The 134,186-nt window shown below is 57.1% G+C and overlaps 2 protein-coding genes across 2 annotated transcripts; one reads left to right on the plus strand and one right to left on the minus strand.

Annotated features, from left to right (window-relative positions):
* Window positions 1-33,636: 33,636 nt before the first annotated feature.
* On the minus strand, window positions 33,637-93,474 carry MCPH1 (microcephalin 1). The gene is made up of 14 exons (XM_056113908.1): window positions 93,368-93,474; window positions 92,580-92,671; window positions 89,218-89,336; window positions 85,723-85,810; window positions 85,283-85,397; window positions 84,706-84,843; window positions 84,516-84,632; window positions 83,413-83,928; window positions 81,440-81,546; window positions 80,097-80,134; window positions 79,417-79,579; window positions 71,409-71,486; window positions 36,642-36,879; window positions 33,637-33,743 (listed from the first exon to the last, which is right to left on the minus strand). The coding sequence occupies exons 1-14, from the start codon at window positions 93,405-93,407 to the stop codon at window positions 33,688-33,690; spliced, it is 1,905 nt and encodes a 634-aa protein (XP_055969883.1). The 5' UTR covers window positions 93,408-93,474; the 3' UTR covers window positions 33,637-33,687.
* On the plus strand, window positions 49,870-70,654 carry ANGPT2 (angiopoietin 2). The gene is made up of 9 exons (XM_056114035.1): window positions 49,870-50,253; window positions 63,532-63,687; window positions 65,356-65,477; window positions 65,996-66,228; window positions 66,537-66,664; window positions 66,747-66,848; window positions 67,133-67,299; window positions 69,257-69,387; window positions 69,889-70,654. Exons 1-9 carry the CDS (start codon window positions 49,966-49,968, stop codon window positions 70,047-70,049), a joined length of 1,488 nt encoding a protein of 495 aa, XP_055970010.1. The 5' UTR covers window positions 49,870-49,965; the 3' UTR covers window positions 70,050-70,654.
* Window positions 93,475-134,186: the final 40,712 nt, after the last annotated feature.

The raw sequence follows: 134,186 nt of genomic DNA on the forward strand, positions 1-134,186 counted from the left end.
AGGCGGGGACGGTTGGGCGCAACAGCCGCCCGCGCCGCCGCACTGCGCAGGCGCCCCGCCAGGACCGGAAGTGGGGGGCGGGACCCGCACGTGGGGGCGGGCGGGACCCGGCAGGTGGGGGCGGGGCCCGGGCGCTCGGGGGCGGGGCCCTGGCAGGTGGGGGCGGGGCCCGGGCAGGTTGGGGCGGGACGAGGGGGGGACAGTGGGGGCGGGACCCCGGGGCAGATGGGGCGGGAGGGACCCGGGCAGGTGGGTCGGTCCCCGGGACAGGTGGGGGCGGGACCCGGGGACAGGTAGGCAGGGGACAGGTGGGGGCGTGCCCGGGCGGCGCTCTGAGCTCCCCAGATGCTGGCAGAGAAGCCGAGGGGGAGGGGTCTTTCCAGCGGGGTTCCTGGACTGCAGACTTGACACAGGCTCCGCGGGAAGATCCTGCTTCCCACCCCCCGGAACTGTGCCGGACACTGTGAGCTCCGTTTCTTTGCAGCCTGGGTGCTGGCTTGGGGCGCACCTACTGGCGCTGGGATCACAGGCGGGGACCACGCGGGCGTCCAGCGCGCAGAGCCTGACCTCCAGCCCGCTGAGCCGCCTCGGCCGCGGGGGTGCCCTTTGGAGGGCACAGGTTTTGTGCGTGGTCACTGCTGCTCGGCCGCCTTGAATGGAGGCTGGACAGATTATGTGTGTAGAGATACGTTCCCCTGACGGCCATGCCAAGAACGGAGTGGGTGGACAGGCCTAACTGCGGCCTTAGCGAGTTCCCCACACGATGCCACTGATCACCTGGTCGCTGGGCTTTGCAGTGGGAGACACTGGACACTGGAGCCTCGCCTGGCCCCTGCCCAGCACGTGTAACCAGCAGACCTTAGTGGAACGGGACACTTAAAACTCAGTCACTGACATCAGCCCTGGCGCTATTGCCAATTTCGCCTGCATTCACCGTGGGCGAGAACGGCGTAGGGTTCACCTCTATGGAAAACAGAACGGAGGGTTCTTTGCAAAGGTAAAACAGCTTCCACTGACCCGGTGAGCCCATTTCTTGGACATCTACCTGCTAGAACACAGCAGTCATCCAAACAGATAAAGGCACAACCGTGTTCACCGAGGTGCTAGGCCCCCAGCCAGGGTATAAGACAACTGAAATGATGGAGGACAGGCGTGGGAAGGGGGCGGCGGGGGCTAGACTCCATATTCACAAGATGGAATCGACACTTGGCGGTAGCTTGGAGCTGGAGGGCACCACGTTAAACGAAATAAGTCATAGGGGAAGGACAAAATGGACAGTGTCCACTGCAGCCCAGAGAGGAGCAAACCGAAGTCACTGACAGAATGCACTGCCAAAGCCTCAGAGTAGCCACAGTAGGGGCCAGTGTCGGGGCTTGGAGGAGAGGCCGACTAGAGCCACCCAGGGGCATTGGTGGAGGGTCTTGGGAAGCTTGGTGGCACATGTGGAAACTGTATCAGACCCATGACCATCGTGACCATGTTACCTCATTCATGACAATAAACATATTTAAATGCCATTTTTGCAATGCAAGTATCCTAAATATAATGACCTTTTTATTATTTTTTATTGAGGGGGTCACATCTGGAGATGCATAGGGGTTAATCCTGGCTTTGCACTTAGGAATTACTCCTGGGAGTGCTTGAGGGATGATATGGGATCCGGGAATTGAACGTGAATCAGCCGAATCAGCCGCGTGAAGGCAAATGCCCTACCTGCTGTACTATTGCCCCAGCCCCCGTATAATGACCTTTTCAAAAATGGGAAGAAGAGGGCAAGAGTAATAGGACAGCAGGAAGGGCTTTTGCTTTGCAACACAGCTGACCCAGGTTCAATCCCTAGCATCCCATGTGGTCCCCCAAGCCCTGCCAGAAGCAATCCCTGAGTGAAAAGCCAGGAGTTAGCCCTGAGCACAGCTGGGTGTGGTCTGAAAGAAAAATGGGGGAAAAAAAAAGAGAATAAGTGAGTACTTAAGTTCCAATCATACTATGCAAAGAAAGCTCTGAAAATACACTTGAAATACTCCTTTCTTCCAGTCAGAGAAATATTCTCTGTTTGACGGAGTCTGCACCCCCAAACAACAAAGAATGTTCGAATGCAGCCATGTCCCATGTCTCCCTTAGCACCGGCACCTGGTGGGGCTGGGAGTTTTCTCCCTACAAGCTAGGAACACTTTTAAGTCCCTTATAATTTCAAATTTCAAATATTCAAAGGTAAAAGGTAAAGACCCTCCCGTTGTTCATCGATTTGCTCGAGCGGGCCCAGTAACGTCTCCATTGGAGATTTTGTTGTTACTGTGTTTGGCATATAGAATACATCACGGGTGGCTTGCCATGCTCTGCCGTGTGGGCAAGATACTCTCGGTAGCTTGCTGGGCTCTCCAAGAGGGGCGGAGGAATCGAACTCGGGTCGGCCATGTTGGCTGCATGCAAGGCAAACGCCCTACCGCTGTGCTACCGCTCCAGTGTGTCAGGATGGCCGAGTGGTCTAAAGCGCCAGACTCAAGTTCCAAATATTCAAATATTCAGAGCCCGGCAGGCTACCGAGAGTATCTCGCCTGCACGGCAGAGCCTGGCAAGCTCCCCGTGACGTATTCGATATGCCAGACACAGTAACAACAAAGTCTCATGATGGAGACGTTACTGGGCCCGCTCGAGCAAATCGAGCAAATCGAGCAAATATTCAAAATATTCAAATATTCAAAATATTCAAAAATTCAAATATAGTAAATGGTAACCAGTTAGATTACAGTTCGAAAAGTTATTTGTTAAAAAGGCATTTGGAATTGGAATTGGGGATTTTGTGACAGAGCTGGGAGGGGCCCCTGGGACTCTGGTGATGGGTGTTGGAATCACAGATGCATGAAAAGTAAAATGACAGTGCAGTCAACCATAGCACCTCAATAAAAATGGTTAAAAATCCCACCATGAGTTCAACCATCATTGAATCATCATTATTTATCACTTTGTAAATCACAGTGCCTCAAGAAAAATTGAGGGGGTTGTGGAGGCCTTAGGGACAAAACTTAAAAATAGGGGGGAAATATTCTTTGTTTCAGAGCCCAGACTCTCTGGAGCAGAGCCTTCCCCAAGATTTCCAAGGCTGAGGGGAGAGAAGGTTCTGGAAGGGAAGTTTAGAGGAGGTTCTGGAAGAGAAGTTTCACTCTCACAGACTCTGGACACTGAGCCTGAGGAACGGACAAGCAGCGTCCAGGTCCTGCTGCTGAAGGAAGCCACCTGCTGGCCCACCCGCCCCCATCGAGCAGAGGGGTAGCGTGACTGAGCATGAGATGAGCGTGCGAACCTGTGTGAGCGTGCGAACTGCCTGTGAGTTTGTGAGAACATGAGTGTGTGGAAGTGGGAGTGTGGGAACTTGTTAAAGTGGGAGTGAGGTGTGTGTGTGTGTGTGTGTATGTGTGTGTGTGTGTGTGTGTGTGAGATAGAGAGCATATGGTAAATGGGAGTGTGTTAAGGTATATATGTGAGAGTGTGCTTCCTCACCCAGTGAGCAGCGGGGTGGGGGAGTGTCTCTTTCAGGGGGGGGTCCCCTCTTGGCCTATAACAGGCCGGCAGGGGGGCTGAGAGATGCAAGAGGCAGCAGCCTTTTCCCTGCCGTGGTGTGTGACTTACATGAACCGTGGAGCAGTGCTCCTGTGGTTTGCCTGAGGCTGTCCTCTGAGGAGAGGCTGGGGGCACCCGTCTGCTGTACAGCATGACGACCTTTCCACAAGGGTAAGTGAGAAATGAGCTACTTAATTCCAGACCTTTACAAAGAGATTTCCAGGCTTTTCTTTTGTTTTCAAAATTAATATCCCACAACATATTCTGTATGATCACGGCAGGAGAGAGAGTACAGTAGGCAGGGCACTTGCCTTGCTTGCAGCCAACCTAAGTTCAATCCCTGGCACCTGGCTAGGAGCTATCCCTGAGCACAGAGCCAGAAGTGATCTATGAGTGCCAGGTGTGACCAAACCAAACCAAACCAAACAAAACAAAAGAACCCAAATATTCCATATGTTCCTGATTTGAAATTGATTTGCTTCATGGTACCACAGTCTTTCTGGTAAGTTCTGGTAAACTGTGTTTTCTTTAGATGTCTGCTAGAATGTTTTGCATGTGTCAATCAGGATAAGTTGCCATCAGCTCAGACTTCTGTCTCCACGATGATTCTCTTGTTTTCCTTGATCTGCAATTTACTGAGAGATAAGCTTCAACATCACTGGCTGTGGTTGGGGTTTGATTAGGTCTTGTAAGGGGCCACACCTAGTGGTGCTCGGGGGCTACTCTGGCCAACAGTTGTGCTTAGGGGTCACTCCATGAGGTTCCTGCATGCACAGCCACGCTCAGCCCCTGGACCACCTCCCTGGCCTCAGACTGATCTTTTTCTTTTGGATCTACATTTCAATTTTGCATACTATATTTAAAAACTTGAGCATTGCATTTAAACAAATTGTTCCTATTGAATTGGTTTCTCTAGCGACTTTGCCACATCTTTTAATCAATAGGGCCCCACAGCATTTTCCTTCTGTTCTTCTGCTTCTCCTTCACCTTTTGTTTCCATTACAGTGTCCTTTCATTTACATACTGTTTCCCATAAACCACACAGAGGGGGGTCTTTGAAAATGTCACCTGACAACTGTTTCATTTCCCATGGCAAGGTTCCCATGACGTATTTGATATGCCAAAAACAGTAACAACAAGTCTCACAATGGAGATGTTACTGGTGCCCGCTTGAGCAGATTGATGAACAATGGGAAGACAGTGATACAGTGCTACAGTTGATGTAGAAGCTATTGATATGAATCAACGGTTCAAGTAATTCCAGTGAAAAGAACCAAAACCAGCTCATCAGTCTAGAGGATGGATGTTTGAAATTTCATCTTTTTGATGTTCTTTATTTTTTCCGCATGCCTCAGATCCTTACTCCTGCCCAGGGCTTACTCCTGGCTCTGTGCTCAGGGGTCACTCCTGGTGGGGCTCAGGGGACCATGTGGGATGCCAGGAATTGTACCTGAGTCGGCCATGTGCAAGTCACACACCGTATATTATGTATATACTATCTCTAGGCCCTTAGGCATCACTTTCTAAATAGTGTCACGTTAGGGCTGAAGGGAGGACATGGATGATGGTATCCTTTGCTAATCTGGCCATCTATGCCTGCACTCAGGTGGCTGGTGACCCCAATCGCAAACTAGTTACTTTCTAGACTGACGCGTTATATGCTTTGAATTCACCAGCTACTCAAAATACTTAAATACCGAGGCATGATAAATCCTCCAATCACAAAGCCACATTTTCCTTTCTTTCTCCTATTGTCCTTATACATTATTTAACACCAGGTTAGTCAACTGACATTCAACTCAAACCTGTTGGACTTGGACTTGGCTCAAAACAAGAAGCTGATGGAAGAAGCACTCTTGGCCCCTGGTGAGAGGCTGAAGCCCTAAAAATGCACTAGAGGAGATTGATTTCTGTCACGTATCGTTAAATCACCAAATAAATTCAACCCAAAGCAAATATTTATCCCCACAGGGGAAAATAAAGCTCGGGTTTATAATGGACATCAGCAAAGTCCTTGGCTTAAATTATACATTAACAAAGGTCTCATGAGCTCCAGGTTATTTGGTTTAAAATCAATCACATAGACTGTCATTTTACTTATTTCTTTGTCTCCCTAACAGAGATTTAGAGTGGGACATTTTGTGCACATAGAGCATCTGCGCAAGCATAGAAGACTCCTTTTCTGAGTGCTATGGGCCGGAGGAATAACTAAATCGAGGGATGCGTTTTCTGGGAGATAATTCTCCCTCCCCACCCCACCCCCCGCCAATCCCACCAATTCCAGTTTTAAACTTTTACCTGGTAGACAAGAAAGGGTGGATTTAGTTATTCTCTCCCTCTCTCTCTCTCTCTCTCTCTCTCTTTCTGTCTCTCTCTCTCTGTCTCTCTCTCTCTTTCTCTCTCTTTTATTATTGAATCGCCATGAGATACAGTTACAAAGCTTTCATGTTTGAGTTTCAGTCATGCAATGACCGAACACCCATCCCTCCACCAGTGCACATTCTGCACCACCAATGTCCCCAGTATCTCCCCACCCCTTCCCAACCCCTCCCCTGCCTCTGTAGCAGACAATTTTTCCCATACTCTCTCTCTACTTTTGGGCATTATGGTTTGCAATATGGATACTGAGAGGCCTCTCAGGATTTAGTGATTCTTGGCAGTGCCGGAACAAAATCGGGGTCCCCCGTGCAAAAGGCACGTGCTTCGCCACAGAGCCCCGAGCTGTGTTTCCAGCTGTCAACAGTGCTGGATTTATTGGCCCCAGAGGTATTGTGGGGACACCAGACAGCAACCTGAGTCCCTCTCGCTCTTCTCTCCTGTGAACCTTGAGTGCTTTTCTTTAAAAACTCATTTTGTTGGAGGCTGGAGGTAGTACGATGGAGAAGGCGCTCACCTTGCATGTGGCAGACCCAGGTTTGATCCCCAGCACCACATAGGGGCCCACATGTCTCACCAGGACTATTCCCTGAGCACAGAGCTCGGAGTAAGCCCTGACCCGTGCCTGGGAATGTGGCTCAATGGAGAAACACAATGTCCTTCACGCATGATCTGGGTATGATCTCCGTCACCACAGAATAAATCAATACACTAAAACCGAGTTGACTGAAGTATCCTGGTACCCAGTGTGGTCAACACTGGCAGGCGTCCTCTGGAAGTCCAGACAGATACTTCACCATCCAGGTCACCCTTTCAGCCACTCACCCGTCCCATTCCCCCTCCTCTCTGGCTGGCCTGACTGTCAAAAATCTTCTATTCATGCATTTGTTTCTCTGTGTATCACACATAAGCAAAGTCATACAACATTAGTCTTTCTTGACCTGACACATTTCACTAAGAATAGCACAGCGGTAGGGCGTTTGCCTTGCGAGCCGCCAGCCCAGCTGAGCCAGGTTCAATTCTTCCGCCCCTCTCGGAGAGCCCGGCAAGCTACCGAGAGTATCTCGCCCACACGGCAAAGCCTGGCAAGCTCCCTGTGACGTATTCGATATGCCAAATACAGTTTCAACAAGACTCACAATGGAGACGTTACGGGGCCCGCTCGAGCAAATCGATGAACAACAGGAGGATAGTGCTACAGTGCTATACCCATCTTCACCGTCACAAAGGGCATGATTTCCCCTTTTTAATCTTTTTATTTTTAGATTTTATTTTCATAAGGTTGTTCACATTAATTAGTTACATTCAGTATTTCAACACCAATCCCACCACCATTATTTCAAAATTTCCCACTGCCATGCAAGCCTGCCTGCCACAGGCAGATGCTAGATAATTTATTTTCTATTGCTTATTATGAATATCATGAGAGGTTGCGTGGCCATGGAAGCAGCCACATACTCCTGGAATTCTAAAATTGTAAATAATGATTGGAGATTTCCCTTTTTTAAATACGATTGCTGGATAGTAATCCACTCTTCTGTATGTGAAGATAAGGCAGAGCTGGCGTGCAGCGTCTCCTTTATCTAACCCTCTCTCCATGAACACGTGTTTCCTGCCCCTGGCTGTTGTAAATAACATTGCAATGAACATCTGGGTGGCACACACACATGCACGCCTATGAATTCCGATTAATTTCTATTGACACCCATATCCGGGAGCAGGATGACTGGGTCACGTGGAATTCCCCTGAAGTTTTGGAGGCATCCTTGTCCAGCGTTCCAGACAGCCCTGGCCTGCGTCTCACCTGGACACTCACCCTCCACACCTCCTCGCTCACTCACTCACTCGCCTTTGTTGACAGCTGTCCCACGTGTGTGTCGCCAGCTTCCTGTTATTTTCCGAGTGGATGATGGTGCCTCTGTCCTGTCAGCCGCCTGTTTGTCTTCTTTAGAGAAGAGTCCAAGAGATTCTCCGCCCATTTTTCATTGATCTGGGGGTTTTCATTTGTTTGATTTGGGGGCCACACCGAGTGGTGCTCAGGACTGACTCTGTGCTTGGAGGGCCACCCGGGATGTAGGAATCTTACCCACGCGGCAAGGCAAGTGCCCTCTGCTATGCTCTCACTCAGCCTGGATTTAAACTCCTGATATGAAAATAGGAAACATGAGTTCCAGGACCTTTCAGCGGGACAGCCAGGGACCAGTGTGGTGGGCCTCCCCAGGTTCCTCTGGGCAACTAGAATCTTCCCCAGCATCACTCATCACCCTCCAGTCTCCTTTAGCCATCTGTGATCTAATAAAATGGACTTTGACCTCTGCTAGAAAGGGTGGCCAGAGGGCCCTGTCCGTTCTGGGTCGGTAAAATGGATATTGAAATGGTCGGTGTTGCACTCCACAAGGCCTCCCTTGGAAATCACTTCAGTTGTCCTGACCTCAAGAAGGGACCAAGGGGTTCCAACATCTGCTCTAGTCCCAGGATCACTGACATGAAGAGCGGGCATCCTGTCTCCTGCCCCTCCTACCCTGGGTCACACATGGGGAAGGGTATCCTGTCCCCTTCCCCTCCTAGCCCCGGGGTCACATATGGGGAAGGGTGTCCTGTCACCTGTCCTTCCTAACACCAGGGTCACTCACAAGGGCAGGTGTCCTGTCCCCTGCCCCTCCCAGCCCTGGGGTCACACACGGGGAAGGGCGTCCTGTGCCCTGCTCCTCCTAGCTGCGTGTTGCTCCTGCTCTCTTCCTGCCGAGAGGTGTGAGGTCCGGAGCTATTTCTTTCCTCCACTCATTCCATCGCTGTAAAGTAAACACAGCCGTGGAGCCAGATGCTCTGACGGGCCCCACGTCCATCCCTCTTCCCGGCACCACAGAATCCCCGCGAGAGTCCCCCATGTCCTCTGCCAAGGTGCCGCACCCCTGTGCTAATGGCCCAGCCAGGTCACCAGTCTTGACCCAGGGCCGTTCTATTACCTGGCTTTGGGGGTGTCTGTCTCTTTGGTGACATAACTGGGACCGTGCTGGTCCTCGAGGCCAGGGAGGATGGACAGCTCCATGCTCCTGGCCCTGACTCCGAGGCTGGCGAGCGTCTCTCCCCTGGATTTTCTGAGCGTCACGCACTCTCTTCCTGACTGACGCTGAAGGCCTGGATTTTGAAATGAAGTTCCCTCCCCTGCCCCCTAGGAAATCCAGGCAGGTTCCTGTTGTTTTCTGAGCAGTAATTCATGTCCGTGCTCCGTCTCTTTGCCCAGAGGTTGTTTGTTCAATGTCCTGGCCGCCGCTCACTCACTGGCCCTGCGCTCATCCCTTCTTGCTTGTTCTACGAGCCCAGGAGTTCTCTGAGTCTGACCAGGTTCCCCACTGAGCAGGCTCAGCCCCAGCAGCATCCCCCTGAGGAGAGACACAGCTTGGACAAGGGGGCCCTGCGTTTGGCGTCAGCTGGCTCCATGGTGCCCCTCCTGGCCCACGGCCCACAGCACCACAGCACCGGGAGCCTGAAGGGCAGGCAGGGAGGAGGGGAGCCTCACCACAGCAGCTGCTGCAGAGCGAGTCTCGCATGGTACTCAGCATCCCCAGAGCCATGGCTGCTGTGGGGCCAGTGACTGAAGAGAGGGCACTGGGAGCCGGACAGTGTGAGGGCGCCTGGAGGCCGGTGGGCTGCAGCCCTCTCCAGTCTGTCTGTACAAGCCAGAGGATGCAGAGGGGCTGGAGCAATAGCACAGCGGGTAGGGAGAGGATGCGGAGAGCTGATGGGGGAGGGGCCGGGGGAGGTGGCGAAAGGTCCGGTTGCGGAGCAGGTGGACAGCAGAAAACCAGCCGGGGGGAGCCTGTACTAGCCAGCAGGGTCGGGAGCGTGAAGCCAAGAGCACTCGATTTCCTGATTTCAAAAAGGCTCATCAAGGCAGCGGTGAGCCAAGCGCGTGGCACAGCGGCCAGGGACCGTCGGGAGAGGGGACAGAGCCAGGCAGTTGAGGCGGTAACTCTGCCAGTGGGGTGCAGGCTGTCCACGCGTGGGGCCGAGAATGCGGATGCTCCGGGGCCAAAGAAAGAAGCCAGAGTAGTCTTACGCTGGAGTGAAACAAGCTGCTTCAAAATGAGCAAAACCCATGGGGCAGAACGAAAGGACAGCGGGGAGGGCACTTGCTCTGCATGATGCAGGCCCGAGTTCAATCCCTGCTGCCCGCTTATTTCCCTGAGCCTGCCAGGAGTGATTCCTGAGTGCAGAGCCAGGAGTAAACCTTGAGCACTGCTGGGTGTGGCCCCCAAACAAAAATAAGTTGGGGGAGGGGTCAAAGTCCCACATCTAAGTATCTAAGCATGGAGACTATGAAACCCTTTCTTTTGACTTCTTGTAATAGATTTCTTTTAATTGACTCTCTGTGAGATAGACCCTCACAAAGCTGTTCGTGATTGGGTTTCAGTCATACAGTGTCCCAACACCCATCCCTCCACCAGTGTACATTTCCCAGCACCAGCGTTCCTAGTCTAGTCTCTCTCTCTCTCTCTCTCTCTCTCTCTCTCTCCTTCTCTCTCTGTCTCTCTCGTTTCTGTCTCTGTCTATGTCTCTATCTCTCTCTCTCCCCTCTTGGACATTATTTGCAATACAGATACTGAAAGGTTCACAGTCACAGTCCTTCCGTTGTTCATCGATTTGCTCGAGTGGGCCCAGTAACGTCTCCATTGGAGACTTTTTTTTTTTGTTACTGTGTTTGGCATATGAATACATCACAGGTAGCTTTCCAGGCTCTGCCGTGCAGGCGAGATACTCTCGGTAGCTTGCCGGGCTCTCCGAGAGGGGCGGAGGAATCGAACTCGGGTCGACCATATTGGCTGCGTGCAAGGCAAACGCCCTACCGCTGTGCTATCGCTCTAGCCCACTGAAAGGTTATCAGGAATAAACCTTTACCTACTTTTAACACTCCGTTCTTGTCCAGCGTGATCATTTCCACCTATTATGATCACACTGGTCCCTTCTCTATCTTACCTACAATTTGCCCCCCACACACTTGTGGTAGATTCCAGCCATTGACCAGTCCTCCTGGCCCCTGTTTTCCCTGGCCTTGCCTATTAGTCTTTTCCTATTTATTTTTTTAAAATATAGAGTCCTTTCAAGAAAACTGGGGAAATGCCACGGTATTGAATTTGGCACAGATTTCTCAGATATAACTCCAAAAGCACTGTCAACAAAAAGAATAAAACACAAATCAGAGCCTGTCTGTCTAAAATGCTTGTGTATATGGCCAAGGACCCTCTGGATAGCATGGACAGTTCACCCACGGGATAGGAGAAATATTTGGAAATCACATGTGATGAGAGAGTAATAGTCATGACATATAAAAAAAATGCCCATAACTCAACAAGGATCAGCCCAGGGAAAGAACAAAGGGCCTGGGACTTGATCATCAGTTCCCCAAAGCAGATATCAAATGGCCTCAAACAAGCCAGAAACGGCTGTTCAGCAGCGCTGCTCATGGGCTTAGTGGGACTTGAAAGCACACACACGCCTGATTCTTGGCAGACGGGGCTGAGGCAACTGCGGGGCGTGTCCAAGCAAAGACACGCAGGACGACAGAGCATGCAGTACACGTGCACACGTGACCACTGCACATCTGCCTCGGGCTCACGCAGGTACCTGTCTGTGGAAGGGCAAGGGGTTGGGAGAACTGGCCAACCACAGCGACAAATAAACCAAATTGAACTTGCATGGATCCACACTCTAAAATGAACTCAGGGAGCTGGAGTGATAGCACAGTGGGTAGGGCATTTGCTTTGCACGCAGCCAACCTGGGTTCGATCCCCAGCATCCCATATGGTCCCCCAAGCACCGCCGGGAGTAATTCCTGAGTGCAGAGCCAGGAGTAACCCCTGTGCATTGCTGGGTGTGACCCAAAAAAAGCAAAATAAATAAATATAATAAAATGAGCCTTTCAGAAAAGGCTCATCAGGGCAGCGGTGAGCAAAGCACATGGAGCCGAGGAACAAATGCCATGGCTCGGGGAGAAACACATGTGTGACATCCTGGGTGTGAGTGCTGGTGATTTGGGGGTGGGGGAAATCATAGACCTCAGACAAGAATCATAGCAACAGGACTCCGTTGGAGGTTGAGCTGGAGCGTAGGTTGATAGCCCGTGGCCGCTGCAGCTCAATCCCCACACCCGGTCCCTGGGCACCCCCCCCCCCCAGGGGCCAGCATGTCCAGCTCAGTCCCCAGACCCGGTTCCTGGGCACTTGCCCCCCAAGGGCCAGCGTGTCCTCTGGCTCTTACATTGGCCATTCAATCCCAATGACCAAGAATCTTTGCGGGGGGCGAAGGAGGGGGTGGCTTGGGCCCCTCAAAGCCTCTCGGGAGCTTCCCTCTTCCCAGTCCTAGGCATCAGCAAGCCTTGGACTGGCCAGGCCGTTCTAGCTAGGACACGCCTGGCACCGCCCACGGGGAGAGACTGGCCCTGATTCTGGAGCTGTCGTCTGGGATGTTCACCAGAGACGTGGTCCTCGGGGGATGCGGGATAAGCAGGACTTCGTCACAACAAGAAACTCCTGCTCTGTGAAAGACAGTGTCAGGAGAATTCGATAATTAGCCCCAGACGGGAGAAGAAACCTGCCAGAGATAAAACAGAGAAAGGGCTCTTAGTCAAACAGGCACACGCTCCTAAAACCCAGGGAGAATCCAGTTGAGAAATCCAGGCCCGGGGCTCTGCGACGCCTCGCCCCGGGGAATGGGGACCTCAGCTCATTCATCCTCCACGCTCAAGTCAAAGGCGGTGCTCAGTGTGGCGAGCATGGGCACCAGCCCCTCTGCCTAGTGCCAGCGCTGGTGAGGCTGAGTTCTGGAGTCTCAGCCCTGGTCCCCAAGCCCACTGCTGGTGGGGAAGTCAGAGCGCCCGGGAACACTGGTGTGTGGGTCTCTCAGAGTGGACGCTGCTCAGAGCCCGGAGCATAGGCTTTGTGTGTGTGTGTGTGTGTGTGTGTGTGTGTGTGTGTGTGTTGGAGGGGGGGCCGCTGCTACCGGCCCAGAGGGTTGTCAGGGAGGTCCAGAGACCAGAGAGAAGAGAGAGAAGTGAGTGTTCTTCTATTGTAGGGCCCCACAGTGCTCCTGGCCTGGATATGAAAGTATTAAAAAGCTACATCCAGGGGCTGGAGCGATATAGTACAACGATAGGGTGTTTGCCTTGTATGCGGCCAACCCAGGTTCGATTCCCAGCATCCCATATGGTCCCCTGAGCAACGCCAGGAGTAATTTTTCTGAGTGCAGAGCCAGGAGTAACTCCTGTGTATCACTGGGTCTGACCCAAAAAGCACACACACAAAAAAAGTTACATCCATTACCTCTCTCTCATGTTTCTCACACAGTTATATTCATTACCTCTCTCTCACACACACACAGTTACATCTGTTACCTCCCTCAAATATACTAAAAAAAAAAAAAGGAAGGTACATCCATGGAAACCCCCAACAACAACACCGCTGCAGCTGAATCCACAGAAGCTGCAGAAAATCTTTTCCAGTAGCAAAGAGACCCACCATGCGACATCAGCTACTCAGTAGCAAGAAGACACAAACCATCGAGCCACTGGCAGGAGACACACTACAAAGTGCAAAAAGCAAGGTGGGAGGGGCTTTATGCAGGGACAAGGACACAGCACAGGTGTAAAGGCTCTTGCTTTGTGATGCCTTGAAATGGGTTCATCGCTGGCACTCCTTACGCTTCCCCTAAGCACTGAGGCATGATCCCTGAGCACAGAGTCAGGGGTAAACCCTGAGCAGGTGTGCCCAAAAACAAAATAAAGAAAAAGGAAAGGAGGAAAGGAAAGAGAGAGAAAAAGAAAAAAGGAAAGAGAGAAATAAAGAGAAGGAAAGGAAGGAAAGGAGAGAAAGAGAAAGGAAGGAAGGAGGGAGGGGAACGGAAGGAAGGAGGGAGGGGAAAGAAAGGAGGAAAAGAAAGAGAGGAGGAAGGAAGGAAGGAGGAAAGGAGAGAGAAAGAAAGAAGGAAAGAAAGAGAAAGAAGTAAAGAAAGAGGAGAAAAGAAGGAAAGATAGTGAAGAAGGAAAGGAAGAGGAAGGAAGGAAAGAAGGAAAGAAATGGAAGAAGAAAAGGAGAGAAAGAGAAAGAAAGGAAAGGAAGAAGGAAAGAGAGAGGAAGGAAGGAATGAAGGAATGAAGGAATGAAGGAAGGAAGGAAGGAGGAGAGAGTAAGGAAGGAATGTAGAAGAAAAGAGGAAAGAAGGAAGGAAGGAGGAAAGAGAGTAAGGAAGGAATGTAGGAGAAAAGAGAGATGAAGGAAGGGAGGGAGGGAGGGAAGGAAGAAGGAAAGAAAGAGAAAGGAAGGGAAGAAGGAAAGAGGAATGAAGAAAGGAAGGAAGAGAAATGAAGAAAGGAAGGAAGGAGGACAGGAAGGAGGAAAGAAAGGGAGAAAGGAAGGAAGGAAGCAGGCAAGCAAAAGCTCTCCAGGCTGGGTGTCCATGCACAGGCTATTTGGGGAAGGCCAAAGCTGTGGGGCAGAGAAAGAAATGGGGGGTCCAGGGCTGGCGTGAGCTGGGAGCTGCACTTGGGGACTGCAGAGCCCAGGGGTGGGTCCTGTCTCTGGAGGAGCTGCTCAGATGGGCATTAATACCATGGGCAGGCATTAGTGTCATGGCCAGCAGCGGGGCCTGGGCTGGAGAGAGAGAGAGAGGAGGGACCAGGGAGATGCCTTTGCTCAACACTTCCTGTACATCTAAAACTGGTTTTTAAAAGATTGTCCTAAAACTTTATAACCACCAATAACAAACAGTCTTCAGTCTGCTCTCCCGCCCTTTCCCAGCCAGAATGTAGAGCGGGGACCTCAGCTTCACTCGTGGGGATGACCTTGCTCTGCGCCCATTCTTTCCGGATTTCCTGGCTGGATATCCCTCCTTCCCAGCCCAGCCGGCGGCCAGCAGAGGTTGCTAGAAGGCAGATGTGGGCGGGAGAGGAGCCGTGGCTGCCCCGGCCCACACAGGCCTGGGAAAGCATTCCCGGGCAGTTTGCAAAGAATTTAGAATTCTGCGAGGCGCCTGAGCCAGACCCTCCAGAAGGAAGATCGTCCGAGCAGAGCCTCTCGCTGGAAGTTCCCGTGGAAGGGGAAGTCGGAAGAAGGAATTCCTCCCATTCTTTGGTGCCTTGAGCCCCCCACTAGCTAAATTCTCAAGAAATCGGAAAGACACGTCACTAGAGTTCATTAAGAACCATCAGGGCACAAGCCTGCCTTAGGGAAATTTTGCTTTTTTTAAAAAAAAAAAAGGAGATTCCAGTAACAAGAGGCTGGATAGTAGGAGCTAACTTAAACACCTATTTAAATGTGTGCAACGATCTGCTCTCAGCTTCTTTCATTGAAGCTTATGAGGGATTGAGAGTTGCTAATAGGTTCACTGAACTCTCAATAAAATTCTGAATGTGATTTTTCTTTCCTCCCAGAGGTTATCCAAGAAAGGAAGTGGAGAACGTTCTTTTAGAAAGCATGAAGTGGGAAAATGTTAAACTATTTATAGCAGCACTTAGCCGTGGAAATCCCAGACTTCGCCATCTATTTATAGTTGTGCTTTGGGTTAAAAGGGTGAAACCAGAAATCTCGAAAATGCTGTAAGCTTTTTATCCAGCAGTTGAAACTAATAAGCTGTCTTTCTGTGGTTATGATAACCAGATACTTAGAAGAGCAATTCTGGAAATGACAATAAGTACATCTTGGGTAAGAAAAAAATGTCTGCTTGAATCTGAAAGAGCAATTTTCCCCCCCCACGGATTAAGTGGTTTTTATTTGGTTTCAAGTGTTCAAGTTATCTGCAAACTGCTTTCTGCCTGGCTTGTGGGCTGGAAGGATGACAGGGCGGGACGGCCGGGTCAGGAAAAACGGACCGGGGCTCAGCTCAGACTTTCCAGGCTGCCGGGTCCGTGTGAGCAGGGAAGCCTGGTGAAGTGGCCGCCTCTGATGGTGTCCTCGCAGGAAACAAGGGCCAAGGCCCCACCGTGAGCCACACACGGACCCTCTCTTGGATTCGGTGGGTGGTGCTGGGCTGGCTCAGTGCTGGGTTGGTGAGGCTGTGGTGTCTGCCTGGCCAGCGCTGTGAAGGCTCCTGGGGCTGCCCAGCGAGGTACCCTGGGCTGAGGCCACGTGGAGATGGAATTTGGGATCTCTAGTACTTAAGACTTTGCTCCGTGGCACTGTCTTCTGCCTCCCCTCCGGCTGGCAGCACATGCCCCAGCCTGGAACGTGTCCTGCGAGGACCCCAGGAACTGGGCTGTGTCATGCCGTGTCCCCGGGAAGGCTGTCCTGGTGGTCTGCTCGGTGTTCACGAGGGGCTGGACTCAACCACCCCCCACACAGGGAGGGTTCAGAGGCAGAAGGAGAGTGGCGGGGCTCTGGGGTGCTGGTGACATGGCCACAAGCAACTTCCAACAGAAGGGACTGTCACCCAGCAATGACAGACGTCGCACCCTTTGAATGTGTAGGATTCGGGCTGTTCTCCCGCAATGGGGCAAATCCTCAGGGAGCCCTGCAGGTGTGTGAGAGTCCTCAGACCTGCAGGTGAGTGAGGGTCCCCAGATCTGCAGGTGTGTGAGGGTCCAGAGACCAGCAGGTGTGTGAGGAACTCCCAAGCCCCGCGCTGTATCCAGGGGGCAGGCAGGCCAGGCCTGGGTGCGGGTGCGTCAGTTCAGGTTGGTGCCTGTCACCTACAGTTGCCTTCGTGCTTCCCAGGGTGTCACCGAGTGTCACTCGAGGGCACAGCCTTGACCTCCTGTCACCTGGCCTTCGTGCCTGGGAGCCGAAGCAGTGACAGGGCCCAGAGCTCCCCAGCCCGCGGCGGAGGCTGGCCAGCCTTTGTCCCTGGACCGCATGCTGCCTTACGCCACCACTGACGCTCGTCCTTTCCCTGGGTTCCTGTCCCCTCCCCCCTGGAAGGACTCCCTTCCTGTGGCCCGCGTGCAAGCCCAGGGCTCCCTGGGACCGCCTGTCCCCAGGGCTGTTTATCTGGTGTGAGCGGTTTGGACCAGACCCTCTCTGACAGTCCCAAGCACCCTCGTCCTGCGCAACCCTTCCAGAGACACATGTCCACCCTCTGGGGGCCCTTCACCCCGGGCAGTCAGCTCCAGAGATGCCAGACCCACAACCAGCTGATGTCCTCTATCTACATCAGAACCACGATGAGGGAAGAAAGCAGCTCCTGTCCCCACAACCACGGCTCAGCAGCACTAAAGCCCTGACCCCCTGGCCCTCCATCTGGGCGGGTTACTGACCACCCACAAACCCTTGTCACTCAGCTAGGAATACTGCTTCTTTGTTTGCCCCAGCAAGCTCCCTGGTGTGTGTGTGTGTGTGTGTGTGTGTGTGTGTGTGTGTGTGTGTGTGTGTTGGGCGGGCACAGGATGCTCCTTGGGGCAAGGGATGCCGCCTTGGTCAGCGTCAGAGGTGACTCTGAGCCTAGTGGCTGGGCTGTTGGGACACAGTCTGTGCTTCTCACACAGCCTTTTGGAGGTGTGTGTCTGCCGTCAGCTGTATCCGCCAGGCAGGACACAGCCGGTCCCCCAGAGGAGAGCCACGGCTTCCCCTGGGTTCCACAGAACATGTTTCCCCACTTCTCCCCGATAGCACTACCACCATCCTGTATCTGTCTAGAAATTGTGCAGGGTTCTTTTTTTTTTCTTTTTGGGTCACACCCGGCGATGCACAGGGGTTACTCCTGGCTCATGCACTCAGGAATTACTCCTGGCGGTGCTCGGAGGACCATATGGGATGTTGGGAATCGAACCCAGGTTGGCCGTGTGCAAGGCAAACGCCCTACCCGCTGTGCTATTGCTCCAGCCCCCAAATTGTGCAGTTTTTTTTCAAGCCAATTCTCCACCTTTCCCAGCCAGTTTCCTTCCTACCCTGCTCTACATTTTTTTGGGGGGGGGGGGGGCGGGGGTGTTGCTGAGGAGCACATGCATTGGTGCTCAAGGGCTACTCCTGGCTCAGTGCTTGTTGGTCACTCCTGGTGGGGAGCTATGCAGGGCAGGGTCACATCCAGGGTTCCAGCCAAAGAGCAGGGTCTCCTCGAGCCGCTCTCCACTTCAGACCTGCTTCTGTGATGAATTCATGTCCACCTCTGTGATGGAGCCGGCCACGGCGATTTGCTTCTTTCTAGCCAGCCTAGGAGACGCTCAGATTCAAGCACCGATCCTTGCCTGACACCTCCTGGTTGAGCAATCCTGAGTGCTGCGGATTTGGCCCCAACAGGGAGATCTGGGGACCTTGATTTCTCGAGCGAGATCTCTGTGACGAGCTCATCCCAGCATGCATGGCCCTGGGCATTGCCACGAAAACCCAGAGAGTGGAGAGAGTGCAGGGGGTTTGGCCCCAAACGCAGAGCACATGGCAGTGAACACACTAGTCACAAACAACTCCAGAGATTGTCATCAGAATTTGTTAATTTAAAAAAAAAATGCAGTGACTCTCTGCCAGGGTGTGATGCTGCAGCCCAGTTCATTGGCTTTCCCAGGGCAGGACACGGTAATCCTGGGGTGCTGGACTGAGTCCCTAGTGAGTGCATCATACAGGAAAACAGAGAAACTGGTTGAATGATTTTCAAAAAGGAGAATTAAATCTGAGGAGGGTTTCTGGTTAACCATGTTAACCAGGGAATTTGGGGAACGATGGCATTTCTGTCTTGGAACATCAGGGTTAGCTGGAGATTTATTAAACGCGAAAGCTGCCAGCACCCCGACACGCCTCTTAGCAGGCTCCAGCCTTCCAGCTGCGAACTTCAGCTCCAAACGAACGCCCTTTCCCTCGAGAGCCGCTGTGCTCAGGGCCGTCAGCTTAGACAGGGGCTGAACCCTCGCCTGATGCAAGGCCATGCTGCGTCTCCCCCTCTTTGTGAGAAGTCAGTTATGGCAATGCCCGGGGGCCATTCAGTTACACTGAATCCGTCTGACGCTTTTATCCAGAGGCTCCTTCCCAGGGTCGCCCAAAGATGCTTCAATGTGTTGTTAGGTGCCAGACTTAGAATCCATCAGCACTTGGTTTCACCCACAACTGAACGTCCCAAGTGGGCTGAGACCCTTCACATCCCCCGTCTCTGCTGACACTGTGATTTCTAGTTAGGCTAATTTCTTGGTACCTGCAGCAATGGGGGCGGGGGGGGGGGGCTCCCGAGGGTGGGGCACCCACTGCCTGTTTCCTGGGGGTGGGAGAAGGCTCTTATAGTTCCTTGGACTCGGTATGTTTGGGAACCAGATGCAGGGAATTTGGCTCTGCCTTCTGCCACTTGGAAGCGGGTGACCCCAGCAGCAGACAGTTCTGCTGGGATGTTCTAGAATGTTCCCCTCTTTCATGTCCGTGACCCGCCTCTGTAGAAATCCCTGACTTCTCAACCTCGGGGCGCTTCCTCTCCTCAGATCGTGGCTGAGGGTGTGTGAGGAATGTGAGTTCTGGCGTGGGAACAGCTGTGGGGGTCACGGGGGCTGATTGGTGTATGGGGGCAACTGGGGTGACGGCCGAGGGGTCCCGGTTAGAGGGACATGCACGGGCTGGGCATCAGGATGGGCCCTCCTCCCAGGGTGGGGGCACTGACCTAGGGGCCTCCCTGACCCCTGAAGCCCAGTGGATACAGAGCAAGGGGCAGGTGTGTGTGCAGGGCGCTGGTGTGCTGGTGTGGCTGTGTCCATGCTGTGAGCATGGAACATGCACACCCCAGCACCTTCCCTATGGCCCTGCAAGGAGCCTCGTGTGCTTCCTCTCACTGCCCGCCCATCTGTGGGCACCCATGAGAGCTGAAGTTCGGTCTGAGCAGCAGGAGGGCTGAGTGAGCCGAGGGTCTCAGAGCCAACTTCCTAGGTGCTTCCCCGAATGTAGCTATCCACCGCATGTTCTGTGGCTGCCCTCCCTGGCCACAGTTGATGCCCATGGACTCCAGCTGACCCCCACGGACTATGGTTGATTCCCATAAACAATGGTTAACCCCTATGGACCATGTTTGACCCTTATGGATCATGGTTAACCTCCGTGGACCATGGCTGACCTCCAAGAACTGTAGTTGACCTCTGTGGACCATGGTTGACCTTCAAGAACTGTAGTTGACCCCCATGGACCATGTTTGATTCCTATAGACCATGGTTGACTGCCATGGACCATGGTTGACCTCTATGGACCATGTTTGACCCCCCTGTGAACCACAGCTGACCCCTGTGGACCACAGTTGATCTCTGTGGACCATGACTGACTCACGTGGACCACAGGTGCCCACACCAATGACTTACGGGCTTGCACCCCACCTCCAGACCCTGCTTCTCTGGACTCATATCTCTAGCAACCCCGAGGGAACCTTCTGGGAGCCCCAGATGCCTGGCTGAGGCAGAGGTTGTCCAGCTACAGTCCTCCAGAGACGCCCCTTGCCCTCAGTCATCATTCACATCCCTGGGGGCCCCACACCCCGACCCTGTCTCCCCTGACTGTCCACTGCCCCGTTCTCCCTGCACAGCCACCAGAGTCCTGACCCAGGCAGCCCAACCCCCCGCCTTGCCATGGCCCCTCTCTTCTCATCCCTCTGTGCCCCTTTGCTGGGCACTCCCCACCACGCTGCTCGGGCTGACCCCCTCTTGCTTTATCGGTTTGTGGGGTCATCCCTGGCGGTGCTCAGGGCCAGGCCCTGTCTCTATGATCGGGGTCATAGCCATCTTCCCCTGCAGGTGTACATCCACCTCGTTGAGTTCTCTCCGGTCCCTGCCCTATTCTGGGTCCACTCAAATCTCAGGCTGTGTCATCCCAGTGGCAGCTGGAGCAAATCCTGGAGTTAATGGGTCGGGGAAATGGGGTCCAGTGGGCCTGGGGTTCCCCTTCCTGTTCTGGGGATGCAGGGTCCACAGAGGCCAGTGGGACTCCCAGGGCCTCTCCCACCCCATCAAGCCCAGGCCAGACTCTGGAGAAATGCCCTTCCCAGCGTGAACACTGATGACACGTCCCCGAGGACACCCTCTCCCTGGCCCAATGGTCCGAGGAGGACAAAGCCCAAAGGGCGGGACCGAGTCAATGGGAAAGAGGCTGCGAGTGCAGACAGGCAGGGGGGAAGGTGTCCCTGCCCTGTCCCGCTCTCGCAGCTTTCACCCCTGCCTGGGTTTGCTGGACCCCGTCAGCCTGTGAGGCGGTGCTGGTTTCTGCGCCTCCCACATGCAGCCTGGGGCAGGATGGCTGCTGGGGGCTGGGACGGGGGCGCATGAACTGAACTGCCTGAACAGGGGCCCCGTCGGGCAGTGGCCCCACACCCGGGCAGGTGGGGCTTGGGGCCAGGTGGAGGCAGCTGCTCTTTTGAGGAGCCTCCTGTGACCTCCACAGCCGCAGTCACCCCGGAGTTTGTTAACTGGCCACAGACTTGAAGGTTGACCTGAAGCCCTTCCAGAGAGGGGGTTGGGAGCTGGAGCAATAGCACAGTGGGTAGGGCATTTGCCTTGCATGTGGCCGACCTGGGTTCGATTCTCAGCATCCCATATGGTCCTCTGAGCACCTCCAGGAGTAATTCCTGAGTGCAGAGCCAGGAGTAACCCCTGTGCATCGCCAGGTGTAACCCCCCCTCCAAAAAAAAAACCAGAGAGGGGGGTGGTGAAAGCCCCGGTGAGGGCTGCAAGGGAGAGATGAGAAATCGGGGTCAGACACAGTGCGGACAGCGTGGATGGGGTCAGCATGCACGTGGACAGCATGGTCTGACCTGGCACTCCACAGGGTCCCCTGACACATGATCCCTAATAACAAGCACAAAGCCAGGAGTAAGCCCTGAGCACAGAGCCAGAGTCAGCCCCGAGCACAGAGCCAGGAGTCAGCCCTGAGCACTGATATGGGAGTCAGCCTCACACACAGAGCTGGGAGTGAGTCCTGAGCGCAGAGCCAGGAGTGAGTCCTGAGCACAGAGCAAGGAGTCAGCCCCGAGCACAGAGCCAGTTGTCAGCTCCGAGCACAGAGCCAGGAGTGAGCCCCGAGCACAGAGCCAGTTGTCAGCTCTGAGTACAGAGCCAGGAGTCAGCTCTGAGCACAGAGCCGGGAGTGAGCCCCGAGCACAGAGCCAAGAGTCAGCCTCGAGCACAGAGACGGGAGTGAGCCCTATACACAGAGCCAGGAGTGAGCCCCGAGCACAGAGCCGAGAGTGAGCCCTGAGCACAGGGCCAGGAGTCAGGCCCAAGCACAGAGATAGGAGTGAGCCCTGAGCACAGAGCCAGGAGTGAGTCCTGAGCACAGAGACAGGGGTCAGCCCTGAGCAGAGCTGGCATGAGCCCCCAGTACCACTGGAGTGCCCCTCACCCACAGGTAGAGGAGCAGCCCAACCCAGCCCCCACCCTCCTGGAGGGGACAGTCTGCACCCCCCACCCTCCTGGAGGGGACAGTCTGCATCCCCACCCTCCTGGAGGGGGACAGTGCCCCCTCCCCCTACTCCCCTGTGGAGGGGATAGCCTGGACCCCCCCGCTCTCCTCTGGGCGCGTCCAAGGGCAGCCCTTGCTCCTTGCAGCCCACCCTGCCCTTGCTCAGAGTCTGGGGGCAGCCCTGTCTGCTCACGGCAGTGCCCTTCCTGTGCCCCTGTACTGGTCACCACCTTGTTGAACCATCACTGTCGCCTCCACTCTCACGGCCCAGGTAGCTGGTGCCAAGAGAGGCTCCTTCCTGCCAGGCACAGGATGTGCTAGAGCAAAATGGGTTTATCTGAGTAACATTCATCGCCGTATCCCCAGGCAGACTGGAGAGATAGCACAGTGGGTAGAGCGTTTGCCTTGCACGCGGCCGACCCGGGTTTGATTCCCAGCATCCCATATGGTTCCCTGAGCACCACTCAGGCAGAGCCAGGAGGAACCCTTGAGAATTGCTGGGTGTGACCCAAAAAAGAAAAAACAAATTCAAGATTTAGTTCCTGGGCCTGAAAGATACTGCAGCAGGTTAGGCCCCTGTCTTGCGTCTGGCCCACCCAGGTTCGAGGCCCGGGACCCCATAAGGTCCCCTGAACACCATCAGGAGTGATTGCTGAGTGCAGAGTCAGGAGAAACCCCTGAGCATCACTGGGTGTGCCCCCCTCCCCCGCAAAATTAAAAAGAATTGAGCGTGCCGTAGTCTTTGAGGAGTCAGAAGTTCCATCACTTACTTTTCTTCGTGCCCATCGCTCTCTCCAGCAGGACCCAGGGCTCTCAGCTGCATGTGGGCCTTTTCCAGGAAGAGAGAGAACAGAGGCTGTGCATGACACGGTGTCCACTCCCCACACTGGGTGGACCCTCTGTCCATTCCTCGCCCCTCCCCTACCATCTGGGACCCACCGGCCTCCCCACCGGGAGGGCATCGACTTCCGTGGTTTCTTGCCAGTTGGTTTGCTAGTGACTGAAGTCCCACCCAAAGTGAAAACTTTGTTCCTTCTCACTTCCTGACTTACATTGCTGAGCGCCCCCAGAGGGCGGAGCCTGTGTTCCCAAGGGTGCAGTGGCATTCCTCTGTGTCTGCTCCCAGTGGGCACCCGTCAGTCCCATGGGCCTTGCCGCTGCGGACAGGGCACCAGAGTACTTTCGGATCTGTATTTCCGGGTCCTTTGGATCCGTGCCGAGCGGGCCCCGGGCGCACGTGGCTGAGCTGTCCTTCTCCCTAGTGGACCCAGAGGTGCTCGCATCCCTCCAGCGTCTGGCGGGCCCCACGACCCGTTCCCAGCCCGCACTGCAGTGCAGGATGGCATCTCCCCATCCTCCTGAGAAAGGCCAGGGTGTCGGGTGACCATGCTGCGCTGACCCTAATCCAGCTTCCAAACTTCTGGGCATTGGACTTTCTCGCAACTCCCCCGAGCACTGGTTGTGGTCATGCCGAGTCGCCAACCTGCCAAGCCTTCAGTTGCTTCCTGGGTCTCAGCCCTGCCAGGCCCCCTCCCTCCCTGCCGGGTCTGCGGGAGCCGGGCCCCCGGCCCGTGTCATCATGTCCCCAGTTCTGTTTAGGGAACAAATGCTGCGGCTTGCTGAGTCACTCTGCGTCCACCTCCCCCGCTGGGGACAAAGAGTCTTTGTCCAGCTCGGGCCACTTCCCACGAGGCGGTTTTGGATTGGGTTTCGGGGCCTGGCTCGGTGCTGCCTGATCGGGCCAAGCGTGGGCCTGGCAGGCATGTCCATCGTGCTGGTGGGGCCGTGGTGGACGCCCCTCTGGCCCTTGCCCTGTGGATAGCTGATGGGGGAGATGTACGGGCAGATGTGTGTCTGGTGGCTTGTGGGGTTGGCGTTCACGGCTCCTCTGCGCCATGAGGGATAGAAGTCGTCTGTGCGAGGCTGCGGGCACTCAGCAGGAAGCCGGTGGGCCAAGGCATGCTTGGGCTCGGGTGTCATGGTCAGGGCTCGGGCACCAGCAGCCCAGTCGGCGGGTGCTGGCTTGGACTGACTCCACGGCGGCCGGGTGGGGCCCTGGTCTTCTTGGCGGAGAGCTGGTGCGGGGCACGGGGCCCTGACAACTGGCCCGGCAACGAGAGGGATAGAGGAAGAAATGGATGTAAGGGGAGCGTCTCACCTGCTCCGTGATCCCAGGGGGCCCGGCGGGGCACAGCAAGGTGGGGGCTCGGCTCTGCACTGTGTGACTCTGGGGCAGCCTGTGTCAGGGGCACCTCCCAGCGGAACATTGCCCTGACTCCTGTGGCCATGGCTGGGCACCTGTGGCTGAGCTCCCATGGCGTGGCCCTGTGGCTGTGGCTCCTGTGGCTGGGCCCCTGTGGCCGAGTCCCCGTGGCCATGTTCCCGTGGCTGTGGTCGCTGTGTCTGTGTTCCCGTGACCGTGTCTGGAACACCCCGTGGCCATGTCTGGACGCCTGTGGTCATGTCTGGGCCCCTGTGGCCATGTCCCCGTGGCCATGCTGGGACCACTACTCTGGCCAACTGTGGTCCGTGGCGCCCCCTCACCCCCACCCCAGGGCTGCTTTTGTGCATAAACCCTTTCTACCTGAGAACTGTGAGAGGGGCTGGGGCCCCCTCAGCCCCTCGGCGTGGCGTGCATTGAGATCGTTTTCAACTGTGGGGCATTCAGCGTTCAGGGCAGCATAAGAAGTGGAGGCTGGATGCTGGCCTATGTGGATGCAGCTGGAGTGGGAACCACCCAAAGTCAATGTGACTGCTCGTATCTGACTTCCTGGACGGGTCCTTGTCCCGTCTTCCCCTGCCCTGTGCCCCTGCTGGGGCCCGGCCTGGCCTCCCCGCCCCCCTCCCCCGCTGTGAGTGCTCCCTGCAGTCGCCTGACCCTTGGGTCTCTGTCCCACTTGCTCGGCCGCAGTGGACATCTGGAAGTCTGACCCCTGCCTCCCCGAGGCAGGACCAAGCCCTTTCGCCGTGGGTCCGTGAATACAAGACGCCTTCCTGGGCCTGACAGCAGCGGGCAATGACCAGGCTGAGCAGCTGGCACTTGGCCTGAGGTCTGGAGGGGAGACAGAGGGTCAGCAGAAGGCCGACGCCCTTGGACTGTGTCTCCCTCCTGGTCACAGTTGGCCAGTCAGAAGCAGACAGGCATGAGGCGTCTGTCCTGATCATGTGAGGCGCTGGGCCAGATCCCCAGCACCATGTGTGCACACACCTGTAACAAGCGCATATGCACGTGTGTGCAGAGTCCTGGAGATTCCAAGGCTGTTGATCTGAAGCCAGGCTCTGAGGTCTGAGGGGGCGGAGGTGCAGGGACCATGCTGGGTGTGGCCAGCCCCAGGGAATGGGGTGCCCCCAGAGGCCACAGAGAGGGGAAGGGGAGTCCGTCCTTCCCAGAAGGGTCCTCCCAGGATGAGCCAGGAGGCCCCTGGGGGATTACGGGGGAGGAGGCTGCAGGGGAGGGGGGGATCACTGGAGGGAGGGTCAGGCTATGGCAGAGGGGAGGAGGGCACAGGAGGGGGCGCACTGTGGGGCTGGGGGCTGGGGTCTTGATTTTCAGAGAAAGTACATGACAAGCCGCACGGCTGCGCCCCTTCCCCAGGGCCTCCCCAGGTACCCGTGCCACTGGGGTCCAAGTGACTCCCTGGAAGGGAAAGAGGAAGGGACACGCCGGGGGCTGCAGTTTCCTCTTGTCAGGGATGGATGAAGCAGCTGCATGCACGGACAGAGCTGGACAGAGCCGAGCGAGAGGCGTCAGTCTGTCAGGCCAGTGGCTCCGCAAGTGTCTGCCCCCGCCCGCGGCAGGGACGGTGACTTGGCGTTTGACTTCACAGCACAAGCATTTCCTCTGCTCTATCGGCCTCCGAGACTCTAATCCGGAACAGCTGGGGGACGTTTCAGCAGCCTGATGTATGGTTCCTCCTAAATAATTTCCACATTGTCGGGCCTCTCGCTCTCTGTCCCCGTATCTCTCCCACGTAGATGTGATGGCCACGAGCATCTCTGGACTTGTCCTTTCCCTTCTCTCAGGTGCTAACACGAATGGCTGAGGTCGGGGACACGGATGTCATCGTGATTCATGTGAGACGTGGACGGACACCCCGGGGACCAGGGTGGGGGTTTCTGCTCACTCTGGGCTTTCTGTGGATTCCCACATAGTGGCCCCAGCCCACCAGTTTCCAAGGCTGTTGTTGGTTCCAGCGGCCTCCCCAGCTCCCACCTACCCTGACGGCAGGAAATGCTGGGACGAGCTTCTGCAGCTGCTTTGTTTCGTCTCCACTGGTATTTAGAACATCCCCCGTGGAGGTTTTTGTTTCTGGACCACACCCGGCAGTGCTCAGGGCTGACTCCTGGCTCTGTGCTCAGCAGTCACGCCTGACTGGCTTGGGGGACCACACGGAGTTCTGGAGAGCAAACGGGAGCCAGCCTTGTGCAAGCCAACTGCCTTCCCCGCCGCTCTCTCTCCAGCTCCTGGTGGTGGTTTTAATAACAAATGGATGTTGAATTGTCAAGTGCTCCCCCTCCATCCCTTCCTTTCTCTCTCTTGCAACTTTACTTTGCTACGCTTAAGAATATTTTCACTGAGGTGACGTGAGTCTGTAACTTTAAGTCTTGGGCTCACAAGATTTCCATTGAGTATCAGCACAGGCGCTACCCACCAGCTCACACTTCCCCTCTTGTGGCCCTCAACCAGTGCTCTGCACCACTGTGCTGTCTGCCGTCGCTCTGCTCCTCACCTGCTCACTTTCCCTCTGACATGAGTGGGTACATCTGGCCTCAGTCTTCACTGACTTAACCCGGCCTAGTGTGATAGCCAGGCCGTGGTCACCAACAGTAAGATTTCATGCTTTGTTTCATAAATAGCTGAGAAGTCTTTACACACACACACACACACACACACACACACACACACACACACACACACACATTCTCTTCATCAATCTGTTGAGGGACATTTAGACCAGATCCATATCTTGGAACTGATGTCAGGAATGGCCAAGTGCTCCAATGAACACAGGGTCACGCACCTGTATACATTCACACCGGTGCTTCTGTGTTTTTTGGTGAAGCACTTTGGGAGGTGATGGAGCTGGACCTTAGGGTGCTTCTTTCTTAGTTTTCGTGGGCTTCCTGGTGTCTGTTCTCTGAGACAGGGGCCACCTCTATTCCCTGGGTAGCACATGGCGCCCTCTCTGTCCTGCTCTCACTAGCATTTCTTTGCTCCATCCTCACCCGCTGCCTCCAGGGTTGGCCATCCCAAATGATTTCTCATTGTGGGGCGATTTCTCCTAGTGACTTCACTCAGCATTTCCCTATTTAGAGCCCTAACAACATCTGTCCATGTGCCTGCTGGCCATCTCTCTGCCTTCCTTTGGGAAAGATCTAGTTAGAGTCTCTGCCCACTAAAAAAATGAAACTTTTTTATTTTCCCCTTTTGGGTCACACCCGGTGATGCACAGGGGTTACTCCTGGCTCATGCACGCAGGAATCACTCCTGGACCATATGGGATGCTGGGAATCGAACCCAGGTCGGCTACATGAAGGCAAACACCCTACCTGCTGTGCTATCACTCCAGTCCCCGCAAACAGAACTTATTGTGTGTGAAGTTTTATGGCTTCTTCTTTAGATGTCCTCAAAGTTAACTCCTGGTTGAATCTATGATCTGCCAATCCCTCCTCCCACACAGTCTCTTCTCTTTTTAGTTTTGGTGTCGGCTCCTTTGGCTGAGCAGAACCCGTTCCTTTCCATGGAGTCCCACTTAATGCTTTTGTTTCCCTCCTCACGGAACCGAGTCTCCAGCGAGCCCCTCGGGCCAGGCCAGATCCTGTCTTGCACCTTCCTTTTTCGAAGAAGCTGGAGCGCATGAATTTGCAGCTCTTTATCGTTCTTGCACCACTGGAACTAACCCTGCTTTTCAGGGCATAGGATTATTATTTTATTATCATTTTAATCCTGTGAGTTGGGGATTGACAGCATGGCTAATTGGCCTTCCCATCATTCCCACCCAGAGCCTGTCCCCCTCCTGTCGAGAGGCTAGGGACAGTCTCCAGACGGAAGGTTCTTTCGTGAGTGCAGGATTGAATCTGGGCGGCTCCCTCTGTGGAGCCCCTAGCACCGGCCGTAATCGGGGATACTAGTCTGGGACATCTCCGGGGCTGCCGCAAATAAGCCTGCAAATATTCCCTCTCCCGCTGCTGGGAGAGTCAGAGGGGTTCCTAGTATTTCTTTGCGTTCTGGTAGCTTTCCAGCAGAAAGTCATCTAGCCTTAGACTTCGGTCTTAGATTATGAATTTAATCTGTTATATATCATGGGCCACACTCACCACTGCTCAGAGCTGACTCCCGGGCTCAATACTCATAGTAGGGAGTGGGGCCATGGTCCTGGGTGCTGAGGTGGGGAAGCTTGGGGGGGGTACACACAGTGCCGTGTTGACTCCGGGCCTTCTGCATGCAAAGCATGTGCTTGGCCTACTGAGCTCTGTGAGGCAGGGCTGCACCCGTGACTAGTGATCAGGGTGCTCAGATGGACTGTTGGGGGAGAGAGGTGTTGCCGTAACACAGCAGCAAGGGCACTTGCCTTGTATGGGTGTGACCCGAATTTGATCCTGGCACCCCATGAGGTCCCTTGAGGGCATCAGGAGTGATCCCTGAGGGCAGAGCTGGAGTGAGTCCAGAGCAAGGCCGGTGAGACTCCCAAATAAAACAGAACAAAAAGATGCCTTATTCTTCATTCAGTCTTGTAAGCTTCTATACTTGGGAGTTTAACTTTCAGTCTCAGTTGCTTCCAAAGCCCCAGACAGCCGTGGGTAACTGCTCTCAGCACTACAAGTCTCCACTGGGTCTGTGCCCTTTGAGTAGAGCCTGTCTGTCTGTCACGGCCAGGTGAGTTAAGAATTTGTCGACCGGAAGGCCTGGGAGGTCACGATGTACGGCTGTCGCCTGGCCTGTGAGAAGCCTTGGGTTCGATCCCTAGCACTTCTAAGAGAAAGCGGAACACAATTTGTTTGGTTTGATGCTGTTTATCTTTCAGGGCATTGTTGTTCAGTCTTGATTTGATTTATTTCGGCTCTGATGTTTGCGATTTCCTTCCTTCTATTACCTCCTGCCTTTGCCCTTTCCTGCTGGGTCACTGAGGTGTGGCGGGATGCTGGGAGACCTTCCTTGGCCCTCGTGCTGGTGCATTCCCCGTGCTCAACCCCACCCCCCCTCCCCGGTTCGGATGAACGGTCTCTTCCTGCCTGCGGAGGCTGCGATTCCATGTTGTCTCCAGACCTTCCTTGCTTCTCTTCTGATTTCTTCATTGGTCCCTTGGTCGTTCAATGGCATGTCTGTTTAATCTCTCCACCGTTATCAAGGTCCCATTTGGGGAACTCATGTCCAGTCTCATACTTGTGGTTGGGACAGGTGCTCTAAAGTGTGCTGATACACCTGTGGCCTGGTCTGGGAGCATCCAGGGATGGGGATGGGGTGGGGTGGGGTACGTTGCTCTTATGCGGTAACTTGTTCTGTATAAATGTTGTGTCTGGCCCATTCCAAGAACTGTCACAGGCAGATAGTTCCTTACTGATTTTTTTCTTTTTTTGGTCTATGCGATCGACCTATTACTGTGACAGAATATGATAGTCTCTGTTTTTTTATTGTGTCACTGCTGTATATTTCTCCCTCCATTTCTATTGGTGTTTATGTTACCTAGGTGTTTGCATGCAGGGTTCACAATTAGATAAAAAGTACGAATCACCTTGCAGACTGCTTCTATACCTTCTTTGTCTTTTGCTGGCTTGGGATTGAAATCTCTTTTCTCTAACTCTTCAACCTGTTTGTGCATTTCCTGTCTGCAGTGAGTGTCTCTGGGGGAGCAGACCCCTCCCAGCCCCTCTGTAGATGAGGAGTTAGGTCCATTTGCATTCAAAGCAATCGTGAGCAGACACGTACCCAGTGTCATGTGGTGCAACTTTTGTCTGCTGTCTCTCTGTGGCTTGCTGAGATTCTCTGTGATATTTTTATTCCTTCCCCACTACAATCTGCATATCTGCCATCGGTCTTTGCCTTGTCCCCAGGAGGCCTACACAGAACCACCTTTTCATGGGTTTATAACATACACTTGATAACATATACATGTGCTTGATAACATAAGCTTCAGTGCCTCTACAGGTGTACGTTTCCCCACTCCCAATATTTTGCGGTCACATTTTACACTTCCTTGTGTACCCAAATGATTATAATCATAGGTGATTTTTAATTATTCTGGCCTTTGAACTTCTACATTCTTTTTATGAACGATCAGTCTATTAGCTTTACTCCACACTTTGATTTTCCAAGAAGATCGGTATCTTCATGTTTCTCCTCTCACTGCTTGATCGCTGGTCAACAGAGGCCCTGGGAACGGCATCAGCTCTGGGCCTGGGACACCCCCTTGATGGAATCCAGCCCCTTTTCTTCTCATGTCAAAGTTCCCTAAGCATTTTTGTTGGTTTCCGTTTGGTTTGGGGGCCACACCTGGCGGTGCTCGGCCCACATGGGTCAGGGAGAGGGCCAGGACTCCGGCCTGCCAGACCCACTCCATCCCGCGGACTTGTTCCCCTGGGACATTTCTCCTATGGCTGGTGTGGTGATGAGAGAGTCCCTTAGTTTTGTCTGCAAAACCCCATCTTCCTCAATTTTGAGCATGAGCTTTGCTGGGGGATTCTGGGCTGGGCTGCACCCCGCAGGCACCTCACCTCACCCCCTCCCGAGTTACTTAGTTTCTGCTGCTGACTTCGCCTTTCTGAGGCCGGCAGCGAGTTGGCTCCTACATTGGGGGTAGGGGTTGGGGGTGGGGGTGTCACTGCTCTCTCCCCGTGAGAGACGCAGGCTTGAGGCGCCTCACTGGCGTTCCGAGGGGCTGGTGAGGACAGGACAGGTGTGCCCTGTGCATTTCTGCCCAAGCAGAGCAAGAACACAGTGCTACACCCAGCGCGGGGCCGTGGGCCCACACCTTTGATTTCTGACCCGGACAGGAACCATGAGGGGCTCTGACACAGGTGGGTGGCAGGGACACGCTCTAGGGGTCAGCCCCGGGGGAAGCCCCGTCCACGCTCTCTGGTTCTCCCAGGCGGGAATCAAGAATGTGCCCCATGGCTTCTCTCTGGTCCACAGACTCCGCCCACGGCCCCCGGGGAGAGCCTGGGTCCCAGTCTCTCCGGCTCTGAAACCTTCCAAAGATTGGGACTGGCAGGGCCCCGCTCACCCGTAGGGGGCCCATCTTGCCAGGGGCTTCACTGCGAGCCCCCACCCCCACGCTCCTTTGCAAATGCCCTTTAAAGGCTGCAAAGCTCACTCAGTGGCTTTCCCCACCAGCTCAATCAGGCACGCGATCATGCCAGGGCTGAAATACCCACTTCGTGCCAAACTCGTCCGCAGTTAGCTCTCTGGAGAGGCAGCCCCTCGGGGCACCCTGATTAGACGGAATTGGCCCAGGTGCTCGCAGCTCTGCGGTTGGCAGGCTTGAGGCCCCGGAGCACCAGGGGGGGCGGGAGGCAGTCGCTTTCAGAAAGTTGGCAAAGGAGTGTTTCAAGCTTGAATGTACGGCAGGGGAAGTCCCGGGTGGGGGCGCTCTTGTGAGAGGACAGCCCGCCCGGCTATGGGGTAAGGGTCAGTGTCCTCTGCTGGGATTTTCTCCTCCACAGCCACACTAGCCACGCCGAACTGTGTCTGGGAGCCCAGATCGGGCCCAGCAGACATGAAAGGAACCAGAGTATGCGTGGGCCGGGCTCTGTGAGGCGAGGCGGCCGTGGAGGAGAGACCCGGGTCAGGCCCTGGCAAAGGCATCGGCTCTGCTTACAGCTCTGACGTCCTTGCCATGCTGGGGTCCCAGAACCTCAGGCATGCAACAGGATACTCTGTCTCCCACCTCCGGGGCTGCCCCATGCCCCACTGAATTTTGTTTGTCCATTGGGCTGCACCCGGCGGTATTCAAGGCTTACTCCTGCCTCTGTGCTCAGGGTTCACGCTTGGTGACTCCCAGGGGACCGTCTGGGCTACCAGGGATAGAGCACGGGTCAGTGCCTGCCGGGCAAACACCTTAACCCCCGCATGGCCTCTCCGGCCCAGGGAATCGCCGTCCTACTTCCAGTGTTGATCTATTTATTCTGAGCATATTGTTCTCTCTTCCTCTCCTCAGCAGCTCTGTGTGGGTCTCAGAACACAAGCCTCTACTTGGCTTGCTGAGCGCATTCCCGCTGAGCTGACTCCGGGCGCGGCCGGGGGGCTGCCTTATCTGTCTCTGTGTTTCTGCAGCATCAGGGCTGGAGCCAGCGCACACACAGGCGAGGCAGACGCCGGGCCTCTCCGCAGCCCTGAGTCACATTCCGGCCCTGTTTGGCTTTGGGGACAAACCCGGCAGAGTTCAGGGGTCGCTCCTGGTGGCGCTAAGGGGGGGTGGTCCTTGGAGGGCTAGGCAGTGCCAGAGACTGATCTGGGTCGGCTGCATGCCAGGAAAGGCCCCTCCTACCCCCCACCTCACTCCTTGGTCCCCCGAAGTGCATTCCTGACTCCAGCTCCGCGTGACGCGTTTTGTTGGTTCCATTCAGTGGCCGTGGCTCTTGCTGAGCAAGGCCCCTGGTCTAAGGCTCGTCCTCGGTTCCTGCCTGGGGCACCAGAACTGGAGGCCGAGTGTGTCTCCCCCCCACTCCCCCGCTCACTGTCCCTTCTGCAGGTGCGGTGCAGGAGCCACTAGCCCCTCCCAAGGTCACCGAGGAAACCAGAATCAGGAGATGGGCAAGCGAGGGTTGTGGGGGGGGGTAGCCACCCAGGGCTGAGAGGACCCTGGGTCTGGACTGGCACAAGTCTGGGGTTGGTCCGCCTGGGGCGGCATTCCGAGAGGTCTGGGCTGGGCCCTCACAGGCCCCTGGGCTGGGGTCTACCGTTGTAGCCCTGGGGCTTGCTGGGACTTGCTCTGTCCTTGCCGAGTACACAGCCTGTCATCACGGAGTCAGGCAGGGCCCCCTGGAAGGCTGATTCTGGAATCCAGGGAGCCGTGACATGCACTGGGGGGCTTGGCGGGGGTGGGAGGAGGAAGAGAGCCTAGTGCAGGGGGCGGGAGGGGGTCCTCGGAGGGGCTGATGAGGTACTGACTGCAGGCTGGGCACGGTCCCCTTAGAAATGGGCTCTCCACCCCCACCCCCGTCCCATCCCATCCCATCCCATCTGGGAGGAGGTGCTGGGGGGGCCTCCACCAGCCCACACAAGGCCTCAGTCTCGTGCCAAGAAAGGCTGCGGTTCCACCACAGTCCTTGGGTCCTGCACAATTTAATTCCCACACTTGAAAAAAAACCCAGAGGGTGCCCAGTGCTGAGTCTCTGCGGCCTTGAAGCGATGTTCGTCATGAGCCAGAATGTTCCAGCAATTCGTAGAAAAGGTCCCAGCAGGTCTCGGCCTGTGGGGCCGCCGTCAGGGGGGGCACAGGTAGGACTCGGCCTTGCAGACCTTGTGCTGAGTGATGGAGTCTAGAGAGAAGACGAGCTGTCAGGTGTGGAGAGTGCCCGCTCCAGAGCACGGCTTTCTCCCGGCACCCCTGTGCCCTGCTGGCCGCCTCAGGGTCCCCTGAGTGGGATACGGACGCAGCTCTGCACCCCGGGCTGGGCCACCCCTCTGCACCTACCGAGCACTGTGAATGGCCAGCGAGCACTGTCCTGAACTCAGAAGTGTGTGTGACCCTGGGCACTTCACACTGTCCATTCACCTATCACCCACTCACCCCTACCTACTCAGCCAGTTGTCTGTCCGTCCATCTCTCCACTTATTAACTCATTGGCCTGTCCATCCACCCATTCATTCAGCTGCCCCTCTATCCCCTGCTTCCGATGTCCTTCCCTCACTTCCTTCTGTGTCCACCTAATGTCCATCAGCTCACCCATCCACCCATCTTCTGTCCACTCACCCCCCTGGGGCAGCCCTTCCCATGGCCTCCCACGGTCTGGGATGGTGCCCACATCTTCCCACTGTACATTGGCCTGGCCTGGGGCCCGAGCTGTGGTCGAGGAGGAAGTGGTGCCGGGTACCGGGACTGGGTGAGCAGATTTGGGCTCAGAACCACAGAGAGACCTGGACGGTGGCTGGCAGCCCCGGCCTGGTGTCAGCCTGTGAGTGCCCCAGCGGCCCCACATGGGCCCTGCAAGGGCAGCGCAGGCGGCTGGCCTAGCCTCAGAGAGACCCAGAGGGCACGTGCTGAGCCCCTGGGGCATCAGCAGAGGCAGGAGGTGTGTGTGACGCCCCTGCTTGCCTGCCAACCCGCAGTGTGTTGGGGGGCGTCACTGCACATAACCCAGCAGAGCTGGCCATGCAGGCTGTGCAGAGTTCAGGACTCGCCAGACCCTGATGGCGCCCATCAGCTAGTGCCCTCAGCCCAGAAGGGCTGCCTCAGCCTGGCCGGGGGTGGGGGCCTGCAGGAATGGCCACGGGGTGATTGGCCACCAGGAATGGCCATGCCATTTCCCGAGTGGCTGCCCAGCTGACACTTGCACCCAGAGCAGAGCCCGGGTCCTCCCGATCCGGCCCTTCCCGCTCCCCTTGTCTCTGCTTCGTTTGGGTCCACAGCCCCAGGCACACTAAGCGCCCGGCGAGGCAACTCCCCCCCCCAACCCTCAGCCACATTCGTGGGCCCTGGGGGCTCCTGGTCCTGAGGACGAGCCACAGGTGGCCCCTGAGGGTCTGCTTTGAGCCTCTCCTCCTGGTGGACAGGAGCAGGGGGCAGTGCGTGAGCATGTGGCTGTCCTGGGGAGTAGCGACTGGGCCACGTGTCACCCCCGGGTTCTTCCCCAGCTTCCCACCCCCCACGCCCTTTGGGGAGCTGTGACCAGGGACCTGCACAGGCCACTGTTGGGGTTTTCCTTCCCACACACCGCAGCATAAGGAGGCCGGACCGAAGCCAGCCCTGCCGGCCCCGGGAAACGCGGCCGAGACTGGCCTCAGTCCAGGGCCTCAAGTGCCTCATATGGTGGAGGGTGGGGACCCAGGAAACGAGGGGTGGTGGGAGTGTGGCCTGGCCAGGCGGGGGCTGCAGTGGACAGAGGGGACTGTGCCTGGCTCCCCGGCCCTTATGCCCGGTGCCCCATCCAGCTCACCCCACACCCCGGGCTTCCTTTCTCTGCTCTGGGGGCTCCCAAGGGGGGCTTGGAGGCCCAGGCCCTTGCAGCTCTTCTCGGCCAACTGGGCTCAGGGTTTCATGGAGAACCCACGGAAGCTGCTCGGGTCCAGCAGTGCTGGCAACCTCCCTCCCCCCCACCGCGGTGTTCGAGGCACAGGGGGTGAGGGGGTGTGTGGCGGGGAGAGAACTGGGGTCAGCGGCATGTGGGGGGGCGCCCTGACCACTGGGCCATCTCTCTGGCCCCCGGTTGAGGGCGGGGAGAGAAGACTGTCTCCAGGAGTCTCCACGCAGAGCCAGGTGAGGACGCTGCACCTCCCAAGCCCATGTGCGAGCCCTCGGGCCCCTCCCCGGAAACTAGCTTCTCCGTCCGCCTCAGCGCAGGGCTGCTCCTGCAGGATCTTGGCGGACGGCCCCGACAGGGCCCTGGGGAGAGGCGGGAACGTGATCCAGGCCCGTCCAGGAGGCTGGCTCCAGTTTCACACGCTCAGCCGTGCGGATCTGTGCCAGCCACACCTCGGTGGGTCCAGGGCCTCCTGGAGGCTGCCAGGCCCGGGGCCGGGGCAGGACAGAAACCCCCAGAGGAGGAGCGGTCTTGTCCCAGGTCGGATAGCAGCCTTGCCTTGGAGTGTGTGGCCTTGAAGGCTCACGGAGAGGAGAGAAAGGGCCGGGAGGGACTCTCCGTCTCCCCGTGAATGGAGGGAAGGGGCTGGGAGGGATCCCCGTCTCCCTGTCTGTCTCTGGGGTCGGCCGTGGCTCTCTCGAGGAAGGGGCTGTTTCTTGGGCTCCCCAATTCCCGTCTGGCCAGCTCTGCGAAGGCTGAGGCCCCATCGACCCAGCCCCCCCCCCCCCCGCCCTCCTCGGGCATTGTGACACCCACAACCAACCCCAACCAGTCCCCACTCTCCCCCTAGTGGCCCCACAGAGTCTGAGGCCAGCTGGAATGGGGCGCGGGGGGCAGGGGGGCGGTTCCCAGAAAATCTGGTTCCCTGTGGCTGTCTCACACGTACATCTAAAGCCATTTCTTCAGGCAGATTTCGAAGACAGAGCTGGACGCTTCCGGGGCCTGGGGCTTCATGAGAGGAAGTGACTGGGAGGGAGGACGGCTGGGAAGAAGCACCGGGCCTCGGGGAGGTCAGCATGGAACGAGGGGTGAGCATTGTCCCAGGGACTCGCCTGGACAGGAGCTGGGCTGAGACAGGGGGCGACTGTGTGCCTAAGCTGACAGCTGGGGTCTGTGTGGCCGCTGTGAAACACCTACCCAGGATCCACTTCTCGGTCAGGTGTCTGGCTGTCCCCGGCCGCCTGCCTCGGTAGGAGCCGATGATGATGCCGGCCTGGCGCGGGGTCTGCACCAGCCGCCCCCCACACAGCTGCACCAGCTCCTGCAGTTTGCACCTGGGTGGGGCACAGTTCGGGGCGATGAACATGGGCGGCTGGGCGGCAAACAGGCTTCCTTGGTACCGTCCTGCCGTGAGCTGGCGCTCCTGGCGACAGAGCTGGGGGCAGAGACAGAAGGGTGAGTGGGTGGTGCCAGTCCCCAAAAGAGAACACCCCTCCCCCCCCAGGCTTGCAGTGAACCTGCAACAGGAGGACACAGGACAGTGGGGAACACGAAGCATTTCCTAAAGCAGAAAGGGGTAAAGTGCCAGGAAAATCTGTCAGACAGGAGTTGATGGGGATAGCAACACTGAAACACTGACAGGAACACGGGGGAGAGTAACAATGGGGGAGTAACGCTGGGGAGAGTAACAATAGGGAGTAACAATGGGGGGAGTTACTGGGGGAATAACAATGGGGAGAGTAACAACGAGGAGAGTAATAATGGGGGAGTAACAACAGGAAATAACAGTGGGGAGACTAACACTGGGGGAGCAACTATGAGAAGTAACGAATAGGGAGCAACAATTGGGAGTAACAATGGGGAACAACCATGGGGAGAGTAACAGGGGCAATGTAAGAGAGGACAGCAGTTATGGAGACAGCAACCACGGCACAGCAGCGACAGGACAGCAACAATGGGGAGGGTGAACAAGGAGGGGAGTAACAATAGGAAAAGTAACAATGGAGGGTGTAACAATGGCAACAGTAACAAACCCAAGGGCAACAATGGCAGCAACAACTAAGCAGTGGCCACATTTCAGACCTTTGCGTCAGTCCGAACTCTAAACTGAAACGCAGACAAGAACTTCAGGGCAAGTCCTGGCTGGGGGAGTGCCCGCTGGGAAGGCAGAGTTGGTGAGGGGGCTGGCGAGGGCTCCAAAGAGTGGGGGGCTTCTGCCTGAGCCAGCCATGCCTCAACTGCCTGCAGGATCCCTGTATACAGCCCTATAGACCAAGGGGTCCCTGTACACACACTATAGACCATGGGGTCCCTGTACACACACTATAAACCATGGGGGTCCCTGTACACACACTATAAACCATGGGGTCCCTGTACAAAACAAACTATAGACCATTGTGTCCCTGTACACACACTATAGACCATGGGGTCCCTGTACACACACTATAGACCATGGGGTCCCTGTACAAAACAAACTATAGACCAAGGGGTCCCTGTACACACACTATAGACCATGGGGTCCCTGTACAAAACACACTATAGACCAAGGGGTCCCTGTACACACACTATAAACCATGGGGTCCCTGTACAAAACACACTATAGACCAAGGGGTCCCTGTACACACACTATAGACCATGGGGTCCCTGTACAAAACAAACTATAGACCATGGGGTCCCTGTACACACACTATAGACCATGGGGTCCCTGTACAAAACACACTATAGACCAAGTGGTCCCTGTACACACACTACAGACCATGGGGTCCCTGTACAAAACACACTATAGACCAAGGGGTCCCTGTACACACACTATAGACCATGGGGTCCCCTGCAGAGTAGGGGTCCATTGACTACACCGCGGTTGGCTCAATGGTACCACCAAGCTATATTGGGGTCCTGAGGGATGTGGGCCGGTCCCTGAGGTGCCCTCAGCTGTCCTACTCAGAGCCAGGGAACCCCGTTAGTGGCCTCTGAGTTCACAGGGTGCATCTCCTGGATGTGTGTGTGCTGTGGTCACGGGAAGGCCCCCTTGATGGGCGCCCGGTATGCCCTCTGCACCCCTGGCGGCCCCGAAGGGCACTGCTTTGCCTCTTGCCCCCAAGGCTGTTTGGCCTTCTCAGATCATTCTGTCGAAACGCTGAGAACCAACTGGCCCAGTCTGCATCTGCAGCCCCAGGGGCCCGGAGCCACTGACCCAGGACAGTGTGAGCCCTGAGGGGTCATGCTGGCCCCTGTGGACAGTGGCTTGGGTCAGCCTCGGGCCTGGTGCAGGACGGCGGGGGGACCCCGGCACCAATGTGGGTCTGTTTGCCTTGTGACCACCGACCTGCAGACCCCCCCCAACCCACACCCTGGGCTGGCCCCAGAATCCTTCCCTGCATTGACCCGGGGCCGGGTCCAGGTGGAGCTGGTGTCCAGCCTGCCAGCAGCCTAACTGCCCTCCTGCTGGGTGAGCACACCCCTGCCCTGACAAGGGATAAGCAAGCCCAGAGCCCACCTGCTAGCGGGTGTGACCCACAAACCACCACAGAGAAATTTTTCTTTAGAAAGGCCCAGAACACCAGCCCCCAGGGAGGTCACTGGCCCCCGGCCCCTGGGGCAGGCAGCTGTCCACTCCGGAAAACATGCGACTCTCGCTCTGACCACTTCCTACACGACCTGGGCCCCGTCTTCCAACCTGTTGGCCTGCAGCCGAGCAAACTCCTGCCTCCTAGTGTGGCCATGGACTGGCCATCTTGAACCCTGTAGGGACAGTACCACCCACCTCTACACTCTGCCAGGTCCATGGTTGGAAGAGGTGGCCATCCACCTCTCCACTCCCCCAGTCCCCATGGTTGATGGGTCCATGGTCAGACAAGGTGGCCGTCCACCTCCCCACTGTCGGGTCCATGGTTGGATGAGGTGTCCATCCACCTCCCCCATTCCCCCAGTGTCCCCGGCTGCCCGCTAGGGTCATGGCACGTCTCCGCGGGGTCTGCTGCAGGGTCACCTGGCCCGAGGCACGCGGCTATGGGCGTGGAAGCGGTTCTTTTCCAACGGCGTGAGGAGCCCGGGAGCGGGTGTTGGGAGGGGACAGACGGGGCGGAAGGAAGGAGCCCATTTAGATGTCAGCTTCGGAAAGGAATGACAAATGTCCCACACACCGGGGACAGGCTGGAATCTGGGAGTCCAGGAAAAAGGGAGCTGGGGGCAGGGGCAGCTCGCACTCTGCCCGCTGGACGCAGGGGACAGACTGGGATGAAAATCAAGGGCTTGGACATGCTCAGCTGGGGCCCCTCCGCCAGGGCGCGTCTCGGGGGGAAAACAGGGCACTTCGCTGGCGGGTTCTGGCGTGGGGTTCACGCCTGGCGGTGTGCAGGGGCCCCACACAGGCTGACTTGCCTCTGGAGCTCTCAGTCCTACAGCACGACTGGGGAGCTGTCCGTCCGGGGATGGACGGACCCCAGCTGGACCCCGGCCGGCCATGTGCAGGGCCAGTGCCCGCCTACTGTCCCATCTCTGCGGCCCCGTTGACTTCATCTGAAAACAACCGGAATCAAATCCAGAGCCACGAGATGAACATCCTCTGGAGTGGCCCGAGGTGAGGGCCGGAAGCGAGCCGAGGCGCGGAGGGTGGCGGGCAGGAGGTGAGTAAGAGGAAGGAGGCGGGTCTGCGCACAGATGCCGGCACTGTCAGGGGGCTGGAATGTGCCCACCGGGGGCAGGAAGGGGCGGCAGGGCAGCTCCGCACGCGGGCCCTCTGCCATCTGCCCTCTGGCCTGCCCAGCTGGGCCTTCCCCAGCTGCCCACATGCTCGCAGGGTGCACCTGTCTCCACCTGCCGGCCTGGACCCCTCACATGGCCGTGCCCACTCACAGGTGCTATTTTTCGGGTACCCAGTGAGGGCGTCTGCGGGGTGAGGGGGCCCCCTTCCTTGCAGGGCAGTGGTGCGGGGGCACCTGGCTCTCTGCTCCCCTCACCTGGGCCTGGTGCTGGCCTGGAGGGAGGCGAGTGTCAAGTACCCAGCAGAGGGCCACTCAGTGTGGTGTGGAGACGGGGCGGGGCCCACAGCTCCTCTAGCTCCCCGCACTCCCGGGCACTGACAGCCAGAGTTGGGCAACCTTGCTTGGGCCCGGAATGATGGGAGACTGTCAGGATTCCCCGGTGTGGAAGCTTCCGGAAGTCTCCAGCACCTTCACAGAACCCCCAGGGCCTCAGTGCCCATCTCTGGTCGCTGAGAGAGCATGTGAACAGCCCCATCACCGTGTGACAGCAAGGCAGGGGCATAGAAACCCCAGGACAAGGGGCCTGCCCGGGCTGTGTTGGGGCAGGGGAAGCAGGAGACCATGTATGTGTGCATGTGTGCATGCTTGTGTCTGTACGTGTGTGTGAGTGTACGAGCAACTGTCAAGTATGTGACTGTGTGAGTGTGAACGTGTCTGTACCTGTGTGCATGACAGTACGTGTATGAATGTGAGGACGTGTGTATGCATATATGACAGTATGTGTACAGGTGTGTCTGTATGCGTGTGAACATATGTGCATGTGTGTATGTGTGCGTGAACGATGGTGGACACAGGATTGGGGGGGGGGGAATCCACCTGCCCAAACTCACAATGGTCCGCCCCAAGGGGCCCTGTTCACTGGAGGCAGGCAGATGAGTTCATGAGAGACACGTGAACGGGCACTGGGGAGGCCCGCGCTGATGAGAACTGAGGGTCTCCCTGGGCTGTGGCGGGGGCCTCGCCCCTCCCTGGGCCCCGTCACTTCATCTCGGGGTGCGGGTGACCACTGGAGGCAGCCCTTGGTCACCGCAGAGCTCTGCAGATAGACCTGCAGGCTTTGGGGAGAGCGGCCCCGCACCACACGCTCCTGCCATGAGGTGGACACGCCACGAGCCCCTGTGTGAGGTAGACACGCCACAAACTCCCATGTGAGGTGGACACAAAACGAGCCTGCCATGAGGTGGACACACTATGAGCCCCCGTGTGAGGTGGGCATGCCATGAGCCCCCATATAGACATGCCACAAGCTCCCATGCGAGGTGGATACATCATGGGTCCCCAAGTGGACACGCCATGAACCCCCGTGTGAGGCAGACATGCCACGAGCCTGTGTGAGGTGGATACGCCACGAGCTCCAGCATCATGGGGTGATGGAGACGCCCTCGGGGGCACTGTGTTGACGTGGCCTCCGGCCTGACCCCTCAGGAGGAACACGTGTGCGCCTGCATGGGGCACCGGGGGCCCAGGCAGTGTCTGCACGTCCCGAGTGCCCAGCGCTCGGCCAAAAGGAGCGCCGGATCTCTAGGGGATTTCCTCCCCCCGCCCCACCTGCCCACCGATACTTTGAAAAAGCAAAACCCGAATGAAGATAAAAAGTCAGTCAAAGGGAAAACTACCACGCGGCCATTCCCAGCAACAAATGACTCAGAGAGCACCTGAGAATCCCGGCCGGGACGTGCGGGGCTTCCTGCCGCAATAAAATACCAAACAAGTTGTGTTTCCTTTACAAATAACCGATTACATCAAGGCCTATTCCTATAATCTCAGCTTTTTGTCTCCCTTCCAACATTTTCTTTGGCAAATGTAGAAACATTCTAATTAAAGTGGGGAGGAAAACAAGCACCATTCACCAGGGCCAGAGAAATGGGCCCAGCGCGGCCCGGCCCCGTCCCTGGCTGCACGGACGCCCCTGTTCCCGGCCGTGTCTTCCCCCCTACCCCCCCCCAGGAGGAAGGCTTCTTTGGGGGGGTCACGTAAGTGCTGTGCTCTGGCCCAGCTGCCCACATGGGCGGCCCCCGGTGCAGACGTGCTGAGGACTGTTCACAGGTGAGCCCGTGTGTGTGTGTATGGGCAGGGCCCCGTGTGTGGGCAGCCCCGGCTGTTCTTGCTATGACAGGCGCCCCTCCCTTTCGGAAAGAGCCCCCAGGCCATCTCGCCCACCTGTCCTGCTCCTCACTGACCACTCTAGCTGTGCTCCTCCGTCACCGTGGGCAGTAGGCCTCGACGCTGCCCAGAAACCCCCAGCAGGGCCCTCATGCCCCTGTGCTGCAGATGGCCACACAGGACACCGGCCTGGCCATGGATGCCACTGCACCTGCCCTGACTCACTTCCACTTCAGAGGGCCAAGGGAACAGGCAGCCGTGTGCCACCCCCAAACATTCTCCGGGCCTGAACTACTGCCCCCCACCTCCCCCACCGACATAGCCCTGGCTGGCAGAACACGGGGTCCGGCGGGCTGAGTGTGGTGAAACCCCTTCCCCCGTCCCTCACGACTTCCCGGGACAGACACGGCTGGTGGGATGTGTGTGTCACCATCATAGAGGCTGGAGTCTCTGGTGGCCGTGTGGGGGTCAGGCTCCCGGGAGCAGATCCTGTTTTCACGGCCACATCCTGGGGCAGTGGAGGACCAGGATGGAGAGGAAGTCACACTGGCCCCGGCCATCTGTGGGGACACTGGCCTACAGGGGGAGGGCAGACTGACATGCCTGGGCCCCGGAACTGTCCCTCTACTGCCCACGATCACTGTCCATCTGTCCAGCACTGAGAGTGGCCACTTGATGAGAGCCGAGGCCCAGTTCTGTGAGCTCACACTGACCATGGCGGTCATTCACCCGCATGCCACACTGAGCACCCTAATTGGCCCTGACACTGGCCCAGGGCAGACGGACAGTGGGATTCGGGCAACGATGAGGCTACTTGAAGCCCGTCTGAGTGCCTGAGCCGGGGGTCCCGACTGCCCCCAGGATCCGCCCAGAAGCCGGCTGCAGGTTCACACTGCCTGTTGCTCTGGGACCCTCAAACACCTTCCAAACTCTCCAACCACAAACCAGACGCCAGCCAGACCCTGTTCCCTTGACCTACCCCCAGAAAGCAGCCCCCACCGGGCCCAGTGACCACATGCTGTGCTAGCAGTGGGGACTGCTGCCCCAGTGCCCAGAACCTGCACCCAAAGCCCTCCTGGACCCACCAAGAGGTGTTGCAGGTTGGGGAGTCCTGCAGCCGGCCGTGGGAGCATCCCGCTGTGTGGCCAGAGACCCAGGGACCCCACGTGAGGAGATGCTGTGCTGGGTGGGGTGTCGGCGTGAGCTCAGCTCTGCAGCACCCTGCAGCTTCCCTGGGGGTGGGGTGCATCCCCTTACAGTGGGTGCAGTAAGGAGCACCCACCCTCCTTGCTGTGGGGAGCAGAACTCAGCCTGTCCCCAAGCACGTGTGACTGCAAACACCCAGTGCCCACATGGGAGGGAGGACATGGGCAGGAATGGGTCCCTGCAGTAAGCCCCAGGGGACAGAGCACCCCCACACCTCCCCTTGCAGTAGAGGACACGTACAGGTGGCCTCACACACCTCCCCCTGCAGTGACAAAGCACATCTGGGTGACCCTGCACACCTCCCCCTACAGTGACGGGACATTCACAGGTCACCCCGCACAACTCCCTCCGCAGTTATGGAACAGTCTCTGGTGACCCCACACACCTTCCCCTACAGTGACGGGACATTCACAGGTGACCCTGCACACCTCCCTCTGCAGAGACAAAACATGTACAAGGCAACCCCACACACCTCCTCCTGCAGTGACAAAGCACATTTGGGTGACTCCGCACACCTCCCCCTGCAGTGATGGGACATTCACAGGTGACCCCACACACCTCCCCCTGCAGTGACGGACATTCACAAGTGACGCCGCATACCTCTCCCTGCAGTGATGAGATATTCACAGATGACCCTGCACACCTCCCCCTGTGGTAACGGGGCGGTGACCCCACACACCTTCCCCTACAGTGACGGGACATTCACAGGTGACCCTGCACACCTCCCCCTGCAGAGACAAAACATGTACAAGGCAACCCCACACACCTCCCCCTGCAGTGACAAAGCACATTTGGGTGATCCCGCACACCTCCCCCTGCAGTGACGGACATTCACAGGTGACGCCGCATACCTCTCCCTGCAGTGATGAGATATTCACAGATGACCCTGCACACTTCCCCCTGTGGTAACGGGGCGGTGACCCCGCACACCTCCCCCTTCAGTGACAGGACATTCACAGGCAACCCCGCACACCTCCCCCTGCGATGACAGGGCTGTAGAGCTGGGGCCAAGGCCAAGGGCTGCTGTACCTGGTACCTGGAATCCTGGTGCTGGGAAACAGCGGGTGACTTATGGCGAGTGATGCCCGTCCCACCTACTCCCGATAAACCTGGGGAAGCCCCTTCCCCTAGTGGCATTGGTACAGGAAGAGGCAGTGTGGGCAGAGATGGGGGCGGTGGGTTGGGGCTGCTTCACGGGCAGACAGCAGACAGATGTTCCTCACTGGCTGTCTGGATCATCGTGCAGACCTGGTGGGTGCTGCACACATCATGGGCCCTGGGTCGAATTGGAACTGTGAGGCTGAGGTGAGCCGCCGAGCGGGATCTCAGAGGAGACAGAAGGGATGTCCAGCTGGGGGGTGGCCCGCGGACATGAGCACTTGAGGCTGCACCAGCGGGGATTCTTCTGCTAAAGCCATGAGTGAAGGACGGGAGGGCCAGGGCGGGGCGGGGCCAATGCCTTCGTGAGCTGGCCGAGTCCATCCCCGGCACCCTGCACAGTCCCCCAGGCACCGCCAGGAGTGACCCGACACAGAATGTGGGGTTCCTGCACACGGGGACCGGAGCAGCGAGGGTGCAGGGAACACAGGAGGGTGGAAGTCTGTGTGCAGCCCGGCTGGCACGGCTGTTCCGGGTGGTCCCACTTGTCCGAAAGCAAGACTTCACGATCTCCCCTAGGAGGTCACTGAACCACACACTAGAAGATTTTAGAAAAGCAAATATTTTTCTGTATTATTTTACTACAGTAGCATTGTGGGATTTTCAAAAAACACGGAATTGTGTGTGTGTGTGTGTGTGTGTGTGTGTGTGTGTGTGTGTGTGTGCGCGCGCCCCACAAGCGATGCTCAGGGCTTCCTCCTGGCTATGCGCTCAGGGCTCACTCTTGGGGGTTCTGGGGACCACATGGGGTCCCGGGTGGGCTAGGCGCCAGGCAAACGCACCTCCTCCAGCCCCCGCTGTAATACTGCTCCGACTCTGAAATCATTTTTCTTGGAAAAACAAACTAGGTAGCTCAACTAGTTACCTTTCATTTTCTTTCTGAACAGTGTTTCCCCTTTCCTTCTGACCTTTGGGTCAGATGCTTTTTGAATTCAGACCCTTTCCTTGAAACAATCATTTCTGGGAAGTACTGGATTATTACTCTCTGTGGGTTGGGCCACACCCACCCAGCAGTACTTAGGACTGACTCCCGGCTCTGTGCTCAGAGTTTACTCCCGGCTCTGTGCTCAGAGCTCACTCCTGGCTCTGCGCTCGGGGATGATTCCCGGCTCTGTGCTCAGGGCTCACTCCCAGCTCTGTGCCCAGAGATTACCCCTGGCTCTGTGCTCAGAGATTACTCCCGGCTCTGTGCTCGGGGTGGACTCCCGGCTCTGTGCTCAGAGATCACTGCTGCTGGTCTGCGGGGGAATAAACAGAGGATGGTCACATGAAAGGTAAGCGCATCTCAACCTTTGCCCCATCTCTCCGCCTAGCGCTATCTTAGTAGCGGGGTACCAGGCGCTGCTTGATGTTGGGGGGGGGAGGGTCAGAAGGAACGATGGGGCGGAGAGAAGGCTCTGCGGAACCGTGAGCAGGAGCCCCGGGTTCCATGCCTGGGCCGCACGGTTCCGAATCCCGTGGGCCGTGGCCCCGGAGCCGCAGGTCCGGGTGTCGAGGAGAGACTCCACCCTGAGTGGGTGACTTGGAGCGCCCTGCATGCGGTGCAAACCTCGCTTCCTTTTATGCCCAACTATTTATCAGCATTCGAAGATCATTCTTCAAAAATGATATATAATTCTTCAGAAACTCCTTTTTTTAGGCATGTGACTCCAACATCGAGCCCGATTTCCCACAGGAAGATTTTTTTCATACCAGCTTCGCGGGATGGGAACCCCCCAAGGGGGCCTGGTGGCTTCTCTCCCCTCTGACGGGTCATTTTAACTCCTGCTTGCCCCCGCCCTGAGCGCTAACCCATCTCTGTGCAGACAGCACACATGACACTCATGGCTGCTCCCACGAGGGCGCCCAAGAGGCAACAGAGCGTCTGAACTTAGGGACTCGGATCCCGCAAACACTTGCTGGGATGGTGGGAAGGGAAAGACACCTGTGCTAAGGGGAGGGTCTTGGAGGGGGGAACCGCTGCAAGTGAGGGGAGGGGAGCCTGGGGCAAGGGTGGAGTGGGCAGGGCCCGGCACAGGCGGCCTGGGAGCTGCTTCTGCCCGAGCGGACAGGGCCAGAGTGGTCGGCGGTGGCACAGTCAGCAGACACCCCGCCCATTGTTTCAGCCTTTCATCCGCCGCCTTTTAAAAGCTGTGACTTGGATCTTGACCTTTTGGGCATTTTTTTCCCCCGATGGGGAGATAAAATATTCTTTGCAAATATCAGAGGATGAAAATATTTAACAATCAAACAACACGTGAGATAACTTTGGGGAGCAGGGAAATTACTGTATATCAAGTAAAACATTTCTGAGAATTCTGGGAATTCATGATGAAATCCTAAAAAACAAACACATAATAATCATCGGGCTCCCCCGCCGCTAGTCTTCTGGGGACACAGGGACACAGGGTCTTCCCTCCAGGTGCCGGGCTTGTGCGGGGCAGGAGAGAGGCAGGAAGCTCTGGAATGTTTCATGTTTCTTGTTCGAAATGGCACCAGCACCGCGCCCTCCCCAACACAAGGGCAGTTCAGCCTGTCCGGGAGGTCCTGTGCGCATCCCGGCGGCTGGTCCAGCTGCAGAGGGCAGCTCTGCTACAGAACGGAAACACTGAACAGGGCGGGGAAGGGGCCGTGGGTCCCTCTGGGGTGGGTGTGGGGCACTGTCCTCCCGGGTCCTTTGGTCCTTCTCTGAAACCCCACATCTTTCTCTCCACCGACACCCTCTGTCTCCACGGCACTCAGGAAGGGCCAAGAGTGGGCCTGGCAGTGAGATTTGGTGCAGACCCTATGGGGGCTGGGCTCTAGCATGTGAGGTGGGGGAGGGGGCAGCCTCCTGCTTGCCAGAGACTGAAGGCGGCCTGCACCCCCAAGGTCTGTAGGGGCCCCCTGCACCAGGCACCCAGCTGGACACATGCACATGCAAACTAAGCCGTGCACACACAGATAAAGACACACATGAGCACACAGACACATGTGCACACAGGTGATGACACAGGTGTCCACACACACACATGTGCACATGACCAGAAAGTGCACACTGAAACCCAGGTATACTTACATAAAACACACATGCACATCCAGACATGCACCCATGTGCATCCACTTGCACAAACTCATATACACATCATAGATGCACACACATGTACTTATGTGCATATATGTAGATGCACACTCGTACATGACATGTCACACCCACATGTGCATGCACACACGTGCACACAAATGTGCACAGACACAAGCACACGTGCACACACATGCACACAGGATGAATGTGAGCATGGCGCAGCATGGACCAGCAGCCTGCACCCCAACTCCCTGGCCCCGGCTGGGTGCGCCACCTACCTGGGGCCTCTCATGGACCCACTCTGGCCTCTACACTTAGATCCATGGCTGCAGGGGACCTCAAGGCAGAAGCGGCTCCTCCTTCCGGCCTGTCTGATGAGGCTCCTCTGCTCTGGGGCAAACAGCTAATGGGGCTCCATGTGCTCCCAGGAAAGGGCACAAAGTCTCAGGCTGGCAGCGAAGAGCCTGTGCTGAGGGACGGGGCAGGGGTGAGAGAGAGAGGGACAGGGCAGGGGTGAGAGGGACAGGGCAGGGGTGAGTGAGACGGGACAGGGGTGAGAGAGAGGGACAGGGCAGGGGCGAGAGGGACAGAGCAGAGGTTAAGCAGTTGGCCCTGCACAGCCCCCGGCTGCTCCGCGGGGTCCCTGTCCTGCGGGTGCTCCCGTGTCCCCGAGCAGAGGCCCCCACAGGCTGATGCCCGTCCGGACCCTGCTGCCTTGGGGAGCGCGCTGGCCAGTGTCAGCATGACTGAGCACCGGGGGAGGGGAGGGTGGGCCAGTTCCCTCGCAGCAGGGCAGAGCTGTCAGGGGTCTCTGCCCGGTACAGTGCTGGGGGCGAGGTGTGTGTGTGTGGGGGGGGAGATGTTCCTCTGGGAGATGCCCTCCAGGGCCTAGCCTGGTGGTGGGGGCGGGCATGGCTGTGCCCCCACGGCAATGCTGACAAGGCCACATGTGGAAATGCAGTCCCTCTCCCTCAGGGCATACACGCCATGTGCATACCTGCTTGTGTACACGACAGCTGACAGCACACGCCACATGCATGCATGCGCCACATGCACACACACTACACGCATGCATACAGCACATAGATGCATACACTACATGCATGCACACGCACACACTGCACACACGCATGCAGCACACACATGCACACGCACTGGAGCTGAACTCCAAGCAGTGCTGCAGGGCTTCTCCCATTTAGGGAGCGGAGGAAGGGATGAGCCTGAGTTATAAAGTCTCGGGAGCCACAGCAAGCCCTGGGCCAGGCGAGCTGCGAGGGAGAGGGCGGCAGGCTGAGGGGACCTAGGCAGATGCGGCACTTCGCGGGGAGGGGGAGGGTTGGGGGGCACGCTGTGGCAGACCCTGAACACGGAGGGGGCTCTCTGAGGAGTCCCCACCAAAGCCCGCCGACTGAACACAGCTGGGGGTTCCCACGAGACTGTTTTAAGAGAGAAAACCTCCTCTCAGCACCCCACCCCACCCCACCCCACCCCACCCCCGCCCCATTCACTTTACTCGGGAAGTATTTTCCCCACAAAAAGGCAGAGTTTACAAGAGCAAAAAGTCTTCCTCTCCGCAATAACAAAAATAAACCCGAGTCCTGACATATTTGTAGTGTTTTTATTCCTAGAGGAAAAAACAGGAACTTTCATTGTGCTTGCGAGTTGCAGCTATTTATCGGCTGGTCGGTCGCATCGCCTGCCTGCCGAGCACTGGAATCCTCCAGACAAAGGCGACCAGCCGCGCCTCTCTCTCGAGGAACCATCCGTGGGGGAGCGGGGAGCTGCCGCGACAGACCTGGGGCCCCGGGGAACACCGAGGGGCTTTCCCCCCCCAGCTTGGCTTGCGGCTCCCGGCTCGGCTGGACGCGCACACAGGCAGGCGCCCAGATTTCCTGGCCAGTGACCCCCCGCAGGAAGATAACGGACCAGCCCCGAGGGCGGAGCCCCTGGCTGCACTTATCGACTTATCATATAAGGAGCGAGAGTGATTGATTCGGACCCTGCTGGCAGGCGGAGCAGCGGGGCCGGCACAGCCTCCCCGGCAGGCAGCAGACGGCAGCCTCCGGACCGTGGAGCCCATCGAGGAGGAGGAGGAGGAGGAGGAGGAGGAAGAGGAGGAGGAGGAGGAAGAGGAGGAGGGCAGAGGGGGAGTCTCATTGATGGACCTGAGGCGGCGGCCGCAGAGCCCGGGGCTTGAGGGCTCGGCTTAGGACGGACGGACGGGGCGTCCCCGGAGCCAGGAGGGAGAATGTGGCAGCTCCTGGCCCTGGCGCTGGGCTGTGAGCTGGCGGCAGCCGCAGCCTACAGCAGCCTCCGCCGGGGCGTGGAGAGCGCGGGCCGGCGGCAGCACCAGGTGCAGCACGGCGCCTGCAGCTACACCTTCCTCCTGCCCGAGGTGGACAACTGCCGCTCAGCGTCCAGCGCCTACGTGTCCAACGCCGTCCAGAGGGACGCGCCGCTTGACTACGACGACTCGGCGCAGCGGCTGCAAGTGCTGGAGAACATCATGGAGAACAACACGCAGTGGCTGATGAAGGTAGGGCCAGCCGGCGGGCGCGCAGCCGCCCGGGGTGGGGGGAGAGCCGGGAAGCTGCGGGCAGGGAGGGCAGTGGCCGGCAGACACGGGGCAGGACAGACCGCCCCCTCCCCCGCTCGGGCTCCACGGCATCCCAAGTTCCTGAATTTACTGCTGGGGCAGAGGGAGGACTCGAAACCACTCTCCTGTGCGTGCGCGGCTTTCTCAGAGCCGCGGGGGAGCGGCTGGCGGGGTCGGAGGGTCGGCGCTCTTCCGGGGTAGAGCCCAGAGCTCTGGGCTTGCTGCCCCTCCTGGCTGCGCTGCCCCCCGCACCGGGACAGCGGGAGTTGGGAGTTGCTCGGACGGGCCCTGTCAGTGTCCCTGCTTCTCCCGTGGTTTCACGTCCCGCTCCACCGCCGTGGGGATGCCCCGTCCCACGCCCCCCTCACTCGGCACTTTCCCCACATAAAGCTGAGCAGCCACCATAAGCCCTGCCCGGTCCGGACCCTCCGCCTGCTCAGTCTCAGAGTAGCCCACGCTTCTCAGGAACCCGCTAGCCTGGGAGGCAGCCGTGGAGGCAGTGGGTGCTATGGGGGGCAGCGGGTGCATCCCAGCTGAGACTGGGACCCTGGGACCGAGAGGGGAGAGCCGGCAGGCGAGCTTCTGACGGGGCTGGGGATGCAGCTTAGAAACGCTCCCCTGGCTCCCCCCGAACCCTGGTCTCTAGGCACTCATGTCCCAGCCCTGCAGCCCTGCTGGGACAGTGACAGCCAGACGCAGGTGGCGACAGGTCTGCATGGCACCCAAATCTTTGCTCCCTCGGGGCACCCACCTGCTCTCTTTACACTAAGGCCCGCGCCGAGTCACCCTGTCTACGCTGACAGGTGTGTGTGTACGTGTGTATGTGCACGTGTGCACGCATGTGTGTGTGTGTGTGTGTGTGTGTGTGTGTGTGTGTGTGTGTGTGTATGTGAGCGCGAACCACGCAAGGTCCTGAGGACACTTTCCAATCTGCCCGGCGGGTAAGTCGCCCTTTCAAACAGTCAGGACTCATGAAAGAATGTTTTGCCAAATGCAGAGGTTGCTAAATTGCCTTTGCTTGATGAAGCCGGCGGGAGACTCCATAAGCAGAGCTCATATTTCTTCCTTAGATAAACACCCCCCTTCTCCGGGGTTCTTGAAATGCTGTTTCAAGGAAAAGGGCAAGGAATTCTACATGAGGTGACCCTAGTTTTTTCCGCTCCAGGTTCAGCGAGTAAATATTTGAACAGTAGCACAATGGAATTTCCAAATTCCTTCTTGAGCTCAGTTAGCTAAACGGCCCCCCAGACCTCGACACGACTGTTGATCTCGCCGCCAGCACCTGCACCTGCTCCCCAGCGCACCTGAGCCCCCTGGAGGCGGCAGCCCACCTCAAGACCTCAAGCTGGGCGAGGAGGCGGGAGCTGAGGCAGGACTGATGCCCCCCCCCCCCAAGCTGGGGTCTCTGTGGCTGTTTTGTCACCTGGGCTAATAAACAGAGAGCTGGCCTGGCCCTGTCAGGGCACTGAGAAAGCACCACGCGGCTCCTCTGCCCCTCCCTTTCTGGAGAGCGGCGGCGGGGGTTTGAAAAGTTCCCTTGATTTCCTTGCCACTCTCTCCAATCAGCACCAAGAATGCTGGGGAGAACTGGGCAGTGTGTGCTGGGGTGTGTGGAAAGAGGCTGGGAGAAGGGGGAGAAGGGGAGAGGGAGAGAGAGAGACAGAAAAGAGAGGGAGAGGGGAGAGAGGGAGAGGAGAGGAGAGAGGAGGGAGAGAGAGAAGAGAGTGGGGAGAGAGGAGGGAGAGGGGAGAGAGGAAGAGAGGAGGAAGAGAGGGAGAGGAGAGATAGATGGGGAGAGAGGGAGAGAGGAGAGAGAGGAGGGAGAGAGAGAGAGAGGAGGGAGAGAGAATACCAGGGCAGGGGCAGAGAGCGGAGGAGAGGGAGGAGACCCTGAGCCGTTGGGGCAAACAGTCGAGGGAAGCAGCTGGCACACATGCCCGGGCCGGCCAGCATCGCCACCCACGCGGCCCGTGACCCCGAGTCTGCAGGCTGGGGTCCTCTGGCCAGCGGAAGCAGGGGAGGAAGCACGCGGCAGCTCTTTCACACAGGAATGCCGCGGCATAAACAACCGCGGCCCATTGTGCCCGCACTCGGTGTTTTGAAAACTGCAGCGAGCCCTATGAGGTGGATGTAAACATTTCCTCTGCCCCCGCCGCTGTTTCTCTCCAGGGCAGGCGGGGGCTGGGGCTGGCGGCCGGGGAGCTGACAGCCGCCCCGTTTCTGCACGTGGGCAGGCGGCAGGCGCAGGCCTTCCGGAGGGAGCCGGGGTTCGAGAGAGTCCGGGTGTGACTTGAGGGAGGCCAGCTCCATCCCGGTCACTACATGGCCCTAGAGCACCAGGGTGGCTGCAAAGCCTCACATTTCTGTCCAGGGGGACACAGGTGCTAGAGGACAAGAGGCCCGGGGCTGCCCACGTGTGTGCCCAGTGCCACGTGTGCCATCTCGGGCAGTCCTTACCCCGCAGGGCCTCGGCAGCCGCTCCTCAAGACCAGAGGCTCGGGCCCCACATCTTGGGCTGTGGGAGGACGATGCTCGGCCCTGGGCCCAGGTCTGTTTGGCCGTGGTGCCGTGTCCCATGTCCGCATCACGATGGCGCTGTCGTAGGCCCCCAGAACACCTCCTCTGGGCTCTTGCTTCTGTCTCCGGCCCTTGGTGCTGACGGGAGGGGAAGAGGACCCACGGGGATCTCGGCAGAGGCCATGTGGCCGTCAGCCCAGAAAGGCTGACCAGTGCTCGGGGGCCATCTAGGGTGCTGGGGACAGAGCCTGGGATGATTGTGCTCAAGGCTAGCACCTGCCCCACTGCTCCGTATTCGGGCCCTCAGGAGCCAGGTGGGCCGACAGTGGCAGTCCCAGGGGGAGCCCCAGATCTGGGTCACGTGAAGGACGCAGCAGGACTCTGAGCAGATAGGCGCTCAAGCACCCACGAATACTGCCCCCAGACAGTGCTCTCTAGCAGAGCCCTGGCCAGCGTCTGACCGGCCTGGTAATTCACTGACTTTCTTCAAAATGGAAAATAAGCTAAATGAAAGTGGGAGAAGGGAAAGTAAGCCGCACGAGCTGTGCGCACCCGCATCTTTCATGCTCCCCCTCACCCCGGCGGGCCAGGCAGGGAGATTTGTTCTGCCAGAAAATTCTAGAGTTTTCTCGAACTCTCCTGCCAGAGAATCACTGGCGTGGCAGTGGTTGCTCGGGCATGTGGCTCTGGTGCGGGCTCTTCCCTGGTCTGTTGACGTCAAGAGCCGACCCCTGGGCGCATGGTTCAGTCACTGAAGCACAAACATTCCCTCAGCAAACACTCGCCGCAGGCGGGCGTGTGCCCAGGTGTGTCAGAGGGGGTGGGGAAAAGCCCACTGCCCGTGTGTCCTGATTGCTACACACCTACACTCACGCAGACACTCAGGCTGCCCCCTAGCACACCCACAACATATACTCAGACACACTTGCGCACACTCACACTATTCAGACACTCGTCGTCACATTCACCCAACAAATTCACACACATACGCTCAATCATTCTCACATACTCACACCACACATACCACTTCTGCACTCATATCACACACACACACACACACGAACAGACTCAAATACAGAATCTCTCACGCACACACATACCACTCACACTCATACACCCAAATATACTCACTCGCACACAGACACACAAACACACACAGCATTCACATTCATACAGAAGTCCTATACACAAACACACCCCCTACATCCACATCTCTCAGACACACACACACTCATACACTCACACACACACACACTCTGGCCTTCCCAGAGTCTGAGGTCTGCCTCTGAATGCTGGCGGGAAGCAGGGCTGGAATCTGCACCCGGTGGCCACTGCCCCCCCTCCCCATCCCCGCCGTCTTGGCTCCGTCCAACTCCCGGGGGACCTATGGGCCCCGGAAGTGCGTGCACTGGCCCCTCATGTGCTGCGTCTCAGCTCTGCGTCCGGCAGCCCCAGGACCTCCTGAGCGAGTGTGCGAGAGGTTCAGTTGGCTGCTCCTCTGGTCTGCCGGGTGCCCGGCAGCGTTTCTCCACCAGGGGGTTTGTGGAATCGGGCTGACCTTGAGGCTGGGCTCTGCTGGGTAACCGTGACACTGGCCCTGGCTGAGACGGAAGTACCCCCGATAAGTAATTAGCCACTATCTTGTCTTTGGGATCTCGAGAAAATGATCTGGGACAGGCAGAGCTCAGAAGCCCGCGGGCCGACTGGTCTCGGTCGGAAGTCGTGGGGCCGAAAGGCATAGGACACGGTTCTGTTTTGCTGAATAACAAAACAATCAAATTCCAACCACAAGCTAATTATCTATGCTTAACATTTGGCATATGTGTACGAAGTTCCTTTTTATTTTTAACTACGGAGGAATGGATTCTTAAATTTCCTTACACACAAGAAAACAACTTACCCAACTCTAACTTAATAAAGTGTTAATGACAGGAATTCCTGAGCAGGACTCGGAGCTCGCTGCGCGGGGAGCGCCAGGCAGGCGGCCGGGCTGGGGAGAGTCTGTTTTCCGTGAAGGAAACACGGAAAGCCAGGCTTGTGTCCCCACAAACAACAACACGGTTTGTGACACAGAATCATGGATGCCTGTGTTCACACGTGGCTCTTTTCTTGGTGGGTCACTAACATGGGCCTCTCCCAGGATGATGTATGCGGCACTGAACTCACTGCTAAGGGGACGGCAGTCGGAGAGAGAATCCTGGGGCACACACCCTCACCCCAATGTCTCACTGCCGTTAAAGAACAAGAGGTTGGGGCTGGAGCAACAGCACCGTGGGGAGGACGCTGGCCTCACACGCGGCTGACCTGGGTGCGATCCCTGGCATCCCATATGGTGCCCCTGTGTGTGGAGCCTGGAGTCATCCCTGAGCACCACTGGTGTGACCCCAACCCCTCACCTCGAAGGAGAGGGTAGAGCGACCTGCTGGGCAGAGTTCTCCCCGTGGCCTGGCCGCCTCTGACCCTTCTGTGGGGCGGTTCCCAGCCCTGGGCAGGGCAGCTCTGCAGCCAAAAACCCCGGGGGCTCCTGGTTCTGCCTCCCCCGAGTGCTGAGAATTCTTGTGAAAGGGATCGCAGTGAGGGTGAGCTTCTCCTGGGCCAGGCGTCGGTGGGCACCTGGAGTCAGGGGCACGGGATGCAGGGGGCTGCCCAGACGCTGCTTGCTGAATGGTGGTGCCAGGGAGGGGTGCAGGTCCCCTGTGTCCTTACCTAGTGGGTGGCAGAGCCAAGCCCAGAGCCAAGGCGTCACACCAGGCAAGGGCTGGGACAGGTCAGTCTGGGCTGCATTCAGGGAGCACTGTCCCGTGGCACGGGAAGACAGCACACATACGCAAACACATATACACAGACACGTGCACACGCATGCACACATGCAGACACATATATACAAACACACGCACACACATGCAGACACATACACACATGCATACATGTATAGACACACACGCACACACATGCACACAGACACATATACACAGATGGGCACACGCATGCACACAGACATGCACACACATACAGGCATGCATGTACACACAGATATATACACAGACACATGCACACACGCATGCACACATGCACACGTTCACACACACGTGCATGCATGTGCATCATCTGCACTGAGAAACCTGTGGACTTTGTACCACGGGCTGTTAACACTGGAATCTGTGGCTGGTAGGCTTCAAGTTGTCCTGGATTGTTTCCAGGAGGTAGTGAGGCTCTGATGAAAGCCTTTGCCTGTGGGAGCAGCCCTGGTGCTGGCTCCAGACGGGCCCTGAGAGCACTGCTAGGGAGCACTCACTTGGGATAGTTCAGTGCAACCCAGGCACACAAGTGGGGGCAGGAACTTTGCACAGGGCCCAGAGCCCTCAGTGCAGGGGTAGGGGAGAAGGCGGGCGGCCAGTGCTAGGCTGACCTGGGTGCGATCCCTGGCATCCCATATGGTGCCCCTGTGTGTGGAGCCTGGAGTCATCCCTGAGCACCACTGGTGTGACCCCAACCCCTCACCTCGAAGGAGAGGGTAGAGCGACCTGCTGGGCAGAGTTCTCCCCGTGGCCTGGCCGCCTCTGGCCCTTCTGTGGGGCGGTTCCCAGCCTTGGGCAGGGCAGCTCTGCAGCCAAAAACCCCGGGGGCTCCTGGTTCTGCCTCCCCCGAGTGCTGAGAATTCTTGTGAAAGGGATCGCAGTGAGGGTGAGCTTCTCCTGGGCCAGGCGTCGGTGGGCACCTGGAGTCAGGGGCACGGGATGCAGGGGGCTGCCCAGACGCTGCTTGCTGAATGGTGGTGCCAGGGAGGGGTGCAGGTCCCCTGTGTCCTTACCTAGTGGGTGGCAGAGCCAAGCCCAGAGCCAAGGCGTCACACCAGGCAAGGGCTGGGACAGGTCAGTCTGGGTGGACTCTGAGTGCCGTGGGGTTCCCCAAGAGTCACTGGGTGCGCTGGGGGCTGTGAACACCGGGAGTGGCCCGCATGGTTCCCAGCACATGGCACACACAACAGGCCAGTGAAGGCCGCCCAGTTCCGCAGCTCCCTCGGCTCCTCTCCAGCCTCCATCAGCGCTGCCCCTGCTGGCACTTTCCCTCCTCAGATTGCGCCAACTGTGCTTGGCCTCAATCGCCTGCCTATCGGCCAGCACCACACATGTGCACACACACACACACACACGTGCACAAGCACACACACTCTCATGCACACATACAAGCATGCATGCAACACCCACATGCATGTGTGCAGATGCACACTCTCACACAAATGCATGCATATGCACACCCACCCACATGCATGCACACCCACATGCATAAGTACATGCACACATATGCACATACACATATATGGCATACACATGCATGCTCTGTATCGTGGCCCCCCTCCCCCTCCATGTGCTGGGCTGAGACTGCCTTGTGGGGAGTTGGGTGGCCCACGAGTAAGGTGAACACGGGCCTGTCCCAGTCTCGAGCTGACCGCTGTCACTCCAGACAACTGTCATGGACAGCAGGGACCGCCCGACCTGGACACCCCGTCCTGGCATGCGGCCTTCTGGTAAGGAGCACTGGGCTCACACAGGCCCTGGAGGCTGGCAGCATCTGGCCACAAGCACGGCTCACGCTGACCGGCCTCCTGGAGCAGCACCCTCCTGACTCACTCTGAAGCTGGGTCAAGCCTGTGGGGGGATGGGGCACTCAGGTCGCTGCCTGGGGGGGGTGCTCTGCAGAGACCCACACTTGGTGCCCACAGCGGGGCCACGCCCACTAAGAACCAGAGCAGCAGTGGGGGCCGCCGGAGTTGGGGCTGGGCCGTGGCAGCCACCACAGCGACTTCTGCTCTGAAAAGGGACATCCGAGGCTCACATTCAGAGGGCGATGGAGGCACACAAGTGACCACAGGGAAGCCACTCCTGCTGCCTGGCCGCCATGGGCCCCGCACGCATTCCACTCCCTCAGCCCCAAGTCCTGTGTGGCTGTCCTTCCCCTCCTGCGCCCGCATGCCAGGGCTGAGTAGAGGGTCCCGGGCGTTCTCAGAGAAGTGGCGGCAGCGGCCACAGCGCAGGCCTGCTGATAGGAATATTTGGTGGTAAAGCTGAGGCAAACGGACAGTGTGGGAGGCTCCACGGCACGGACAGTGAGATGCCCCGGCACGAACCTGTCTGTTTCTGGTCCCGGGTACGGTACCCAGATCCTGAGATGACCCACCCGCCCCATCAGTCGGGAGGGAGAAGCCCAAGCGTGCAGGTGCGGAAGTCGGCGATGAGTGACACGCTTCTCCTGACTCTGGCAGTGTAGGGAGAGGGGATCGGAATTTTCCACAGCAGGGCGGGAGGCCGAGGGCGAGGGGCGGCCCTGCAGGACGGGGCTCATCATGCGAGACTGACTCAGCCCCGGCCCGCCCACCACAGGCATGTGGCGTCCCACTGAACACCGACTTCGCGACCGCCCTGGCACTGCAAGTCATCGGGCGGGCGGGCGGGAATGGCAAGCGAAGTACAAATTAGGGGCAGCGGCAGCGGGCGCAGGGTGGGCCTGGCTGAAACCAGCGCACATTCCTTTCCCCCTTCTGGCCCACGGAGATGCTGGCCCACAGGCCATACCACCCCTGGGCACTGGCCTCAGCCTGGCCAAGGCTGCACGGGTGAGGAGCCCCAGCACCGGACAAGTGGCTTCTAAGCCACGTGGTTCTCTTTATGAACAGTGCAATGGCTGGGAAGATCCATTCTGTGTCCTACCTCAGACACCCTACCTCAGAGCACACTCAGTGACTGGAGGCCAAAGGTGCAGATCAGCCTCCTCGCAGGCCCACCGCCTGTTCCCACGTGGCTTCAAAGACGCCTAAACCCTGGCTGGGTGCGGTGGCTGGCAATGGAACCATAGGCTGGCCTGCCGTGGGCTGACTGAGGTTGAGGGGTGTCAGCCTCCCCATGATGGTGGCAGAAATCTCCCGGGAGTTGCTGTGGGTTTGCAGGAGGGCCCCAGGGTGCCCTGGGCACAGTTTGGAATGTGGCACTGTTTCGCTAGTCGCAGTCACGGGAAAGAGCCCAGCAGATCCTGATGTGCCCATTTTGGGTGAGGCGCCGGGGAGAGACAGCAGCGAGACCGCCTGCACCGGGCTGGCCCTTCCGTCCACTCTCTGGCCATTCTGCGCCCACCCTGGCAGGCACAGGGGCACCCACGGTCTTCCTCTGTGGAGCTCAGCACCCAGCAGCCCGTGACTCAGACGTTTATTTATTTATTATTTATTTTTAGACTAATGGGAACAGCCTGGATTCTTTCTTGGTCTTCCAAGAGCAAATGCCTTTGATGCCTGATCTGGAAAGAATGGCGTTTCGGAACGTGGAACGAGTGTTTTACCTGACTGAGCGCTCTTGGCACGGCTGGGACCCACACACATGCTCGGAAGCCACTTATCCAGAGCTTGGGTTTCACGTCTGAATTTTGGGGGCGGCTCCCGGCTGTGCGGGTCACTCCCAGCAGTGCCGGGCGACCAGCAGGGCCCCCGTCTGGTCTGACTGCATTTCCTCAGGCACTGGCCGAGCTGTGACAGGAGCATTAGCAGGGCTAAGTAAAGCTCCCAGTCAGTGCAGGGTCCTGAGTCTCAAACACTCGGCCATTCATTCATTCATCCATTCATTCTCCCTGGCCTTCCCTCTGACTCTTGTCCCCGGAAGCCGACCTCATAGGAGGCGAGTGGAGGCGAGTCATTGGCTGGGCAGGAGCTCAGGAAGTTTCCTCCTGGCCCCCAGCTAGCAACTCGCCCTCGGGCACCCCCAGGACAGGCCCTCCCTGCCCCGAGCCCTTTGCTGAGCTCCTGCTGCTGGACATGACGTCGGGACAGTACCAAACAGTGACACATCACGGCTGAAACATCGGTCTGTTGGGGGCTGGGAGGGGATGACTCAGCCAGCCCCGGTGTGACCCCGTGTGTGGGACGCCCAGGCTCTGTCTCCAACACCAGAGGGCCCCTCAGTGCCAGAAGCCGCTAAGGACCACCAGGTGTGGCCTCGGACCGAGGGACAGATATGCAGATGACCAGGACAGGCGGGTGACCAGGGGACATACGAATGACCAAGGGACAGACACACAGAGGGTCGAGGGACAGGCGGATGACCGAGGGACAGACACACCAGTAACCAGGGCCAGATGTGGATGCCCAGGGCCAGACACCTGGACATTAAGTGGCTGTAGGGTGTCCCCACCACCCATCAGGTCCATAAAACCCCCACGGGGCAACCTTTGCAAACCAAAGGGAATTTCCACTGTGAGGGGGAAAAATAGCAGCTCGTGGGAATGAACTCAGCAAACAGTGCTCTGAGAAGTTCTAGTCTGGTGGTGCTAACTTAGGGTCCTGATCAGCGGATAGTGTCCAGGCAGGGCCGGGCAGCCGTGCTGGTGTCCCCAGTCTCCTGCACACGGGTATCTGCTCCGCATGGAATGGATGCGGCCACGACCTCTTCTCCTGTGGCTGGATCTCATGGCTGTGGTCCCCTTGGCAGAGCCAGCACCCACAGCAATGGGACAGCGACATGGACTGTGCCCGGGGCCAGTACCAGCATCTCTGGAAGTGGGGGCAGTCCTTATCCCCGGTTCTGCTGGTCATAAAGGGCAAGCAGTGGCCAGTCCCATCCCAGGGTCCCCAGCTCCCCCGGTTCCCACACCCAAGCACAAGCTTCCTGCACTCCCTCCAAGGAACCAGAGGGACCGCAAAGCGTCTCTAAGACGCTTCCAGTGGGGTGTGGTGGACGAGCTGCAGGTGACGTGATGTGGTGTAGATGGCCAGGCACTGTGTCCAAGGTCCCTGGCCTGTTCCTGGCACCTGGGGCCCCCAGCTCCAATGCGGTGATGAGAAAGGAAACAAGCTCAGTGGTACTTAAAGTAAGTGGGCTTTGCTTGCTGTCCGTGCCCACGTGGGACACCACCGAAGCCCGTGTCATGGCACACAAAGCTGTGAGCTTCCGGGACAGCCAGTCAGGGCTCAGGCGCTCAGCTCTGGGTGCCTGAGGGTTGCTCTGTATGTACAGGTGTCTGTGCATGTCTACTTGTTCACGTATGCTGCTGCGTGTGCCTGCATGTGTGTGTAAGGGGTCACAGTCATGCTACCTCACCCCCCGCTGGAGATGCTGGTGAGGAAACTCATAAAACTTCCTCTTGGGGGTCCCGGTTCCCCAGTGGGTAAGAACAGATCACGGAGACAGGTCCATGGGGAGGGCACGGGGCGAGGCCTACAGAGACGGGTCCACAGGAGGGCACGGGGTGACAGCCCACAGACAGGTCCACAGGAGGGCATGGGGCGAGGGCTACAGACGGGTCCATGGGAGGGCACGGGGCGAGGGGCCACATCAGTCTTCATGGCTGTGGCAGCTTCTGTCCACCTGGGGGTGGGGGGACCAGGCACTGAGCCCCTCCAGGGAGCAAACAGAAGACAGCAAGGGGAGAAGGGGGGCTGCTGTCTCCACACGGGGGTGAGGGAGGTCTGCGGCTCAGAGAGGTTCCTGTCTGGGAGCCACCACCTCGGGGAGACCTTGGTACTCCGGGGTTCCACTGCAGACACTGACTGAGGGGTACGGCCAGGCCCTCCGTGTGTGGCTGGGAGCCTTGCATTCTGCCCTGTGAGGCGCCAGCACAGATGGCCCGACCCCCAAACTGGCCTTGAGATCAGTCCCAAGGCAGTCAGGCATCCATGTGTCCCCCGGGTCTCTGCAGACCAGGAAGGGGGTGCAGGGAGAACAGGGAGGTGAGCACGAGACCTACCCCGTTCCCAGCCGTGGTGGAACCTGCCACGAGGCTCAGAAAGGTGGGAAGTGGGAGCGGGGGGCAGAAGGGCTGGTTCTGGTCCCTCTCCTGGGGATGCCAGTGCACACACCCACACCCACACCCACACCGTGTGTACACGCCATGCACTACATCTGCACACACGTGCACATGCATACACACATGCAGATGCACATCTATAACATGCTTCCCTCAGACATGTCACACATGCATGTCTTCCTGTCACATCCACTGTGTCTGCACACACATACACACACACACACACACAAGAATCTGTAACATGAGTTCCTCACAGCTATGTGTCACACATGGATCCATTTCCTCCTGCCTCATCCACCGCGTCTGTACACACATGCACACACATACACACGGACACGCATCTGTAACATGTGTCCCTCACAGCAATGTGTCGCATGTGGGTCCATGTCCTCCTGCCCCATCCACGGCATCTGCACACACGTGCGCGCATACACACACACACGGACATGCACCTGCTGCACCCTCTCCCCTCACAGACATGTGCCCTGCATGCCCCTGCCCTGCCCGGCGGGAAAGTTGGGCCTGGGAGCATTTGCATTCTCTCTGCCCAGGCTTTGGAGACAGGGTGACGGGCCGAGAGAAGCTCAAGGTCCAGCTCTCTCGGCGTCTTTCAAATGTCCATGTCTGATTTTAACCTCGAAGGGACGATGAGAAGTTCTGTTGTGAGCAGTCTGACCGCCGCCCGAGGCCCAGTGCGGGTGGGGCCGACGGGGCCCCTGCAGGAGTGATGCGGAGCAAGGCTCCCCTCACACCCCGCTGTAAATCATTACTGCAGAGCACGGACTCAGCCCAACTCCAGCCGAGTGTTTCTTCACAGCCCCAACTTCCCAGAAGAAAATATTAGCTCTGTGGGTGTCAGAGGAGGGAAGCGGGGAGACTCGTGCAGCTTGACCTTTCACCGCGAAATTCCATTTCTCCCACGATGATGAGGGCGAGTGTGTGTGTATGTGTGTGTGTGTGTGTGTGTGTGTATGTGTGTGGAAAGTTACAAACTGCTGCCTACAAATTCTGATCTCGTTTATACTACAGATGTAAACAATTGGTTAACATTTAAAACGTTCAAAAACATGGGGGAGGATGGAAACATCAGGGCAGGCTACAGTGCTGGAATTGGGGCCCATGGGGATGACACCACAGGGAGCTGGGTCCATGGAGGTGACATCACAGGGGAGTAGGTCTCATGGGAATGATGTCACAGGGAGCTGGGTCCATGGGGGTGACATCACAGGGGAGTTGGTCTCATGGGGAAGACGTCACAGGGACCTGGGCCCATGGGGATGATGTCACAGGGGAGCTGGGTCCCCTGGGGATGATGTCACTTGGCTGGACCCAGGTGCCGCTATTTGAGGTGACATGATGATAGCTAGCATCTCGGTGATCCAAGGGAGCTACAGGCAGCCCTGGAAGTTGGACCCCTGGCCCTGCCCTGCTCAGCGCCCAGAGAAGCAGGGAATGAGGGCTCAGCGTGAACAGTGGCCAGGGGAGTCGGGGGAGGGGGCGGGGCACAGGCGTTCCTGCTCAGAAGCTGACCTGGACAGCTCTCCGGCTCGCTATGAGCAGAGAAGGGTCTGCTGGCAAGAAAGCGAGCTGAGAATCAGTGGCATTACAGACATCCAAAGGACAATGAGGTGAACACGAGAGGGTTCTGTGGGCGCCAGTTAGCAGAGCTGACGGGCAAAGGGGTATGACGGAGGAGGAGAGAGAAGGGAGACACAAAGGGAGAAGGCAGAGGCAACCGTAGCCATTGCACTGTGAGGGGTAAGTCACCAAAGACAGCACCGTTCCGGGGCTCAGGACAGGCAGAGGTCTGGCGCTGGCCTCGCCGGCCACTGCCTTGGGCCCCCCACGGTTCCCCGAACCCATCAGGAGTGACCATGAGTGCAGAGCTGGGACTGAGCCCCGCCTCCCCCACAGCTGGAGAGCTACATCCAGGCCAGCGTGAAGAAGGAGATGGTGGAGATGCAGCAGCACGCCGTGCACAACCAGACAGCCGCCATGCTGGAAATTGGCACCCACTTGCTCAACCAGACGGCCGCGCAGACGCGCAAGCTCACTGACGTCGAGGCGCAGGTGAGTGGCCCTGCACCTGTGTGCCCATGGGCACATGCAGTGCCCATGAAAGGAGGCAGCACCCATGCAGGCTTGCAAGCCCCGGGAATGCTCACGGCCACGCTCTGAGACAGAGACTGCTCAGGTCAGGATGGCCAACGGTGAGCTCCCCGTCTGCACGGCGACCGGCCCGAGCCACGGAACCACTCTTTCTGTCTGGCTCCTTCTGAGCACGGGGGTCAGAGACCCTGGGGTGGACAGATGCCCTGGCACTAGGGGATGCTGAGGGCACAGAGCCCCATTGAGGGGCGTGGGCGGGGGGACAGTGGAGCTGCTCTGAGCTGGCGAGGATGGGACAGGGATACTTCGCATAGTGGGGAACGTGGCCAACAGCTGTGAAAGGCACTTCCGAGCCTGGCCTGTAGCTCTAAGGCTGGGGGTAGTGTGGATGCGACTCCGAGCACGACTGTTCCTGACTGTGCCCCCATGATGACTGTGGGCGATTTCCAGCATAGTTGGAAGAGCCCGGGCCGGGGCGCCAGAGAGAAGGGAGGGCGAGTCACAAGGCCGGGGGCGGGGGGGTGGGGTGGGCACAGTGGCAGGGCCTGGCGTGGCCGTGCCCCACCTGCCCTGGCAAGGCTGACCGGAGGGAAGTGCAGTTTCCCCAGCAGATCACAGGGGCCGGAGCACCAGGGCCACGACAGAGGAAAAGATGAAAGGCCAAGCACACCCACCATTACCCACCCGAGTCTGTGGCCTGACAGGGTGCCCGGAGAGCCGGGGCAGTCCCTGCCGTTGGCCGTCAGAGAAGGGTCAGGAGGCAGTGTGGGCGCAGGGGCCATGGCTCCCCCCAGCCCGTGCCCGAGAGTTGCACCCCCTTGCAGCCCCTTTCCATGGTGTGCACTGGCTGGGGCAGGCTGCCCACCCACCCCAGGAGGGCCTGTGGGCCCGCTGCCCACACAGAGACAGCAAGTCTCAGGAGGGGGCCCGGGCCCCTTCCCGGGAACAATCCCCGTGGCCCTGACATCACCTCCGGAGCGGACAGAGGATGTGAGTAACGGTTCTTCCTGCACGGGGCCGGGGTGACCTCACACAAAGGGACAATGACCCCATAGCGCATGCCATGGGCCCCCGCCGAGCCCCCGGCCAGGCCCCCGCCAAGCCCCCACCTAGCCAGCCCCAAGCAGGTCGTGCTTCTGTAGCTTCCGCTGTGTCAGTTGTGAAGCTTCTCAAAATAGGAAAAAGGAAGATGGACGAGAAAAACAGGGGCCACGTGAGGACTGGGTGGGCTTAGGCAGCATCATCTGGGAGCTGATGGAAGAAACTTTGCTTGCCCAAGCAGCAAGAGCCTGTGTCTAACACCATCCTCAATCCTTCCGATCCCCAACCGACATCTGACAGGATCCTTCTGGACGCCCCATCCCTCTGTGGCATGGAAACATCCTTTCCCTGGTTGACCAGAGTCACTCCAGGCTCCTTAGACCCATTTCCCAACAGGCACAGACGGACGTCCCACACTCGGACAGGGCCCTGGGGACTGCAGCTTCTCTGGGGACTGGCAAGGGCCCATGCTTGGCAGAGGGAACGTGTTTCCTCTGTGTTTGCCCAGATCTCTGAGGGCGCAACTAGGAGGGCGTCCCGACCAATGCAAAAATGTGATGAACAGAGTTTCTGCTTTGTTGGCTTTAGGTATTAAATCAGACCACAAGACTCGAGCTCCAACTTCTAGAACATTCCCTGTCTACCAACAAACTGGAAAAACAGATTTTGGATCAGACCAGTGAAATCAACAAGCTGCAGGATAAGAACAGGTAACAGGGTACTTCAGAGATGGGAACGGGGACCCTGAAACAGCACACGGCTCCCCTCAGCATCTCCCCCCACTGTGTACACACGCAGCACTCCACGCACACACCTGTGTACACACGCAGCACACTGCACACACACGCCTGTGTACACAGGCAGCACACTGCAGACATCCATGTACACACGCAGCACTGCACACACACAGCACTGTATGCACACACCCGTGTACATACGCAGCACACTGCACATATACCCATGTACACACAGCACTCTACAAGCACACGCTTGTGTACATACACCACCACTCTGCATGCACATGCCTGTGTACACACACACACAGCATTCTGCACACACCTGCCTGAGTATACACACAGCACTCTGCACACACACAAACACATAGGTCTCTGGTGCTGCCTCAGCAGGCTGTGCCAGCCTCCAGCCCCGGGCAGCTCCCTGGCACCCCATGTCCCTGGGTCGAGGAGCTGGGGTCCTCCTGAGATCTGACCGTCCATCCCCACCGCAGCGTCCTGGAGCGGAAGGTGCTGGACATGGAGGGCCAGCACGTGCTGCAGCTGCGCTCCCTGCGGGAGGAGAAGGACCAGCTGCAGGTGCTGCTGTCCAAACAGAGCTCCGTCATTGAGGCGCTAGAGAAGCAGCTGGCCAGTGCCACGGTCAACAGCTCCGTGCTGCAGAAGCAGCAGCACCACCTCATGGACACAGTGCACGGGCTGCTGGCCATGCTGTCCACTGCTGCTCGTGAGTGTCTGCTGCCCGCAGGAGGTGCCTCCTCCTGGCCACAGCGCTGAGGGCTCAGGAGAGCCCAGGGGGTGGGAAGGAAGAATGGGGTGGGGAGGAGGGATGGGGTCTGGGGAGGAAGACAGGGTGAGGAGCAGGGATGGAGGGGAAGGGCCAGGGTGAGGAGTTGGGGTGAGGAAGAGGAACAGGGTGTAGGGAGGAGGACCAGGGTAGGAGGAGGGATGGGTTGGGGAGGAGGGCTGGGTGGAGAGGAGTCAGGGGGTGAGGAGGGCTGAGGCTGTGCCCTCACGCGCTCCCTTGGCCGGCAGCTAAGAACACCCTCGTGGCTAAGGAGCCCCCTGCCACGTTCAGCGACTGTGCCCAGGTGCTGAAGTCGGGGCTCACGGCCAGCGGCGTCTACACACTCACCTTCCCCAACTCCTCCCGGGAGCTCAAGGTGCCGGCGGGCAGGGAGGGCCGGGCACCACCGTGGGCAGTCTGGGAGGAGCCCCCGTGGCTGACTGCCAGCTGCCCCGCAGGCCTACTGCGACATGGACACGGGCGGAGGGGGCTGGACCGTCATCCAGAGGCGCCAAGACGGCAGCGTGGACTTCCAGAGGACATGGGCGGAGTACAAAGAGGTGGGTGCCCTGCGCACGGGCCCATGAGGTGCCATCTTGGTGCCCAGATGGGTCCCCGAGCCCCACCAGGAGGGACCCCTGAGCACAGAGCCAGAAATCGGCCCCGAGAACCAGCCCCCCAACAGGTCCTCAGAACAGGGGAGGGCAGGGTCCCCACCATGCAGACGACTCTCCTGGGAGCAGACCCTCCCCCCAAGCAGACCCTGCCGGGGGCCCCGTCCAGCAGGGCAGCATGGCATGTCTGAGAGGTCTCGGCCCTGCGCCCTCCCCCTTCGCCCCTGCAGGGCTTTGGTGACCTGGAGGGTGAGCACTGGCTGGGGAACGAGTTCGTGGCCCAGGTGACCTCTCAGCGGCGGTTCCTGCTCCGGATCCAGCTGCAGGACTGGGAGGGGAACGAGGCCTACTCGCTCTACGAGCACTTCTACCTGGCCCAGGAGGAGCTCAACTACCGGTAAGGCTACGGGCCCTTGGGCAGCAGTCGTGCCTCACACATTCCCGGGGCATCGGCACTTAGCTGCAGGCAGTGGCCACTGCAGGGCACCCAGGCCCAGCTGGTCTCTCCACCCGCGGATCGGGGCCCTCGGGTTCTTCATCCCTCCTGAGAGGCTGAGGGCCACCCTGGGAATCTGTCTCCTGGCTGTGAGGGTGGGACAGACCCCAGGGTGCTGGGCAGGCCTGAGGGGGCCCAGGGCACCGGGTGCTGGGGGACACACTGGGCACAGGCTTCAGTTCTCCCAGAAGCCAGCCTCCAACATCTAAAGGCCTGGGGCCTGGGCTGGACTCGACCCCCAGGCACCTCCTGGGTGGCCTTCCAAGGGCGAAGGGCCCAAGAGTCGGGACCGAAGTGTCCGCCAGGACCCTTATGTGAGCACCCTCATCCTGTCCATGCAGGGCCTGACCCCTTCACTCTATCCACTCTGGCCCTGACCCCCTCGTCCCGTCCGCCCCAGACCCTGTGCCCAGTGGACAGAGCAGAGAAGCGCTGGGGGCCCCCTGCTGCAGAGACGAGCAGAACGGCTTTTAGACATGGGCTGTTTGCCACTGTTTTCCCTCCAACCTAAATATTTTTCCACCTGGCAATAGTCCGGACTCTACAGCAGAGGAATTAGACGAAGGAGGAAAGAAACACAAAAATTAAGAATTAGAGTATTTGTACAAGGAGACTTTACAAATGGCCCATATGTACACTGACATATGAAAATAGTCTAAACCGAGATGGCTTCTAACAGAGATGGCCCCGGGTGAGAGCAGCTCTTGGACGAGCCGCTTAAAGACACGCTGCCTTGCAGCTCTCTTGGACTGACTTGGCAGCCGGGGATGACTTCTTCATCCAAAGTTCTGACCCTAATAAAACAGGGTGTCACTGCGATAAGGACTGTGATGTGATAAAGCACAGGCAACCCCAGGGCTTCAAGGCGCTGACTGCACAGCCACGCAGAGGGGGGTTTCCCAAGGGAACAGCCCCTTGAGGCTGGAAAACAGAAAAACCCACATTCTGAGAGCTGGATCGGGAGGCTTTTCTGGTGGTGGCCCACCCGGCAGTGCTTGGGCAGATTCCTGGCTCTGTGTTCAGGGATTGGTCCTGGTGTGGCTCAGGAGGAAGGGATGGGATGCTGGATCCAACCTCTGGGATAGCCGCGGTTCCAGCCAGCACCCTGCCCACTGCGTGGCCTCTGGCCCGACGGTTCTTTTCATTGAAATGAGAAACACTTTGTACGTCACACCCTTACTGGGCCTTTTTCAACCTCCTTGCTGCCTCTGGGTGGGACTAAGGTGACTCTTGGCAGAGGTCACTGGTGCCAAAGGACAGCCTCGGTGGCTTCGGGCTCCTGTAGGACAGCCTGAGGCTTCGGGGCCCTGTAGGACAGCCTGAGGCTTCGGGGCCCTGTAGGACAGCCTGAGGCTTCGGGGCCCTGTAGCACAGTGAGCGGTTTTGGGCCATCCCATGCTGTTGTCACCTAAGGAGCCTCAATCCCTACAGGCCACAGGGCTGAGGGTCCAGCGACCAGGTGGCCGGCAGATAGCCCTTGCCTGCTCCCTCAGGAGACCCAATGGGCATCAGCTCTGTGGGGCCTCGCCCTGGGGTGGCAGGTGCCCCAGGGAGGGGGGTGGCAGCAGCCTCATGCTGTAGCGCTTCTGCTCCGGATTCCAGGCTCCCCCTCCGCCATGGTCCCTGTGCTCTAGCCCCACCTCCTCCCCGCCATCTGTCCACAAGCAGCAGAGAATCAAGTTCAGGCCCCGCAGGCTGTGCTGCCGCACTGGGGGTCCCAGAAACACCCCCCTTGGGTGCCGACTGTTTCCTGCTCACAGCTGTCCCGAGCGGGCAGGGCACATGTGCCTGGGGGGTGCTCCGGGCTGGAGTTCCTGTCCAGTGAGCCCCTCCTTGTCTCCCTCTTGCACGTGCCCAGGATCCACCTGCAGGGCCTCTCGGGCACGGCCGGCAAGCTCAGCAGCATCAGCCAGCCGGGAAACGACTTCAGCACCAAGGACGCCGACAACGACAAGTGCATCTGCAGGTGCTCCCAGATGCTCACTGGAGGTGGGTCTGAGGACGCCAAGCAGTGGCCTACTCAGAGGGTGCCCGGAGAGGGGGTCCTGGGCACAGACGAACAACAGCAGGGCCCAGTGCGCCTGGCTGAGTCCTGGGTGCAGTGAGGCAGAGACCGGCCCTGCTGTCACTCCTCCAGCAAAGAGAAGCGTGGGAAGGGCCACAGACATGCCTGCAAGCACAGAGGCCCTGGGTGGGGGCCACCAGCATGAGTGTGTCTAGCCTGGGCAGCAGAACAGACTGTGCCCCCAAGAGCCTCGTGTCCAGCCGTGCCCGGGGAACCGGCCCTGCACTGACCTGCTGTTGGGGAAAGGCACAGGGTGGGGCCTACCATGTGGTCACCTCTCTGCTGTGGGCGCGGGAGGCAGGAGCTGCCCTACCTGAGGGATCCATGTCACAGGCTCCCGCCCAGGGCAGCGTCCCCTCCCCCCTGAGGCGGCCCTGGGCGCCCCCTGCAGGGCCCAGCCCTGATGTCCACACCTGGCTCCACAGGCTGGTGGTTCGATGCCTGCGGCCCCTCCAACCTCAACGGCCTGTACTACCCGCAGAGGCAGAGCACCAGCAAATTCAACGGCATCAAGTGGTACTACTGGAAAGGCTCGGGCTACTCGCTCAAGGGCACCACCATGATGATCCGGCCCGCCGATTCCTGAGGGCGCACGACAGCCTCACCCCGATGCCCGGCCACTACCACAACCACCACAACACACACACACACACACACACACACACATGCACGCACGCACACGCACACACATGAACACACGTATGCACACACATACACATGCATACACACACACGCACACACAATGCATACATATGCACGCACATGCACACAGATGCATACACACGCACACACACCCATGCAAGCAAGCATGCAAGCATGCACGCATGGTGGGGCTCAGGGGAAGCCTCTGGGCCGGCTGGGTGGGCTGTGAAAGGGATAGACAGTGGTGGTGTCCTTTGGGGAGTAACTGGAAGGTGGCCGAGCCCTCAGTTGGGCTCAGTGCAGAGCCCGTTGTCCGTCCTCGGAGGCCAGTCACAGCACACCAAGGATGCGAAGCCACGGGGCCCTCTGGGGCGCTTCACCTCTGACCTTGGGGACGTTAGAGCTGGTCATGGCCACCCCTCCCGGGCACTCGTGGGTCCTGTGGCTGAGTCAGCTCAGACCCATCCCAGACAGACGCGACGGAACCTTCTGGTCTGGGCTCCGGGGCTGCCCCGCCCTCTGGTAGTGATTAAATATAACTTATTAGTGCGAGCTGACGCCTCTCTCACAGCACCAGGGGGGCCTCTCCCGCACCATCCACCCCGAGGCGGGGCCGGGGAGCTGCAGGCCAGAGCCCCGCACAGGAAAACCAAGACAAAAGAATCCATCCTGCTGCAGGGGCCAGGTGGACCCCAGGTGGGCACGGTGGGTCAGGCGGACGCTGGGCAGACAGGGGGACGGTGGACGCGGAGCGGATACAGGGGCCTGTACTTGCCTCGGCCCAGCACAGACTGTGGCAAGGCAGCTGACAGGGACCCAAAGCGCAGGAAGTTCCCACATGTTCCCCAGCGCGTCCCTACCACGCCCAAACCTGGCCTCTGCCTGCCAGGCCCCGAGCACACCTGCTGTCAGGTGGGAGCATGTGGGGCCAGGTCAGAGGTCACAGCCTCACCCCCTTGGCCCCATCCTCCTCGCTCATGTGAGCAGCACATGGTGGGTCTGCATGCACAGCGATGTGTATGCAAGCAACTGGGGACACACACAGGGATCTCGGGCACTCGGCACTGCATGGGCAACTCGGAACCGGGTGCTGTAGGACACCAGATGCTGTACAGGCTGGGACTGGAGGGCGCCCTCCCTACGGTCCTCTGACTCAGCCTTCACAGGCTGCGCCCCTCACTCCTGCCCTCTGCTGAGTCCTCATGGGAGCATCCGGCCCGGACACACAGGGCCTGTCAGCATCAGGCTGACCACACTTTCCCAGCACGCGAAAAAAGGGAAGAAAAGAAACCATCAGACTCACCGGCGCCGCGGGGAAGTGGCTGTGCAGCTCAAAAGGCTCCTCAGGGACCCAGTGGCCGGCCTCAAGAGACCACAGCACCTGCGGGCGGGAACGGGAAGGGCTGACATGGTGCTGTACATGGGCAGTCTGGGCACCAGGAGTGGCCCCACCCCTGCCTATGCCGAGAGTCCCTCCAGGTCCCGCAGAGTGGCCTCAGGCTCCCGAGACCCCCATTTCCCCACACCCCCCGAACTGCCCAGCTACAGCACAGGCTGGTCACTCCTCAGCTGGCTCAGGGGCGCCCATGCTGTGAAGGCCGGCAGGGTTGTCCGCTGGACACAAGAGTCGGCGCGTCTGTGTGAGGAGGGGTTGGGGAGGGGAAATGGCTTCCGGCAGGGCCGGCATCAGAAGTCAAAGAGGCACAGAGGGACGTGGTCATCCCAGAGCGTGGGGACAGGAGTGGACAGGACAGCAGATGGGGGTCGCAGCTGACCCAGAGTGCAGGGAGAGTGGACAGGACAGCAGATGGGGGATGCGGCCGTCCCCGAGTGGGGCTCCTGGACACTGTCGCAGAGAAGCGCAATGCTGCTGCTTGGAGGAGAGGGAGCACGGAGACAGTAGGGGCCGAGTCCCTTGTGGGTCTGGCCTACACAGAGCCCAGAGAGTGAGACCAGGGGGGGCCCACAGGGTAGCCTGCTGCCCAGAACTAACGTCGAACAGGGTTAAGTGTCGAGGACGGGAGCGAGGTGGCACGAGGCTGCGACAGCCATGCCCAGGAAAAGCCTCAGGAGGTGACGCCCAGCCTTCCGGGGCTGCTTATGGCCTTGGCATGAACAAGGAGTGAGTCAGACATGCTGGCAGAAAAGGGCCTGGAACTGCTGAGGATGCCGCAGCCCCACCCCCACAGCGGACAGTGAACGGCCAGAGTGGTCACCAAGAACCGGAGCACTGTGAGAAACCAGCCAGAAGTGGAATGAGACCAGGGCTCACCCAGCGCACCAATGTTCCTTCACACACACATGTGAACACGTGTGACCATGGAAAGACACACAGGGACACGGGGCAGCACGTGCACGGACATGCATTTGTGTGAGCGTACGTGAAAATGTGTGCATTTCCAAGTGTGAGTGCACAGCTGTGTGTGTGTTAAGTGGGCGTACACGTGAAAGTATGAACACATATGTATGAAAACGTGTGAAAGCATGAACACGTACATATGAACATGTGGGACTGTGCTGGGACATGTGAGCATGTATGCGTGCATGTGCTTGTCAGCCCAGGGACGGGTCAGAGGAAGCCCAGGCCAGCAGCTGCCCGGCGGTGCTCGGGTGGACCCGGGGAAGGTGGGGGCGGCAGTGCCGTGCTTAGCAGCCTCGGAAACTCAATCTTGTAAACTTTCCATTTTGGAGATTTCGAGAGGAACAGGAACGCTGCCCAGACTGGACGGGCAGTTCCCACTGCGCCCCACCTCCTGCCCCTCGTCAGTGCCCAGCTTGGCCCCAGGGAATTCCTGCCATCAGGCTGCTGGAACTCAGTTGGGCTTGGAGCAAATGGGAGCTGGCAATAGTGCAAAGGCCCCATGGTTCCGACTCCCTAACCCGCATCCTCAGTTTCCCCACAAGGCCCCATGGCTCTGACTCCCTGACCCACGTTGCCCTTGGTTCCCCGTGAGGGTTGGCGCTGTCCGGCACAGATCCTGCCGGTGAATGGGGTCCCCCTGCGGGTCTGTTCACGGTGCGCCCTCTGAGGCCTGGCTGAGCTCCTCACGTGAAAAGCAGACGCTGACTGAGGCTGGGGGTGGGGGATGGGGTGGACAGTCCTGTCTCCTGGGAAGAGGCAGATCCACGCCATCACTTTCCACGTTTGAGTCTGTAGTTCCCCCGCCCTGGGGGTTCCCAGACCCCAGGGCCAGCAGCAAGAGGGGCAGTGCCTGGGCTCCACATCAGGTGAGTGAGGCTACACTGACAGCCAAGTCCCCTCCCACCATCTGACGGAAGCGAGACACAAGTGACTCGTGTGTCCTCCAGAGACTCTCAGCACCACTCCCTGCTGGCCGGCTCCTTGTGGCTGACCAGCCCCTGGGCCCTGCTGTGCCCTCGGTCACCAGCCTGGTCTAGCTCATGCCTCTTTTTTTTTTAATAATAGCAATTGTTTATAGCTATGCTAATCACTTTGAAAAACAGATCCCAAGAGTTAATATGTTAATTCCCCTAACTATACCTAGAAGATTGATTCTAGTTTTACTAATAAGTAAACTCAGAGAATTGATATTGGTGACAGGGATGTAAAGAGACCGTCGATGAGGGGACTTTAAACAGATTCAGCCTCAGTGGAAAATAACGTTGTCTTTATTTAAAAGATTAAAAATAAAACCACCACGATCTGGTAATATATAGATAGACGTATGTAAAAGTATATGTTTACATATACTTTCATAGATACTGTATACTACATATAAATATATAGATAGATATGTGTTGAGCTATATAGGCCATATTGGTATTTTACTACATATGTCTGTGTTTAGAAATATATATCCCGGGGCTGGAGCAATAGCACAGCAGGTAAGGCGTTTGCCTTGCACGCAGCCGACCTAGGTTCGATTCCCAGCATCCCATATGGTCCCCCGAGCACCGCTAAGAGTAATTCCTGAGTGCATGAACCAGGTGTAACTCCTGTGCATCGCCGGGTGTGACCCAAAAAGCAAAAAAATAAAAAAATATATATCCCATGTGGTGATAGCACAGCACAGCGGTAGGGCGTTTGCCTTGCATGCAGCCAGCCCGGCCAAGCTGGGTTCGATTCCTCCGCTACTCTCGGAGAGCCCGGCAAGCTACGAAGAGTATCTCGTCCACACGGTAAAGCCTGGCAAGCTCCCCATGACGTATTCGATATGCCAAACACAGTAACAAGAAGTCTCAAAATGGAGACATTACTGGGCCCGCTCGAGCAAATCAATGAATAACGGGAGGACAGTGACAAACAGTGTGGTCCCCTGAGCACCACCAGGTGTGATCCCTGAGGGGCTGAAGTTACAGTACAGCGGCTGGGCATCTGCCTTGCACACGGCCACTTGGGTTTGGTCCCCACATCCCCTATGGTCTCCTGAGCACTGCCAGGAGGTTTCCTGAGTGCAGAGCTGGGAGAAACCTCTAAGCATTGCTGGGTGAGACCCCAAAAGACATAAAAAGGGGAAGAAGAGGGATTCTTGAGCACAGAGGTAGGAACAAGCCCTAAGAACCAGTGGGTATGGACCAAAACACAGAAAGAGAAAAAGAAAAAAATTGTGACAGACAACACAAGTGCTAACTGCAGCTGCTGCTCCTGATCGCTTTTCTCTCTTCCGTGATGTTCAGGATTCTGGAGTAAGTTGCTTCAAGTCTCCAGCTTGCTATTTCTAAGATCGTTTAGACAGGCCCTTTACATCAATGTGAGGTGATATCCTTACATCATCTCGACTCGTACTTCCCCCCTTGATCAGTGAATCTGAGCATTTCCCATGTTCCTAATGTCGATCCATTACTTGGATCAGAGCCGGGTGCTGGGACCCCTGACACCGGGCAGGCCCAGGGCCGAGGTGAGGGAGTGCCCGCCTCGCACTGGGTGAGTGAAGGAGTGAATGTTGGCGGCGAGAAGCGCCACCCCAGGCTCCACCCCAATCCTGCCCGGGCTCCCCAAGCTCCCGACACGAGAAAAAGAGACCAGAGAAAGGGCACAGCCCCCTTGGACATGCTGCAAAGTGGGGCGGGATGACCCAGCGCCTCACCACTGGCCAAGCATCTTTCTAAATAGCACGGTCCCAAGTTCTTTTATCAGAACAAACACAGAGTGACGAGGAACACATCCCAGCGGACTGAAATGAACCGCAGAAACACAGGGCTGGAGGCAAACAGTGGGGACGACCAGAGCCCCCCTGTGATAAAGGCTAAAACATGCTAAAACATGCTTTCCCCAAACAGAATTATCTCGACGACAAAGACAGACACGAAGCATGTGACCTTCATAACAGCGCACAGGGCTGGATCAGACACTCAGACTCGGCAGGGCCAAGAGGAAACGCCGGGGCTTGAACGTGGCCCCCTGCATGTCTGCAGGGACATCGGCTGTGCTGAGCGTCCCGGCTGCTCTGGGGCCAGACCATAGGCATCACAGAACCCGCCCAGCCCTGGGAAAAACTCAAGAGATGAGATGCAGGGCTGGGGAGGTGCTGGGGGCCCTGCGCCTGGCCCCTGCACCAGTGTCCCGTGTCTTCAGCTCCCGTACCCAGAGCCCTCCCTTTCAAGCCAGCCAGACTTCTGGGTTGACCCCAAGCTTCCAATTCCAGCAAGCCGGATCTGAGGGATGTCACTGCCAGAGAAATGACCCGACCCAGGGTTTCCGCCTTCTGAAGTGCCCCTTTGAGAGCTGTTGGGTGTGGCCCCTCCCCCTGCCTCCCTGCATTGAGCCATGGGCTGGACATCTCTGCATCTGTGACCTTCCTGCTCTTGGGACCATCAGGTTGACCCCTGCGGCCTCACGAGTCCTACCTTGCTGCTGCCAGAGGAGGCAGGGGCTCATGGCCGCCTGTCAGTGGCAGAAGGCAGTGGTGAGCAGGCAGGAGAACCACACACACATAAGAACACACAGCACATGCACCCACACACGCACATATATGCACCCACACATGTGTACGCACATGCACCCACATGTACCTGCACACACGCACATGCATATGTACCCATGCAACGCACAACACATGTGTACACACATGCACACCCCCCACATGCACCCAATACATATGCACACAGGAACACACACATGCATGCACATGTACCTGTATACACGCACACGCACACACACGATGCACACACGCACATGTGCACCTGTGTGCACACATGCATCTGCATACACACACATGCACACATGTACCTACGTGCACATGTGTGCACATGCGCGCACACATACACACATACACACACACACACAGAATGAGGGAGACCCAAAGGAAGCAGCAGCAAAGGCAGCAAACTTGTGTCTTGAGAGACGAGGCAGGGCGTCTCCAAGGGTGTCTGTGAGATACTGGCCTGCGTTTTTCTGTGGTAACTTCCTGCCGCCCTGAATAGGATGCGGGCGACTCCTGACACCGTTTGCTGTTTCTGAGGCTCTGCCGGATGGTTAGTGTGACGCAGCAAAGACATGAAGGGCTCCCCGTGGACACAGCCAGTGGGCACAGCCAGTGGGCATGGCCCAGCACCTGGGAATGGCCAATGTCCATGGCAAAGACTGCTGCAGCCCTGCTTGTTCTCGCCGTGACCCCAGTTCTGCTGCGCTGCGAGACTCTCCGTAGGAAAGTCCCAGATGCCGCACAAAGCCCGAAACAAAAACACGGCAGTGATGTTTGCCTTGGAGGCGAGCTGAGGCCATGGGCCAGGAGGGATATTTTAAGGATCTCCCAGATCCCGGGCAGGGCAGGACGGGCCCGAGAGCCCCTCCTCCCCACAGAGGAAACTCAGCAGGAGCCAGAGCCAGTCCACCCCAGAGCAGACACGGTCTGGGCACCCGCTTTTCTCAAAAGCCCTGTCTGAGCCAGGAGAGTGTTCAAGGGCGGAGCTCAGGCATGGCTTGCTCAAGGCCCAGAGTTGGAGCCTGACACCCCGGGGCCTGACCCTATAACCCTAGCAGTATACAAACCGGGGTAGGTCTCCCCACTGTCCATCCTAGTGTTAGGCTGAATTCTGTTAGAACAAGAGGGCTGCTTGCTCTCACTGTGGCACTGGAAGGCGGCTCTTCTTGGGGCCAAGTGGTGACCGTCTAGGGAGGGCCCTGCCTGCTCTCTCTGGGAACAGGGTGACACCTGCTGAGGTCTGATGGGCTGTGGAGACTCTGGCGGCTGATGCACGTGGCGTCCCTTCCACAGGGTGACCCAGACAAGGTGTCCCTCACTCAACACCACAGGAGGAATGCCTGAGCTCCTGGCCCAGGCCGAGCCAGCTAGGTGGCAGCTAGGCCACGCCTGGCTATGTGGGGTTCGGGGACACTGTTGTCAATGAGGTGTCCAGCTCCTGACGTGCAGCTGAGATCTGATCAGGGGCCGCGGAGCCATGTGGAGCGGTCCCGGGTCGTCACTTCCAGACTCTTGTGTGGAGGACTGTCTACATCACTGCTGAGTACCGAGAACCATGCTCTTGCCCACCGCCCTGAGTACTGAGGGCTGCACCCTCGCCCACTGCCTCTGAGTACTGAAGGCCTGGCTCTCCTCATGTCTTGGGGAGACTGTGGGTTCCCGTATGAACTTCCTGACTCGTGACTAATCTCCAGGTACTCATTCCGTCTCCAGAGGTCGTCCCTAAGAACCCATCTGCTTCTTCCTTCTCCGGCCTGCTGTTACTGAACTGTTCCTAGTAGCCTCTTGGAAACTTTTTGTATTTCTGAGGTGTCTGTTGTCATTTCTCCCCTTTCACTTTTTCATTCAAGTTATTTGGGTCTTCTTCTTGTCTTCCTAAGTCTAGTTAAGAGTCCGTCGATCTTATTTATCATTTCAAAAAAATAGCTCCTGATTTTACTTACCCTTTAAATAACTTTCCTGATTTCTGCCATTGATCTCTGCTCTAGTTTTTATTATTTCCTTGCCCTATTTTTAGACTCACACGTTGTTCTCCCTGCAGTGTCTCTAGCTGGAGGCGTGTTCTCCTGCCGGATGTGGCACCACCTTGCATGTCCCCTGCTGGTCTGTCTCACTCACCTTTGTTTCAGAGGACCATTTTATTTCTTCTTCATTTCCTCTTTGACCCAATGGCTGTCTGACAGGATGTTGCTCCATTTCCAAATGTTAGAGCTTTTCCCGTCTGTTTTCTTCTGCAGAAGTGGGGGTCGGACCTGGCAGTGCTGGGGCCACTCCTGCTTCTGTGTTGGGGTCACTTCCGGCAGTGCTCTGGGCTGTTGGTGGCGAAAGGGCCAGAACCTCGAGTTCTCTCTCTGGGTCTGTGCTTCTCGCTGTCCATTCTCTCTTCTGGGCAGGTGCCTGAGAAGGTACCGGCGGGGACTTCTACCTACGTGACTTCCTGTCACAACACGCCGTGCGCCCTGCATTCGGACGCTTGTCCTTTTGGCTGATGTTCAGTCCTGCTCCTGTGGTATCAGTATTCCCTCAGGCCCACACGCTGCCCCTTCGTATGTGCCCTGTATGGGTGAGTTAAGTCCACTTCCCTCCAGTTCTCCAGCCAGCACGAGAGCCTGCCACGGTCTGTCTCGCCACTTTCTCTCTTCCCTTAAACACCACACCACTTTGGGTGCTAAATCCAAGTGCGTCTTTCCTAAACCAAGGTCAAGAAGATTTTACCCTGCACCACATCTGAGGGGCTTGTCACGCATTTCTGGGATGGATCTGAGGCAGTGAGAAGACGCGGGTCCGAGGCAGAGCCCACAGGGCCGAAAACAGGCTCTGCAGGTGGGGGCTGGCTGCCAGCCCTAATCCCCAGCTCCTGCAGAGCATCGAGCTGTGAGCCGCCCCTGGGCACTGCCGAGGGAGGACCGGAACCAAAACTGAGAGGCAACAGCCACTACCCAGCTCTGGGGGACGTGAAGGTCGAAGACAGATGCAAGCATGGAGAGAGCCAGCTCCCACCTCCATGAATAATGCACACGGGCACGAAAACACACAGCCTGCCTAGGAACTGGGGCATAACGACGCAGATGCAAATGGGGGCCCAGAGAACAGTCCCGCCTTAAGTGAACCCATCTGTGGAAGCTGCCTGAGATGGCTCCTGCGCGGGCGGGGGGGACAGTGACCGGCCTCGAGAAGGTGACTTGGAGCTGTCCCCCACACTGTCTCCAACGCTTCCACCGCCGGCCCAGAGGTCGCAATCCTGGGGCCGTGGTGGAGGCAAAGGTTCCGAGGAGAAACGGGAAAGAAAAGAATGAGACACAAGTGAAGAGAGCCCAGGAGGGCACAGCCGGGCGGCGGGGTGGGCTTGGCCCTGGGCCAGAGATGCAGCAGGACAGCACCTGCGGGGGCCTTCCCCGCCCCCAGGAGAAACTCCAGCAGACTCACCCACTCCCAGGTCAGCACCCAGCAGCCGCGGGCCAGGCCCAGGAGCACACTGAGCGTGCGCAGGGGTGCGCCGGCCAGCACGTGGGTTGTGCAGTCACTCACTTCCTGTGCCACGGAGAAGCCCTGCAGCTTGTCCAGCACCTGGGTGACAAGGTTCCGCTCCCTGGAGACAGGAGCAGGCAGTGAGTGGGCATAGTTGGGGGACAGTGACGGCCATGACAGCTACTGGGCACAGTGCTAGGGGAGAGCACTGTCCCGTCATGCCAGGCAGACACAGACGCCAGGCACGGCGCTGGCTGGGTGGCTGGAAAGGCCGGGCTGAGGACCGAGGGGCTGGCTGCCCAGCCCACCTGCCCGCCCAACCGTCTGCTCTGGCTCCCCGACTCAGATAGGACTCCAGGGGGGCCGGGGCCACCGGTGCGGATGTCTGCCCAAGGCCTGAGCCTCAACCCCTGGGAGAGAAAGGGACAGCGAGGGGTTCAGGTCCTGCCCAGGGCACAGTGGTACTAGTGGGTAGCTGCGAACATTGGCCAGCGCCCTCAGGACTGACGGATGGGGGCTGAGCCAAGGGGGGCCCAAGAGTGTGAGGACTGGGCCCTTCAGACCCTTCACACCTTGTATGTGGTATCCCTGGGGCCAGATGCCCCCCCACTCCTTTCACTGTCGGGCCCTATACTCACTCGGATGGCAGGCTTGTCATCACCAGCGTGCGCGTGGACTGCAAAAGAGAAGGCACGAAAACCAGTGAGAAGCACGAGAAGGCGGCCCACAGAAACATGCTGCTCACAGTCTCTGCAAAGCCGCATGCCGTTGCAAGACACCCAAATGCACACCCCCAAGGCTGTGAGCCTGGCCAGGCGGACACAGGTGCCCGGCCCCTCAGGCACGGGCAGGATCCTGGGAGGTGCCGAGCTCAGAACTCTGCTAGGCCCCGTGCGGGGTCACGTCCTGCCGCTCCAGCTCTGACCTGGCCTTGCAGGCTATGCCTGCCCGTGCCTGGGACCACGTGGGTGTTCCCCAGTTAGGGATGAGGGGCAGGGAGGTCCCACTTGCCCCCTCCAGCCAGCTTCTCTGTGCCTTCCCAGGGACTGCGAGCACTGTGAATGCTCCAGGGACTCAGGTGTCTGCCTTAGGAATAGAAGGTACAGGGACCGGTGATCCTGTTTATACACCAAAAGCAGACTGTTCTGCAGGGAATGAAGACAAACACCACAAACAAAAGGGATTTCCACATGGAGTCTGCGGAGCCTTGCGGCTGGGGCCCTCACTGTCCCCTTCTGTCCCGTGTGGCTACATGCCTTCACTCTCTCCTCTGTCCCCCACAGTCGGACATCCTCGATCTGCCCGTTGCTGTCCCCTCTGTCCCCCATGCCTATCGCCCACGCTCACTGCTGAGGTGCTGACCCACTGAGCATGTGCCTATGAGCCAGAGAGTTAGTGTGCAGGGGAGGCCTCATCCCGCTGCGATGTGAGAGCCGCCCCCCATTGTGAGTGACGCTGCTTTCACTCTCCTCAAGCCCCTCAATAATGAACGAGCAGGGACTCATTCTGATCTCATGTCGGAAGGTGGCTGCCATCCACACCCGGGCACCCGGTGGACGGGAGTGGACAAAGTTCAGTCTCACGGGAAACAGCTCTGCAGAACCCCGGGGACGCCCAGCCGAGGTGCAGTTCTGGTTCTGGGGGCCAGGCTGCCCAGGCCCGTGGGAGCGTCTGGGGTGAGGAAGGGGTGCTGAGGCCCTGGCCCCTTCCTCCTCCCCCTGGCTCTGGCTCAGGCCTGTGTCCAGGCAGAGAGGAGCTCAGAGGCACAGGGGGGCTTTTCCCAGACACCTCCCTGAGACCCCCCCATGCCACTCAGCCGGGGGGGGGGGGATCTTGTTTGCAGACGAGAGTGGACGGCAACAGCCAGCTCGGACATCCCCGGTGGGCCTAGAGGGCACCCTGCCCAGAGAGCTGCGGGACACAGGCTGTCCATGTGTGGACGTCCCCTCTCGCTCAGTCCCTGGACTCAGCTCACACCCACCTTAGGGTCTTCCCTGCTCCTCCTTGCTAGCTTGTGAGGGTCTTGCTGGCCCCGGTGTTCCTCCGGGGGCCCCGTGGTGTCAGGCCGTGCCGGGTCACTCTGCACACCTGGAACCAAGCAGACGGCAGTCCAGTGACAATCTCACTGGGACACAGATCGCCAACATGGTGGAGGGAGTCACAAACGCAGAGGAGGGGCTGGGGGCTTGAGTACAATGCCTGCTTGGGTATGTGGTACCCAGAGTCCCCAGCCCATACCCTAGCTCCCGCCTCGTGGGCCACAGCCACAGTGTTTGTAGGGTTTGGGGCTTGAATGTGGGTTTGAAAAATTGCCTTCAAGTGAATTTATGGAGCATTGTAAGGAAACTGTCTGTGCAGCCCCTTTACACACCTGTACTCCATGGCGTGTGGAGACTCCTTGTCGGAAAGGAGCTGGGGCAGGGAATGGGGCTGAGGGACACCCACCCTCTGAGTCTTTACCCCTCACTTGCTTTTCATGGGCCTGGTTCCCCCTTGGTCCAGGTGAGAGCCCAGCAGGGTCTTGATGCCAGTTCTGGTGTCCCTGGGGACACAGCGAGTGGACAGCGAGTGGCTTCCTGCATGCAGTCACCCACCTACAGGCTCTGGTGGTAGACAGTGGTCATCTGGTCTGGCCACTGACCCTGAGATGAGCAGCTCAGCAATTTGAGCACTGGCGGACCCTTGTGCCCTAATTCCATCTGACAATAAGTGATTCCAGTGTCTCAGAATGACCTGCTTCCCCGACAAGGGGATCACATGCTGTTCTGTTCCCCTTCATGTGTGCTGACACGGGGTAACTGGCAGGCGTCAGCTATGAAAACACCACTTGGACAGTTGGCTGATGGGTGGTGGGAACACCCTCTGCAGGACAGTTGGCTAAATGTGATGTGTACACGCACAACACAGTGAGGTAATGGACGACAGGAACATCCTCTGTAGAGATGATTGGCTAAACCGTGACACAGCAACCTCTGCAGGGACAGCTAATGGGTGACGGGAACATCCTCTGCAAGGAAAATTGGCTAAAGGGTGAGGGGTACACCCAGAACAGCGAGTCAGGTAAGGGGAACACCCTCTGCAGGGATAGTTGGCTAAGGGGTGAGGAGAACACCATCTGCAGGGACGGTCGGCTAACAGGTGACAGGAATATCCTCTGCAGTCAGCTAATAATAGGTGACAAGAACACCATCTGCAGGGATGGTTGGCTAAAGGGTGATGGGTACACCCATTGCAGTGACAGCCAGTTAACGGGTGATGGGAACACCATTGCAAGAGCAGTTGGTTAATGGGTGACAGGAACACCCTCTGCAGTAAGTCAGCTGACGGAAACGCCCTCTACGATGAGTTGGCTGACAGGAACACCCTCTACAGTGACAGGCGACTGACGGGAACACCCTCTGCAGGGACAAGTTCCATACAGTATCTTGCCAACACCAAAGTCCTGCTAACTGGCAGGTAACGGGAAGGGGCTGTGGTCGGGGAGAGACAGGCACACTGGAGTCAGTTTCTCAGGGTCCCGTCCGTGGACACGGGTACACCCAGACCCACACGGCCGAGGGCTTGGGGCAGCAGCAGGTCGGATGATCCTCCCGGGGAGCCTGCAATACTCCCGGTAAGGCTCTCGAGGGTTCCTGTGCGGGGAGGCGGGCACCCATGGGGCCCATGGCCATGAGCCACTGCAGAGTGCAGCGGCAGTGCAGACCGACCCGGCCTCTGGGGGGGGTACATGGCTGTCCAGGACACTGCCCCTTCCCTTGGCACACACATGACCCAGAGGACTGGATGACACCCTCAACTCTCTGGGAAGCAGCCTCGGGAGAACACCCAATTGGGCCCCGCAGAGCTGGGACGCAGCAGACACGCCTTGCACGGAGGGGGAGCTTTAATGAAGGCACAGCTGGGTGGGCGTGGATGGGGGGGAGACCCCTGCCCCTGCACCCACAGAGGGGATACTGTCCAGGCCTCTCAGGCTGGGCGGCTCGTGGGGGGACTGGCTCTGAGTCACTGTGGCCCCGGGGCTCTTCCAGAGGCAGGAGAAATCGGAGGTCTCTAACACGCTCCTCCTCTCCCGCTTCGAGAGGCTTCTGCAGTGGCTGAGTGCCAGAGTGGCTGTGGACGGGGAGTCCAGAAGCTTCTCTGAGAGCCTCTCGTTCAGGTTGTCGGCAGAGAAGTAGTCATCGTAGGCGTCCCCGCGGTCGGGAGTGGGGGGCCGAGCCAGGGGGAATAGCTGGAGCCGGGGCGCGTGGGGCACCTTGGGGGGCCGGGCCCGCCCTGCGCTGCAGTCCCGACCGGCGGCTGCTGGGGAGGGAGCCCCCTTCTCATCTGGGGTGCCTTTGCCTGGGTCTGCCCACGCTGGTCCTTGCCGAGGGGTGCAGGGACGAAGGGGGGTGGCTGGTGCCATGATCCTCAGGGCCTCACCGCCGTCACTGCCACCCAGGCCTGCACAGAGACGTGCGGCGACGGGCTCGTCTGCAAGAGATGGGGGCTCGCCAGGGGCAGTACCCACTGCCCTCGGCCCCCCGCCCCAGACCAGACACAGGGGCCAGCAGCACCTCTGGGGCTCAGCTACCCACCCTTCTCCTGCCCTGGACCCCGTGGACAGGCCCTACCACACCCCAGAAGCGCCTCAAGGGTCCCTGGACATGCATCGGGCAGAGCTGGCCCTGTAGGGCTCTGGCAGCGGTGGGGAACCAAGAGCATCCTCCAGCCACAGGCCTGCTGAACCCCAGGCCGCATGACCTGCAGGCACCCCTAGTCTCTGGGGGCAGCCCAGGGGCCTGCGGAGACAGACTTGGGGAAAGGCAGGTGGCTAGGGCAGGACCACGGGAACCCGGGTCCCGGAGGAGATGGACAGACCCAGCCCTACCACACAGGAAGGGCAAGCCCGTGGGACCCACCGAGCTCGGCCACGAGCCAGGGGTCAGTGAGGGCAGACAGGGTTGGGGCGGAGCTGCGGGGTGCACCTTCTTGCTGTGGAAGAAGTCTCGTCAGGAGACCCGAGAAGAGCCCATGGTGCCCGAGAGTCTGACGGCACCACGGGAGAGGGGCTCACATACCCGGACACGCAGTGTCGCACGACAGGGCCAGACGGGCTTCTGCACACAGGGCGTCTTGGTGGCTGTCACTGCTATCACCGCTGTTGTGGCTGTGAGTCAGCTCGGCTCTCTGCGATGCTGGGACAGACCAGCAGGGTCAAGGAGCGCCCTCGGGCCAGACTCCCGCCCCGAGTAGGCGCACAGCACTCACAGGTGGGTGACAGGTTCTCCCGCCTCTCCTTCATCTCCCGCAGCCTCCTCTCCATGGAGTGGTGCTGGCGGCTCACGGCGGTCGTGGGGCTGTAAAGCAGCGCCCCACTGGACTCGAACATGAGAACAGGGTTGTCCTCTGGAATGGGCACAGAACCTTGAGGCTCCAAGAAGCCCCTCACCCCACACAGGCTCCCTCACCTCGCAGGCATGCCCCCACCTCACACAGGGTCCCCCACCTCACACGGGGTCCTCAGGGGGCTCCCACCCCGACACTGCCAGCTACTCCCCATAACCCAGCCACCTCCACTCCCAGGAAGCAGCACTTGGGCCCACAATGCCAGTCAAGGCCATGCGTGGACAGCAGTGGCCCCGGGCTGCCACAGTAGGCTGTGCCGCGCATCCCCTGCTCTACTTGTTCCCGGCTCTGCCCGGAGTGGGAGGGACACCGAGGGTCTCCTGCCCATGGAGCTCTCTGAAGGCTGCAGCACCCACACATGTCCACACAGGCGATGCCAAGGCCCCGTGTTAGGCGAGCGGCGGGCACGCATGGGAACGGAGGACTGTGGGTGCCTCACCCAGCATCGTCTTCTGCCTCTGCAGCTCCCGCGCCATCCTCTCCATCTTCTTCCTCAGCCTCTTGTCGTTTTCTGGCGTTTTGGGAGTGAAGTCTTTGGGCTGCATGCACTTACGCTGCACAGACACAAGGAGTTAGGGGGCTGCACTGGGAGACGTGGGGGCCTTCCACGGGCATGGCCTCCTGCACTGACTGCCATGGAACCTTCTGGAAGAGGCCAGATGACAGCACGGAGCCCGGGCCGGGCAGGGAGCCCCTGGCAGTGCCTGCACACACCGGCTCCCACGCCCCGACTCTGACCATGTTCAGGTCCCCTCCTGCCTGCACCCACCCCCAACCCACCCAGGGGTCGGGGGAGCCAGCCGCATGTGGCTGGATGGTTACCACCCAGGGTCTCCCATGGGGAGGCGAGGCCAAGTCTGAGGCCCCAGCACAACTCACCTTCCTCTCTGGCAGGTTGGGAACGCGGCTGTGGGTATTGGCGGCGGGGAACAGGGCCTCGTCCACGTGCTCCCCCGCCATCCGGCACCTGCAGGAAGAGCCAGCCATGAGCAACAACCCGGGCCATACGTGGGAGGGCAGGACAGGCGCAGGGAAAGCCCAGGCGCGGAACTCTGCTCCGACTCGGGCGCTGGCCAGTGCACCATGGCCCCCCCAAGCTGCATGTGGCCCACATTCTGTCCAGCCCCAGAGGGCCACGTCGCTGAGGGCAACATGGCAGAGACCAGAACTACCGCTGGTGCGAAGGGTGAGCAGCTGCTGAGCTTCTGCCCTGGCCAGCACCAAGGGGGCGGGACCCAGAGCAGGACCCCCCCACCAGTGGTCACTAAGATGAGCTGCCTGGCTCCCCCTACGGCACAGGGCAGACACTGGGCGGGGACAGCTCTTTCACAGCTTGGCCCTCACCAAGCTGGCCCTTGGAGGGGCTCAGTTGTCCCTAGGAAAGGCACCTGAGTGCTGACCTCTCCCTGGGACAGGCAGCACCTGGGGAAGCAGCTCACCCTCACATGGGCTGGCCACAGACTGCAGGGACTGGCCCTGGTGGTGGGGGCGGGGCAGTCCACTGGGTGCCACAGGGCTATGCCCAGTCTGGAGGATGGGGCAGCAGGGCCTGGAGATGGGGCCGGGGCCACTGATAGGGACCCAGGGCGGCCCGCAGAGACAGGAGCGAGCATCACGGTCCCTGCCCCAGGACATACCCACTGGTGTCCAGCAGGCCAGCGGCTGCCATCTGGCGCCACCCTGTGGCCATCCATCAGACAGACAGTGGAGGACGGCGGGCACAGGAATCAAGGTGAACGTTTCCATCTGCAATGAGTCCCCAAAGGCCCCCAGACGGAAAGAAGACTCAACTCAAGACGACACAGTGAGGTCTAAGGCATTGCAAAAACTTCATGACCTCAGATAGATGTTAAGTTGTTTGCTGCATGAACAGCAAACCTGCACATGTAGACGTGCAAGACAAAATCAGTTCTCTCATGCCACCAACGAGCAACCCAAGACTGAACAGGGAAAAGGCATCTCCTGGCACCTTCAGTGCCCTGAGACGTGCTGCGGGTGTGGCCCTAGGGAGAACCAAAACCCATAAACCGAAACTGAGAGAACGTCCACACCAGCACCCAAAGAAACAGCAAGTCACCAAGAGAACGCAGCCCTAAGAACATCAGAACTCAGCCCGGGAAGGTGGGCCAGGATGGAGGCCACAGTGCTGGAGGGGGCCGTGATGGACCCCAGAACCTCCCTGAGCAGTAGCAGGAGAGGGAGTCTTGGTGGCCCCCAGAATCACTGGGCTGTTAGGCCAGAGCGCTAGATAGGACAGTGGACAGGTTACTTGTCTTGCACATGGCCAACCCAAGTTTGATCACTGGCATATCATATGGTCCCGACTTTGCCAGGAGTGACCTGAGCACCACGGGTGTGGCCCCAAACCAACCAAACCATCACCAAGGCAAGCCGTGACCCTCACTCAGGCTGACGGAGACGGGAACCGCGGGCGTGGCAAGCAGGAACACGCTGCAGTCAGACAGCCAGCTCCCCGACCGCAGAGGGCCAAACACTTGTTCCGTGACCCCAGGGAAAAGGTAAGGGGGCGGTTAGAACCGAGCACCTTGCAAAGGCCCAGCAGGGCCAGGCTGGCGGAGAGGAGATTGGACAGATAGCCCACAGGAGCCCGCAGGGGGCCCTCGCTCGCTCCCAGCGGCCAGAGTGGGAAGGAGGAGATGGCTCACGTGCTGGCCAGTGAGGGGCCACGCAAAGCCCCGCAGCAACACCCTGGAGGGAGAGAGAGCAAGAACCATGACACAGGGAGGACAGAGAGGGGTGGGTGTGTGTCCGATTCCCACAGGCACGTGGAAGACAGCAACACGCAAGGCAAGCCTCAGGGGCGAGGTGCGAAACTGCTCCAAAGTTTATTAAAGGCTCGAAGGCGGGTGTTCGGGCTTGGGAAGTGGGGGGGAATGAGGTGGACAAGCTGGAGACAGTGTGGTGATAGGCTGAGGGAGTGCAGTGGACGGACTAGGGACAGTGTGGTGATGGGCTGGGGACAGTGCGCTGGACGGGTTTTAGTGCGGGCTGTGTGCAGGAGGCTGACACCCACTACTGCGTGTCCCAGGAGGAGCCCCGAGCCAGAGTGGGAAGATGGGCAACACTCAGGCAGCCTGGAAGCCGCCCCAGCAGGCCAGGAGCTGCCATGCCGACCCGGCACCTTCCCGGGCACCTCATGACACATGCCAGCCACCTGTCCAGGCACAGAGGGTCAGGGGCCTTCCAGAATCAGTTCTTGGCCTCACCTGCCACTGCCACGTACCCTCCAGCATCTCAGCTCCACAGAGACCAGGGGCTGTTCCACCCCCGCCCCCCCACTGCCTCCGAACACTTGGGGTACGTGTGGGCAGAGCCATGGATGGGGGCCCGGGCAACCCCAGAGTCCGCTTGACGCCCCACTCAACCCGTCCTGCCCACCAGCCGTCCCGGGGCACCTAGAGGCACTTCCCACCTGCTTCCCACTCTGCACCAACATTCTCCACCCGAGCAGGCTGCCCTTCCTGCAACCCCTCCCTCACACCTTCTGGACAGCAAAATCCAGAGTGAGCAAGGAGGGGTCTCGCCCCGAGCTGCAGGCTGCGCCCGGCTCAGCCTCTGTGGAAACCAGTATGGAGGTTCCTAAAAAGACATGGAAGACTGGGGGCCATGCACTAGGACAGCTGCCAGGACACCTGCCCGCAAACAGCCAACCAGGTCGGATCCCTGCTCTGCAGCCCTGGGCCTGCTAGGAGGGAGCCCAGAGCACAGAGCCAGGAGTCAGCCTCGAGCAGAGCCAGGAATGACTCTGAGCACAGAGCCAGGGGTGAATCCTGAGCACAGAACTGGGACTCAGCCCCAAGCACAGAGCCAGGAGTGAGCCCTTTCCAACATTGGTTTTGGCCCCAAACCAAGTAAAGACTGCGGGCTGCCCTCCTCAGCACCTGCCCAGCACACATGTGGCTCTGAACAGGCTCACGCACAGTGCTCACTGCAGCTCTGGCTCATCTTGGAAACAACCAGGAACCCAGCAAGGGAAGGATGAAGAAAGGGGGTAAGGGGGACCTACAACCCGGGTGGGCCTGGAGGGGGCAGCTGAGCACTGAGTGAGGAGCACACACAGCCTGTCTCTCGGGACGAGGAAGGCCAGGATGCAGTGCGGGAGCAGCAGCCGAGTCGGAGCAGTCGGCCCACACTGCAGGTTCTGGCACATGCGGGGGTGGGTCACAGATGGAAGAGTGACTACAGACCACACCCATTCCAGAGCAACCAGACCCGGGAGAGGCACTGGTCCCTTCCACAAGACCAGGCCAGCAGCCTGGTGGACGCGGGCAGGGCAGGAGGTGATGGAGGCCATGTCCAGGGGTGAACCCAGTTGGTGACTGGCCCAGAACGGGCAGCACAGGCACCACTCACCTGTCCACCCAGAGCACAGAGACCAGCTTCGCGCCCAGCTGTTGCGCCTTGTCCCAGGTGCTCTGGTAGCCGTCTTTGAAGACCACATGCGTCACGCGCTTGCTGAGCTTCCTGGAAATCTGCAAAGAGAACATACGGAGTCACCGCCGCTCCCTCCTGAGACTCCAGCCATGCATGACACGCCTGGCACCTGCAGGACACGGGTGGGGGCCTGGAGGAACAGTGCGGCAGGGGTGTCTCTGGACAGGCTCGGGCTCAATTCCCACCAGGAGCGAGCCCTGGGCAAGACTCAAGGGAATGAAAGAAACCAATGAAAAGTCAAGCCAGCCACTCGGAGGAGAGGAGTCATGACCCCGATGTCTGGACACAGGTGACTATTTCCTCTTGTCATCTGCAGTTCCAAAAGGACCTTTAAAGAGGGACTGCTCAGAGTCGCAGCAAACAAGAGTGAAGGAAACAAAATGGCCCTGAAACAAGAGGTTCAGCCCTGGACACATGGCGTCTGTTCCCACTTGGCTGCCACCAGCCTGACCCCACAGCCCCACTGGCGTTCCCAGAGCTCTCCACATGCTCGGACATGGGCATGGCTCAGTGGCGATCCCAGCGCAGGGTCTGTTTGCTTCAGGAGCACCAGGGGTCTGAATGCCGAGTTTCTGGAAAGGGGGCATGGGGCGAGTGAGTTCAGGAGGCCCTGGAAGTCACAGATTTCAACACGGCCCAGCATGGTGAGGCGCGCTGAGGACAGTGTCCACTGCCAGGGGAGGACACCAAGGCTAACAGACGCTCCCGGGGATGACAGACGTAGCCGCTGCGTCACACCAGGGACAGAGCCAGGTCCCAGAAGCACCGGGTGACGGCATTCCAGGAAACAGCACGGTGCGGGCGCGAGCTCGGAAGCCAGGACACAGAGCCAGCCGCTGCCCAGGCAGACACGCACGCTCCCTCCCAGCCAGCGACAAAGCCACGGCGCTCAGCTCATGAGGAAAGTGCCAGATGCTGGAGCCGGTTACCACAGGGGCCCAGGGCACAGCCGCAGCTAGAGATGCTTGGGATGGGCTGCAAGCAGGCAGGAGAACGTCCTGACTCGGCCCTGTGGGAGCTGTTGAGAGGCGCCACTGCCCCGCGTGGCCGTCCTGCCGTCAAGGCTGAGAGAGGCACTGAAGGGTAACATTGGTTTGTCCTTTCTCCCTTATCACAGAGAGCTTAGGTTTATCGGTAACACCCATCACAACTCTCATTCCTGTTTATTTGTAGACTCTTCTCTGTGCTCTCCTCCCCTGCCAGTTAATCACCTTTTTCCCTAATCAGATAAGATCAGATCCTTTTAGGACACTGAACTTGTATTGTAAGTTAAATATTGCTTTTCTCAGTCTTTTGCATAGTTTACCTTAAAGCAATGTGCTTTCTGTACAGACAAAGGAAGACAGTTAATACTATGCTTTGTAACTTGGGAGCTGACTGACTCAGAATAATATTTATTCCCGGGTATCTGCTTTCTTGACTCAGTTGCCCTTAGTTCCTAGCACCTCAAAAGCAGGGTCCCAACGAGGGACTGAATGGACCCAGGGCAAGCTGTGAGCTACCCTGGCATTGAAATGGGCCAGGTCAAAGTGTCACGATACTCAACTCTAAGTTGAGGGCATGATCATGGACAAATGCTGTCGTGATCCAAAAGTACTGTGACGACGAGACTAGGACCCTGCTAGGGTTAAGAAGATTAACCTGGCCTGAGGACTGTGGTCTACAAACAAACATATATATAATATATATATGGAATATATAGTGGGATGTCCTCAGGAAGAACCAAACCTTAAGTTTACACCTCTTACTGTGCTCATACAGAATGACATTGCTAGAAATATTAGAAGTAGATTTACTACAACTATTTAAGTAGATTACTAGCTGAGGAAAGAACACACCCTCATTGGGATTCCACCTTTGAGCTGATCTCCTAGTAATCTAGAGTAATCTCTTTAGATGAGATTTTATCCTTGAGCTAATTCCCTGGAGGAGAGGTCTTACGCCTCTTTGCTGATTTGTTAATGTTCAATCCACCTTTGTGTAACCACCCTATATAAACTAAGACTGTAAGATCGTGATTGCTATATAAACTAAGACTGTAAGATCGGAGGGGGCTCGGGCTCCAGAGAGCAGAGTCAGATCCAGAGGCCGGAAAGAGAATGAGGGGGAAGCAAGAAGGAGAATGAAAGGGGGCTCGGGCTCGAGAGAGAGAGAAGCAGAAGGGGCGTGGGGTTTGGAATAAACTACAATTGATAAGTGACCAGCCTGGCCTTCGTTCCTTCCTTCGCCTGCCCATCACCAATGGCCTCCCCAGGATGGGGGAAGCGGCCCGAGACCACCAAACGCAGGCAGCAAGAGAGAGATAGAGCACCGCCGGCCTTTTGAAAACACACAAGGCACAGCACAGACAAGGGAAGAAACCCAGAGACGCGGCGGGAAGGGCCGTGCTCAGCCCCCAAGCCTCCAGGGATGAGAGGAAACAGGGAGACAGGGCAGACCCCGGACTGCCTGTCAGGCCTTCTGCCTCGAGTGACTGCCCACAACCCAAAGCCTCACCCCTGCACTCCCCTCCACAGGGTTTGTTTGGTTCTAGGCTTCTGGTTCACACCCAGCAATGCTCAGGGTGACTCCTGGCTCTGTGCTCAGGCTAACTCATGGCTGTTCTCAGGGTCACCTCTGTGATGTCGGGACTGGAACCTGGGTAGACGGCACCCAAGGCAAGCACCCAACACCCTGTCCTCTGTCCAGCCCAGACCCTCTGCCTCACCTTGCTGCCTGTCACCCGGAAGCTTCTCGGGGCCTCCTCCTGAGTCCCAATCCCGGTTCCCTGCCCGGGGCTCTGGCAGGGACTCAAGGGTGCAGTGGGCATCAGGCAGTCTGCCTGGTTTCCCTGTGGACACCCGGTGCTGTCTTGGCCCAGGCCCGCCTGAGCCCCTGCGAGTCTCTGGGCCACACACGGTGGCTGCCCCAAGCTGACACTAATGTGAACCCAGTTCAGGTGTGCGTGGGGGCTTCTGATCAGGCTCACTGTGGAGCACAGTTCTCAGGTGTGCTTCGCCCGGGAGGCCCCCTGCGCTGCCCCCACTGTGGCAGCCTCGGGGGCGGAGGGGGGGGGGTGTCTGAAGCCAAGCTCAGACTCTCCCCGGACTCTGGAACCCCCCAGCTGCCTCCTCCAGACTCCCCCGGGGCCAAGTAACCAGGGCTGAGCGGGCGTCCTTCCCCTCCCCAACTCCGGTCCCTGTGCCCCCACCGGCTCCTTCTCAGCTCCTTCCTTCCCTCCTCTCTCCAAGCCCCCAGAGGAGCCGGTGCAGACAAGTCAAGAGTGAGGGGAACGGACTCACCTGTGCCCCCATCTGCACAAGCTGGTCCGTGAAGGTCCTGGAGTAGTTTTCTGTTCCATTGGCCGACCACACTTCCACGTATGCCACGACTCCTGAGAGCAAACCAGGGCGTGAGTGGGGGCTGCAGGGCGGGCGGGGCAGGAGGGCAGGAGGGCAGGGCTGGCAGGGCTGGCCGGGCTCCCCCTGATCCCCCCCTCCTGCACTGACACTATCTAAGTGGAGACCCCGTCTAAAAGCCTGTTTGTGGCTCTGGCCAGCCAGCAGCGACGTGGGGCCTCTGCGGTGGGCCATGCCAGGCCCCCTCCCCAGGCGGGGGAGCCCCTTCCCGGTGGGGAGCAGAGCCCACCCGAGGCCCCACGCCGGGGCGACACGCTCTCCTCGCCTCCTACCCACTGCAGACCCCGCAGACCCCTGCGGCCGGCCACCGTGGCAGGGCCCGACCCCCGCCGGCCTGACTCAGTGTCCGCGCCCACCCAGCGGGCACGGGCTGCCCTGACCGCGGCCCAGCCCCCCTGGCCCCGGGACCTGGGGACGCCTGCACGTGCGGGGACGGCGATCTCGGGGCTGCCCCGACCCCGGCCGGCCTGGCTCAGTGTCCGCGCCCACCCAGCGGGCACGGGGGTGCCCTGACCGCGGCCCAGAGCCCCTGACCCCGGGACCCGGGGACGGCGATCAGGGGGCAGCCCCGACCCTGAAGGTGGTCGGTCCCCGCGCTCACCTGGGGAGCAGGACACCCCCGCCCCGGGTCAGGAACCCACCCTGGGACCAGGAACCCCCGCTCGCCTCACCGTCCAGAACGGGGCCCACGGCGTTGCCGGGGGCCGCCATGGGGCCGACGGCCGGAAACCGCCGCTCGCGCGCGCCGCGAGAATTTGGACGGGCGCCCAACTGCGCACGCGCGCGGAGGCCCCGCCCCTAGGGCCCGCCCTCAGGCCCCGCCCCTCTCCGGCTCCGACCCGCCTCGTCCAGGCTCCGACTCCGCCCGTCAAGCAAGGCTCCGCCCCTCGCCCCGCCCCTCCCGGCACCCAAGGCTCCGCCCCTCCCAGACTCCGCCCCGCCCCGCCCTCGCTCGGACGCACCTCCCAGGCCCCGCCCCTCTCCGCCCAGGCCCCGCCCCGCCCTCTCAGGTCCCGCCCACCCCGCGGCCCCGCCCCGCTCTCCCGCCGGGACTGCCACCTTCCCGCCCTGGAATTCCAGGGGGCGTTTCCGCTGCCGAGTCTCTTCTGGGTGCCGCTGGAGCTGGTGTTTGCTCCCCAGCTCCTGCTCCCCAGCTTCCCACATTCTCTGCCTCCAGCGCCACAAACGTTTTCTCCCGCGATTCCTTATAGAAACGTTGCAGTTTTCGGATTTAGGAAGGTCCAGGCTCCGGTTTGGATTAATTCCGGTGCCCAGTATGAGGAAGGGACCAAAGCCCATAGTTTGCATCTAGAAACCAGGTACTTTTTGCTAAAAAGTTCATATATATGCATATATATGTATATATATATACATATATTTCCCCACTGTGCTGCACCATGAGCCTGTGTCCCCACCCACTGCTGCTGGGGGAGCCAACCCAAGGGTGGGTCAGCCTGTTGGCCAGGGCCTGAGCTGGGGAGCACCGGGGATAGGGCTGGAGCCCCTTCCTTAGAAGAGGGCCAGGGGAGGAGCTGTTTCCAGAGAAGGCTGTTTCCAAACCACTCTCTGTGGGCAAGGCAGGCGGGTCTCCTTATCTCCCCGTCCAGGCTTCTGGGGACGAACCGGGTGAGAGAACATTCCTGCCAGAAAGGCTGCTGGCGGCCGCTCCTCACCCCACTGGACATGTTTTGGCTCCACGTTTTTAGGACCATTGTTGTGGATGTGTGGGCTGGAGTTCCTGTCCAGCGACTCAGGGGTCCACACGCCAACATGAGCCAGTTCCATTGCTGGAACTCACAACAGTGCTGTGGGCACCAGCTTGAAGAAGCAAAGACCTGGGCCCCTGCTAACTGGGCGGGCCACTGCTTCTCTCCCGTCTTTCCCAAGCTCACAGCCTCATCCGCCAGCGGCTTCACATCACTTCACCCCTGGCAGGTTGTGACCTTCCTGTGCAAGGGACTCTGGGCTCTGCCTCCACAAAGAGAGTCTGGGGTCCCGACACCCTGAAGGGGCACCCTAGGGCGAAGACATCCTTCCTCAGGCCTGGGGGACTCCAACAGGACCCTGAAGGCGGCACTACCCCGTGTCACAGCAGGGCTGGGTGACCCTTGGCTGGCTGAGCGGCTTCCTCCTCTGCCTGACAGGCCTGGGCGGAGGGTTCCCTAGTCACCTCAGGTCAGTCTGAGGTGGAAGAGAAGACTCCTGCTTCCCTCCACACAAGTGAGATCCCTACGGGGAACACTGTGCGCAGGCATGGGAGGAGAAAGGGCGAAAGACACTTCTAAGAACTCAGGGAGAGACATGATCACACTGGTGACATGGAGAAGCATGGACATGTCGGCCCAGCTAAAGGGGCAGCGGAGGAACCTGGGAGGCCCAGCGGAGCTAGGGAGTGGGGGGAGGGGACCCACGGGCATGCGTGAGTGCGGGGCACGTGGATTTCTTGCTTCAGCTATGGGGCTGTGCAGGGGCCAAGGCACCCCTGTGTAGCTGTGTGGGGGGGCTGGAGAATGGACATGCTGCTGGGTTCAGGCTCCACACAGGCCAGCAGCTGCAGAGGTCTCGCCCAGGGGCCACCTGGACCTGGAGCCCAGCCATGGGCCACAGTAACGGAGGTGGGACCTTGTAGCAAATGGGAAAACTAATGTTCTCCAGTGACTCTTCTAGAATGTTATTCTAGAAGCATCATAAACCCAATGAACTCAACCATGGGTTCAAACAAGAGATGAGCTGAACAGAAATGCTTCCCCCTCAGCCATCTGTGTGAGAGACACAACTGGACTCAGCTTCTCCTTATTTCTACTGGAACCTGCAGAGGCAACCCCACACAGATTGACACTGGTGGCCCCAGTGTGAGTTGAGCAGATAAAAAACTGGTGAGGTCGCCACTACAGCAAACGCAAGCCTTAAAACATATGTTACCAGGGCTGGAGCGATAGCACAGCAGGTAGGGTGTTTGCGTTGCATGTGGCTGACCCGGGTTCGATTCCCAGCATCCCATATGGTCCCCCGAGCACTGCTAGTAGTAATTCCTGAGTGCATGAGCTAGGAGTAACCCCTGTGCAATGCTGGGTGTGACCCAAAAAGAAAAAAAAAGCTACTATTTCCAAAGATCAGAGCAGCTGTCATTTAAAGTGGAAAATGTGGAGAACACGGAGTGGCTGGTAGGGGCAGTGGGCAGTGCTAGAGTGGGCATTAGCACAGTGGGCGCAGGCTCGCGTCAGACCCTCCTTCCTCCTAAGGCTGAGTGTGAGCCATTGTGTGGACTGAGCCAGGGTGCTGCAACTCAACCCTCCAGTGCCACCTGCCTTGCTTCTGGTGGCCGTGGACACAGATGTAAAACCATCTCCCCCAAACCTGGCTGCTGATGACTCGTGACTGAAACCCTGAACCGGAATTGCCAGCTGGAAAGTCGTCACCTCTTATTTAAGAAATCCGTTTTAAAGGACGCGTCATACCTGTGCACCCCCAGCAGAGCAGAAGGCCCTCCGGGGAACACGTCCATGTCAGCTGGACCCACTCGGGTTCGGAGAGGCGTTCTGGAGCCCTGGGTTTCTTTCCCTTGGCACCTGGAACTCGGGGACGTGACAACACCTAGGGAGCAAGCGAGCACAGGAAGGGAATGAAGGAAGGGTGCGGCAGGAGGGTGTGTTTGACCCCAGCCCCGAAGAAGAGAAAATGATGAAATGGATTGTGGGAGGAAGACAGAAGGGCTTGTGTGCAGCAAGAGGAAGTGACAGGACCCTGGACACGGGCACGAAAGGGATGTCTGCGCCCATTCTGCCCTGTGCGTGCTCTGGCAGGAGGTTTGGCTTCAAGCCCCGGCACCCGTGGTCTCCGAAACACCATGGAGTAACCCAGGGCCACAGCCAGGAGCAGCACCAGAGCTCTGCTGGGTGTGACCCACACGGTTGTTTTTTTAACATTCCTCTTGATACAGAGACTGGATTGAAAGTTAATGAAGGGGTTTTATGTAGCACCTTCTGGCTGTTGTTGCTTTGGGGACACACAGAGCAGAACTCAGGGCTCACTCCTGGCAGTGCTTGAGGGAGCAGATGGGGTGCTGGGTATGGAACCTAGTCAGCTGTGTGCAAAACTGGTGCCCTGCCCACTGCACCAGGCCCCCGACCCCCTCCCAGACTCAGCTCTGCTCAGGGCTTGGCTTCCATCCAGGTGACAGCTCTTTCCTTTCACGATACTGAACATGCCACCATACTTGGTTCCTTTTATTTACTTATTTGGCTCCTTTCTGTAAAATCCTGTCGATTTTTATTCCAGTATTCCCTGAGAGACAGCTTTATTTGTTCTTTAGGCTCGACTTCCTTCAGCTCCGTGAACACACTGAGAACAGTGGGTCAAATGTTAGTCTAGTGCGTCCATCCCCAGCAGGAATAACTTCCACCGAGGGCTTTCATCTTGTGTTACTAACATACATCTCTGTGTGTATATATATATATGCGCGTGTATATATGCATGTCATATATGTGTGTGTATATATATACACATATGCATGTAAATGTCCATTTTGCAGCCGCACCTGGTGGTGCTCAGGGCTCCCTCCTGGCTCTGGACTCAGGGCTCGCTCTTGGCGGAGCTCAGGGGACCTGTGGGGTGCCAGGGGTTGTGAGCCAGGCATGCGGCTGCCCACTGTGCTGTATTCCACCATATTTTCTCTCTGTCTCACCTTTCCTCTGAAACCCCAGTTCTGTCATGTGGTTCTGCAGAAGTGAAACTCTGCCCTCCCAGCCTTCGCAACCCCAGAGCTGATTATAGTGGTAGAGGAGCAGTTGATTTGCTTAGCAGTTTTCCTGAGTTGTAATAAATGTACTTTCCTTTGGGTTAGTTTTTAGCCCACTCTTGGGGGTTCTCAGGGCTAACTCCTGTCTGCGTTCAGGACTCCCTCCTGGCAGTGCTCCGGAAACCCTCTTCAGTTCTGGGGAAGGTAGGCAAGTGCCCTCCCCCGGACAAGTTCTCTACCCCCTCCCATGGATTATTACATTTTTTTGCCCCTAAAACCACACTAGCTTTGCGGCCAGAGGTTTCTTTCAGCTGTGGTTTCATGTCAGGTTCAGTTCCCAGACCCCCACTAGGTCCCACAAACACTAGCAGGAGTGACCCCTGAGCACAGGAATTGAACTAGAGCAGCCTCCGTCTGCCAGAGGAGAGAGCACATGGCAAGGAGGCCCCAGCACTTGCAGGACACTGGACATTCCTCCTCCCCCAGACCCTGGGGTCCTGGGTCTGCCTGGCCTTCCGCATCCCCGAGGATTCTGTCATTCCCACATTTCCTGCCGCATAATCTTGATCAGCTTTTTGATCACATCAATTTTGTAACAGCATGCTTATAATTCTTTTTTTTTTGGACAGATGCTCCGGAGAAAACATTATTTTCTAAGCAAGGTAAAATAAAGAGAAACCGTGAAAAGGAATTTTTAGGGGACATTCTCACAGATTCAAACACACACACACACACACACACACACACACACACACACATACACAGAGTAGCTCCTGCTCAGGGCCTGGGGAACCCACGCCCCCTTCCCTCACAGAGATGAACGCTGATCGGCTTTCTGGGTTGCTGGGGCTGGGCCAGGCCGGGCACAGCTTGCGATGTCTGTTATTGCAGAGCTGACCCTCTCCAGCTGCTAGTGACTGTCTGCTGAGGACACTGACTCTGATCCTGAGTGCCAGAGTTTCGTGTGCAGAGCAACCCTGGAGGCCACTGGCTCGCCGCCTTGCCTGTAGCTGCTTTGAGCGGTTTCCTGACTCAGCCCTGGTGGCCCCTCCCAGCCACCCACCCCCAGCTGTGCTGATGTATGGATTTGTCCCATGTATGGATTTGCTGGCTGGTGGGCATTTAGCTTCCAGTCTGGGGCGATTAGCAATCACACTGCTCCAAATATCCACACACCACACGGAACAGGCCTTGTGCTGGGGTTTCTCAGCAGCCGGCACCTGGGAGCTGAGTTTCTGGCTCCTATAGCGAGCCATCTGACCTTAGCAGAGAACAGTTTCCAGAACCCTTGCACCATCGTCTGCTCCAGATAGGCGAGATGCCCCTCCAGGCATCACCCACGCTGCAGCTCTCGTTTCTGTCCCTCCGTCCTCACCTTTCTTAGCAGATGCGGAAGTCGTGTGTATGTGTGTGTGTGTTGTGTGCGTGTGTGTGTGCGTGCGTGTGTGTGCGTGTGTATGTAGGGACACACCCGGCTGTGCTCAGGGGTCACTCCTGCTAGTGCCTTTGGGACCTAGTGGGGGTCTGGGGACTGAACCTGAGGTGGCCGAGTGTAAGGCAAACACCCCTGTCCTGTCCCGCACTCTCTGACCCTTTCCAAGTTCTTTTTAGCATATGTAAATGTTGACTGTTTTCACAGCAAAAAGCATGTTTTAACAAAGCTTCCATTTCCTAGTTTGCTATTGCTGTTCTGATAACTCGCCCTCCCATGGAGTTGTATAGGTCACAACAACTTTAAAGTTAGGCAAAGGCCCAGTTCTCATCTCTGTTAGACTGGATACGGACACTTTCACTGACTTAGAAGTTCAGTGACCCCAAGCATCCGTGACTGCTCATGGGGGCTGCTCCCAACAGTTCGTGAGTAGTAATCCCAACCTCTTAGGAAACTGGTGACCAGAGTGGCCTGTCCTCAGCCCAGATCACAGCCTAGGCTCAGCCACTGTGGAGTTGCCACCTGCCCTTGTACTGACAGTGTCCATCTGGGGGATGCACTGAGCCACCTTCTTTAGGCCTTCTCAGTCCTAAGAGAGAATTCTGGAAACCGTGCTGAAGGCTGTCTGTGAGTCATTTGGGCAGAGTCCTTGGGGGGCAAGCTGTCCGGGAGGCCTGGCTGCCTGGAAGGAGTTTTGGCTGTGACCAGAGCCTTGGCTGGTCCGTGCATGGCCCACGGAGGTCTGGTACTTCTGTGCTCACCTAGGGGAGGCCTGCGCCACCGCCAGAAAGGCCAGTGTAGCCAGGAATTGAATTTGCTGAGACTGGTTCACGGAGCGGGACACCCAGAAGGCAACCTGGGAGCCGCAGTTCTGCTACACGCCACGAGATGGTGCTGCCCCTCTTTGGAAGCTGTAGGAACGGCAGGTGGGAAGCTGACTGGACCCGGCGCCCACTGGTGAGTCAGGTCCATCCCTGGGCGGCTGCAGCGGTGCCCAGTGAGCAGAAAACACTCTCTGGGCACGTGTTTCAACCTGCCACGTCGGCATGCATATGCCCCAGCACTGTGCTCACTCACTCTGTGGCATGGGACCCACGGGCAGCTAGGCGTACAAAGCACAGCGACATGCATGAAATATATGCATGCAGCAATCAACACACACGAACACGTGTGGACGGGCTCACGTGTGAAACACATAGCTAAACATGGAGGCCTATGTCGACTTATGTGCAAACATGAGCCTATGCTAATGACTACACGTCAATCTATAGGGATAAATATATATGGCAACATATGCAAATCTATTTGGATAGCTATGTATAAACATCTAGGAGTGAATATATATAGGAATGATTACATATAAATATGGATAAAATATACAAATAAATATTTATAAATGGATATGAACGACTATATGAACAAACACATGTAAATATATAAAATACGTATGCATGAAGAGATAGGAATGTCTAAATAGACATGAATAAATATATAAACAGGTATGAATAAATGTGCACATAAAAATGGATGACTATCATGGCCTATACAGGAATGCATACATGCACATAAATTCCCGTGTGCATGTGTACGCATGCCGTAAGTACAATCGATGAATGCACATCCACCTCTGGACATACGTGTGCCTTTCCCCAGAGGCACGTGGACACACGAATCCATGAATCCACACAACGTCCATGCAGTGCTGTGAGCTCAGTGTGTTCATGCGGGGTATTGGTCTTCCTTTCCCAGATCTAATTCCGTTCCAACTGGCCCTTTAGCGAGTGCACTCTCTAGCCACATCTCCTGCACTCTCGAGCCATATCTCGGGGCTGCTCTGTCCCGTGGCCCAACATTCCATCCACAGTCTGATGGTCTGACAGCACCTGGCTCTTGCGAAGATGGCGACTGAGCATTTCTCCACAAGTGCAAGCCGAGACGCGGAGGGTGCCGTGCCATCACCTGTGTGCTCACAGCTTTCCTGCCTGTCCTGCTCCATCTCCCGCTTCCCAGGCGTGGTCCTCCCACCCCCCACACGTGATCCTCCCGTTCCCCACGCTTGGTCCTCCTGCTCCCCCAGGTATGGTCCTCCCGCTGCCCTATTCTTGGTCCTCTGCGCCCCCCCCCCCCCCCCCCAATCCCGCCACATAACACCTCCTCCCACCTCTTGTGCCTGCCTTGCACCTGGAAGTGATCTTTCCGAATGATCTTTCTAAGTCCTCATCTCCAAGAGCAGCTTCTCGTCACTCTTTGAATGATGCTCAAGGACAGCATCGTGGCTGGTGACAGCCCCCCTCCTGCTGCACTGCACCCTCGGCCACTCTATCATCCGTCCTTCTCTTTAGCCCGCTTGGACTTCTGCCTGAAACCTTGGGCTTCCAGCTCCCTTTCTCTCACTTGCTCCTGTCTTGTGTGTGCATGTGTGTCTACACATGTGTGCATGTGTGTCTACACATGTGTGCATGTGTTAGTGCATGTGTGCAGGTGTGTGTGTGAGTGTGTGTGCCTGCATGTGTGTGTACATGCATGCGTGTGCATGTGTGTACATGACGGTGTGTGTGTGCTTGCATGCATGTGTGTGTGTGTGTGTATGTGCATGCGTATGTACCAAGCCCTCCTGCTCATGCCTGGTGCTGGAGCAATGGCAGTGCGCGGGGCCCCCAGTGTGGAACCCAGTGATTTTTGTGGGCCTAGGTGATGCCTGGGAGCTGGGGTCAGCCCTGTGCAAGGTGCGGCTTTTACTCCTGGGCTGTCTCTCCAGCCCCTTGGGGTTAGCCCCATGCAAGGTGTGGCTTTCTCTCCTGGGGTGTCTGGGCCCTGCTCCTTTGTACTTTGGTTTCTTTGGAAATGTCACTTTTCCACACCCTTTTCAGAGGTGTTCTATTTGACTGTCTTTTGTGGAGAACCTGGGAGGCCGATGTTTTTATTTTTTTTTTTGAAGACAAGATTTTATTTTTATTTTTATTTTATTTTGCTTTTTTGTGTCACACCCAGCAATGCTCAGGGGTTATTCCTGGCTCTACTCTCAGGAATTACTCCTGGCAGTGCTTGGGGCACCATAGGGGATGACGGGGACTGGACCCAAGTTGGCTGCATGCAAGGCAGATGCCTTACCTGCTGTACTGTCGGCCCCTGGGAGGCTGTAGTTTTTATCTCCTTCTCTCCCTCTCCACCCACCTGCCTTTCAGGTGTCTTTATCTTATGTCTCGCTCTAGATTTTCATCTCCTGAATGGCAGAGTTCTCTGTTTCCCTCTGGATTCAGTCCTTACCCCTTGGAATAGTTAGCAGCATGGCGGGCATTAATAAATCTCCCTTCCAGGTCGGGCTGGGGTGGCACATTCTCCATAGTGCGCAGCCTGAGAGAAAGGACAGCCACTGAATGTGGAAGGAAAATGCCTGATCTGAATCTTAACTGGACTTGCTGGCCATGGCTGTTGGGCTCTATATGCATCCAAGTACATTATTTCCAAATTTTCTAAGAACCAGGTGTGTCATACGCAGAGAAAGAACCGGAGATGAGCACAGGCGAGCAGCCTTGCTCCAGCCTCGTTTCCTTATTTGTCATTAAAAAAATCCAACAGTCTATGTACAGATCTATGACCAGTTGGATTTCAACAGAGAGGCCAAGGCCATACAGCTAAGGGCAAAGGCCACCCTAGATGAAGGCACCGGAGCGGTGGTGCCTGCTTGGAAAGACGAGCTTCGATTCTGCTTCCTTCCCTCAGTCCCCCAACAGAAACAGATGCTAAACCGGGGTTGAGAGACAGTTGGATGACAGAGCGCAGGCTCTGGATGCAGGGATCCTGGGTTTGAGCTCTAGGGGGGCCTGGTCCCTCTAACTCAAGAGTACTCCCACCGGGAGCAACCTCAGTGCTCTGAGCTGAGCGTGGTCCCCGAGCAACATTGGACGTCAGCCCCAAATAGACAAAAGCCAAAAACAGATTACAGGCTGAAGGCAAACACTCGACATGGAAACCATTTAGAAGGAAAATGCAGGAGAAAATGTTAGTCCTCTTAGAGAAAGCAAAGATTTCTTGGATAAGTAACAACGATAAACTGTTTTTTAAAATTTAAACGTTTTGCTCTTCAAAAGACACACCATTCAGAAACAAAACAAGCAAGTCAGAGGTTGAGAGAAAATGTATCTGATAGTACTTGTAGAGCAGTATTTAAGCCACTCAATATTATTTAATAAGAAGCACTCAGCAAAGAAAAGGGTAAAAGAGTGGATAGAAGGCAAAGAAATGGCCCATGAAAAGCTGCTCAGTATCATTAGTCACCAGGGAACGGGCTGGAATCACAGGGTAAGACCATTTCACACCTGCCATCACAGCTGAGATGAAAGACTAAAAGTATGAAATGTTGATGGGGACAAGACAATTAGCACCCTTCGCTGTTTTGGGTAGGAGTGAAAAATGGCTCAATTATCTTGGAAACACAGTTTCTTGGGAGATCAAACACACCCGTTCTGTGCAGTCCTGAAAATTCTCTCCTAGCTGCTTGCCCTAGAGACACCAAAGGCCATGTCTGCCTGAGGTTTGCTGGGGAATGTTTGCGTTAGTGGTTCGTGTAAGGCTCTGGAAAGAATCCAGAAAGACACTTGGCACGCTACAGTATGGTGCAACAGAATTCTACTCAGCCGTGAAAAAGAAATGAGCAGCTGATGCGGCGAGGACTGGCCACTCCTGCACAGTGCTCGGTTGTATGAAGTCCCCGGGTACAGATGTGTGTGTGCTCAATGGGGTCGTTTATTTAGAGATCTAATGCAGGTGGCAAGTCACTTAGAGTGAGCCTGCCAGTGCTTTCCCGGGGGCTGGAATGAGGAGAGCATCATGGATGGACTGAAACACCCTATTTCTCTTGGCATCAATCTTTATGTTCGTGCAAACATGTTTATCTGGACACTGTAAGCAGCATGTGTCTATGTCTGCCATCCACACTTAACAGTTTTGTTCTCTTCTTTCTTCTTCCTCTTCTTCTTCCTCTTTCTTCTTCCTCCTCCTTCTCCTCCTCCTCCTTCTCCTCCTTCCTCCTCCTCCTCCTCCTCCTCCTCCTCCTCTTTCTCTTCTTCCAAAGCTGCCCCCTGAAAACAAGACGCCCTGAAACAGAACATCACGTCAGAGCAGAATTTCTTCCCTGGGATTCCACATGACATTTGACAGCAACACTCAACAGTGAAAAGGGCTGCAAGAACATGGATTCCAGGGGTCCCGTTTGTTGGTCCAGCAAGGAAAGGTGTCAGCCTGGGAAGTTCATGAAGCCACACTAGGCGGCCCTCCCGGGATGTGCCGGAGAGAGCAGCTCTCTGCAACCCCCAGCCGGAAGCAAGAACAGTCCCCGTGTCAATGGGGAAGCCGGGCATCAGGTTCTCGGATTGTTGTCGTTTTCTGAGCCATTTATCCTGGTCCCGATAGATTAATTTGGCTGCTGGTCTGATATACAGAGGGAGGAGGTAAAGCAGGGCTTAAGGACGAAACTCTGTCTCCTTGAAGAGTCCGTGCCAGGTCTTCTAAGCAGAACCATTAAAAGAAACAAGACACATGAGCAAACTCAAGGGGAATCAGGCAAAGTGGACTCCTGTGGAGTTTGGTGAAATGGCGGTGAGCAGAGAAAGGCACGGCCCAGGCGCTGCCAAAGCTCCAGATACACGAATTCAAATCCAACGGCTATTTTCTCACCTGCTGGAGGGCCAAAGAAAGAATGAAGTGTGTTCATGGAGGGGCAGCTCCAGCTGGATTTCACTTGCTTCCATGATTGTTGGTCCCACCAGATATCATTAGAAATAAAACATGACGGGCTGGGGGTGGGGTAGGGAAAATGGGAGGGAAACTGGGGACACTGGTGCTGGGAAATACGCACTGAGGAAGGGGTGGGTGCTGGAACACTGTATGCCTGGATCCTAATTGTGAACAGCTTTGTAAGGGTCTTTCTCATGGGGATTCATCGAAAAACAACAAACAAACAAACAAACAAAAAACATGGTGGGAGGGAAACTGGGGACATCAGTGGTGGGAAATGCACACTGGTGGAGGGATGGGAGTTGGAACATTGTAGGACTGAAACCCGACCATGAATAGCTTTGTAACTGTGTATCTCAGGGGGATTCAGTTATAAAGAAATAAAGCATGAAAACCCAAACTTGTTAGTCATGTGTCGACTTGATGGTGCAGTGGAGATGTGTGTGGCTCAGGATAGAATCGGAACATTTCTGAGTGAGAACAATCTCGGCTACTTGCATGGAACAATGAGCAGCTTTGGAAGTGAGTTTATTGCAGGCCATCAGCAGTTTTCTTTTGCTTATTTGTTTTGGGGCCTCAGAAGTGATGTCAGGGGCCTGAAGGTGCTCCTGGAGACTCTTAGACAGCAGGGCTGAGGGTTGGTTCTGGATCCTGGGGATGTGGTGCTGCTCGGGCCATGGGGTCCTGATCCATCTGTGTCCAGGGGCCTCCAGCGTGGTATGGGAGGATGTGAGGGACATGGGGAGGGCTGAGACAGAGTTCACACCTTGCATCCCTGACCCTTCTACTATCTCCCATCTTTTGCCTGTATCACTGTCATCCTGTTGTTTGTCCATTTACTTGAGTGGGTGCCGGTAGCATCTCTATTCATCCCAGCTCTGAGATTTTAGCAGTCTCTCATTACTCGTCTTTCCCAACGATTGGAGGCTCTTTCAGGGTCCAGGGGAATGAGAGCTGTTATAGTTATTAGTTTTGGCATATTGAATATGCCATGGGAAGCTTGCCAGGCTCTGCCCATGTGGGCAGAATACTCTCAGTAGCTTGCCGGGCTCTCCGAGAGGCATAAATATATATATATATATATATATATTTCTCTATGATTTGTTACCTACTATCTGAACTCCATTAAAAATGGTGTGGTAATTATGGAAAATGGGTAGAAGTGTCTTATGGGTAGGAAAGTGGCCTGGAATGTGGCAGCGGTTGGGTAGTGGAGGTCGGCTGCTGGAGCTGGGTCTTTGGGGCAGGGAGGGCTCTTGCCCATCCCCCTCTGGGGCACCCATCTTTTGCCTTCATTTATACATAGATCTGATGTAGGTCACAGATGTGAATGGTCATGTGTGCAATCTGTATTGCTCTAAAGTTCGGTCGGTCACAGGTAATGCTGAAGCACGAACTACTTGATCCCACCCTTGGCGGCATGAAGCCAGCCCTGCAGTCCACAGCCGCGTGCTGGAGAGCAAAGTCCCCTGGACCGTGCCGTGAGCGTCCGCAGCTCTGACTGGACGCCCCTCCCGGGCAGTGCAGTAACATCTCATGCTATTAGGCGAGCAATCTAATAGGCGTCTAAAACGTGGTTTTCAGGTGATGAATAGCCTCAATTAAAACCATGCACCTGAGGATTTATGGTGGAGTTTGAGAGTTCCTATCTGGAGGAACAGACATTCTCAAAGATGAGCTACATGAAATCTCATTACGCATCAACACGAATGAACCTTAGTAATTGATTTGATGATCCGGATACGAACTCGGATTCCTCATTAAGTGAAATCTTATCTACGCTGCAAAAAAAAGGGGGGGCGGTTTCTGACTGGAGAGACCGTGCAGGGCCAAGGTGCGCCTTGTGTGTGCTGACCCCAGTTGGATGCCTGGCCTCACCTCATGATCGCTTGAGCACAGAGCCAGGAGTCAGCCCTGAGCACCCCCTGCTGTGTGCCCCCTCGATGTCTGTGTCCACTCGGTCTTCACCTCTGCACACCTGCGTCCTGCCATCCCCACACCAGTCCCCAGCCGGCCCTGAGCAGGACATTCTGCTGTTGGCTGCCATCCTCGTCCCGGTGTTCTCAGTGTCCTGCCTGGGCGCACAGCCTTAGCCCGGCTCTCCCCAGCCTTCTCCTGAGAGACTCAAACCACGTGTGTCCTTGGGCGCTGCCCTGACCCTGGCCAGTGGCGGACAGTGTGAGCAGGCACCTGAGAATGAGGCACAGTGCGGGTCCCGCTGGGGTGAGGGGCCAATGCAGTGTCGGGGCTGGGGACGCCTCTGTCCCTAGGCTGCCCGCAACCCTAACTAAAGAACAGGGCATGCCGGGCGGCCAGAACAGGAGGCCTTGGAGAGGCAGAGCCCTGGGGACACAAGGGATGCTCAGGTGAGTGTGGGCCTGGCCTCCGCGGCTTGGGAAGGACCAGCGCAGGGCATCACCTGTGCGTGTGCGGCTGGGGAGTGGTGCTGCGTGGCCAGGACACGTGCTCTCGCGTTTGGCGGGAGAAGCCCCACTCAGGGCGCTCAGGATGTCCTGTGTCCTGGCGGTTGGCTGTCCAGTGCCAGGTGATCTGCTGAGTCGTGGCCGGCCCGCACACCCGCCGAGGGACCTGCCCGACCCAGGGCACCAGGTCAACCTGGTTGCCCGTACTTTGGAATTGCAACCTTGGACAGTGTTTTTTCCCCCGCAGGGGTCCCTTACAGGACCTCAATGCTGGGACCCCCATGGTGAGACCCTCACCCCAGTGCTGATACCCAGACTCTGCCAAAGCGGGGCGGGGGGAAATGCAGTACCAGGCGCACCATGGACGTGACTGCTGACCTTCGCCAGAGCAGATGGGGCACCCCAAACCCACCTGAGGCCCCAGAGCCACTGCGACCACAGCCTGGATGCGGTCCAAGCTCTCCAGCCCCGCAGGAACCCGGAGGTGACAAAGGGGTCCTGCAACCCCTGCTGATTGGACCTGGGTAGGTTTGGGACCTGAGTGAGGACCAAGGCTGAAGACAGCACGGCAGTCCCTGCTCTTGGGTAAGTGGCCCCGGGGTCCGGGTGTGCCTGTGCTTCTGGGGGGCGTTTTGGCCCTGCTTCCATATTTTAAGCCTGTGAAGGGGACAGCGGCTCACCCTCACCCCATGTTGGCTGTCCCTGTGGAGGCTCCCTGCCTGGAACCCCCAGCTGGACGTGTGCTTGCAGACCCCAGGCGGCGTGATCCCCAACCTGGCACCCGTGCTGCTCAGCCTGGGAGAAATGAGGCCACAAAGCCACTAAGGGGACCCAAGGATGGGCAGGGGGCCGGTCCACTCAGGGTTCCCATGCCCTGCCAGCTCTGGGAACCTTCTGGAAAAGGCAGTGCTGAGGATGGTACTCATCGGGGCGTAGAGGGCTGCCACTGGCACCGCGGGCCTGTGCTTCCGGGACCAGAGTGGATGCTGGGCTCAGGCAGGGGTAGTTCGAGGGTCTCTGGGATGACTGCAGGGGTCCTCCAGCGCCTGGTTCCCGACGATGCCGCCGGTTCATGTTGCTACTGTTTGGCTGCAGGCCTAATTCTGGCTGGCAAAGTGTCCATGACAGGGCCTTGGTCGCTGGGCTGCTGGGTTCCCCATGCTGCTGTCCATGGGGGTGGCCTTGGTCCTGGCGCATCCTTGCCTGCCCGCACTCCCTCCCTTGCACTGAGCCTGCTCCTTTTTGAGGAGTGAAACTGTCTCCTCCCTCCCCAGCCTCGCCTCTAGTGGCCGCTGACTTGTCCATGTTACTTGGACCCTGGTCTCCACACTTCATGCCTAGATTATTCCACAAGCCAAAGGCAGCACCAGAAATCCCTTGCTCCCTGGGATTTGCAGGCCGTGGACTGACCCGCTGGTCCCTCGGCGTTGCCCTCCCTACCGCACCATTGCCCCTAACTGGACCCTTTCCCAGAGGAGGGTAGTGCTCCATGTTTGTCCCGCACTGGCCAGCCATACATCTTTGCGTCTTAGCTGCTTCCTAAGTGCCGCCAGCTGTGTGGGCCCCCCCGATGGCCTTGGCCACGCGGCATCAGGAATTTCACAAGATTTCTCCCAGGGGCATGGGTGCTTGCTCGTGCGCTGCTGATTGCTGTCTGCTGGCAGGACAGGTCAGCCGACCCTGACCGTGCTGGTCCTGGGTTGCTCCTGCCTGCAGGGCAAGGGATGATGAGGGCCAGGTGGGGCCCCCATCCTACCACACAGCTGAGATGCGCTGTCTGCACTGGCACGCGTGTGAGGTGCCCGCTTCCTCCCAAGAGCCCAGAGCGCGATGCTGGGTTTCCATGGCCTCGGAGAAATGCTGACTCATTCCCTTGCTCTGCTCCCACACAGGTGCTTCCCAATCTACAGGCTGGTGTTTGCGTGGTGCTGTGGCCGGTTCCCTCCTGTGTCACGGCTCTGGGTCTCAAGCCGTGGCCGTGACACACCAAGTCGATGATCTTGGCTGAGTGTTTCCGTGCAGGTTAGCTTGGGTCTGTTCTCTGAGGTCCCCGAGTGCTTGGAGAGTAAACTGCTGATCGCTGGCCCGGGGTCAGCAGGGATGGTGGGAGAAGGGGCGCCGGTGTTTGGCCTATACTTTATCTCTCCTTGGATTATTTCATCTTCTGTTTGTTCCTTCACTGGCCCACTGGTGTTTTATACTCTTCTTTAAAAAAATTTTTATTAGTGAAACACTAATTAGTGAGGTACATTTACTTACATTTGTAAGTTGTAGACTTACAAATTTTGTGCTTGGGTTTCAATTATACAATGATCAAATACCCATCCCTCCACTAGTGCCCATTCTCCACCACCACTAATCCCAGTATCCCTCCCACTCCCATCCCCCCCATCCCACTCTGCCTCTGTGGCAGGGCATTCCCTTTTGTTCTCTCTCTCCTTTTGGGTGCTGTGGTTTGCAAAAGAGGAATTGAGTGGCGATCATGTTCGGTCTATAGTCTACTCTCAGCACGCATCTCCCATCCTGGGAGGATCCTCCCAACACCCTTTATTTGGTGCTCCCTTCTCTATCTGAACTGTCTTTTCCCTTAGCATGTGCGGCTGGCCTCCAAGCCATGGAGTAAACCTCCTGGTACTTATCTTGGCTATTTTTGGGTGTTAGTCTCCTATTTTGTTACTTTAATGTTCCCCAGATGAATGCAGTCTTTCTCTGTCTGTCCCTGTCTTTCTGTGGCGTCTTACACTCGTGGCTCTACTGGACATTTGAACCTATTTTCCCTTTCAATTGTTTGGAAACTTGGTATCCGGCTCCACAGAGGTTTGAAGGGGATTATTCTGGTCCCTGCAGCTGCTCCTTCCTCCCAGTGCCTGTCCCTGGTCATATCTGCTCCCCCACACTCTTGACTTCCTGTCGGCTGTGTTTGCCTGAGGTTCCTGCTGTGTTCTGACCCTGGGGTCAGCGCTTCTCAGTTGGACTCCTGCCTTGTGTTTCACTTGCTCCTTCCCATCCTGTTTCTGTTCTTTCAGGGTCTCTCCTGGTACTTACACTCCAGGGAGCTCCAGTGGTGACCAGTGTCCCTTAGCTGTCAGGAGGTGGTTGGGGGGTGGTGGTGGAGGGTGGCCGTAGGCTCAGAGCAGCACCCGCGTATTCTGCAGAGCAGGGGGTGGCCGTGGTGGGGCGCCCTGATTCTACTGCTGGGAGGCCCTGGTGCTGGCTGCTTTTGAACCTGAGGCCCATGTTGGTGTGTTCATTTCCCTGCCCCTTCCTGGGCCACCAGGGCAGAGGGACTTGAGTCTATGTTTTACTTCGGTTCAGGGCCTGGTCATCTGTGCCAAGGGTTCGGGTTGGCGTTCTGGCTTTGGGGACCATTTTCTCTGCGTTTTCCTCACTCGGTGCTGCCTGCGGTCTGTCAGGGTTGCCCCAGACGGGGGCCACCGACTTGGTGGCCCTGCTCTGCCCAGCACTTCAGAGGCCTTGGCGCACCTGCACTGGTACCCTGGCCTGCTCTAGGCACTCTCCTGGCTTGCCTCCACCCGCCAGTGCTCTGGAGATTCGCTGCTCTCGAAGCAGGCAAAGGTGCTCTCCTGCCCACTTCCGCCCCGAGGGTGGGGGGCTGCAGCCGTTCTGAAAATGCTGATCCACCGTCGCGGTCCGGCCCTGCCCTACCCAGCTCTCAGCGCTGTCCTCACTCTCAGGGGGTAGGGGACGGGGCAACCATGAGCCCAACAACCTGGGCTCTGCCCTATTGCTGGGGCCGATAGCACAACCGTGTAGGGTCTGGGTCAGGGGTCCCCACCCCACAGTGGAGCTAGGTCAGTCCCCCGCCCCCCCCCCCCCCCCCCCCCGTGCTGGGACAGTGTCTCCCTCACGCCCACTGTTGGGCCAGCCCCCACTCCACCACTGCAGCTGGATGCTGGTCGTCCCCTTCCTAGCCTGCTCTCGGAAACGATTGATCTGCTTGTCCCCTACTGACTCTGAGCCGCCCGCCCGCCCGAGGCCCCTGCATTCTGAGCCGCAGCCTGTGGCCTCACTGTCCCTGCAGCCGTCCTGGACACGCTGGTCGGGGCTGGTGTTAGGGCCACTTGCTCTGTTCCATGTCCTTTCCGGGTCTCTGCCCAGCCGGGGGTGGGGGGTGGGTGGGTCAGGCCATACCCACAGGCTCAGGACTGTGACCAGGCAGGATGGTTCTGGAACGTGGAGTCAGAATTGGGGGCTGGAGCGACGGTTTGGGCTCAGGTCACCAGCCAGACCTGGGGCTCCCCATGGCCACCCGTTGAGCACCTTATCCCCAGCAGCAAGGTGGGTGCCAGGTCTCATCCTGAGCTGGCCATGGCGAGGTTTGTTCGTACCGACCTGACTGTGGTTGCCAGGCCTGGCAGCTTGTGTGCTGTTTCCTGCCTGCCACGAGCCTTTCCCAGAGGGCCCAGGGCCCCGGGCTCTGCAGCCAGTGTAGTTGACCAGTGGTCCTGTCACTTGGGACCTGGCAGAATCACGTGCTGCAGGAGAGCAGGTGGGTGCCTGGAGTGGGGCTGGGCTCGGCCGAGGGTCTCTGATGACGAGATGCCACGGGGGACCCTCTAGCTTCTCAGGGCCCAGGGAGATTCCTGCCCCCAGGTCTTCTCTGGCCCTGGTGCCCTGGAGTGGGTGCAGGGTGGAGCCTTGGCCCTAGAACCCACGACTCTCCGTGTTTGCCCATGAGGACCCTCTAGGGAAGAGTCACCCGGACCAGAGGGAGAAAAACAGCCAAAGGTGCCTCCTGGGAAGGGCGGAGCCGTCCACGCTTACCATCCAGAGTGGCTGGCGGCCCTGACCCAGGTGGCACATGGTGGCGAGGCAGAGGCATCTGCCGGTAATGCCACTGGTCCCCAAAGCCCGGAGATGGCGATTCTGTGGACGTGGTTTTGGAGCCGAGTCGCAGTGATGGAGACGGGTGGGGGGAGGCTGGTTTCAAGGGCAGCTTGTCTGGGCTGGTGGAAGTTTCCAGAGAAAGATAGAGGGATGTTGTGCAGCAGTGCCATCGCACCCCACACTCTGGTGCTCCTGGATAGGGCCGAGGTGGTGGATTCAGGCTTCCTCTCACCACGGACAGGTCACATCTAATGACACGCATGACGGCGTGGGCGTCTCCATGGGCGTCTGCTCCCCTCTCGAGACCTGGGCTCTGAGTCTTGTCTCCTTTCAGGTCTGGAATGACCGTCCCTTAGAGGAGGCACCGCGTGAGGCATGGACTTGCGGGCACCCGGCAACTTGGGGGGCTGATTTCCGTCCTGTAGAAATGAGACCTGCATGCTATGCTCATGCATGTTTGGAAGAGGTGTGAGGCGGTGCCCCTAAAACACAGACCATCCTGTGAGCACGCATCAGCTCATTCAAGAAAAACGAGTGATGAATTTCCCCACTCAGAAACGGCCTGTCCTTTGGAAAGTCAGAGGCCCAGCGCTACAAATTTGATGAAAAACACTTAAAAAGTGAAGTGCGTTAAAGACTTTCTTGTTCCGGGAAAGCGGCCCCTGCATTATTAATGCCTCCTCGTCGCCCGGTTGGAATAAGTCAGAGCCGTCCCCCGAGCATCGTCACTCACCTGTCACCTCCCTTCAGCGGAGGCCATGCGAGCCTCTCCCCGGCCGTGCCTGCGGCATGCAGATCTGTCCCCGCACGCCTGAGGGCCTCTCCACTGGGTGACAGGATGACAGACGGGGGGAGGGTGGCAGAGAAGCGGGAGCAGTCACTGGCCTGAATTTAGATGTGTCCCTTGGTGTCCCCCCACTGGTGGCTCTCCTAAGTGGCTGGGTAACGGGGAGAAGCTTAAGGGTACTGACAAAACACTCAACGGGACGGAGCCATGGCACAGTGGTGAGGGCATTTGCCTTGCACGTGGCTGACCTGGCTTTGCTCCCTGGCATCCCATCTGGTCCCCTCATTCCTAACTGCAGAGCCAGGAGTAACCAGGAGTAACCCCTGAGCATCGCCGGATGTGACCCAAAAGCCAAAAAAAAAAAAAAAAGCACACAAATCAGAGGTACCCCTGGAACAAGGTTCTAGATCAGGGATAGAACATTCTAGAAGCTGCCTCTCCCCTGAACCCCTTCCTGTCAGCTGCCCGTGTGCCTGAGGCAGCGTGTCCATGGCCTCAAATGCCCTCTGCTCCCCCCACTTCTGAGCTCCATGAGTGCGGTCGCCTGTGGTGTCTCTTTCGGCATTTTCTGCAGGTTGGTGAGGCTGGTGGCCGGTTGTGGCTCACGTCCTTGGCTGTGACCCAGGCCTCATCTCTCCAGATGGCTTAGTCCTCGTGGCGTCCGGGTCAGTTCCAGGCGCTCTTCTCCGCCTCTCTGCCGCACTGGGTTAGAGTCGAGAAGGTCGTGAGCCCTGAAGAATGACCGTTGGGGTTTCCTTCCATGAGCTTCAGCCTTTCTGGATGGGGGTCGTGGCAACCCAGCATGCTGGCCACTAGCCATTAGAGATGACCACTTGAGTTGTCTTTTTCCTTTTTTCCTATTGGGTTGTCTTCCCATTTTTCACTGATTCATGGACATCAAGAAGCCTCTGGTCATGAATATTTTATAGGATGTGCTTCTTGTGAGTCTGCTCTACCCAGCGTCCCGCTAGCTCACTCTGGACGGGGGCCTTTGGAGGGATGGAAATTCTTCATTGTAATGCATGGCCACTGAGCAGAGCTTTGCAATTCTTCCCTTTTTGGAGAGTGTCTTGTGGGATATAGTTCCCTACCTCAAGGACAAAAAGGGAGGGTTCTTTTTTTTCCTTTTTTTTCTTTTTGGCTTTATTATCCTGCCAATCAGGGACAGACTGAGGCTGAGGGAAGGGGCTCAGAGGCTGGGAGATAGGGGAGAGGGTGTAAGTTGGGGCAGGGGCCCACCAATATTCTTTCCTAAGAAAATTTGGAAAGGGACAATATCTTCATTGCTTCTTTCCCACCTGCAGTGCTGTGCTATGTGCTCTTGACTTACTCCTGGAGGGACATTTTGAGCAGGGAACCCCGCTTGGAGCTGTCGTCCAGCGGGGAGGGCATTTGCCTTTCACGAGGTTGACTGGGGTTTGATCCCTGATGCCCCATCTGGTCCTCCGAGCCCTGCCACGAGCCATCACTGAGCTCAGAGCCAGGAATAAGCCCTGAGCACTGCGGGGTATGACGCCCCGCAAAAGTTAGGGAACAATGCATTGAGAGGTGGGCCCCGGGTAGAGTGACCGACCCCCTCAGGGAGCCCAACTGTCCTTCGGGCTCTGGACTCTCCCGGTCCCCCTTCCTGGGAGTGACCCTGCAGTGTCTGTGTGACCTGGGGGTGGTGTGGGGGGGAATCAGGGACAGCTGTGCAGAGGTGAGGGAGACCCAGCCCCGTGACCGTTGGTCCTGGCCTCTGTGTGGTTCTGTCTGGAGTCGGGATCACGAATGTGACCTCTCCTGTTCTGGATGCATTCTGCCCCCTGTCCACAGTGCTGGGCACGGAGACCCCAGTGCCTTCTGAGGGGCAGGGCGGGTGTAGCCTAGGGGGTCTGGAGGGTGTGGGCAGGTCTCTGCTAAGCCCACCCACGCCCGAAGCAAGGTCTGTTCCCTGGTGGTGCTTCACCATGACCTGAACCTGGCAGGGGGCTTGTTGCTGTTCAGTGTCCATCCTCGCGCCGAGTGGCCGCCTTCTCTGGAGAGACCTGACTCGCACGGGGACAGACCGGGCTCCAGGCTGTTCCTCAGTGACCAGAAACTGGTCTTCTCTACACTGATGGACAGCAGGGACTGGCCGTGCAGTCCTGCTCTGCTTCCAGCTGCCCCCTGGCGATACTGGCTGGAGAGAGATGCCCTCAGGGGCTCCGCGGCATGGAGTTGGGCCTGTGTGCACTGTCCAGGATCAGTGGGAGAGTAGAGGGGCAAGCTGGGGACCAGTGCAGCTCTGTAGGGGGGAGGTGGGCACCCACCTGGCAGCTTGTCACCTGTCTGTTGGGGCTCATCCACTTCCTGCATTGGTCTTTTGTAGGGGGTACATCAGGCAGTGCTCAGGGCTGACGCCTGACTCTGCTCAGGGTTCACTCCCCACAGTGCTCCCCCCAGAGTGCTCAGATCTGATTCCCACAGTGCTTGGCACAGAGTACTCAGACCTGACCTCCACAGTGCTCATCCCAGAGTACTCGGGCCTGACCCCACAGTGCCTGGCACAGAGTGCCCCTCCCCAGTCAGCACAGCACTGGGCTGGGTTTGGGTTCAAGCCTGGAACAGTCGAGTGCATCCTCTGGAGAAGACGGGGCTCTGCAGCTCTCTCTCTCCAGGGTCCTGCAGCCCTGCCCCAACCCCAGGGCCCCACTGTGTGAATGTGTGTGTGTGTATGCATGCGTGGGCGCACTGTCCCGCCCACATCCTGCAGAGGAGCTGGCTCAGCCCACCCTGCAGCTTGGCCACTGCCGATGGGCCTAGAGGGAGGTGGGGAGGCCTGACTGTCTCCTGCAGAGACCAAGCGTGGTGTGGAAAGGCAGTTTTAGTGTCGTGTCCCAGAATGCCGCCGAGGCTGTGTCTGTCTGAGCTTCGGGTCACAGTCTACTACAAACAGCTCAATTTTGCCGTCAGACGTAAAATCTGGGTTCAGTAAAACCTTATATGTCACTGTTTAAATTAAAATATTGGTGTGTTCGACCCGGGGCTTGGTGCACAATAAAACTCCTGGGGAGGAGACACAGAGAGACAGCTCCCGCGGGGCCATCTCAGCTGAGGGCAACACACAGCAGGCTCAGGGCTGAGTTGGGGGTGGGTGTTTGTAAGAGGCTGTGCACGTGGACCACGTGTTCCATGAGAAGTATACGTCAATCACCAAAGCTCATTCCAAAGAAATAAAGTAAAAATTTCTATCTCTGGGAAATAACTGAAAACTTCAAATGAAGAAACTTTCAAACCCAGATGACTGGCCACTTCCCCCACATACTTAATAAAGAAAATAGAACCTACCTGGTAACCAAACTGTGTCAAACTGAGTGGGAGTGTGTGTGTATGTGTGTGTGTGTGTGTGTGTGTGTGTGTGTATGCATGTGAGTGTATGTTTGAGTGAGTGTGTGTGCATGCAAGTGGGAGTGTATGGGTGTGTGCATGCAAGTGCAAGTTTGTGTGAATGTGGCTATGAGTGTGTGTCTGTGTCACTGTGAATGTGACTGTAGGTTTCTCTGAGTGTGTGTTTGTGAGGTGAATATCCATGTGAGTGAGAATATATTTCTGGGTGTGTTTGTGTGTGAGTGGGAGTGAGGGGATGCTTGTGTGAGTGTGTGAATGTATGCATGAGTGCGAATGTGTGTGTGTTTGCATGTGTGTGTACGAGTGTGTGAATGTGAGAGTGTGTGTGTGAATGTGTGAGTGTGTGCATGCATGTGTGTGTTGCATAAGGAAGAAGACGAGTGTTTTTTTCTTTTTCAGGGGATTCTTCAATCCTGGAAAACTATTGGTCCTTTGCTTCTGGCTGTGGCTCCTTCGTGTCCCCGGGGCCTGGGACAGACCAGAGAGCCAGAAACCCAGCCAGCTGTGAGAAACTCTTGGATATCCCGTTACCCATGTGTCCTTAACCATCAGAGGCTTGTCAGTGCTTCGCCACATTCATTCAGGACATTTATTTTTTTCTGATTTGTCCAGTGACCTGGCATTCTTATTGATTAATTTTTAAATATCACAGCGGCCTTTTTTTCTTGGGATAAATAGCACCTGGTGATGAGGGCATTGTCTGCCTGCAGGCTGGGGGTGGGGTGGGGGGCTCTAGGGATTCCCGGAGAATGTCTGTGGCTGGTGGTTTTCCTCCTTGTGACGTCTTTATGACTTGGATGGAGGGTCCTTCAGTCTCACTCAGTTGGTTATGAGGTAGGTTCTGTTTTCTTTATTAAGTATGTGGGGGAAGTGGCCAGTCAAGTCATCTGGGCTTTAAAGTTTCTTCATTTGAAGTTTTCAGTTATTTCCCAGAGGTAGTTTATTTCTTTGGAGTGAGCTTTGGTGATTGACATGTATCTCTTACGGAACACATGATTCACATGGGTTATCACGTGTGTGGATGTGTGATATTGTTCTTCATATCCCCAGATTATCCTTTCCGAGTTTATAGGGCCTTGAGTAATGTTCATTTGGTCCCTGGCATGGATGATTCCCTCTCTCTCTTTCCTCTCTCTCTCTCTCCCTCTTTCCCTATATATATCTCTCTCTCCCTCTCTCTGCCCCTCTATCCCTCCCTGTCTCTCCCTCTCTCTTTCTCTCTCTCTCCCTCTCTCCCTCTCTCTCCCTCCTTTGCTTCCTCTCTTCCCCTCTCTCTCACCTCTTTTGCTCCCTCTCCCTCTTCCTTTTTCTCCCTCTCTTTCCCTCTCCTTGCCTTCACTCATCTGCTACACGTTTTATTAATTTTATTGAGTTGTTCAGAGAATAAGCTTTTCCTTTCATGGACTTCCCTCTGTTGCTTCTGTATTTTATTGACTTTACTCTTAGTGATTCCTTCCCTCCTGGTTTCTCTGGGTCTAATTTGTGCTTGTGGCTAGATGGTTAAGGTGGGGCCCAGGCCATGGATTCAGGCTGTTTCCTCTCTGTTCATCCCATCTGGTTGTGCGCTCTCAGCCGCACACACCCCTGTTGACGTGTGCGGGCCCGGGGCTCCTGGTAATTGGAATATCTCGTGATTTCTCTTTGTTCTCCTTGGTCTGTAGGTTTTCTCAGAGTTGGGCTGTTTAATTTTGCAAGATGTGGAATAGGTAGGGAAGTTTTGTGTATTTTTCTAAGATTTATCTAGGTATTTGGTTGTTTCCCTGTCTAATCCTCTGTTGTCTGCTGTGCTTTAGTTCTTCGGAAGGTTTGTTGGTTTTTTATTGAAAACAATTCAACAAGAAGAACCCAGGGCTTCCCTCAGCCTGACGTGTCGGGGGCCCCTCGAGTCCGTTGGTGGGGCAGCTGCTGAACTTGGATGCGGGTCATGGTAGTTATGTGAAGCTGCGCTTAACTGGTTCAGCAGCCTTAACTAGTCTTCGGGGCTCCATAGCAAGTCTTGCCTTGGTTATGTCAGGGGTTCTTAGCAAGGTCTGACAAGATAAACGCTTGATTGATAGTTATCTATGTGCAGTATGTCCAACGCCATTGTTCTTGCAGGGAATTTTCCATCTGTGAAATGGCTGTTCCGTTATTCACAGCAGGGTCACGTCCAGCTGTTTAGGACAAAGGTCACAGACTCTTCGAAGCGTAGGGCTGAGCATGGGGATAGGGGGTTAAAGAGACCATGGGCTTCACTGACTCCTGACTAGCCACCTGACCACCCTCCCATCCACATGCCCATCGCCTCAGCCCTTCCTCTTTGCCCTCTTGTTTTCCTCTCTCATCTCTCTTCCATCTCTGTCTCTGTCTCTGTCCTGGGCCCTGTGTGTCTCCCATCTGTCCATAACCCCCTGCCTGCTCCTGTCTCCCTATGCATGGCCTGGCCGACCTCAGCTCACCATGGGAACTGCCCCGTGAATTCAGGACCTCGGAGTCCATGGGCGGGGCTGGGGGGGTGCAAATGGGAGGCGGGGATGGATCCTCATGAAGGAGGTTCTGGTTCCAGGATGCTCAGGGCTGCTAGGGAGAGCAGGTCCCTGAGGTCATGGGGGCTTATTTCACCCTGTCTGCACTGCCTCCAGCACCTAGATCTCTGGGGGCCTGTCACCAGCTGAGAGGCTGAGAACGATCGAATCTGGCTCTGGAACTGACTTGGTTCGGATAAAGGATTCTGTTGCTGGATTCTAGAATAGCGGCTGCAGTGCGTGGGGTGCAAGCCTGGGGGGCTCCTAGGGAGGCGGGTGGGGCGCATCAGGAAGTGGGCCCTCGGTTGCTTTCCCGAAACCACAGTATGTCTGCAGGTTCTAACCAGAGTGGACCCAGATGCAGCTGCAGAGTGAACCCCAGAAGACAGAAGGGGGCAGAGACCTGCAGCCAGCGTTCCCGGGAGGGCGGGTTCTGGGCCCCTGGCCTCAGGCACTTGGACAGAACCTCTCACATGATTTCCCCTAGAAGGCGTGGGCAGGAGCCAGGGAGATGCCCACCATGGCCTGCCCTGCCCGCCTCCCCGGAGTGGACAGCCAGTCCCGGGAGTGGGCACGGCCTCCCACACGCCTTTCTGAGCCCTGGAGCCTGGCTTCCCTTAGGGGGGCAAGGGCGGGGGCGGGGGGTGGTGATCTGAACTTACAATTAAGCTTACAATTACTTGCTGGCTCATCTCGACTTTAATTACTTTCTCTTTCTCCACTTTGCAATTAGCTGATGCGGCTACAAATCTCTGTCATATACTTAATCTTCATGGAGTGCGTTTGGCTGCATGTGAGCAAGGCAGTGGCCTTTGGTCACGGGTGTCCCTATCTGGGGGAGACGGCAGTTTAGCAGAGGATGGGGGGTGTGTGTGTCCTGGGGGGTTCCCCTCCCTGACTGACAGGTGTCCCATCCATCAGAGGGTCAGGAGTCCGAGAGGCCCCTCTGGGACACAGACCCTGCCTAGACCATCACGTGCCTTACACTGGAACTAGGGATCCCAGAGGCGAACACTGAGAACCTGGGGGGGCCATGACACGAGACAGGGAGGCCGGGGCAGCAGGAAGGAACCGAGACAGGAAGGGGCCGCCGTGTGGGAAACGTGGAGGAAAGCTGGTGGGCTGATTCTGAGGGTCCCCGAACAGGGCCAGGGGAAGAGCTGGGACCCCCACTGTCTCCTCTCTGCTCCCCAGATGTCTGAAAGCCCTGAAAGTGGCTATAGTGGGGGTCCGAGGGGGCAGCCGCTCTGAGATCACGTGCATCTGTGGGGAAGGAGAAACCAAGGTCTGGTCTCTGCTTGCTGTGGGGAGCTGGGAGCAGCCCGACTCTGGCTGTAGGAGGGTGGGGGCTGGAGGAGACCCCCGGAGAAGGACATGGGGCCAGGGTGAGCAGGATCCAGAGGCCAAGGGGAGAAAGAGACCCTGAGACGCTGCAGTATCTGTGAGATGCAGCAGCACGGCACGTCTCCCCAGCCGGCTCTCCTGGGTGCAGAGCTGAATCCTGAGTCAGCCCAAGGGGGGTCTGCCAGTGTTCTGGGTGATGGGGTATTTGGGGTATGCATTCCTTAGACTCAGGAAGGCCGAGGGGGGCCGTGGACAGACTGGGCATCCGTGGACGCTGCACTCGCAGCCTGGCTTCATAGTCAGGGACTTGCCGTGGGCTCCTGTCCCGAAGGACAACGAATGGGAGAGCTCAGGGCCAGGGAGGGAGTAGAGTTCAACTTCCCGGGGGTCTGAGACAGGAGCAGAGGGAGTAGGCGCCAGCGGGCTGCGGCAGGTCCCTGGCATTGGCAGTGCAGAGTCGCGTCACAGGCCCCAGGGTCCCCCCACAGCTCGGCCAGCCAGAGCACATGTCTGCCCCCTCTCCTGCTGTCTCCTTCCTGCTGCTTAGCCGGCCGCTCCCCCTGCTCAGCCTGACTATGGATTTTCTGTAAATGTAACAACGCAGTCTACATTCTGTTGCTTTGCCTAAACCCTGTTGGTGAGACCTGTCCATGTGGCCCCATGGAGTAGAGCTGATTGGCTGTCCCTGGTTCAACCCGCCTCTGGCCTCCTGCTTGAGTCTCCCATTGGGGCCATGGGGAACTGTGCGGTCCTGGACGCTCCCACACTGGGCTCTTAGCAGACCTAGGAGTGTTCTGGTGGACACGTGAAGGTCCACGGTGACTCATGGGAGGCCACGTGCTTGCCACCACCTGGTCAGCCTCCCGGACACACAGTGGTGCGGTGACCTGTTTCGCTGATTCCTCCTGTTACTGATGACGGTGGGCTGGAGAGATAGCACAAAGGGTAGGGCGTTTGCCTTGCACACAGCCAACATAGCCGACCAGGGTTCGATTCCTCCACCCCTCTCGGAGAGCCAGCAAGTTACCAAGAATCTTGCCCTCACAGCAAAGCCTGGCAAGCTACCCATGACGTATTCAATATGCCAAACACAGTAACAACAAAGTCTCACAATGGAGACGTTACTGGGTCCACTCGAGAAAATCGATGAATAACAGGAGGACTGTGAAAGTGACAGTGACTGATGACGGTGACTGTCTTTGTATGTTCAGACCTTCTGGATCTCCCAGTTATAAAGTCCTGGGTCATTGATACCATGCCCATTTCTCTGTTGCATTCTGTTTTTTCTTTTTTAGTTTTGGGGGCACATGTCGGTCTCTGTGCCCAGGAGTTGCTGAGTGGTCTTGTGCTTTGCAAGGCATTCAGCATGGGTTATCCACACGCAAGTCAAGGGCCCTATCTCTGTGCCATCTCTGGATCTTTTTGGAAGGACTTTTAGTTCTCACTTTCTTCTACATAATATTTTCTTGTCAGTTAAATACATTGTAGCATTTTCCCCTCACTCATGGCTTGATTTTTCATTTTTGTTTAGTAAGTTTTCATGGAAATTCTCATGATATTAGAGATTTAATTTCTGAATCTTTTGCATTTTCTTTCCTTCTTTGTGTCTTGTTTAGTATTTCCTTTTCCGAAAGCTCAGGAAGATACAACAGGTTCGGGGCTGGAGCAATAGCACAGTGGGTAGAGTGTTTGCCTTGCACACGGCCCACCCAGGTTCGATTCCCAGCATCCCATATGGTCTCCTGAGCACCACCAGGAGTAATTCCTGAGTGCAGAGCCAGGAGTAACCCCTGTGCATTGCCTGGTGATATTCAAAAAGCAAAGAAAAAAAAAAGGATACAACGGTTCAGGTTTAATCCCTCATTCCATCAGTGTGAGACGGAAACAATGATCCAATTTTCCATGTGGACATCTATGTAACCAAGAACTCTGTGGAAAGACGTTTCCTCCTCTGCTCCCCAATGCCAGTCTGACTCTCCAACTCCCATTTTCACATATGAGCGGGTCTCTTAATGACTACCACTTTATCTCAGATCTGTACTTAGAGCAGACCCACCTTGGGGTGATGTTTCAGAAATGTCTAGTTTGATCTTAGCGTTGGTCTCCCCGACAGGAAACTTTGTATCTCTGTGTCACTTCTCATGGACCTGGAGATTCACTGACATTGGGCTGAATCTAAATAATTGGAGTCTTGTCATGTTACATTGTTTGCTTTGTCAACAATTTGGCTTATGACTTTGAAAGTTTTTTTTTCCCCCCTCTAGCTTAGTTTTCTGTGTAGAAGTCTTGCAGAATTGTATCTGTTTTAAGTTACCTATTTATTATTTTGGAGCTATTGTAGATCATGTTTTTGAAATTGTATTTCTAAATTGTGTGGCTGCCTTTGGATGTCACTGACCTTGTGTCCCGCAGCTGTGTTATTTATTAGATGCCGTAATTTCCACAGTTTAGATGTGGATCTATTGGGATGGGTTTGACTTTAGCTCTGAATTTTTTGCGTCCGGCCCTTCACATCCCTTTGTCATTTATTGGGGTGTCCCGGGCTGCACTCGGAGCTGCTCACAGGCATGGCACCTGCACCCAACCTGGGACTTGGGAGGGCCGGACCCTTCATGCTGCTGCTCGCAAGAGACCTTGGGGTGCATCACACTCATGGTGGGTGCACTTGTGCCCTGTGTGACTCTGTGCTCGAGGGGTCTGTGCTGTGCTCCCCCTGGGTGCTCCCAGAGTACAGGGCCCTGCAGTGCTCACACGATGCTCCCAGGAAGGATCCCTGAGCCATGTCTGCCTCCAGGGCTCCTCCTTCAGTGCTCAGCGACCCCACAGTGCTGGGGGTGGAAGTTGGCTCTGCCCACGTGTAGCCTCTCAGCTCCTGCTCCAAGCACAGTAGTCTCCAGCAGGAGACGGCACAGGGCCAAGGCCGCTCTCACGCCCGTGCAGGGACAGCACCCCCTGTTCAGCTGGGGGGGGAGGGGCTAGGAGCTTCCATCTGGGGCTTCCTTAGGGATCAGCTCCAGCTCCTCCGTAAGGCGTTGCCTTGCCCTTCCCCAGAGCAGTCTGGGTCTGCCTGGGCTTCTCTGCCATGGTCAGAAGTAAAGGCCAGGCCAGCTGTATTTTAGGGGCTTTCTGGAAACAGAGTTGCGTGTTGACCCTGTCAGCCAGAGCCAAGGCATGCCAGCTTCTGCAGGAGCTTGTGAATGTTGGTGCCCAGTAACAGCTGGGCTTCTCTGACAGAGACGTACAGGGCCTGCTCCAGCCCTGATGCAATCAACGCTGCTTCCATCCCTGGCCGGGGCTCTCTCCCTCCTGAGCACTGCTGGGTGTGGCCCCTGCTCCCCTGATGAGGGGCTTCTTTTGGGGAAGGGTCCACCAAGAGCTCTCCTTCCCAGGGTCTCCTTCCTTTTGTGCAGGGAAAGCGCAGCTCCTGAGGGCACTAACCACAGCTGTCTTCTGGTGATTAAGATCTGGCGATAAAAGACAAAATTTGGAGAGGCACGACATGACATAAATGTTTATCGTGTTGAATTAAGAAGTCCAGTGGTGTTACTGCAAAGGAACACAAGTGTGTGTCTCTCATAAAACAAACCGGGCAACCGTAAAGCAACAGCCGACCCATCTGTCAGGGAGATGCTGAAGGAAGCGAAGGAGCTGAGGCAGGGACAGGAGGGAGGGGAGGAGGGAGGGAGGTAGGGAGGGAGGGAGAGGGGAACAGAGAGAAGGAGGGAGGAGGGGAGGGAGAGGAGGGAGAGAGAAGGAGGGAGAGTGGGAGGAGGGAGTGCAGAGGGAGGAGAACAGGGAGAGAGGGAGGAAGGGAGGGGATGAGGGAGAGAAGAGGGGGAGGAAGGAAAGAAAGGGAGAGGCGAGGGGAGAGGAGGGACAGGGAGGAGGGAGAAGGGATGAGGGAAAGGAATGGGGGAGGAAGGAGAGAAGGAGGGAGAGGGGAGAGGGGGAGGAGGGAGAAGAGGGAGAGGAGGTGGAGAGGAGAGGGGAGGGGGCTGTGTACCCCAGAAAAGACTGTGGGAAAGAAAAAAAACCCGGGCTGCTGTCCGTCATCACCCTCCCCTGTGTCCCCTTTTCTCCCTGGTCAGCAGTGGGGAAGCCGGTGTCCATCTACCAGGGAGCGTCTCTTGGGTTCCCCAGTCCAGTCTCTCCTCCACTGCCCCTGGACATGTGGTCCAGTGATCACGGTGCTGGCCTGGATGGTGTGTCACCCAGCTTGGAAGGGCGCAGGATGAGACAGAGCGCTGGGGGCCACTGGGTCCTCCTGGGCGGGTGGCCGCGTCTCCAGCCTTGCTACGTCGTGGGTGTTCCTGTGTGCATGGACCAAGAGCCAGCTCAGCGTTCCCTGTTCCCGCCAGCTCTCCCGAAGGGGTAATTTGTAGGGGACTGTAAGTCCAGCAGTGCCCTCTTGGGGAAAAGGGACAGATTTTTACTTGGGCACTTTTGCGTTGGGACAAATCAATGAAGATTTCTGGCATCGTTGGGGCCCTAGTGATAATACAGAAATGGCGGGGTGTGAGGGAGGGAAGGGGGCCTCCCTCACATGCAGCCGACTTGGGTTCGATTCCCCGAGTACTACCAGGAGTGACTCCTGAGTCAGAGCCAGGAGGAACCCCTGAACAGTTCCCGGTGTGGCCCCCAAACAAGCAAAAGGAATTTTGCCTTTCCTTCTGTGGCTACCTCGCAGTGTCTGTGTGGCCACAGGATATGGTTACAGTTGGCCCTGGAAGAACATCCTGTGCTGATGGAGCAGGAATTCATTTCTCGTTGGTTTCTAGAAACAGAAACCCGAAATGTCGCATCTCCCCTGTTGTGATTTATCTAAATATTCCAGGGCCAGCAGAGTAAAAGGGGCTGGAGTGAACAGGGCATAATAGTTCTCGAGAAATGGTGTTTCTCCAGATTATAGAAATGCTTTTTATTTAGCCGCTCTGTACCCCGTTGGCCATATGGGAAATAGATGGGACAAGTTGGCCTGCAGGGATGCTCATAAAACTGTTTATGAGTTAGTTCTAAGGACATTTTCCTGTGCTGGATCCCAAAGTTGTTTCTGTATAAATACCAAAGTAGCTTGAATATTTTTCTGATAATGCATTCATTATCTTCTGTTATGTATTTGAAAGTCATTAAAGTTCGTTAATATTGAGCTGCTATTCATTACGGAAGTCTAAACCTTCATATTAGCTTCTTGCTAACCAGGATATTTTAATATTTTTGCTGTAATATTGTGTCTTAACTCTAAATTAACTTTCATCAATCCTCAATTTCATATGCGATAACTTCATAAAAAAATTAAATCTCATTAAATGTTCCAGATAACTGAAGTTGAATTCTGTGAAATGACAGTAAACTGTTTGGGAGTATGTTTTAATTACTTTTGAGTTAACTCTGAAATTTTTTATAGATGCATCTGTGCTATTTTATTAGACTGTTTTTTTCCCCTCAGGATGATCAAGCTTATGTTTAATTTTAAATATGTATCCGCTGATAGCCCTGGGGTATAAATAATTTGAATAAAGTTGCTAGGACTTTACTGCTGCTGCTAAAAGTCAGGTGACACCTTAGGACAGGAGATGTGTTTCCAGCTCTCCGGGATGTGATTTGCCACCACAAAATCCCCACTTTTCTGGTATCCAGGCCATAGGACCTAATTTATCCTACATGGTCAATACGACTTTGAACTATGAATCCTCACGCTCTTCTTTAAAATAGCATGGTAGGAACTGCAGTCCTAGCACCGTGCGTTGCTCCCAGCAGTTGGCCCAAGTTCAATCCCCAGCACCTGTGGGGTCCCATGAGCACTGCCAGGAGTGATCCCCTGAGCACAGAGCTAGGAGTCAGCCCTGAGCACCGCCAAGTGTGGCTCAAAAATAAACAAAAATAAAGAAGAATGATGCTCAATCAAGAGCATAGTTGTAGCATAATTGCTGGCGACTCTTCACCTGGTTATTAAAGTTAAGGAGCAGGCAACTTGCAGAATGTTTACATGGAAATGACCCAAATGTGAAAAATCGTATGTAATTTAGAGATCAACAAGGTTCTTTCCCTGACTCTGATTTCCAGTTCTGTCTGAGCCCTGCTTGCTTTGGTGAGCTTAAACCTTTGGCCTCAGTTTCCCCACCATCCCATTGGACTCAATCTCAGAATCTTTTCTGCTCTTTCTTTCTCTCCATCTTTCTCACTTCCCACCACATTCATTGGGGAAACAACAACAACAAAAAATCTACCTTATCAGGAGAGAGAAATGGTAAATCATGGAGATAGTGAAGGCAAAGGTCTAATGGTGATAGAATGAAACCTTGGTTCAATCCGCAGAAACGTGGAGAAGTTAAGCCACTGGGTAGCAGGGACTGCAGGCTGGGATTGGGGGGGGTCTTCAGGCTGGGGTGGGGGGTCAGGTCTGCAGGCTGGGATGGGGGCATCACCCATATGTGATGCCACGGATTAAACCTGGATCAGCTGCATGCAAGGCAAGCACCTCCTCACCCCCTGACTATCTCTTTGGTTTGGAATAACACAATTTAAAAACCAATGACATAGTAGATGTCTTTTTCCTACAATGCACAGCTCAGATTCTTATTGTTCTGTGCTAATTTATTTAGTACCTTGTACAAGTAAATCCCACCTCTTTCCATTCATATCCCTCTTGGCTCCCCCCTACCCTTTTCTCTTGCTACTAATATCAATATTCAGTGTTGATCTATCTCTATTTTTTTATGACCTTGTGTCTGTGCATCAGTTTGCTAATCCTATAGTGGGCGTTTAGGTGAAGCCAACCAATAACCGTCCTTCCCACTCTGCCCAGCCCCTGCGAGCTCCATCCATCTTTTCACAAATGGCAAAACCACACTCCTCTGAGAAGCCACTGGTTTTCTGCTGTGTCACGGAGGCACCATCAGGCTGCAGGTACCACAGGGCTGCGGCTGTGACCTTCGTGGTGTAACCAATGTGCAGGCCGCCCGGGGAAGGTGGCCGTCTGTGTGTCCAGGCCCTCGAGTCCTTCCTGCACATACTCAGGGGCACTTCGGCTGTGGCTTCTCTGGGCTCTCAGTTCCAGGTGCTTTCCCAGGACATGGAACGTTCCTCTCTCCCCGCCTGCCCAGCTTCTAACTGCTTCTAGGTGAGCGGCTGGTGCTCCTGAAAGCCGCGGGGCTCAGCTTTATTGATGTCCCGGTGATGCATGAAGCCGAGTTACCTTCACTGCCTGCCGGCCTCTCGGCAGAAGTGTTTGTTCCGTGCTCTGCCCCCCTTCCCTCACGCTCGCTCGTGTTGGTTATTTCTGTCCAGAGGCCCCCTCCCGTTCGCAGCTGTCTTCATGTTCTGTGCACAGTTTCCTCATTGGCCAAGTGCTTTCCAGTTCAACCTCGCTCTAGGCGTTTGCTTTCATTTTCTTTGCAGTTGTGGTCTTGATTGGTCCTTTATATAACAGGGATTTTATAAATTTACTTTTTCCGGCATGCTCGATTCCTTATAAAAAATTTTTTTTAGAGAGATTTTCTTCTAACTTCACAACTTGAGTATTTTAGGAATGTTATCAGATTTGGGCAACACTTTTCTGCAGAGCTTTGACACCCTAGGGCTTTCTTAGCGGGTTTTATCCCCCATTTAATAATTTTAAATACTTTGTGAACTGGAGATACTCATTTCCCGGAATATTTGACTTTTGTGACGACTGATGATTCTGAGGAAAGACAGGAAGTCAGCGACGGAAAGCAGGGCACCTGCAGGTGTCAACTGACATCCCATGGACAGGCCACCAGCTCACAGGGCCATGTGGGTGTGGAGACTGGTTCTGGTTGGTCCCAGGTCAGCCCTCTGAGAAATTCTGCCGTGCTGAGGGTCCTGTCTGCAACCAGCAAAGCTGCATGCACCCTTCCAGACCTCCCCCAAACCTGGCGGCTGCTATGCTCCTGACCATCCCCCCTGTCTAGGGAGGAAAGGGATGTCCCACAGGGCATTGCACAGGGAACACTAGAACCCGGGGCCCTTTCTGCTTGGGGCTGGGCACTGGGGCTGGTCTTGGATGACCAGTAGCATTACCACACTCTGTTGCCAGGACACTGGGCATGGTGGGCAGGAGTCAGGAGTCCTTTGAGAGACGTGTCTCCTGCACAGCACTGAGTGACAGCCTGGTGGGGCTGCTTGGTCCACAGCCCCCAGAAGGGGCATCTCAGGGACCAGGGAGGGGGATCCTGGAAGGGGGCCTCTCAGGCTGCCCTCTCTGGGGTTTCACAAGGGGAGGGTGAAGCAGCTGGCTGTGGAGGAGGCTGAGGGCAGTGGCGGTGGTGGAGGTGTGCCAGGTCTGGTTGGCCGTTGGCACAGAGACCCTTCCCATGAACCAGACAGCATGGTCTCAGCATGGGAAGGAAGCAGCTCAGGGACCACTGGCATCTTGCTGGACCTCAGATGTGGCACGACCCTCGCCTCCTCCATGAACTGCCGAGGTCCAGCTGCTTCTGCCCCTCCCCGAGGGCCTGTGCAGGGGCGAGGGGGGATGGGCGGGGACTGACCCAGGCCCTGCCCCTTGGGAGCTGGACTTGGTGGATGTGAGTCTCAGCTGACAGAGGTGAGACCCGCTTCCCCGGGGTCTCATGTGTCCCGTGCCCTGGCAGCCCCCCAGGTGCCAGGAGACAGGCTGGTCTGGGGGCTGGTTAGTCAGCGGTGGCCGGAGGAATCCGGATTGAGAGGGCATAAAGGGGTCTCCTCCCACTCCCTCATCGGCCAGCCCCGAGGGTCAGCCCTGGGCCTTCTAGCGGGCACCCCAGTGTCATTAGCAGTCCCTGTCTGTCTGCAGAAGTGGCCGAGTCGTGGCCTGAGCCCCCTGCCCGAGCTGAGGAGAGGGCCAGAGCATGTCTCGGGGCCTGGGAGCGAGCTGTAGACTGTGCACTCCTCATGGCCTCCCCCGACAGGCTAATCTCCACAATTAGATTCCGGGGAAAGATCAAGACGCTTATTAAATCTCATCTTTGTCATTGCTAATTAAACCACCCATTCAGCCCCGTGGAATAAATCCCTACAGCAGAGCCACCACTCAGTCCCAGAACAGGCCTTTATTTTATTTTTTATTAAGCGGGATGCCCCCTTCGCTTGAGGGGACCCACCATAGATCCCAGGTCACTCCCAGGCTCATGGGGGGGGACTTCCGCCCCCTCAGATACCTCAGGCCTTATGGGGTGGGGTGGGCACAGCTGGCAGAGCCACAGCCTCACTGACCGGGCAGAGGAGCCCCACCTTGATCCGCCCTGAGCTGGCCTGCTTGTGCCCCCGGGCAGAGGCACTGCTGGCTCTTCTGGGGCTCAGACTTCAGCTTCTTCTTGCCTGGGAACTCCTGGTCCATGTCACATCTGCTGACTCAGAGTCTAGGGGGTGGGCCAGAGTTGGGTTTGGCATTTTTGGGGGTGCTCCTTTGCCCAGGTTTGAGAGGGCTTCTGTGCATGGCTGCTGGTCATGGCTTCCCTCTCCCAGCTGCCCAGAGTGTGAGGTATGGGGGACAGGGGGGGATGTCCCCTCAACCTTGTGGGTTCTGGTTCTGTCCCGGCTGAGGGCCACTCAGAGATCTCAGCCATATGATTCTTTTTTTGGGGGGGGACCACACCTGATGATGCACAGGGGTTACTCCTGATGCTGCACTCAGGAATAACCCCTGGCGGTGCTCAGGGGACCATATAGGATGCTGGGAATCGAACCTGGGTTGGCCGTGTGCAAGGCAAATGCCCTACCCGCTGTGCTATCACTCCAGCCTCCATATGATTCTTTTTAAAAAATCCCTACCATTCCTTTATTATCTTTAAATGTTTATTTGAGGTGCTGTGATTTGCAATACCTTTAGGATGGGTTTCACGCATGCATCATTTCAGCACCATGTCTCCCCCCACAAGTGGCCACTTCCTCCAGTCATTGTCTTGGGGTGCCCCCCATCCCTGTAATCAGGAGTCACTTCATCACTTCCTTTCCATCATTTCCACAGGTACCCAGAGTCTGCTATAGCATCACCACAGGCTGTTAGGCTGAAAATCTTGAAGTTTTCGTAATATTACTATTTCCATCATCTCACAACTTTACATTTTAACATCTTCCCCCCCCCCCCACCCCCCGGAATTTTTATTGAGATGCGTGATTTACAACCTCATTCATAATAGAGTTGTTTCAGGCATACAACATTCCAGCACCAGTCCCACCGACAACGTTCCCTTCCCCCCACGCCCCCAGTTTCCCTCCCACCCCCAGCCTGCCTGCACATAACAAATTTATTTCATATTTACAGGTCTCATGAAACTGAAAGGAATGGCAAATAGAATTATCAAAAAATAAGTCAATAAAAGCCAATTAGTGATGATGAGTTGCTGTGTTTTTAACCTTTCTTAGTCTAGTAGAGGAGAGCCATCGCACCATGAGTAAGGCCACAAACTCAATGCCACATGACGGGAAGTTTCTCCTGCTCTTTCAAGGAGCTCTCAATGCTTCCTGCAAAACTGGTTTCAAGGCTATGAATTCCTCAGCTGTTGCCCGTCCATGAAGCTCTGTAGAGCGTCTTCAGACCTGAACGATGACCTAGCTGTATGATAGAGTGTCCGTTTTATTAAGTTTTTGTACGATGTCCTTCCATGTTCTTCTGGCTTAGAGAGTATCACTTGATAGTTCTGCTGTACATCTTACGGGCTTTCCTTTGTAAGTTCCTTTTCTGATCTTACTATGTTGACTTACTGTCTCTATCTCCGGGTTTTGTCATTTTGAGTAGAATGTGTCTTGGAGTTTTTCTAATTGGATCTATTTTCACTGGGACCCTTCGGGCCTCTTGGATCTCTGGCCTGTAATCCTTAACTCTGGCAAGTTCTGGCTGATGATTTGACTGATGTTTCTTTATGACATTTGCCTTCCAGGTCTTCAGGGACTCCGATGATTCTTGTTCCTCTTGAGCTCACCCCATAGTTCTCTGGGATTCCTTCCTTTGCAGGCTGTTTCCTAGTGGCTTCCTCCTTCTCATCTTGGAGCTCTTCAAACTTTTGCTCAGCCTCTGTTATCCCGCTGTTCAGAGCATCTGTGACTTCTTTTTTTTTAAATTTTTATTAGTGAAACACCATGAGGTACAGTTGTAGACTTACAAATTTTTGTGCTTGGGTTTCAATTATACAATGATTGAGTTCCCATCCCTCCACTAGTGCTCATTTTCCACCACCACTGATCCCAGTATCCCTCTCACCCCCCCATCCCCCCATGTGACTTTTTTTTTATCATCACCTACCTTGCTCTTCATTTCAGCCCCTTCTGGCTGTAGGAATTTTCATTTTGAGTCTCTGGCCCCCTGAGCAGTTGCTTCTGTTGAAGCCCCTCATCACGGTGTCACCCTGTCCTGAGGAGCATCCCCTGCTGGGTGTATGTCCCCAGTGACACTGATTTTTGCCCATTGAGCTTGATGACTTTCACATGTTTCCCTGTTGGTTTCCTAGTGTTTCTTGTTGTGCTGGGGTTGTTAAACCGGGCCGAGATCTCCCCAGAGGAATCACACGAAGATTAGTTGTGAGGCAATAAGCAGAATGTCTTCATTGGCTAGCTCGAGCTAGGGCCCTAGTTTGCCTCACTGACACAGTGGCAGCCTTCTCAGAACGAGCGGCCCCAACTCTCAAAAGTGAGGGGCTTTTATATCATAACATTATATAACAGGGACTTTCCGCGGACCACCCTTTTGGCTGCAGTCTGAGGGACTTTCCACTACTTGTACTTAGCTGATTGGTTATAAGTTGGAGTTACATAAGGGTTGCATAAGGGTTATATAGGGGTTACATGGCGGGGGGCGGCGGCTTCCCTACCTGCATCTGACTGGTAACCCTTAGCTGACCTCACCATGGCTATCTCACTTTGGGGAAATCATGACTCAGTCCCAGGTATCTGTGCTCAATTCCAGGAATTCTGGAACCGAAACCTAGACCCTGCTTCTTCTGGCTTCTTTACGAGCCTGTCATGGCGCTGCCTTTGCTTCTCCATCTCTCAGGGTGAGTCTCTGCAGTTACACCTCCAGCCCGGAAGGTGCTGAGGGATTAAGCCGGAGACTTCTCTGTCATCTCTGCCTGTGCTCACAGGGTGACAGGAAGAGGAACTGTGAGCGTCTGCGGTCTGTGGAGCAGAGCCGCAGTGTGGCTACTCACAAACTGCGCGTTCAGGAGCTGTGGCTGGGCCCTCCAAACGCTGCAGGTCGGGTGCTGAGGCTGCTGGAACGCCTCGGGAGGGAAGGGGCCAGCTATGTGAGTCTGTGGGTCACACCTGGCAGTGCTCAGGGCTCCTGACTGGCTCTGTGCTTGGAGCTGACTCCTGACTCTGTGCTCAGGGCTCACTCCTGGCTCTGCATTTTGGGGTCACTCCTGGCAGTGCTCAGGGACCACGTGTGGTACTGGGGCCTGAGCCTGGGCTGGCCTGGTGCAAGGCAGCTGCCCTTCCTGCTGTGCCATGGCTCTGGTCATAGCTATGCGATGCTGCCGTGCTGGCCGCTCTCGTGATGTACAGTAGCTTGTCTCCTGTAACGCCATTCCCCCAAGAGCCTGGCCCTCTGATTTTCTTATTTTAGACTCCCAAGGGTGCCCAGGAGGTCTGGGTACTCCTCTGGGTGATCCTTGACCCCCTTTCTTGGCAGACAGCACCGTGGAGCTGCTCGGGACTGAGATGCTCCGGCAGCCTCGGGCCCCTGCGGTAGTGCGGGGGCTTTTGGAGCTGACCCCTCACCCTTGGGGCTGATCCTCACCCTCCAACCATCATCCCCTGCAGTGTGGGGGCCTTGGGGGCTGGTTCTGGGCTGGCCTAGCCGTGTGCAAAGGCCAACTACATGCCAGCTGTCCTTTCCCTCTGCTCTCGCTCTCTGCCCCTGGTGCCTTTGTTTAGGTTTGGGGGCCCACACCTGAAGGGTCCTGGAGCTACTCCCGGCTCTGCGGTTCAAACCCTGGCCTCTGGCACACAGAGCTTGTGTTCTGCTTGTTCAGCGGCTCTCGTGGCGCTCAGACCCCGCTCCCGCCATCCCCATTCTTTCCTGCTTCTCCCGACCCTGCACGGAGGGAACAGTGGCCTCCCTAGTGGTCCCCAGCTGGTTGCCACGGCCTCGTGACTCTGCGGCTCTGACGTGTCGCCTTTGGGATTGGAGGACGGAGAGTCAGTCCCTCATCCTCTATTTCCTCCGGGCCGACGCAGTGTCATGCTACCACAGGACGAGTTTCAGATGGACACTAAGGCTGGACACTGCGTCCTCTGCAGCCTTTTCCAGCATTTGTTGAAGTGCGGCTGTCCGACCCCAGGAGCAGACGTGGGCTTTGCCTGTCCCAGGCATTCTCGTGAGCAAGGTGGGGCCCTCCCGGGTTGATGCTGCTGTCAGCTTGTCCCCTGTCCAGGCACTGGTGGATGTGGGCCCAGAAGACCCCGCAGGGCACAGCCTTGCCCACCTGTGTTCAGCAGAAGTCTTGATTTGGCTGTGGTATTTGGAGACCAGCCTCCTGGTGTAGAGGATTCATTCTCAAGAGCGGGAATGCGGAGCATCTCCCAAATGAATCTTGCCACAAAAATCCCAATTTGGGGCAAAGAGTCTCGGCATTCTTGCCGGTTGTTTGCGGGAATCTACCCCAGAGGAGTGACTCTCTCAGCGGGAATCTTAGAATCTGACAAGAACAAGTTATGTTTGAAAAGGCCCTTAAATTCCACTTCCATGATGTCTGGTTCTCGGGAGACACTGTTGTAGCGTGATGGAATGCAGAGTCCGATGGGGAGAAAGACGTTCTCCCAGGTCCCACAGAGCTTCCTTCTATTTTACCTAAGAAAAATTCTGGAGAACAACCTTGATTAGCGTAGGTGGTGCTTTATGTGCCCCTCCAAATCTTTTAAACAATGCCACCAACCTCAGTGTGCAACTAGAAATAAATAGACAAGGATTTGAGCACTGGCGACCACTGGTAAGTCTACCAGGCGAGCAGAGCAAGAGGGTCAGACTGGTACTGGTGCCTGTGCCCTGCCCTGCCAGCACCATGAGATCAAGGGCTGCTGTTTGGCGTGAGGGTCTTTGGTTAAGCACCAAAGAGACTTTCATGGGTTCTGCTTTGATTTCTCCCTTTGCAAAAAAAAAAAAATCCACTAAAGCGTCATTATTTTAAACACCTTCAGCTAAATTGTAATCTGGAGAAGCTGAATTGTTCCTTCTCGGGGCAGGATGCGCTCCTTGCTTGCTGATGAAAACACTTTGCATGGGCAATTTTCTCTGCCGTGGCGATGAGTCACAGCGATCACAATTGCAATTCAGAATGTTACCTTTGATTATTTCCCCAATATGCTCTTGCTGA

This window comes from Sorex fumeus, unplaced genomic scaffold (genome assembly GCF_029834395.1).
Source record: "Sorex fumeus unplaced genomic scaffold, SorFum_2.1 ptg000024l, whole genome shotgun sequence".
In the NCBI taxonomy this organism is placed as follows: domain Eukaryota; kingdom Metazoa; phylum Chordata; class Mammalia; order Eulipotyphla; family Soricidae; genus Sorex; species Sorex fumeus.

What these genes read in the sequence shown, in the direction of transcription:
- ANGPT2 (XM_056114035.1), top strand. Translation starts at nt 49,966, where the DNA reads ATGTGGCAGCTCCTGGCCCTGGCGCTGGGCTGTGAGCTGGCGGCAGCC. An exon ending in ACACGCAGTGGCTGATGAAG is followed by an intron (nt 50,254 to 63,531) that starts GTAGGGCCAGCC and finishes CCTCCCCCACAG; the next exon opens with CTGGAGAGCTACATCCAGGC. An exon ending in ACTCCTCCCGGGAGCTCAAG is followed by an intron (nt 66,665 to 66,746) that starts GTGCCGGCGGGC and finishes GCTGCCCCGCAG; the next exon opens with GCCTACTGCGACATGGACAC.
- MCPH1 (XM_056113908.1), bottom strand. Translation starts at nt 93,407, where the DNA reads ATGGCGGCCCCCGGCAACGCCGTGGGCCCCGTTCTGGACG. An exon ending in GTGCGACACTGCGTGTCCGG is followed by an intron (nt 83,929 to 84,515) that starts GTATGTGAGCCC and finishes CATCTCTTGCAG; the next exon opens with ACGAGCCCGTCGCCGCACGT. An exon ending in CAGCCTGAGAGGCCTGGACA is followed by an intron (nt 81,547 to 83,412) that starts GTATCCCCTCTG and finishes GCTTGGTTCCAG; the next exon opens with GTGTGCAGAGTGACCCGGCA.